The sequence below is a fragment of the Labeo rohita genome, chromosome 19 (assembly GCF_022985175.1).
Source record: "Labeo rohita strain BAU-BD-2019 chromosome 19, IGBB_LRoh.1.0, whole genome shotgun sequence".
Lineage (NCBI taxonomy): Eukaryota > Metazoa > Chordata > Actinopteri > Cypriniformes > Cyprinidae > Labeo > Labeo rohita.
This window is the reverse complement of record NC_066887.1, coordinates 26,327,706-26,453,601: the sequence shown is the minus strand read 5'-3', so window position 1 is coordinate 26,453,601 and position 125,896 is coordinate 26,327,706. Positions and strand designations below refer to the sequence as shown.

At 36.6% G+C, this 125,896-nt stretch overlaps 7 protein-coding genes across 12 annotated transcripts in view; all 7 read left to right on the top strand.

The window, feature by feature from the left end:
- The first annotated feature begins 4,922 nt into the window (after positions 1–4,922).
- On the top strand, positions 4,923–13,444 carry LOC127181380 (nuclear GTPase SLIP-GC-like). 2 transcript variants are annotated; one of them, XM_051136104.1, is made up of 19 exons: positions 4,923–5,068; positions 5,271–5,336; positions 6,793–6,825; positions 6,898–6,960; positions 7,150–7,412; positions 7,532–7,747; positions 7,849–8,043; positions 8,158–8,336; positions 8,463–8,502; positions 8,816–8,899; positions 9,147–9,246; positions 9,462–9,598; positions 9,699–9,863; positions 9,945–10,102; positions 10,751–10,874; positions 11,074–11,182; positions 11,288–11,421; positions 11,507–11,591; positions 11,698–13,444. In XM_051136104.1, the coding sequence occupies exons 2-19, from the start codon at positions 5,297–5,299 to the stop codon at positions 11,751–11,753; spliced, it is 2,181 nt and encodes a 726-aa protein (XP_050992061.1). In that variant the 5' UTR covers positions 4,923–5,068; positions 5,271–5,296; the 3' UTR covers positions 11,754–13,444. The 2 variants fall into 2 exon arrangements, with proteins under 2 accessions (XP_050992061.1, XP_050992062.1); XM_051136105.1 differs by lacking the exon at positions 5,271–5,336 and having other exon boundaries at positions 11,698–13,441.
- Positions 13,445–13,880: 436 nt separating this feature from the next.
- Positions 13,881–19,008, top strand: LOC127181383 (uncharacterized). Its single transcript, XM_051136112.1, has 8 exons — positions 13,881–14,158; positions 16,602–16,801; positions 16,887–16,932; positions 17,006–17,139; positions 17,225–17,451; positions 17,965–18,124; positions 18,342–18,461; positions 18,692–19,008. The coding sequence occupies exons 2-8, from the start codon at positions 16,603–16,605 to the stop codon at positions 18,781–18,783; spliced, it is 978 nt and encodes a 325-aa protein (XP_050992069.1). The 5' UTR covers positions 13,881–14,158; position 16,602; the 3' UTR covers positions 18,784–19,008.
- A 4,338-nt stretch (positions 19,009–23,346) lies between these two features.
- Positions 23,347–36,894, top strand: LOC127181379 (nuclear GTPase SLIP-GC-like). The gene is made up of 22 exons (XM_051136103.1): positions 23,347–23,488; positions 26,408–26,616; positions 27,244–27,298; positions 27,422–27,510; positions 28,825–28,854; positions 29,111–29,167; positions 29,660–29,768; positions 29,851–30,082; positions 30,173–30,343; positions 30,536–30,730; positions 31,833–32,011; positions 32,146–32,176; positions 32,313–32,387; positions 32,468–32,558; positions 32,642–32,778; positions 32,879–33,052; positions 33,150–33,313; positions 34,374–34,500; positions 34,833–34,941; positions 35,038–35,171; positions 35,304–35,388; positions 35,542–36,894. Exons 2-22 carry the CDS (start codon positions 26,409–26,411, stop codon positions 35,595–35,597), a joined length of 2,508 nt encoding a protein of 835 aa, XP_050992060.1. The 5' UTR covers positions 23,347–23,488; position 26,408; the 3' UTR covers positions 35,598–36,894.
- A 1,932-nt stretch (positions 36,895–38,826) lies between these two features.
- LOC127181381 (nuclear GTPase SLIP-GC-like) lies at positions 38,827–65,389 on the top strand. Of its 2 annotated transcripts, XM_051136107.1 has the most exons (20): positions 38,853–38,971; positions 40,374–40,466; positions 41,263–41,295; positions 41,364–41,426; positions 41,560–41,622; positions 41,782–42,044; positions 42,162–42,377; positions 42,478–42,672; positions 42,791–42,969; positions 43,085–43,124; positions 43,302–43,385; positions 43,460–43,553; positions 62,372–62,508; positions 62,609–62,770; positions 62,884–63,041; positions 63,675–63,798; positions 64,046–64,154; positions 64,377–64,510; positions 64,597–64,681; positions 64,829–65,389. In XM_051136107.1, the coding sequence occupies exons 3-20, from the start codon at positions 41,283–41,285 to the stop codon at positions 64,882–64,884; spliced, it is 2,175 nt and encodes a 724-aa protein (XP_050992064.1). In that variant the 5' UTR covers positions 38,853–38,971; positions 40,374–40,466; positions 41,263–41,282; the 3' UTR covers positions 64,885–65,389. The 2 variants fall into 2 exon arrangements, with proteins under 2 accessions (XP_050992063.1, XP_050992064.1); XM_051136106.1 differs by lacking the exon at positions 40,374–40,466 and having other exon boundaries at positions 38,827–38,971.
- Positions 49,770–60,095, top strand: LOC127181388 (nuclear GTPase SLIP-GC-like). Its single transcript, XM_051136120.1, has 6 exons — positions 49,770–49,934; positions 55,641–55,687; positions 55,849–56,016; positions 59,313–59,575; positions 59,700–59,866; positions 59,962–60,095. The coding sequence occupies exons 3-5, from the start codon at positions 55,929–55,931 to the stop codon at positions 59,850–59,852; spliced, it is 504 nt and encodes a 167-aa protein (XP_050992077.1). The 5' UTR covers positions 49,770–49,934; positions 55,641–55,687; positions 55,849–55,928; the 3' UTR covers positions 59,853–59,866; positions 59,962–60,095.
- A 35,621-nt stretch (positions 65,390–101,010) lies between the features above and the next one.
- The window catches only part of LOC127181375 (uncharacterized), a 40,717-nt gene continuing 15,831 nt past the window's right edge, over positions 101,011–125,896 (top strand). The window contains exons 1-10 of one of the 3 annotated variants that reach the window (XM_051136071.1): positions 101,011–101,036; positions 102,529–102,632; positions 104,724–106,448; positions 109,357–109,565; positions 109,643–109,697; positions 109,793–109,857; positions 109,932–110,158; positions 110,499–110,658; positions 110,871–110,981; positions 111,517–111,635. In XM_051136071.1, coding sequence (XP_050992028.1) covers positions 104,770–106,448; positions 109,357–109,565; positions 109,643–109,697; positions 109,793–109,857; positions 109,932–110,158; positions 110,499–110,658; positions 110,871–110,981; positions 111,517–111,527 — 2,517 coding nt within the window. In that variant the 5' untranslated portion in view covers positions 101,011–101,036; positions 102,529–102,632; positions 104,724–104,769 and the 3' untranslated portion in view covers positions 111,528–111,635. Of the gene's footprint in view, positions 101,037–102,528; positions 102,633–104,723; positions 106,449–109,356; positions 109,566–109,642; positions 109,698–109,792; positions 109,858–109,931; positions 110,159–110,498; positions 110,659–110,870; positions 110,982–111,130; positions 111,636–119,103; positions 119,331–119,673; positions 119,834–125,896 lie in introns of those variants that run through there. The other 2 variants (XM_051136069.1, XM_051136068.1) reach the window with 2 other exon arrangements.
- LOC127181368 (uncharacterized) overlaps positions 117,272–125,896 on the top strand; it is a 90,987-nt gene continuing 82,362 nt past the window's right edge. For both annotated transcript variants that reach the window (XM_051136053.1, XM_051136049.1), the window contains exon 1: positions 117,272–117,325. The gene's annotated coding sequence lies outside the window, so the exon portion shown is untranslated. The remainder of the gene's footprint in view (positions 117,326–125,896) is intronic.

The following is a 125,896-nucleotide window of genomic DNA, read 5'->3' as shown; positions in this document are numbered from 1 at the left end:
AGGTGTCTCAAGGTGTTTCAGAGATACAAGCGCATCTCTTCAGCCGCGGAGGTGTTTCAAAACACAATCCATCAGACACTTCAGGGCATTGCAGGGGTGAAGAATCTCAGCGATGACATCATCGTCTACGGAGCGACACAGGCTGAGCATGACAAGAGCCTAACAGCTGTGTTCCAGCGACTCAAAGAACGTGGCCTCACACTAAATCGAAAGAAGTGTGAGTTCAACAAGACGCAACTGGAGTTCTTCGGGTTCATTTTCTCCGCTGGCGGTGTCTCAGCAGATCCCAAGAAGGTCGACGCCATATACCACGCCAAGAAGCCGAAGGATGCTGCAGAGGTCAGAAGTCTTTTGGGCATGGCGAATTACTGCTCACGCTTCATCCCTAATTTTGCCACAGTAACAGAGCCCCTCAGAAAGCTCACGAGAAAGAACACGACTTGGCAGTGGGGCGCAGCACAGGATGCAGCACTGAGCACACTGAGAGAGAGTCTCACCAGCGAGACCACGATGGCTTATTTTAACCCGAACAGAGACACAGAGCTCATTGTCGATGCTAGTCCAGTCAGGCTAGGGGCAATACTACTGCAAAAAGACGCAGAGAAGAAACACGTCATCACATATGCAAGCCGAGCACTCAGTGATGTCGAAAGGCGCTACTCTCAAACTGAGCGTGAAGCGCTCGCAATTGTATGGAGCTGCGAACACTTTCATCTCTACATCTACGGCAAAGAGTTCACAATGGTGACGGATCACAAACCTCTTGAACTCATCTGGAACAACCCAAGGTCCAAGCCGCCTGCCCGCATTGAGCGATGGGGACTCCGGCTGCAGCCATACAACCTCAAAATAGAATATAGGAAAGGGACTGATAATCCAGCAGACTACTTGTCCCGCCATCCAATCCCAGCACAGTCACCTACCAGAAACACCCGTGCCACAAAAGTGGCTGAAGAATATGTAAACTTCATCATGCAGAACAACATACCAAAAGCGATGACTCTGGATGAAATCAAGTCTGAGACACTCAAGGATGCAACATTACAAAAAGTTAGTGCTCTCATACGCAACAACGCATGGCACACAGTCACAAAAGACACTGCGCTAAGACAGTATGAGCAGGTGAAAAGTGAGCTCACAGTATCACACGAAGATGACATCATACTTAAGGGCTCCAGAATCGTTATTCCCTCCTCACTCGAGCACAGAGTACTTCAGCTCGCCCATGAGGCACATCAGGGAATCACAAAAACTAAGGCCCTCTTGAGAGAAAAGGTGTGGTTCCCAGGCATCGACCGACGGGCTGAGGCAATGGTCAGAAACTGTCTAGCATGTCAAGCCACCACACCGGAAACGCACACAGAACCTCTACAGATGTCAGACCTCCCTGACACAGTCTGGCAAGATGTGAGTGCAGACTTCTATGGCCCACTACCAACTGGTGAACACCTGTTAGTCATCGTAGATGAATACTCCCGATACCCCATGGTGGAAGTCATACACTCCACCTCTGCAAACGCTGTCATCCCTGTCATAGATAAAATCTTTTCCATGTTTGGCATCCCCAGATCTGTGAAAACAGATAATGGCCCCCCATTCACCAGTGAGCAGTTCAGCAAGTTTGCAGCCCACATGGGATTTCACCATCGTAAGATCACACCACTGTGGCCCCAAGCAAACGCCACTGCTGAGAGGTTTATGAGAACACTGGGAAAATGCCTCCGTGTTGCTCACATGAAGAACATCCCCTGGAAGCAGCATCTCTACACATTCCTGCGTGAGTACCGTTCAACACCACACAGCACACAACAACAACATCACCCGCTGAGCTGTTGCTCAAACGCAGGATACACACAAAGATGCCTTCTGTAAGCACACCCACCGGATCGGACAAGGATCTCCGTAGGAGAGACCACGAGGCCAAGGCCAAAATGAAAGTGTATTCAGACACTCGCTGACACTCTACACATTACCCTCTCCAATCTGGTGACACCGTGTTGTGTTCTCAACCCAGGCGCAACAAACTCACAGCACTGTACAACCACAAGCCGTATAAAGTAACCACAGTCAAAGGCTCTATGGTCACCGCTGAGCGGGATGGACACCGAGTGACAAGAAATTCATCCTTCTTCAAGAAGCTTGGCCCTGGCCTGTGTGACACATCCTGCTAGGCACCGACAGCCTCCACAGTACCTCAGAGACTTTGTCATGGACTGAAGAAAAAAACAAAAAAGTGGGTAAAATGGACTGAGTAGGCACTTAATTGATTTATTATACTGAAGCAATTTATTTGTTCTTTTCATGTTTTTGCCGTTGATTACAGACCAAGAGAATGTTTAGTTATTGAATACTCAAGTAAATAGAAGAAGAAACAATGCAACAGAGTTCATGAGTTTTAAAAAAAAAAAAAAAAAAAAAAAAAGAAGTGATGTAACATTCAGATCATATCAGTATAATTGCACATACTGTTTACGTCATCACGTTGATGTACGTGTGAGGCGGAGGGATATGTTGACTATGTTTGGTGAGTGGGATGTATATGGTTGGGGGCGGAGAATAAACATTCATGGTATGCAAAAGCTCAGGCTGATCTCTTTTAACAACAGGCTCACCAAATAGTACTCTTAAATACGACAATGACATGCAATGATAAGCCTTCCTAAACCTGTTGTCCAACAAAAGAGTAATAAAAACAAAAGCTATAAACTTGTTTTTAATTCACAACATCAGTCAAGTGTTTGAAATAACTTCCTTATGTGATCTGATGTGGATTCTTATCACAGAATGAGGCAGTAAATAAGACAATATATTCTATACTCATATTCTGTGTATGTCGATTAGCAATGGCTTATGAAAATACATGAGATGGCTTGAAGAACACAGATAAACCATATATTATTGGAGACGAGTGTTTATTGTCCTTACATTTCACCATTCAAAATGTTTAACGTTATATATTGTTTTTATTACAGCAATGCCTTTATCCATTATTAGAGAAGCTGGAACGGAAGGTCATCAGTGATACTTCTTTGACGCATATGTGGATTTTTTGCTTGAGGGAGCCCTCTGGCATCCAGTATGAATGAAACCCATTCTATTTTGCATAAAAAAAAAAAAAAAAAATCTCTCAAAAGAAAAAATAAGCAGACATATACTACACATGACCCGACAGAAGATCGGACCATAACTAAAATGTTCTGGGCTAAGGAATTCCTTTTGAATATCCAGCAGGAGGGAAGGCCTTTGGAGCAGTATATGGAGGAATTTCTGAGCGTATTACATCTGGTGAGTTGGAGCGATTCTATGATTAACGCCTGCTTTCAGATGGGACTAAAAGACAATCATTTGTTTTGTTTCTTGACTTCTGACGATTGCCGCAGACCCGTAGAGGATTTTATTAATTATGTCCTTGATCTAAGTAATTCCAAGTTTTATGTTGATGTGGAGGATTCCAATTCTCCTCCCATCCGAAAGCATGTGGACACTCCAGCTCATCACAAGCCAGCGTCCTCCACCTGCTGCTCCAATAGGCTCACTCCCTCTGTTCCTCCCACGCTTTCCCAAGTCCTCCAGAGCTCCTCCCTTATCCGCGCCGCCAGAGCACCCTCCAGAGCCTGCGCCACCAGGGCGCCCTCCAGAGCCCGCGCCGCCAGAACGCCCCCCAGTGCGAGGGCCTCCAGAGCGCCCTCCAGAGCCCGCACCGCCAGAGCGCCCTCCAGTGCCAGCACCTCCAGAGCGCCCTCCAGTGCGCCCTCCTGAGCCAGCGCCTCCAGAGCCCGCTCCTCCTGTACTCTCCCGGGCTGGCAATACCCTAATTTCCCCCAAGAAAATTTTGGGGGGGGCCATACTTATGAACTGTCTGCTCCATCATGGCCTCCTGGACTGTATACTCGGCCATGGCTCCCCGAGCTCCCTGATCCGCCATGGCCGCCCGGACTGTATACTCCGCCATGGCTCCCCGATTGGTTAACTACTTACACCTTTCTGTGTCTCATTAGCTGCCCTTTTTAAGTTTGTTTCAGTTCCTTTGTCGCTGTCCGATCTTAATGTTATGTTGGAGTGTGTTCCCCTGCTGTTCCTGTCTGTACCCTTGTTGGATTTATTATTAAAAACCTGTTTGTTTGATTTCCTTGTCCTCGGCTCCTTCCTACGTCTCCTCTCTACACACGACCTGACACCTCTCAGATTTCATAAAAAATATCTTAAACTGTGTTCTGAAGATGAACGAATGTCTTACAGGTTTGGAACAACATGAGGTTGAGTAATTAATGACAGAATTTTCATTTTTGAGTGAACTAACTCTTTAAGATCTATTATTATGATTTTTTTTTATTGTTATTTTTTTAACTGTTGGACTAAACTTTTGACTGTTTAACTTATCGCATAAGAAAAACTATTCTGACAAACAAGGCAGAGACAATAGGTAGGCAGCAGAGATTTACGGGATAAACAGTCCAGGGTTGTACACAAGCACAACAAATAAAAATTCTAATTCAAATTCTCTAATTGTATTTTCACTAGATGAAATAACTAGAGTAAAGATATTAATGAATAAATAAATATATTAAATAAATGTATTATATTAAAATAACATTTTAGTAAAGAGTTCCACAAGCTTTAAATAGTTTTGGTGTGATGCAGTTTTTTTTAGGTTAGTAATATAAACATGATACTTGTATTTTCTGAGCTAATGAAATTATATTTATATATTTATATTGAGGGCAAAGTGTAATATTTTATTTTCTGTTAAGTTTTAGGCATATCATGCTTCCTTAAATATTATACTGATATTAAAAACAGCCAATATGTTTTGGCGCGCAAATTACATATTTACGATCATTTCCGTTTTATGACATTTTATGCGCCTGTACTTTGCACACCCATACACATCCTGTAAGCTGACGTATGTCCACATCCTGTGTAAATAAAAGGAAGTTCATTGATGCAGTTAGACATAATATCTTATAACATCTTGAGCGGCATTAAGAGAAAAACAGTGCTTTAGATTGCAGTCTCAAGATACAACTGACACCTGAGATTCTTCACACACACACAGACAAAGGATAGGGTAAGCTTATATGTAATTGTATATTCTATTCCATGGAGTTTGCAGTTTTTATACTGATGGTGTTGGGAAGCATGGAGGGGAACATCAGCATCATAAACTGCAATCATAAAAGAGAAAGTCCAGTACTTATATACTCTAAGTGTCAAGCTGTGATTTGCCAGAGCTATAGTTATGAATGACTTGACTTTAGTCTTTCTGGTAGAACCTTTGCTGACACTTTCATTTCTGATGAATAAAAAAACTCATCTGTATCTTAGATGGTCTGAAGGTGAGTACATTTTCAGAAACATTTTGGGTGAGCTAATCCTTTAAATGCATTTTTACACAGAAATAAAAGAAAAACTTGGAGATGCACATAGAAAAAAACAAACGACCATTTCATCTCAGTATATTCTAGGGATGTCACAATTCTCAATATAATTATAGAACCGTTTGGTACGACATCCACGGTTCAATGCGTGCTTGTGAATTGCGGTTTTTCGTTTTTGCATTTAAATAACTTTATTGTGTGCCGCTTATATTTGAAAAAGCAACACACGCAGAGCATCTTCCCTTCTAATGACATGCAATGATAAGCCTTTCTATAAAAAACATTATAACTTTATTTTAATTCACAATATCAGTCAAGTGTTTAAAATAACTTTCATATGTGATTTGATGTGGATTCTTATCACAGAATGAGGCAGACAATAAATTCTATACTCATATTCCATATGTCCATTAGCAACGGCTTATGAAAATACACGAGATGGCTTGAAGAACACAGATAAACCATATATTATTGCAGACGAGTGTTTATTGTCCTTACATTTCATCATTCAAAACGTTTAACGTTATATCTTGTTTTTATTCAGTTACAGCAATAGCGATGCCTTTATCTATTATTAGAGAAGCTGGAACAGAAGGTCATCAGTGATACTTTCCTTGACGCATATGTGGATTTTCTGCACGAGGGCGCCCTCTGGTGTTCAGTATGAATGAATCCCATTCTATTTTGCATAAAAATTGAAAAAATAATACCTCTGTCAAAAGAAAAAAATTAGCAGACATATACTTAACCACACTTTTTCCAGTGTACAGAGGTTTACAGGAGTATTTTGTTAATTCGTTGCAAAATAAACCCCACACTGAAGTGACAATATCAGAACCGAACCGAAAACCGTGGTTAAAAACTGAGGTACGTGTTGAACCGTGGACTAACTGTATTGTTGCATCCCTAGTATATTCTCATTTATCAAACAGACCTGAATCCTCTACCTTCGGCTTTGAAGGGAAAATTTTGCCTACAGACAAAGAACACAGTGTCCATTTATTACCTTCACTTCGTGTGCTTTTCTGTTTTTTTTTCTTTCATACCTTGAATTATAGGGACACTAACTTCAATGTAGGCTTCATCATGTAGTGAATGCTTTTAGACTTTCAAGACAACAAATGTTGCGTGAAAAATTATGAAAAACTGCTTGAGCTTGTGAGCAGCTCATTACAATATTGAGTTTGACCGATTGCCCGTTATTTAGTTTTTAAATTATCATAGAGAATATTTAATATTTCATTTGCCATGGTACTTAGAACAAAGGTACCATCACAATCTAGAACTTGCTCTGATAGTGAGACAATTAATTGTGTTATAGACCTAACCAGAACATCAACAAAAAAGTTCTTAAAAGATTAGTAAGATAACAATTGATCTTCTTTAATAAGAATATATGTTCTTCCCCCTCCAGGACTCTCCATTGACCTTACAATGGAAAGCCAAGGTATGCAAATTAAAGATCACTGTACAATCTGTGATTAAGGACAAATAATGAGTGAGATTAATTCTCTGATAGGTACTAAAAGAAAACGAGATCATGAATCATCTGACTCGAGTATAGAGACACCACTGACAACAGGTAAGTAAAATCTGATTCTGTCCACCTCTGTTCTGCGTTAGTAACTAATCAATTAGTTCCCTATAAAAGGTCTGCAGAATTTAGACATGCACACTAACTTAAAAGGGTCATATCACATCCATCCATTTTCCAAATGGTTTGTCATATGTTGCATCATGGGGATGTAATTCTCTTCTTTGTTGTACACAGATATGATCATAGAGAATGCAAGGCAAATTCTGCAAAGAGTCAGTGACCCAGATCAAATCGATAAAGGCAGCAGGAAGAAGGCAACCATAGGGATTTTTGGAAAATCAGGAGAAGGAAAGAGCTCCCTTTTAAGTGCAATCTTGGGGAAACAGGAACTTTTACCATCTGGTTGTTTTGGTGCCTGTACAGCTGTTGTTACTCAGGTGGAAGCAAATCTGACTGACTCCAACTACACAGCAGAGATTGAATTCTTCTCTGAAAAGGTTTCCTCATTTATCCTACCATGCCTTCAATGACAGTCCTTTATAAATACAGAAATAAATCAGACTGGTCGGAACAGAACCAAGCCTTATTATATACTGTGTGCTGTGTACTTCTGCAGGAGTGGGAAAAAGAGCTCAAAGATCTTTTCAGATATTTAAAAGATGACAGTGAGGGCAGGAATGAGGACTTGGTTGATATTGCTGTAGAAAAGATCACTGCGCTGTATGGAGATGATGCAGACCAGAAAACATTAGAAGAGCTCCAGAATGATGAAAAATTTGCTGAAATTGAAACCTCTTTGTCTACCAGTAAGAAAATAATCTCAAACAGTAAAGTAAGTTTTATAATTTCACCATTTAAATGCTTTGTTAATAGCATTACTGCGTTTATTTGCTTTTCGGCAAAGTACAACGTGGCAAATTATTATCTCAACAGCTCTCTGAATTTACCAATGATATTGCAAGTTTCATACAACACAGTCAGTCAAGTTCTGGTGACTGGTACTGGCCGCTTGTAAAGAGCGTGACGATCAAAATTCCAGACTGTCGTGAACTCCTGGAACACATTATACTTCTTGATCTTCCTGGGACTGGAGACTGCAACAAGACTAGAGATGACCTGTGGAAATCTGTAAATATATTTCTACACTCATTTCAAAGAAACATTTTGCCACATACAGTGTAAAACCACACAATAAATATACTGTGGAACTATGAACTGTATGTCCTATTTTAAATCCTGTAGAAATTGTCAGAGTGCTCTTCTGTGTGGATTGTAAGTAATATCAATCGAGCGATCACTGACAGAGACCCCTGGGGGATATTAAAGCACTGCATTGAAGAACTGGGACCAGGAGGAAAATGCAAAAGCATCAACTTTGTCTGTACAAAGACTGATGATATCAATCCAGAAGCGTATATGAGGTATTTTGTAAATATATTACAGGACATGAAGAGACATTACTTCATTGCCTTAAGTAATTACAGTAATCTAGTAGTGAGCATGCACCACTTTGTAACTTTTTAATATTCTTTTTTTTTTTTTTTTAGATCTGCACGACTTTCAAGAGACCAAATCCCAGATGACAAGGTTTGGAAAATGTAGAAGGACTGTACTAGTAGTGTTTGTGTAGTGTGGCCCCTTTGTTTTCATACAGCAGGACTTAATTTAGCTGTTCATTTCCCTGTTTCCTGTACTGTTGGTTTTACTTGTGTCAGTGAGAGCTCATATTACTGTAACTGCAATTTAATGAATGTAACAATTTACTAAGATGAAAAGGTATCTGTGTACAGGTGATCTGTATAGTACATGATCAAACCATGAATCAGATTTTACAATAGATCTACAGTATATGCATACATATATACTATGCACATATGTGTGTTTTGTTTTTAATTTTTAGGATAAAAAAAAAACATGCATACTTCACAGAAATCAACATGCCAAGACAAGGGTCGAAGAAAAGTTTAAAAATTCTGAAATCAAGGTATTAATTCTTGCCTATTTTTTTTTTATTACCATAAACTTTCTGCTTAATATCTGAAAATGTTTTATTGTACTGGTGTCCCGACAGACATTCTACTGACTATAAGTAACTTTGCAAGTATATGTCAACTTATTCTAACCCTAAGCCTACCAGTCTACTAACACTCTACTAACACAGTTAGTAGACATGTACGTTATAGTTGTTACTTATAGTTAATAAAAATTTTTTTTTTTTTTTTTTTTTTTAGGAAATATTCACTAAAAACACTGACAATCAGTTTCAAGTTTTTACTGTAAGTTCCAATGCTTTCTTTGACCACAGTTTAAATCTGGAATCAAGTGAAACAGGTAAACCATCTTCTGTCTATTGCCTTTATTTTACCCCCTTCAAAAAAAAAAAAAAAAAAAAAAAATAAAAAAAAAAAAAAATAAATAAATAAATAAATAAAACTGTCAAACTGTTCATTGCATATATATATTTTTTTAAATATTTAAAATATTGTATAAAGCAAGATAAAGCATGGCAAAATTAGTCCAAATCACATCGTTGTGTTTATTTGTAGAAATCCCAAAGCTGCAGGATGATTTGAGGAATCTTAACAAGAGCATTAACAGAGAAATGACCAGAGATTATGTCAGTAAAGCAAAGGGACATTTGTCCTTGATGCAAAGTGGCCAGCTGGATAAAGACAACAAAACAGTATGAGTCAGAATTAGAATTACTAGACTTAGTGAGTCTACAGAATGCTGCCATTGTGTATTACAATGTAATTCACTGCTGTTGTATGGATGTGTTTTAGATTGAAATGAAAGTCAGCGAATTTCAGGAGAATCTAAAGAAGTCACTAACTGAACTGGACAAATATTTTGACAGCATTTATAATGATTTGGAGCAGCATCTCTCAAAGGGAGTGAAAGAGTCAGTGAACTCATGTGTTGATTCCACAAAGAAATTGATAGCATCTGTAAGTGTGATCTTTTTAATCACATTTATCATTTTAATAATTACTGTACTTTTAACCCTGTTTTTTTTCTTTGTTACTCAGAATACAAATGGAAGGGGGTTCCATAAAATCCTTGGAGCTTTGTGCAAGAACTACGGATGCTATTGGTCAAAAAATTGGGATGTAGTTCTAGACCTGAACAAGACATTGGCCAAAGATTTACAAAAAAACATTCATGATGAATTCTGTAAGATTTTTCCGTAAGTTCTGTTTTATCATTCCATTTCTAGTCTCCCTTTGTGTAGTTTAGAATGAAATGCAATAAACCATTTACAATGCTTGTTGTTGATTTTTATGGCATGAACATGATCAAGTTTTTACTTAACATCATTGTTAATGATATTATTGGCATTTTGTTAACAAATTAGTAACATTAAATTGTAGTACAGACTGGAGCACAGCATGTAAATGTGGACCAACTGTAGATTACATGTAAAGCAAATGAGACAGATGCCAAGGAAGATACAAACTGGCTGTAGTTTTGCTGTGGCAGATTATTTGTCCTAGATTAATTTGAGGTCAGGTGTTTTCTCAAGGTACTCATCTATGCAGGACCCAAAATATGAGTGGGTTTATACTGGTTTTCCTTCTAGTGATGGGTCATTTAGGCCAGTCGCATACACTCTGTAAATGATTTGCTCACCTCCCAGGTCCTTTCTGGTCTGAATTTTTTGTTAATTTGTCATAGGTTAAATAATAGCAATATAAAGCAAACTTTGTGTGTTTGAGAATTTAGCCTTTCCCATCACTAATTCCTTCCAGTAATTCTCAGATTATATATCAAGTATTACAAGTATATTCTGTAAAATGTTTTAAAATAAACTCTAAATGGTTTTCGTTTGCTGCAGTGTGACTGGAAAAACAGGGAAGTCAGTGCAGGAACAGATTGATAAGTTCAGTATCATCCAGAGTGACTCTGCTTACCCCAGCTCTGACAAACTACATCACATTCAAAACTTCATCAAAATCGAGGTGAGTTCAGCTCTCTGTCTGTCTTCTTAAAGTCTATGTAAATCCTAATTTCTTATAATTCAGCAGGCTGTTTTTATAAACCAGTAAAGACTGAAATACACCAAACATCTTTTATTGTACAACAAAAAAGTTTTAGCAGGGACTTAATGTTTCCAGATTTTGTCTGACTTTTTTTTGTGTGTTTTTCCCCTTTTAAAAGGAAATCAAACTGAAGACAGCACTCAACAGAGACATTGTTGACAGGAAGAAGGAAATCTACTCATCAATACAAATAACAATTGTGAAAGAAATGGCTTCTTGCTATCAGCGTAAGCTAGCATTAAGAGTTACAATTAATCAATAATACAAGTTATTTTAATTATTTAAATCATTCAAATGCACATCCAAGAACTGATGGGTGTTGTTTGTTTTAGAGGCTGCAGCTATAAAAGGAACAGGATCCATGAAGAAAATGCAAGACCTGTTAATAGCCACAGTTGATGAGAAAAAACAAGACATGTTCAACAATGCAAAAATGGAAGCGCTAAACAGTTTTAATAACTTGAAGGTACTGATCTCATTCATAAAGATGATCAAGTATTCAGCTGTACAATGACAAAATCAAAGTGAATCTTCTCTCATTCTTTATGAAGCTGGACATAAAGAGTGCTCTTGAAAATGAACTACAGGAAGCAATAGAACGCTCACAATCACAAACCAGCGAAAGGACACGGAAGGGTAAGAATGTCATCCTACTACACAACAGAAACATGGGTTTAAACAAACAATCTTTTGTGATGTCAAGAATGACTGCCTCATGTCATATCTTGTTACACGTTTCTAGATTTCTCCAGAGAGATTGAAGAGCTTGAGAGACTTCTACAGCAACTGTCTGACTGATGCTTACCAAGCAAGGGAAACGTCTTGGGTTATGCATGTAACCACAGTTTCCCCGATATGGGATGAGACACTGCGTCTCTTAGGGAACACACTGGGGAATGCTGCCAGCATGACCGATGTCTGAAGTGTTTCATGTTTGAAACAACGTCAATCCTATTGGTCCACATGGCCTGTGATGCCATAGGCAGGTGCCTGGAAGAATAAAAGGGCACCTGCTCAATATGTCACCAACTTATTTGTCTAAAGGAGATGTAAACTGGCAGGCCGAAGGCATGGTGAGGGAATGCACTGTAAAGTTCCCTAGAAGGGGAACGTCTTGGATTACACATGTAACTATGGTTCCTTGAAAGGGGAAGAGACTAGGGCTGCATGATAAATTGCATGCGATATCCATGCGCATTTTGTCAGTAAAGCCGGTTCTGTAATCAGCAGTAAATCTCCAGCACATTCATGCTTTCTGATAGAGTAGCATTTAATATACAGAGCCGACAAGCTACTCAAAACCACACAGACGATATCATTAATATTATACACTGAAATTATCAAATCGTGCTGTGCTAATAAAGTTACTTGTGTGGCTTCTCAGTGAACTACGGCTGTGTAGTAACGTAAATGCTGCTACTCTGAAAGCACTTGAAAATAACAAATTTAATAACATGTTTTTACTTCAAACTCACTTCATAACTTCAGTTGAGTGATTGAAAAAAAAGATGAGGTGGCTTCTTACACAGAATAAGGCAATCAGTGTATTTTATAGCATTCTAAGCAGTAATAAAATCAATGTTGAATAGCATTGCATTGTTATATACTATATTATAATGAAAATTATAATAAGAACTCAGATAAACCACATATTGCCATAGTCGTGTGATTATTAGTCATGCTGAATCAATGAAAGCCGTTAAATCTTCTGTTTATTCGGCTGCAGCGATCGTTATTTCCTGGATTTCTTCTTCGGGGCGTATTTGGAGTTTCCGCGTGAGAGCGCCCTTTGACCTTTGCATGGCGATTTACTACTAATCACAGAACCGTGCTTCACTGATAAGATGCACGCATGAATATCGCAGCCTTTTCTAATATCGATTGTGATGCTATCGCAATTTATCGTGCAGCCCTAAATGAGACGTCCCCTTCCGGAGACGTATGACATCACAGGCCACGTGTTTCACATGTGCTTCAGACACCAGTCATTCTGGCAGCATTCCCCAGTGTGTCCCCTAGGGGACACAGCGTTAAGTTCCCTAAGGGGAACAGTGCAAATCACAAAAGAAACATAACAATTGTGCAACATGTCACATTTTCAGTCAATGTTTTACAACAAATATTTTTTTTACTCAAATGTATTTCTATTTCTTAAGTTCATTTTCATAAAATTTCTGAACTTTGGGTTTTATTTTAGGATTTCATGATACCCAAACTGTACTGATTTGTTGTTTTTTTTTATAACCGTTTTATAGCAATACACGGAAATTACATTAAAAAAAATGTAGCTGTCTAATTTTCAAGAAACATAAAACAATTTATACATTTACTGTATAGACTGGAATGTAACTGCAAATTTTTTTCTAAAACATATGCAGTAGTAACAGTCAAGACAGGCTGTCAGGATATTTCTAATTTCTTGATGTATTTACAGTGTTAGAAAAGCTTTAAGCATATAAGTCAGAATAAAGATATTTTTTTCCTGCCTATTTTGACATATCTAAGTGAAGTGTCTTCTCAAACAGAAAAAAGGACAGAGCTTGATTGTCAAGCAAGAACTGAGTGTATTGTACAAAGTGTATAAAGTATTGTGATTGTTTCATGTGAGTGACAAGTTGTTGGTGGGGAGGGATTGAAACCACTGATTTAAGACAGAGAACAAATGTACATGTTGTTGTACAGTCAACAACAAAACTACTGCTGCAGACGTTCATAATGTCCTTCATCCAAATATGGTAATGCTGATGCTGTTGAAATGTTAATAATTATTTATTGATAAAAACTTAACCCTTGTCCTGAAGAAATTGTGGTTTCAGTTAGAGGTCATATTCTTTCTCAGTATGTTCTCAGAAATGTAACATCAGGTCGCTGACTGATAACAGACCTGAGGCCTTTATATTCGCCATAATGAAGTTCTTTGATTGTCTGATATGCAAACATTTGGCCTACAGGGCGAACAGCAAAGCTTTGTTTTTACTTCATGTGCTTTCACTTAATTGTCCCGGAAACTTGTAACTATTCTTTTGTTAGACCAAAGTTCAGGATTTAATAATTAATTAGTAAACCATTTGTCACTGGACAATTTCAAAAAGAAGTCGACACCCAAAGGTGTATTAGATCTAACATTAAAAGTCTTATTTTTTGCTTAACTTGGAAACTGAATTGACAGACGTGTCCTTTCCCAGAGGCATCGTTCATACAAGGTAACTTTTCCCTGATATTATTATATTTGAATTTTAAATTCCTTATAGTCTAATAGTTAATAAAACAAACAAACAAACAAACAAAAAACAGTTAATAACATTTAACAGTTATGTTTTTTTGTGTGTGTTATAAACATGGCTAAACAAGTAACACTGCACATCTACAGGCAATGAAAATGCAAACAGAAATAAAACTTTTTATAGAAAGAAGCATTTGTAGCAAAAACTGGGTGGTAATAACGAACCAATTGCATTTTAACCATTTACTTAATATGAAATGAGTTGTTTTGTTCTGTTCGGAGTCACTTCTGCTGCTAATTAATTTAGAAGAATTACATAATGTTAAAGACTTTAAAACCTTAACATGGAAAACATTTCTGTAATTGTTTTCTTCTATTGTGACTGACAATAGAACCATAAAACACCCCAAAACCCCAAAATAAAATCACAAAAGTATACATTTGATTTGTTGCTGTAATCCAAATCTTCAGAATCTATGCAATTGCGAGAAACAGACCCAAATTGAAGTCTTTATTCAGCAATATTTATCCCCATCCTTAGCAGCGACCATAAACAACAAATCCCGCGCTCGTTACATATTCAAAAACTGGCGCCAAGAAACTTTACAACAGGTTTTATGGCAGGTATATCAAATGTTTTTTTTTATGGCATTTATATCCCATTACTGGTCTGCAGAGACTTAGTTTGAAGTTTAGATGAAATTGATATTTAGTTGGAAATTGATATTTGGTTTGAATGAGACATTGTTTGGACTACTTGTGCTACAGTGTTTGACATTTGTACAATAAATAAATCATTGTGATTGCACTTATCTGTCTGTTACGTTTTTTTTTTTTTTAACATACTGTACATGTTTTTTTAAGAAATGGTTATAGTTGGGTTTGGTGGTAGGATTGGGATTAAAGGAGAAGTCCACTTCCAGAACAAAAATTCACAAATAATTTAGTCACCCCCTTGTCATTCCAAAATGTTCATGTCTTTCTTTCTTCAGTCCTGGTTTTTGAGGAAAGCATTTCAGGATTTTTCTTCATATAATGGACTTCAATTGTGCCCCCGATTTTGAACTTCCAAAATGTAGTTTAAATGCAGCTTCAAAGGGCTCTAAATGATCCCAGCCGAGGAAGAAGGGTCTTATCTAGTGATCTGTCATTTTTTCGGAAAATAAAAATTTGTATACATTTCAAGCACAAAAGCTCGTGTAGCACAGGTTCTGGCATGCGCGTTAACGACGTACTATTGAATCATGTCAAAAGGTCATGCCGAACGTAGGCGGATCTACAGACCCAGTGTTTACAAAGTGAACGCGCAAAGACTAAGAAAGTGCAAGTAAGTCAAACGCTGTTTACAAACAAAAAGGTACAACGTGTAAGACAATTCTGAAGTTGTAGGAGAAAATAAGATGGAGGTTTTTTTTCGCCATACTCTACCTTTTTTAGCCGGAGTACACAGACGATGAAATTAGACGTGATTCGTAGTAATGATGGGAAGTTCAGATCATTTTACCAACTCGGACCTTTGAGTCTCGTTCAGCAAAATGAACAAATTTTTTTTCAAGTCATTTCGTTAATTTTAGCAAAATCAGCATCACGTGACAGCCCCATAAGATGAACGAATAACTCGAAAAACCGAAGACTCGAAACAGGTGAACTAATTTCAGTACAGAACCTTATAGGATGTTGTGCATGCACGACTGAATGAATCACTCACCGAGACGACTCGTTCTTTGCGAGTCACATTAAAGATTCGTTCAAAATGAACAAATCGTTCAAGAACGCCCGTGGACGCGCATCCAAGAGCCTGTGCTATGCGGGCTTTTGTGCTTAAAAAGTATACAAATTTTTATTTTCCGAAAAAATGACAGATCATTTCGCTAGATAAGACCCTTCTTCCTCGGCTGGGATTGTTTAGAGTCCTTTGAAGCTGCATTTATTGTACATTTTGGAAATTCAAAATCGGGGGCACAATTGTAGTCCATTATATGAAGAAAAATCCTGAAATGCTTTCCTGAAAAACCATAATTTCTTTACGACTGAAGACAGAAAGCATGAACATCTTAGATGACAAAGGGGTGAGTAAGTTATTTGTAAATTGTTGTTTTGGAAGTGGACTTCTCCTTTAACAACTTATAATATAAATCTTTTTAATGCTACAATGCTACTAAAACAGTCATGGCCGATATACTTCTGTCCATTATGTTTTGTATATTCTTTATTCTTTATGACTTAAACCTCAAGGCTCAAAATTAATTTCAAAATCACATTGTTTTTTACTTAATAGTCAGTATTTAAAATAAATCAAATCAATGTTTGATTTAGTCAAATTTTTAAATAAAATTTAAAAGCATATTTTGTTTTCAATCACACCTGTCTTGTTTTTTTCTTATCTCTCTCTCTCTTTATTTATTTATTTATTTTTTTACTAGAATGATCATGTATGCAGTTGTGACCTTGCAAAATTCAGAAGAGGTGATGGTGGTAGCATCAAACTGGTTGAGCGTAGACAAAAAACAGTGTTACTGGCCCCCATTCAAATCAACAGAGAAGTGTATGGAAGCTGTTCAGAACAGAGATGAGCCTGCAATAGGATGGGAGAAATTAAATATAAGCTTTCACGGAGAACATGGTAGCAGCTACAGTTTCAAAACTTCATCAAAATTAAATGTAGCAATATTTATTGTTTAATCACTTCTCAAATTTCTAAATTGCAGCCACTTTTGATCAGGCTAAGGAGCATCAAAAACAAATTCAAGAACGGTAAGTAGATGCATTTGTACAAAATTTGTTCATACTTTTTGTTTAACAAATTATTATTATTTCTTTAATAAAGGCCATTTCAATTAGCCACTGAATTCCCTGGAACAGCAAAAAGACAGAAACTTGAGTACACTCAAAGAATGCCACATAGTCAGTTTCACCTACCTTCTATACCAGCTGTAATTACATCCAGTATGTCAGCTGATGGTGAGTCAATGTATTAGGTCATTATCAAATAGATGAAAAGTTGTCGCTTGTTTTTTTTTGTACTTAAACTTATTTTACACAACAGACAACGATGAGCTCCTCCAAATGCTGAGAGACATTAACAACACGGTTCAGGAAAACTCTGCTATGTTAAAGAAACTACTTAAAGACAATACAGTTTCTGAGGTCCCCAGCAGTACCAGCCTGCCATCTAAAGATGTTAAAACAAGCCTAAATCTGCCTCTTAGATCCTTTGATGATGTGTTCAGGACTGAAAGAGAGCTCAACAATGTAAAAACACGCCAAAAATATGTGAGTCAACACAACATTTAAAGAAATGTATAGGGAAATATACAGTCAGCCAATCATTATGACAAAATAAACAACACTTGTATCCTAAACGGGTTTATTTTGCAATAATTACAGGCTGAGTGTATATTATCCTTCTCACTATGTGGCTGTTTATCAAATAAAGGCATAAATGGATATGAAATGTTGTTTGGAATCCACACAGAAATGAAATGTCATAGCAACAAACCAACAATTTTAAAATGTATAGATTAATCTGCATTATTATTCATCTGTTTTGATGGACTTACTAGCTCACATATTAGAGAACTTTAAGTTCTCTCTCACCCAGCTCTGGTTCTTTACAGTCAATGCAAGTTGGAGCAAATGAAAGATATAAAATTAGCAACAGTGTTGGCATGAACAGTAGTCAAATTAAGATGGTTTGTATAGTGGTCATTATGCAAAATATTTGACCGCCCAATGCAGTAACCTGGAGTCATGTAATAATAATATGTAAAAACAATATCTTTACAGGTAAAGTATCTGTCAGGACTTGGAGGTTTTGGGCAAAAGGATGTGATTAAGTATATAATGCAGCATGTCCTAACAGACGATCTGGCTAAGGAATTCAACTGGCAGGGGCGAGGAGATAAAAGGCCCTTCTCTCAGCTTATTTTAGCAGAGGTGATCAGAGGTAAAGTTGCCGCTGCATGAACACTTCCCACATACCAGGAGTGATTGGATTTACTTTGATTTTGTCTGCAGTTTAAGCATTATTAATATTTAAAGACCTAGGATGTCTACCAGTTTGAGTGTAAAAACTATTTGCATCTGTACTAGGGTCTGTGCAGTTCTTGAGAATGAGAAATTCTTGACAATTTCCAAATCATCTTTCAAGTTTCCTCTTTCAGATGCTGCTCTGAAGCACAAAATTAACCGGATAGACTGCGAAAGTGAAATTAAAAAATATTTACAAAAAATGAGTTACAAGGCTGACCGACTTGGTCGGAAAAGACCAAGAGAGTATGAAGGTGAGTGATGTTATGCGATTGTGTATTTGAGTCACTAAAAACTTTAACTTGAAACTGCAATGCTTAGATTAAATATAAAATGCGCAGTGTAGCAACCTAATGCACCATGAGCATGACTTTCCTAAAGAAAAGGTTGAAAACAGTAATAACATTTCAATTTGTTATTTGTGTAACACAGATCTTCTCCACAGCAGGTCTTTACTTAGTCAACATGTTCTTTCTCCCTGCAGGTTCTCAAAGCGAAATCCTAGATGTGACGTCTCACACAGCACTTGACAGCACCATCCAGTCAGCCATTGAAAGTCAACCTTTTTTTTTGTGACCGAGTTTTTAATAATTTACTCATAGGCCATATATAGGCCTAACTGCAAACACATCAACATTTATTTTGTAGAAAACTATGTAGTAATCTAGCATTAATCTCGCATAGCCAGACTGCCAGACTGACGGCAGAAGGTCTGGGAACCTTGGGCGCTTTGAATATCCACTTTTTCTGCGTCTGAGTAGTCAGTGAAAGTGAGAAAAATGTATTTAAATATAGACTAATATTTTCATGACTGTTTTTGACAGAAATTTTTGTCCTCTAAGGGCCTTTTTTTATTTTTATTATTATTATCATTATTTTTTTGTACATGCACAGGGGTTAAAATTGTATTTCTATTACTCTATTAAAACAAAATTCCAAACAATACATTGGATCTCAAAACATACACGTTTCTCACTTTCCCTCTTTCACCTTTTTACTTATCTACCTCTAAAGGGTGCATATTAAAAACTCTCAGAACAATAAAGCTGTTGCCTCCTTCCTACTGCATATGTAGAATATGTAGGTAAAACAGAACACTTTTGAATTATAAACAGTGGTTGAATATTAAGTTTTATAATTTTATTCTTACAGAGGCAGCATTCCCTGACAGTGCTGCAAATCATGCCCGTACGATCATCATAATCTACACTGTACATAATTACAATAGTGTAATGCTGTAACTCCAAGTAGTTGCATGCTTTTGCACAAAAACATTTTTTTTTCCAAAATGGTCCATTACTTACACTTATAAAAAACAATGAGTTAAAAGGTTTATACATTATGAGTAAATAAATACTTGAGAAGGGTGCAAAAAACTGAGGAACAAAAGGTGTCTGTGGTTGGCCAAAGTGAAACAAGATTTTCAGGGCAATAATCTTGACAACATTTGTATTTGTTCTTATCATTTCCTGTCAGGTAGGTGAAATATTAGGCTAACAGATGAAGGGCCGTACAAGCCATAATTCATTTTGGTGCTCTGACACACTTCATACCATATTCATACCAATATTGCACCTCAATAGTGGGGGGAGCACTTTGGGTTCGGGCTAAAAGGCCTAGCTCGGACCCTCTCCCCAGGCAGGGGCAGTGCCCCGGGCTCGGGAATAATTACCGAGCTCGGAGCCCTCTCCTGGACAGCATGCCAAATATGCATATCCTTTACTTAATTTATTATATCTATATATCAACCCTACATAGAAGTTCTTTTTAAAATCCATAAAAGTAAATAGTGAAAACTACATCGCTAATGTCATAGAATATCATAGTTTAATAATAGCGGGGCAGATTGTAACGCAGTGTTACAACTTTCCCCATCAGCACGACTGGAATATAAACTGGTTAGTGTCTTCTGCTGACTTGCCAAGCATTAATAAACTATCTGAATTAATACAACAACAGATTGGCGATTAAAATAATAGCAGATTTGTCTAATTTTCAATGAATACTAAAAACTAAAAAAAAGAAGAAAATTTTACTTCATCCAGAACTTTACTTTCATTATGGTAAAATAAATATTCAGCAATATCTTCAAAAGGCTTTTAAATTTTGCCGCACTTTTTTCTCTGTATAGTGTTGCTATGGCAACTAGTAAATACCGTAAATTTGGTTATGCTAGCGTGTGTGGAAATATTTAAACCACGTGTGTTACAATTAGCCCTATGTTAGTTTGTGCCCCGAGCACCCCAACCAAAATAGGAAATAAAACAGTTATAGAACAAGCATGTGTCCTATTCTGTGTCCTAAACTCCTGAAACACTGGTGTCTCAGAGACATTAGAGAAGTCAGTGCAGTTTATGAAAGGACTCATTAATTAATTAAATCTGTAAGTGGGTGTGTGTGAAAAATTCAGATGTAACCCTATTTGTAATCATTAACATTTTCAAAAGTAACTCTTACTTAATTCCGTTACATGTAACTATTTACTCCCCAACACTGGTCACACATGACATCCGTGTCATGTGGGGTTGGACTTATTTTCCTTCTACTGATGGGATAGATGATAAGGGCAGCTGTATACACTCTACACCATAGGAACCCAAACTTTTCAATATGAAAAATGAAAATCACACTCTATTGAGAGTTGTAGGCCAAAAGTAAACATGGATTATAACCAATTATATTTTAATCTATATTTTTGTTTTTGTGAGTCATAAAGGTCATCACAGGCCAACTTTGGTTTGAGCATCTCTATTCAACATGAAAAAGCAATGTTTTATTCATGTGCCAAAATTCTTCTGGTCTGTTTTTGGTTGATTTGTTGCATTACAGCCACATTTAATCACATTCACATTCATAAAGCAAACTTTGCATGTTTGGAAATTCGGCCATTCGTATTTTTCTGTAATTCTTATATCAAATTACAACAATATTTTGTAAAATGTTTTAAAAAGAAACACTAATTGGTTTTCTTTTGGCTACAGTGTGACTGGAAAAACAGGGAAGTCAGTGCAGGAAAAGACTGATAACATTAGTGTCACCCAGAGTGACTGATTACCCCAGATCTCCCATATTTCACCACATTCACAACTTCAAGACAGAGGTAAGTTCAGTTGTCTGTAATACAACCCTGGTCCTCTGTGTCTGTTTTTAGTTCCATTGAAGAATATGTGAATCCTTGTCTCTTAAAATTAAACAGGCTGTTTTATTATGTAGTAAGTGCTGAAATGTACCAAACAAGCTGTTTAAGTAGGAAGCAACCAGGAAACTTAGTATAACATAACTTGAGCCACTTAGTGTTTTGAGACTTTTCTGACCTTTTTTTGTTTCTTTTTTTTTCCTTTTCTGAAAGGAAACCAAACTGAAAACATTTCTCAAAAGAGATATTGTTAAAATGAAGAAGGACATCTACTCATCAATACAAAAAACCATTCAGAATGAAATGACTTCTTGTTATAAAAGTAAGCTAGCATTAAAGCATTAGTTCACTTCCAGAACAAAAATTTACATATAATGTACTCACCCCCTTGTCATCCAAGATGACAAGGTTATTGTAGATATTGTATCATCAATACTGGCTTTGATACTTAAAATGAAAAGAAGTAATATGATCCATTCAAGCACAGCTGCACCAGCTTTGACATTAATGATGTCAAACATCATTGGTTCATTTTTAAACTACAATGTTAAATCTCATCTAAGAGCAAAACGTTCTAAGCCATAACAAATACACAACAGATTGGATCTTGCCCTAATTAGCCAGTCAACATTTCTAAGCTCTTGTAACATGGGGTTTGGGTTTTGTTTCATGTTCATGTTTTCTTGTCTTTTATTTGTATTTGATTGTTTGGTATAAGTAGCCCTCATGTAGCCATTGTCTCTTGTCGTGTGTTGATGTTGTAAACCTGCTGTTGGTGAGTTTATGTTTCTGTTCAAGTCTGTCCATGTCAAGTCAAGTCAAGTCTCTGTTTGGATTATGTTTGCATTTTGGATTTCACTGTAAATAAAACTGCACTTGGGGTCATCCTAACTCACCTTCAGTTGGACCAAATAGTGTTTCACTATATTTTGGATATTAGTATCCATTGCAGAGTTGATGTTGTATGGCTGGTTCAATGAATCATGGGCCGACTCAGATTAGCCTTAGAGCAAAGATTCTGTTCAAATTCCCTTTAAAATTTTAAATAATTCCCTTTGATCTAAATTGACCTGTTTCCCTTACATTTTTTTTTTCTAACTGATAATGCCTCATTTTCACTGTTTTTAAACAACAGGGCAGCAGATGCAAATGAAATGCTGTTTATCATGATCTTCATGCACATAATTTCAGCTCAAGGGCAAACACAAAGCTCTAAAAGCTAAGACACAAAAGAGAAATGCAAACAATATGCAAACTCTTGCATTTCCTGATTAACACATTTAAATGTGGGTCAACAACCAAACTACAGCTGTTGATGATCATAATTTTCTTCAAACAGAGCTGAGAAGTTTTTTGAAGAAACTATTCTCCCAAAATATCTGAACTTGATAACTAGCAATCATGCTTTTACACATTAAAAGTTCCAAAACTTCAACAAAATGTAATGTAATTGCTTCTGTACAAATCTTTTTTTTTCCCTTTTTTTTTTTTTTTTTTTTTTTTTTTTTTACATTTATTTACAGCAATATTATGTCAAATAAAATTCACAAAAGAGAAATTTCCCCTTACGCTTTCCATTTGTTCAAACAAACAAGTAGTCCACACCCACAGGTGAATGACATTTAATGTCAGACATTTTACTCTGCTCAACTTGATAGCTGAATCGACTGCATTGTCCTGTTCCACAGACACTGAGAGATAAAAGGTAACTTTCCCTTCAAACTATGGTGCTTAAATTTCTACAAGTTATTTCTAAAAAACTTTTTTTATTTTAGCTTACTTGTTTATAAGAATCCACAGAAACGCTCATGTCTCATGTCCATTATTGTTTCATTGCATTTGATGACATCATATTTAATTAGATGTAGTATTAAGCAAGAAATTCAAGGTACTTGATGTGGCATTTAATCAGTTGGCCTAATGGTTGAATGACAAGCACGTACATCACACACCTACCCTGTAAGCTGAAGTATGTACCACATCCTGTGTCAACAAAAGGAACTGGTTTGATGCAGTTAGAAATAATGTCTTATAACATCCTGATGAGCAGCATAAGAATACAACACTTTAGATTGTATAGTCTCAACATACTCAACAACTGACACCTGAGATTCTTGAGACACGCATACACAGATAAAGGATAAGGTAAGCTTATGTTTAATTGTGTGTTCTGGTCCATGGAATTCTTAGTTTTTATACTGATGGTGGTGGGAGGGTGGATGGGGACATCAGTGTCATAAACTGCAATCGTGAAAGAGAAAAGTCAGTACTAATAACTTAAAGTCTCAAGCTGTGATTGGTCAGGGCTAATAGTTATGCATAAATGTCTTGACATTAGTTTACTTGGTAGAACCTTTGCTGACACTTTCATTTCTGATTAAATAAAACAAACTCTTCTGTAATTTAGATGGTCTGAGGCTGAGTTCATTTTCAGCTATTTCTTTGGGTGAACTATTGCTTTAAATGTATTATTTCTAAACAGAAATAAAAGGAAAATTTGGAGATGCACATAGAAAAAATAAATGGCCATTTAATCTCAGTATTGACCTGAATTCTTCACCTTCGGCTTTGAAGGGCAAATTTTGCCTGTAGACAAAGAACACAGTGTCCCTTTGCTTCACTTCATGTGCTTTTGTCTTTCCATTTACCCCTAAAATCTGTACCTATTCTTTTGGTGGTCTAAAGTTCAGGATGAGATAACAATAATTGTGCAATATAATTTCAAAAAGTAAAAAAAAAAAAAAACCCCCCAAAAAAAACCAAAAAATACAAAAAACAAAAAAAACAAAACAAAACAAACAAACAAACAAAAACAAATAAACTGTTAGTTAATGTCATTTTTATTTGTTAACTATGGTGTGTCTGTAATAAAATAAACAAATAAATGTAAGCTAAAAATGTGTTTAACCTAAGAGCATGTGCTCCACTATGGTTTCTGGACCCTCCGAAAAGTATACTGACTTAGGCCCCCTAAATAAAATTGCGTTCCAGGGTTCATTTAGAGTAAAAAAAAAAATTTAAATAAATAAAATAATAATGTGCAACTCTTTTAACATATTGTATGCTGAAATGTTGTATAACTATATTGCCCACCCGTGCTGATACTCAGGAAAACGTCACTCTTTATCATTTTCTTTCATAGCTTCAATTATAGGAACATTCTAACTGCACTTCTAAGTAGCCTTCATTACTTCAATACGAACGCAATGACAAGTTGCAGGACCCTGTATTTTATGGTATTAAAGTACTTTTAATCGTTTAACCACCACAGCGTCTTGTCTTCATTGGCAACACGCACTATTTGTGTGATTGCAACTGACAGAGAGTGCAATTATCATTGTAATTTAGTTTCTTTTGTTTTGTCTTCACCACCTGGCTACTTGTAAAGTTAAACTAAAATTCAATTAAAGTAAATAAAATAAAATAAAATAAAATAAAATAAAATAAAATAAAATAAAATAAACAAAAACAGAAAGAACTTTTTTCTTCAGTTGTAAAGCAATAATGTTTTTTGAGGAAAACATTTCAGGATTTTTCTTCATATAATGGACTGGTATGGTGCCCTGAGTTTGAACCTCCAAAATGCAGTTTAAATGCCACTTCAAATGATCCCAAATGCGGTTGTCAACGATCCTAGCTGAGGAAGAAGGGTCTTATCTAGCAGAACGATTGGTTATTTTCATTTTAAAAATACAATTTAAATGCTTTTTAGTCTCCATACTCGTCTTGTCCTGCTCTGCCTTTACTCCATGTATTCTGGTTCAAGAACTCCTGGAAAAAATTCTGGAAAAACTCCAAACGCATTTTCTCCCTCAACTTCAAAAATAATTGCAAAATCATCCTACACCGCTGCAGAAGTACCGACCCAGTCTTTGCAAAGTGAACATGCAAAGAAGATCAAACACCCTTAACAAAAAAGGTAAAACAGCGATATAGGACGATTTTGAAGTTGAGGGAGAACATGAGATGGGAGTTTTTCAACATACCCTAACTGTCATGAACCGGAAAAAAAACAGTTCAGGCAGAGTAAGACAAGATGAGCTTTTGACATGAAAAAAAGTATATAAATTGTATTATTTTTATGAAAATAACCGATCGTTTCATTAGATAAGACCCTTATTCCTTGGCTGGGATCATTTACAACCGCATCTGGGATCGTTTGAAGCCGCATTTAAACTGCATTTTGGAAGTTCAAACTTGGGGCACCATATCAGTCCATTATCTGGAGAAAAATCCTAAAATATTTTCTTCAAAAAACAATTTCTTTACTACTGAAGAAAGAAAGACATGAACATCTTGGATGACAAGGGGGTGAGTACATTATCTGTGAATTTTTGCTCTGGAAGTGGACTTCTCCTTTAACTGACGTAAGCCAGCCGAGAGTGATATCACTTAAAAGAGATAAACCAATGAAAAAGAGACAAATTGTTGTTTTTATAATGAAAGTGAAATGGAGAGTGAGGATTGTGAAGAGAGTTATTACTGGTCTAACGGACATAAGGAAATAGATAAATCAGTAGAAAGTGATGCAAGGTGAAGATCACACATCAATTATCATCAAGATGACTAAGAATATTTGGTGGACTCATTAAACACCCAATGTCTGTGTGTGTTCCTGTTTTGTGTGCATGTTTGTGTGTGTATCTATGTATGTATCAGATGGCAAATGTTGTACTGCTTTTCATTTATTTACTTATTGTAATGTGCAGGATAAAGCAGGTTGAGATTGCAGGAGTTTAATAGAAGTAAATGAAGCAACATTACGGAAAAAGAAAAACAAAAAACACAAGGAACAGAAACATGGGGAAAACAAGCACCAATACATTCAACATCTGACAAAGCACAAGAGTAACACTGTAGGACTATATACACAAGGCAGAACAAAAGGAACCAATGAGTTACTATGGGCCTAATAAGGAGTGGTGTGGTCCAATGAGTGGCTATGGCAATTAATGAGGGCAGCTATGCAGACAAACAAGGCACACAGCAGACGGGCAGAACACACATAGGGAAAATGTAACATTTATTTACTTGCTTGCTTACATATTTACTTATTTATTGCAGGATGACCATGTATGCAGTTGTTACCTTGCAAGACTCAGATGAGGTGATGGTGGCACCAACAAACTGGTTGATTGAAGACAAGAAACAATGTTACTGGCCCCCATTCAGATCAATAGAGAAGTACTTGGAAGCTGTCAGAAACCGTCTTGAGCCTTCAACAGGAGGGAAGCCATGGGAGAAATTAGCTATTCTGTTTCACTCAGAATATGGTAACAGTTACTACTTTTCAAAACTTGTGTTTAAGTCTTGCATGTAATTTGCACTACCTTTTTTGTTAACACTTTAGAATACTGTTCCGTCATTAATGAATAACTACACAGGAACAAATGGTTAATGCACTATTAACATTTTAGTTACTACTATTAACTAACAAGAAACTCTGATTAATGAATCAGTAAGTAATAGTGCTCACTTGAACGTGGTGGTTCACGATTAGCTAATAAACTACTATTTTATTTTTCATATCTCCAGAGAACTACTATATACAGGTTCATAGTTACTTAAGTCTCTTGACAGTAGTTACTATAATGTTACCTGTGCATTAGTAATTTGTTCCTGTGTAGTTATTCATTAATGATGGAACAGTATTCTAAAGTGTTACCCCCTTTTTTGCTTTGTAAGTTGTCTTACAAGGCTGGAGACATGACATCATGTATACATATAAAACTATTATTTATTACTTGAAATTTGAAGAATGCATCTTTATCACATTAAGGGTAAGCTGGTTCATGTAAGAATATATTTGTGAAAATTTTGTTTTTCATTGTAGAAATTTTAATAAAAGATGATGTATTCATGGAAAGTTCTTAATATAATATTTTCTTATCTTATTGTAGACACTTACAAGCAGGCTAAAAAAAAGCAAGCAGCAATGAGTGAGAAAAAAGAACAGTAAGTAATAAACTCTGCAATCAAGTAGATTTACACAAAGGAAAGAATCTTACAATTTCTGTTCTGTTTCTGGCTTTCATATTATAGTTATTTATTAGTAATATTGTTATTCTATGTAAACAGACCAGCCAAAACTAAAAAACAAGTCACAGAAACATCCCCATTGCCTCCTGTGTTATCACAATCTGCTCTGTCAGGAATTTCCTCTCATGGTAAGCCAACAAATTTTGTAATATCAGTTAAAATAAGACCACTAAAGATCACTAAAGCTTGAGAAGCAAGAGTGTTGAAAACACCACCATCTAGTGGTAAATAAAAAAGCAGGCAAAAGTTAGGCCTACACGCATAACTAAAAGCCTAACTGTGTGTGTCTTGAATTTCTCTCGGTGATAAATCCATTTACCCATTAAACTGTGGAATTTAATGCCAGTGTGAATATCAATATGATGTAATAGAAGAGTAATGTACTCATTAATGTACACATATGAATTGCAAATGGCAAATAGTTGTGTTTGCGTTTATTTGGTGTTTCTGTTGTATTATACCCAAAGTTCACTGTATTTTTGAGTCGATTAGACTAATGTGGGACACTTTTTGCAATTTTGAATTGTGTCTCATAGTTCCATATGAAGCCAAAACAATAAATCAAAATCTTTCACCATAATGAAATCCCCAAGATGCCCCCATATTAAATCAGAAGATTTTTTTTTTTCAGATATTGTACAGTGACAGAGTAATATATTGATATATTCTCATTTTTAAGAACCAATATCAATTCGTAAATCCCATTCGATCTTTTGGTGTATGCTGTTTGTTTTCGGTTGATGAATGATCAGTACATAGTGCGCCTCCTATACAATAAATCACAATAGGCTAAGCTTTGTGTTACTTTTAATATGAAACAAAGTCTCAGATTTCATATTTTGACCATTTCATTAGGAAATTCAAGCAATAAATACCATTTTGGTGCTCTTTAATGTGCCGTGATAGATCGTTGTAGCTTCTGGGAACTTGTGACAGTTTTGTTTTTGTTCTGGATCCAGTGCTCTGCTGCTACACTGGAGCGCACTTGTCACCAACTGGGCAGGAGTGGGAATTACAGTTACAAGTTACAATAGTCTGTCAAAGTGACAGACAGCCTTCAGATTTTTCCGTCATTAATAAAAAAAAATGTGTCAATGATAGACAATTTTCAGTTAACGCGACATATGCTTAAGAGTAAGTATAAGGTTAAAGGATAAACTCAGCTTTCGGTTTCAAAAACGGAGGGAACTTTCAGGGTATGTAAGTATAGCAACATATTCTCGGAATATAACCTGCTCTGAAAGTAGGTTATGTTTCAGGGTTAGCTTACTTCAGAGCATATGCGCGTGACCTGCTGACAAGACTCCAGTGAGAGTGTGAACAATGTGAGAGAGAGAAAGATATATATATATATATATGATATATATATGAATTATAAAGCACCAATTGAATAATGTTTAAGGTAAAAACCTCAACATATGATGTGTTTTATTTTTCTTTAGGCAGTTTGGCCAAAAACATGGTCAACAAAGGTATGTTTTTTTTTTTTTTAATCAATACACTGTAAAAAAACAACAACAACAACAACTTAAAAAAAACCAGTTGTTTCAAGTGTTCGTGCTGCCTTAAAATTTTAAGTTTAGTCAACGGAAATGCTAAATTGTACTATATGAAGATGTGGATATATGAGTTGAGCAAACATAAAATTTTAAGGCAGAAATTTTTTTTTACAACAGTTATTGTGCTGTTGATTTAGTATAAAATTGATGTGTATGAATTCTCTGACAGGTATTAAAAGAAAACGTGAACCAGATGATTTAAATGCCAGTACAAAGTTGGATTCAGGCAAGTAATTCTGAGTATGTCTGTCTTTAATCTCCAATTATTGGTATAAAAATAAGACCAGGATCGTTGTAACACATGATGAAGAGCAACATTATCAGTTTAACCATTTTAAAATTAGGTAGAGGGGTGAAATCACTAGCATACATGAAATCCATCCAGGTGAAATCCATCTGTGTGTACAAATCTAATAGATTTGCATGTCTAAACTTAAGTTAATTAACTATGTACAAAACTGAATCAATATGGGGTAGGTTGTAAAAAAAAAAAAAAAAAAAGAGTACTCTTTGTACTTGACATTTAATTTACAGTTTGAGGATCTCTTTAAGATAAATAGGGGTATTTACAAAAAAAAGTTAAAGCAACTAAAGTGTTACATCCATCCTCAGACTGCTTAATTGTACAATGTTTTGATGATTATCAATCACACCAACTCTAAATTTTGTGCCAATTTATCAATCTCATTATGAATTCTACCACTTTTACTGAACACAGATATGTTCATATTGAAGATGGTGAAACAGATCATGGCAGAAGTTAACACTAGAATTCAAAACATTAACAGCACAGTCCAAACAACAACTGAACAAAAAAACAACATTTTGTAAGTACTTGTGAAGCATTATATAAAATGTATATATACTTTGACGCAGTATTCAATTACAATTATTTTCATCATAATATAGAGATGCCATTGCAAAAATGGACGATATGGATAGAGACAACAAAAGAAAGAAAACCATTGGTGTTTTTGGAAAGACAGGAGAAGGAAAAAGCTTCCTATTAAATACAATCTTGGGATTAGACTATTTACTGCCATCGGGTAGTTTTGGTGCCTGCACATCTGTTATTACTCAGGTGGAAGCCAATCTCACTGATTCCAACTACACAGCAGAGATTGAACTCATCTCTAAAGAGGTCTTTTTTATAACATTCAAACAAACAAAAAAAACTATTTCTTTCACAGCGTGTGTGTGTATATAGTCTTTTGTTTGTTTTGACCGACAGGAATGGGAAAATGAGATTGCTTCAGAAGATAGCAGGAACGAAGAAGGAATCACTGCAGTGTTTGGAGCTGATGCAGATAATAAAACACTGAAGGAACTTAAGGAAGATGATAAATATGCTGAAATTGATAACCTTTTGTCTGCCATCAACAAAACAATTTCACACACTGAAGTAAGGTGTAGTACATTTGATTTAGAAAGTCTGTTTCTGTCAAGGCACTATAGCTTTAAATAAATCAGTTATAACTAAGTTCTGCTCTGATGTTAACTCTATAGTAAAAACATGATAATACTGTCTAGATGATAAAATGAATTAGTCAAATTTAGAAAGGAAAATATAATTCAATGTTATTTACCTCAACAGTTCTCTGAATTTAAAGACGAAGTTGCACGTTACATACAACACAATGCATCAAACCCTGGTGGCTGCTACTGGCCACTTGTGAAGAGACTGACTATCAAGATTCCAGATTGTCATGAACTCCTGGAACACATTGTGCTTCTTGATATTCCTGGGACTGGAGACTGCAACAAGATAAGAGATGACCTGTGGAAAACTGTAAACATTACACTCTTTTAAAAACACTTTAAATATGAAAATTCTGTCATAATTTACTACACCGTAAAAAATGTTTCCAGTTTCAACTTAACAACTGAAGTTCAGCAGCTGCCTTAAAATGTCAAAGGAGAAGTCCACATCCAAAACAAAGATTCACATACAATATACTCACCCCTTGTCATCCAAGATGTTCATGTCTTTCTTTTTTTCTTCAGTTGTAAAGAAATTATGTTTTTTTGAGGAAAAATATCAGCATTGTTCTCCATATAATGGACTGATATGTTTACAACTGCATTTGGGATAGTTTAAAGCCACATTTAAACTGCATTTTGGAAGTTCAAAATCGGGGCACCACAGCAGTCCATAATATGAAAAAATGCTGAAATGTTTTCTTCAAAAAAAAAAAAAAAAATTGTACAATGTTTATATCCACGTCTATCCACGTCTTCAAAAAAAAAAGCAGTTTCTTTATGACTGAAGAAAGAAAGACATGAACATCTTGGAAGACAAGGGGGTGAGTACATCATCTGTAAATCTTTGTTTTGGAAGTGAACTTCGCCTTTAAGGTAATTCAACTCAAAAGTCCAAGTCACTACAACTCACTACAGTAAAATAAGTTTAAATGACTTAAATTGATTTAACTTAAAATTTTAAGGCAGCTGCTTAACTTAAGTTTTTAAGTTGAAACTGGTAAATTTCTTTACAATGTACCCTCGTCATTCCTAACCAGTATGAGTTTCTTTCTTATGTGGAATACAAAAGTAGGATTTTGAAGAATTATTGTATTGACAGCTCTGACTGAGACTTTAAAGGGCACAAAAGACAAACACTAAAAGTATCATAAAAGCATCTCAAAACACTTGTGCATTCAGTTACATATCTTTTCAAGTCATATGGCAGCTTTGTGAGACATCTGCCCTCGCTCTCATCGGCTTGCAGCATTTATAAGAGAAGTAATGAGGTCTGATTTATGAATTCATGGTATTGGATGGCATTAACATTGTAATACATATAAAAAAATTCAACATAAGCAAATGTGCAATACTAGAGGTTTGCCAGATATGCATGTATTTATGCAGTTTTTATCTTTTGAATTCCATAGAAACTGTCAGAGTGCTCTTCTGTGTGGGTTGTAAGTGATATCAATCGAGCAATCACTGACAGAGACCCCTGGGGGATAATACAGCACTGCATTCAAGATCTGGGACCAGGAGGAGAGTGCAAAAACATTAGCTTCATCTGTACCAGAACTGATGTCATTAATCCAAATGAATATATAAGGTTAGAATAAAGAGATCTTTGTCAATAATCTGCATTTCTTTCAACATAACATATAAACTTAACCTAAGAATTGTTTTTACTCTTTTACGTTCATACTTTGTAATTGTTTAATGCATTTTATTTATTAATTTTAGATCTGTACACCTTTCTGGAGACAAAATTTTGGTAAATGTACATGCAAATATATTTTTCTGTATTCTAATGCAGTCTATAGTGAGCTATTTGCTGGCTGCATTTGAAAAAAAAAAAAAATATATATATATATATATATATATATATTATTATTTTTTTTTTTTTTCAGATCTCAAAAACCGAGTGCATACTTCATAGGAACAACCGTGCGAAGACAGTTCTGAAAAAGAAGTTTGAAATCATGGTATATATGTAAACTCAAACATTGTCATTCATATTCTCATTCCTATTCCTATTCTTATTCTTATTCTTATTCGTATTCAGAAAAAAAAAGGCAGATTCATCGCTGATGTTTTCACTGTCAGCTCCAAGGCATACTTAGATAAAAATTTACATCTGGAACCGATTAAAACAGGTAATCAAGTAAAATTGGTAAAAAAAGAAAGTTTTATTACTTTTTATTTATTTGAATATTGAATTGTTGCCAGTTATCTGCAGAAATACCAAAGCTGCAGGAAGTTCTGAAGAAAACTAACATGAGAATTAACCGAGAATTGATCAGAGATTATGTTAATGAAGCGAAGGGAGTTTTGTCATTCATACAAAGCATCCAGCTAGACACAGATGAAAAAATGGTACGAGTCAGAATTATTGATATTTCACTTACAGACGCATTCTTAAATCAGCCAAAAAGGTTTTTACAGTAGTTTACTGTTACATTTACTTTTGTTTTAGGTGGAGACAAAAGGTATAGTCCATAAAAATTTGGAGGAGAATCTAGCAAAGGCACTGAAGGAGTTGGGTTGTGTGTTTGACTCACTTTACAATATTATTAATCAACGTCTTTCAAAAGGTGTGGAGAAATCAGTGAAACTGTGTATTGACACCAAAAATGCCATGATTGCATCTGTAAGTGTGATTCTGTTGTGTGTGAAATGTTAAAAATGTTTTAAAAGCCATTTTCTGGGGTTTCTGCCAACAGTGATATTTTTGCTTTCTGAATCAGGCTGCGCCTAACGATAGGAGGGGATTCCATAAAATCCTTCAAGCATTGTACAAGAACAAAGGATGGTATTGGCCAAAAAACAGGGATGCCCCCTTGGATCTGAACATGTGCTTGGCCAAACACATGCATGACAACATCGATGATGAGTTTAATTTAATTTTTCCGTATGTTCGCTGTCATTTCCTATTCAATATAGAATTGTTGAGAAAAACAAAAAACAATTTAGAATGTTACGTCAACAGTGTACTGAAATATACAGTCAGGTCCATATATATTTGGTCACTGACACAATTTTCATAATTTTGACTCTGTATGCCACCAGAGCATAATAATAATAATAATAATAATAATAATAATAATAATAATAATAATAATAATAATAAAGATTAAATTGAAGACTTAAAGTTTTACAACTAAAATATAACATAAAATGCTTAGGAATTACAACCATTTTTATACACAGTCCCTCTATTTTTAGGGGCTGAAATGTAATTGGACAAATAAATATAATCATAAATAAAATGTTATTTTTTAATATTTTGCTGAGAATAAGTCTGGAACTTATGGACCTCATCATCCTCCTTTGCCAGGCCTTTATTGCAGCTGACTTCAGTTGTCAACTGTCCAATTACTTACGGTCTCTTGAAAAAGGGTAAAGTTTCATATTAAAGATCTATTCCTTAACCTTTCCTCCAATTTTGATAAGAATACCCTCAAATTAAAGCCCAGAGTGTGTACTTTAAGTCTATATTCATTATATAACTGTCACTTGAAAATGCTTTGGTCAGCACCTAAAATAATAAAAATTGTTCCTGTCTCCAAATACATATGGACATGACTGTATAAGCACATCTACTTCAGCTAGTGGTATACATATGTATACAAACATATAATCAGCATTGTTGTGAGTTGGTATTTGTTACAAATTACACTATTGACACAAAATTACATTATATAAATTAACTGTGAACTCATTATATTTAAATGCTTCCAATAATTCAGGTTACCTGAGCATTCATGACCTACACTGTATAAAAAAAAAAAAAAAAAAAAAAAAAAAAAAAAAGTAAAATTGTTGTTTTAACTTAATGTTCATGCTGCCTTAAAATTTTACATTTACTCAACTCAAATATCCATGTTTTCATCATTTTTTTTTTTTTTTTTTTTTTTTTTTTTTAAAAGTCTTCCGTCATTAAAATTCTATTTTCCCCCTCATTACTACAGTGTCGATGATAGCAAAACAGGAATGTCAGTGCAAGAAGGGATTGATAAGTTCAGTATCATCCAAAGTGGCACTGCTTACTTATCATCTTCCATGCTATACCACATGGAAAACTTCATTAAAACAGAGGTAATGTCTTTCTTTCTTTCTTTTTCTTTCTTTCTTTTTCTTTCTTTCTTTCTTTTTCTTTCTTTCTTTCTTTCTTTCTTTCTCTTTCAACTTTATTTATACATCATGTATCTACAGGTAGCTCATAATTACTTAAGTGGGAACAACAAAGTGTCTTTATGACAAATCTCTTTCATTGTCTCAAAAAAATAACAGTCTCAAATGTTAAAATGCAAAGGCATCATCAAACAGAAATGCTCAAGCTAAATACTGTCCTTTAAAAGAGCTTTAACAGATTGAAATGCAATTGAGTAACAGGTCACTAATAATTATCTGCTATATCTACTGATTAGGAAACCAAAGTAAAGACATTGCTCAAAAGAGAAGTTGTTCAAAAAAAGAAGAAAATCTACTCATCAATCAAAACAACAATTCAAAATCAAATGACTGCTGGCTATGAACGTAAGGAAGTGCTTAAAACAACATGCTAATTTCTATTTATTTAACTGTTGCCCGGTTGTACAAATTTAAATGAATATGAAATGTTACTTAACACAGAAGCTGCAAAGTTGAAAGGAAATAAAGCCATGAAGAAGAGGGAGAAAAAAATAACAGAAACAATTGAACAGTTAAAACACACCATGTTTAAAGCTGCAAAAAAGGAAGTTCTGAATCAGTTCAAGGACTTAAAGGTATTTGTATTTCACAAATTCTCAATATTGTTTCCTTTGCTGCTTCTTTCTAAAGATACTTACAAACAACACTTAATTGTCTTACTTTTCTTTATACCTTAACTATGTGTTTTCTGTTGTTTCTTTCTAAAGGAGGATGTATGTAAGACCCTTGAATCTGAGCTGAAAAGATCAGTGGAAATCTCACTTTCACAAACCACCAAAACCACCCTTATGGGTAAGAGAGAATTAAATATCACGAACAGTTTTTGAAATGATCTTATGCATAAACTACTTGAGTGATTACTCTGAATATTGGCCTTGTCTAAATCATCACAAGCATTAAATACTTCAAAAACAGGCTGAACACCCAGTAATGTGTCTTTTCTAGATGTCTCCAGAGAGATTGAAAAGCTGGAGGCAGCTATCTGGAAGCTATCTGATTGAGGTCATCATTTGAAGGCAAGGATAAGAGAAACAGCATCTCAGCATTTTTTAAGTTCTTTAGGATAAATGTTGTTGTATTATAAAGCACACCTAAAGCTTTATTATTATGATTTATTTTTATACATCCCCAATTCTTTAAACTGTTGCACCAAACTTTTAACTAATTGCATAAGTTGTATTCCTTAATAACAGCATTAGTCTATACTACAAAATAAATACGTTTTTGTATTATACAACTAAACATATAGGCTAGTAGCAGAAGTAGAATATTAAAATGGATCTTATGTTAGTTCTTTTGTATTGTAACTTTGCTCGTGATTACGTTTATTCAGTTAATACACTGAGAAGCGTGAGGATTATTTTGTGTATACAGTACATCATTTCAAGTTGTCTACAATCACATTAATTCGTGTTTTATCTGATATGTTCATTAGGTCTTGTAAACAAATATTAATGAATTATGAACAAGAAAATATGTACAGTGCATATAGAAAAACGTACACATTCTAACCCTTATCATTAAAGTAAAAATATCATTAAAAAAATTCTGGAGGATTATTGAAAATCTGTGAAATGCTGGTTTGGTAAAGTGATCATCCCCTAAGAGTATACCATTATAAACTTGCTCAAGTGCAAGCAGTCAACTTACAGATTAAACACCAGGCTAACATATCCAAAAAGACTGATGGCTGTAATTAAAGGTGGCTCTACGATATATTAAATCAAGTGGCTGATGACTTTTCCAACCATGTTATTCTAGTTATTTTTGTTTTTTAATTAATTTGCAGAATTGTTTTTTTTTTTTTTTCATTGGTTTGATGATTTAAGTCCAAAATTGTAAATAAAGCTGGAACAGTTATTTGGAATGGGGTTTGATTTAAGGCTGTATGACAAATAAAGTAACTATTTCAAATGGGTATAATGATTTTCTGTAGGCACATGTAACATTCATGTATATGTTAAAAACTGCGATTTTTAGCTGTTGAGACCAAATGCATTAACTAATGTCTTTTTTTTTTTTTTTTTTTTAATTAGGATAGGACAGTGTATATTAAAAGGAAACAAAGTGAGAGAGAGAGAGGTTTAGAAAAGGACCATAAGCTGGGACTTGGGTGGGTGGGAACGTGGGTCGCCCAGAGTGCAATGGTGCTATATGTTGCTGCCCATTAGGCTATTGGCACCAACATGCATTAAATATTGTTGAAGAAACTGCTTAAAAACAAACTGTGGTATCTGTGCTTATGTATACAGACAGCATTATATGTATTCAGAATAACAGTAAGACAAATCTTACAATAAAAACCTTAAATAAAATCTGATGTGCAATCGTCTTTTACAAAATTAGCATAGCATCACCTACAGAGAATGGCTGGTAAGAGACTACAACAAAATAATTCTACACCCAGATAACCCCGCCCCCGGGAACATGCAAAGAAGGGTGCTTAAATGCTGTGCTGCTTTGGAGAAGAGGATGAAGACTAGAGGCACGCGTAAAAATCTATTCATATGCTGTATGATTTGTGATTCTGTCTTCTAACCATTCTAATGGATTCACAAGATTCAAAATCAATGTTCTAAAGCAGCAGTTCTCAATCCTGTTCCTCTCATCCCCTGCTCTGCAAACGCTCTGCATCTGTTTCTTTCAGATCAGCTCAGCTGCTCCAACAATGAACTGTTCCACTTATACACTTATTTTCATATAGCTATGACAACTTAAAACATGAACGTGCATGTGGTTGGCGTTCTATATTAAAGATTTAATCATGATAAAACCATATATTTAAAGCTAGCATAAGCAATAGCATAATAACAGCGTATCTAAAAGTATGAGACAACAACAAACAAAAAACATAGGCCTACCATTAAGAGCTGTGCTTGCACAAGTTCTCCACGATCCTCTTCACTATTATCCTCTGCATGTCATTCGGTCTCAAATTGATAAGCAATATAGATCAAGCCATTGCTTATAATATAACCAGAGCACATGCCGCTGATGAGGGGCTGGACGTTTAGATGCGCACTAGAGGCGGTTTAGCCAATCACAACACACTCGGCCAGCTAACCAATCAGAGCTCAATGAGAACTTCTGAGGGAGGGCCTTTACCAAAACAGGAAATCGACCGGGCGTTTTAATGCTAGCTAAAAAGCAGTGTAAAATAAAGGTAAATTATTTGAAAAATAATGTGATTTTTAAAAAATGAAAAGATCCATTAGACCACCCCTTTAGGAGCCATTCTTGTCTTGCCCTGCACTGGAGTCGACACAATGGCAGTCGGACTGTTACAGCTCAGTCAGGGCGGGTCTAGGGTAAGATGGCTGTGTCAATCAACTGACATGGGAGTGGCCTTGGTCGGTGTGACATCACACAGACAAGATGGCTTGATTTGGGGATATTACTTATAAAGATTACAAAAATACCACTGGGTTGATCATGATAAATGATTATAAAATAATAATTTAATTAAGAAAAGATAAAGAATATATATAAAAAAAGAAAGTAAAACACAATACAAATGTATGGTTGCTCTCTTGAAGCAAAACACAAAGTTTACATTTGAGGATCCTCAGATCCTTCATAACATGGTGGAGGGGGAACTGAGAAACTTACAACTCAGAATAGTACTGAAACACTGACAGACACAGAGTCATAGGCACAGGGTTAGGTGGCAATCAAGCCAAGTAATATCCATACAAACAATGCAGAGACAATACGCAGGCAGCAGAGATTCATAACAGGACAAAACAGCCCAGGTTGTACACAAGCAGGGCAAATAGACACAAAATAACACTTGCCAGCCAGGGGAAAACAAGACTTCAGAAACAAGGGAAGGAAGTGAGTTGTTTAAGTAGTTGAGGGGATAGGGATCAGGTGTGAGGGTAATCAATACCAGGTACATGCTTATGGGAAACGGAGTCCATGAGCACAAAGTCAAAACTCATGTGAGGGAGCCCTTTTGGGGTAAGCTGAAGGAACCACCAGATTCGTGACAGTAAGGATTCACGATAGCTTCAAAACTGGCACCAAACGGAATTGCATGTCATGCTTCCAAAGAACAAAAAAGTGTGTACAAAACATAATAACACCCAAATTATGTATAACACTGTACTGTTATAATATATTTAAAACAGTCAATATTTTTGGTGCACAAATTACATCTTTATGAATATTTCTGCAGCTGTACTTTGCACACAGATCCACACACGCACATCCTGTAAGCTAAGGTATGTACCACATCCTGTGCGAACAAAACAAAGTGCATAGATGCAGTTAGTAATAATGTCTTATAACATCTTACTGAGCAGCATAAAGAGGATGGCGCTTTACAACTGACACCTGAGATTCCTGATACACACTTACACAGACAAAGGATAGGGTAAGTTTATATGTAATTGTGTATTCTGGTCCATGGAATTCTCAGTTTTTTATAGTGATGGTGGTGGAAGGATGGAGGGGGACATCAGCGTCATAAACTGCAATCGTGAAAGAGAAAAGTCAGTACTTATACTTAAGTACTTAAGTACTTAAGTACTTAAGTCTCAAGCTGTGATTGGCCAGATCTAAGTTATGCATGAATGACTTGACATTAGTCTTCCTGGTACAATCTTTGCTGATGCTTTCATTTCTGATGAACTCATCTGTATCTTAGATGGTCTGAGGGTGGGTACATTTTCAGCAAATTTTGGGGTGAACTATTCCTTTAAATGTATTATTCCTACACAGACATAAAAGGAAAACTTGGAGATGCATATAGAAAAAACAAACAAACAACCATTTCATCTCAGTATATTCTCATTCACCTAACAGAGCTGAATCCTTTACCTTTGGCTTTAAAGGGCATATTTTACCTACAGACATAGAACACAGTGTCCATTTATTGCTTTATTACTATTGCTTGAAATCTGTACCTATTTTTGGTGGTCTACAGTTCAGGGTGATTAAAGAGATTACAATTATAATTTAGTGCAATAGTAAGGAAAAAAAAAAAAAAAAAAAAAATAAAAAATTATATATATATATATACAGTTAATCTACTGTGAAAAACATAAACCAGTTCAACCAAAAAAGCAGAAAAAGCTGTTGTTTTTACAGGTTCTTTTGTAAATGTTACAGAATTATTTTGGCATTATTAGTTGCAAGAGTCCCTACAGGATAACTGGATAAAATTGTATGAATAATGAATATATGATGGTGCTTCATTTTTTGATAGAAAAAAGCAAACAGCATGTTAACAGTGACAAAAAGCTGGTTAAAAAAATCTAGTGCTTAATCTGAGTGTAGATTACTTCCCCCACCCATTCCGGAGGGGATGAGTATGACCAGTGCATAAGTGCTGTGTTATTTACTATAGATTATTTTGTGTCACAACTATTTTCTGCTGTCTGCATATAACAATGAATTTATCTTTTACAAATGTTAATACAAATTTACAACGTTTTCCATTCTACCCAGAGCTTGAAGTGGAAAAAAAGAAGTGCCGGTACTCACTAAAGTTGGTTTTGTTAATGTGTTAAATATGTTTATTACACGGCGCCATGAAATACTTGATTCAGATTCGTCAATCATCACATTCCAAGGTATTATATTCCCAGATAACAACCAGTAAAAACTAATAACACAGACTCATCCGGGTAACTGCCTGTAGTTGGCACTGTTCACTTGCTGGGAACATTTTTTCTTTGTGAAAACTTTGTGTTTGGCTGGCTAATGAAATATTAAAACTCAATTCAATATTATAGGTCCAATATTTAATTAATTATGTCATTCTGGTATCGCAGACTCACGGTCTCGTCCTGTACAAATGCAGCTGCTGTCATTTTGCGACGGCTGTTTTGTACACTGTAATGGATTATAAAATAACAAACAAACTGGTAAGATTTTGAAACCTTTTACTTCTGGTGTTTATTCTGTTATTTGCACATGTACTAAATCCAGGAAGAAAAAGAAACAGGTGTTTTTAACGGGTCACACACTCTTATCCATTCTAATTTAGTTTAAATTTAATTTAACATTATAGTTTTGTTAACAGTTGATGGGTAATGAGTGTCAGTTGTCCTTCAGGAAAATTAACCGAAACGAACACCCCTAAAGTTTAAAAACCTCTAAAATCCCTCTGTACAGTCCGTGCCTGTCTGCTATGCCACTGAATGTGCGTGATGCAAATTTCATCACCAGAATAGTATGTGCATACTATACCTGTGTATACGTGTATACTTTGTCTGCGAACGTCTCACATGCGCATTGACTTGGTTTTACACCAATCTGTTGTTCCACAAGGTGGCAGCACTGGCCCAGGCTTTTGTTTCATAGTAGAAAACAAAACTACAGAGTGGGAACAACAAATAGTGGAGAATGCAACAACAACAGATGGACAAGGGCTTGTGTGAGGGGTTTATGAGATAGCCAGAAGTTTAGTTTAAAACAGTACAAAGACATTTTATCAGTCATAACTTCTGGAGAAAAATAGAGCAGATGCTATATAAAAATGACGCTTTCTCGAGCTCATGTGCCGACAACCATGGTACTTAGAACAAAGGTACCATCACAATCTAGAACTTGCGGTGATAGCAAGACAATTAATTTTATTATAATCAAACCAAAAAAAAAGTTCTTCAAAGATTCAACACAACTGATCTTTAATACGAATATATGTTCTTTCCCCTCCAGGACTCTCCATCGACCCTACAATGGCTAGCCAAGGTATGCATATTAAAGATCATTGTACAGTCTGTGATTAAGGACAAATAATGAAGGAGATTCTCTCATAGGTACTAAACGAAAACGAGCTCATGACTCATCTGACTCGAGTATAGAGACTCCATTGACAACAGGTAAGTAAAATCTGAATCTGTCCACCTCTATTAGTAACTAATTAATTGCATTTATAGGCAACTAATCAGTCTGCAGAATTTAGGCATGCACACTTCTGAGAGGGAATTATGAGTGTGATAAATTCTCTGATAGGTATTAAAAGAAAACGAAATCATGAATCATCTGACTCGAGTATAGAGACACCACTGACAACAGGTAAGTAAAATCTGAATCTGTCCACCTCTATTCTGTATTAGTAATGAACTAATTAGTTGCCATAAAATTAGTTGACTTAAAAGGGTCATGCCACATCAATCCATCTATTTTCCTAACGGTTTGTCATGGGGATGTAATTCTCTTCTTTGTTGTACACAGATATGATCATAGAGAATGCAAAGCAAATTCTGCAAAGAGTCAGTGACACAGATCAAATCGATAAAGGCAACAGGAAGAAGGCAACCATAGGGATTTTTGGAAAATCAGGAGAAGGAAAGAGCTCCCTTTTAAGTGCAATCTTGGGGAAACAGTATCTCTTACCGTCTGGATGTTTTGGTGCCTGTACTGCTGTTATTACTCAGGTGGAAGCCAATCTGACTGACTCCAACTACACAGCAGAGATCAAATTGATCTCTAAAGAGGTTTCCTCATTTATCCTACTATGCCTTTAATGAGAGTTCTTTATAAATATGTAAACAAATCGGACTAGACGGAACAGAACCAAGCCTTATTTTTCTCTGTACTGTGTACCGCTGCAGGAGTGGGAGAAAGAGCTCAAAGATCTTTTCAGATATCTAAAAGATGACGGTGAGGACAGGAATGAGGACTTGTTTGAAACTGCTGTAGAAAAGATCACTGCGCTGTATGGAGATAATGCAGACCAGAAAACATTAGAGGAGCTCCAGAATGAGGAAAAATTTGCAGAGATTGAAACCTTTTTGTCTATCAGTACGAAAATAATCTCAAACAGTGATGTAAGTTTTAGAAGAACGTCTAATATTTAAGATTAAATGCGCAATGCATTGTTAATTTGCTTTTCAGCAAAGTAAACGTAACAGTTTATTATCTCAACAGCTCTCTGACTTTACCACTGAAGTTGCACAGTTCATACAACACAGTGAGTCAAGTTCTGGTGACTGGTACTGGCCGCTTGTGAAGAGTGTGATGATCAAGATACCAGACTGTAATGAACTCCTGGAACACATTGTACTTCTTGATCTTCCTGGGACTGGAGACTGCAATAAGACTAGACAAGACCTGTGGAAATCTGTAAATATATTTCTATACTCTTTTCAACAACACTTTTTGTCATATACAGTGTAGAACCACACAATAAATCTTTTGTGCCACTATGAACCATAACTATGTCCTATTTTAAATCCTGTAGAAACTGTCAGAGTGCTCTTCTGTGTGGATTGTAAGCGCTATCAATCGAGCAATCACTGACAGAGACCCCTGGGGGATATTAAAGCACTGCATTGAAGAACTGGGACCAGGAGGAAAATGCAAAAGCATCAACTTTATCTGTACAAAGAGTGATGATATCAGTCCAGGAACGTATATAAGGTATTTTGTGAATATTATAGGACTTAAAGGGCTAGGAGGTGTTATAATTTTGAATAATTAAAGTAATCTAGTAGTAAGCATGCAACACTTCACAATTTTTAATACTCTTTTATAGATCTGCACGGCTTTCAAGAGACCAAATCCCAGATGACAAGGTTTGGAAAATATAGAAGGACTGTACTAGCAGTGTTTATGTAATATGGTCCCTTTGTTTTCATACAGCAAACTTGTCAGTTTCGCCTGTAAGGTTTTACTGTTGGTTTTACTAAGTCAGTGAGTGCTCATATCACTGCAACTGCAATGTCATGAATATGTTTTTAATTAATCTTTAGGATCAGAAAAAAACATGCATACTTCATAGAAATGAACATGCCAAGACAAGGGTGAAAGAAAAGTTTGAAAATTCTGAAATCAAGGTATTCTCGCCTAATTTTCTTTGCTACCATTACTTTTTAGAAATTTTGTTTATATGTTTTTTTTTTCTTTTTAGAAACTATTCAACACTGACAATCAGTTTCAAGTTTTTACTGTGAGTTCTAATGCATTCTTTGACCACAATTTAAATCTGGAATCAAGTGAAACAGGTAAGCCATCCTCACTATTTATTTAATTTTACCACTTTATTTAGTCATGGCAAAAAAAAAAAAAAAAAAAGTACTACTACTACTACTACTACTACTACTACTGGTTTTTTTTTTAAAAACTGTCAAACTGTTGCATGCATTATTTTAAGTGCAAGTTAAAAATATTTCATAAAATGAGATAAAGCACTGACTAAATGAGTCCAAATCACATCCTTGTGTTTATTTGTAGAAGTCCCAATGCTGCAGGATGATCTGAGGAATCTTAACAAGAGCATTAATAGAGAACTGACTAGAGATTATGTCAATAAAGTAAAGGGACATTTGTCCCTGATCCAAAGCGGCCAGCTGAATAAAGACAAGAAAAAGGTACAGAGACAGAATTAGAATTAAAAGAATTTGTAACTACTTAGAATTTGACTTAGAAATTTAGATGCTTTGGAAAAATGACTTAGAATTTGTAATAAGAATCTTCAGAATGCTGCCATTGTGTATTACAGTTTTTCTGCTTAAACACATTTCTTGAAATTACACCTCTTTTTTGCGAGGTCAAAATAAAGCTCTCCACTCAAAACAACTCAATCTTGCTGAAAAACCAGACTTTGCTCTCAGACATGACACACAAATCCTCAAAAACACATAGACACTACAACACAGTTTTACACATTCATGAGATAAATTCAAAACAATATTACAAAAAATGGTAATAAGTTTTGCTCAAAAGCCAGGTTATAGTGTTTTAGCAATTGAGAAAAACTGTATTATATAACTGTTGTTGTATGGATGTGTTTTAGATTGAAATGACAGTCAACAAATTTAAGAAGAACCTAAGGAAGTCACTAGATGAACTGGACAAATATTTTAAAAGCATTTGTAATGATCTGGAGCAGCATCTCTCAAATGGAGTGGAAGCATCAGTGAAATCGTGTGTTGATGCCACAAAGAAATTGTTAACACCTGTGAGTGTGATTCAAATGTTTTGCACCATTTTAATAATCACTGTCCTTTTAACACTGGTGCTGTTATACTTTTCTTTGTTACTCAGAATAAAGATGGAAGGGGGTTCCATAAAATTCTTGGAGCTTTGTGCAAGAACAACGGATGCTATTGGTCAAAAAATTTGGATGTCATTCTAGACCTGAACAAGACACTGGCCAAAGATTTTCACAAGTGCATTTTTGATGAATTCTGTAAGATTTTTCCGTAAGTTCTGTTTCATCATTCCATTTCCAGTCTCCCTTTGTGTAGTAAAATGGAATACACTTACAAAGTGTATTTTTATTTTTAGGGCATTAACATGATTAAGTTTTTAATTAACTGTGAAGGAAAAATAAATGATTTGCTCACCTCCCAGGTCCTTTCCGTTCTGAATCTTTTGTTATTTATTTATTTATTTATTTTTTTTTCAAATGATAACCTCATAGGTTAGACAATAGTAATATAAAGCAAACTTTGTGTGTTTGGAAATTTAGCCTTTCCCTCATTATTTTCCTTCAGTAATTTTCAGATTATATCTCAGGGATTAAGAACTTTTTTTTTTTCTCTCTAAATGGTTTTCTTTTGGCTCTAGTGTGACTGGAAAAACAGGGAAGTCAGTGCAGGAACAGATTAATAAATTCAGTATCTTCCAGAGTGACTCTGCTTACCCCAGCTCTGACATACTACATCACATTCACAACTTCATTAAAATCGAAGTGAGTTGAGCTCTATGTCTGTCTGTATGTGAATCCTCATTTTTATAATTAAGCATGTTGTTTTTATTATAAAGCAGTAAGCACTGAAATACACTCAACAAACTTTTGATATAAGACTGACATAAGCAGGAACTTAATGTATTGATATTTTCCTGACTTTTTTGTGTTCTTCCCATTTTGAAAGGAAACCAAACTAAAGGCAGCGCTCAACAGAGACATTGTTGACAGGAAGAAGGAAATCTACTCATCAATACAAGATACAATTAGAAATGAAATGGCTTCTTGCTATCAGCGTAAGCTTGCATTAAGAGTTGCAATTAATCATGTTATTTCAATGTTATATTTCATTAACACAAAAGCCACCCAGCATGTCACAAAGTACATTTCTTTCATTAAAACGCACATCCAAGAACTGATTTATGTCCTTGTTCTCATGTGCCTATATGAGAAAGAAAATGAATGAATACAGAGTGTTGTTTATTTTAGAAGCTGCAGCTGTGAAAGGAACAGGATCCTTGAAGAAAATGCAAGACCTGTTAATAACCACAGTTGATGAGAAAAAACAAGACATGTTTAAAGACGCAAAAATGGAAGTGCTAGAAAGGTTTAATAACTTAAAGGTACTGATCTCACATTCATTAAGAGGATCATGTATTCAGCTGTACAATGACTAAAGTGAAACGTAATCTTTTCTTGTTTCTTTGTAAAGCTGTACATAAAGAGTACTCTTGAAAAACTACAGGAAGCAATAGAACGCTCACAATCACAAAAAAGCGAAAAGACACCAATCGGTAACAGCGTCATCTTACTACACCACAGAAACAAATGTTTAAACAAACAAACTTTTGCAATGCGAAGTATGCTATTGATTGATTAATCTCACTAACTGCCTAATGTAATATATTTTTATATGTCATTTATAGATGTCTCCAGAGAGATTGAAGAGCTGGATAATCTTCTAGATCATCTGTCCGACTGATGCTCATCAAGCAAGAGAAACAGCTCAAATCACAAATGAAACAACAATTGTGCAAAAAGTAACACTTTCAGTTAACTTTTTTTTTTTTTTTAGTGTTCTTATATTTACTTTTTATATGTACATTTGTTGGTGGAAAATGTATTTCAAGTTGTTTATTTTCATAAAATTTCTGAACTTGGGGTTTTATTATACAGTTGCATGATATACTGTATAACAGTATAATGATTTGTTATTTTTATTTGTTTTATAGCAAGACATGGGAATTACATTTAAAAATATAATGGTCTAATTTTCAAAAACCTGAATACATTTGATTAATTTACTGTATAGACTGGAATGTAACTAACTGCAAAGGTCTTTCCTAAATATAAGCAGTAGTGATGGACAAGACAGGCTGTCCAGATATTCTAATTTCTTGATGTACGTACAGTGTGTTTTGACATGTCTGAGTAAAATTCTTCTCAAAGGACAGAGCTTGTTTTTTCCAAGCAAGAATAGAGTGGATTGTGAAAAGTTTGTCTCATGTGAGTGACAAGTTATTGGTAAGGAGAGATTAAAAAGGCAAAAACACAACATTACTTCTCCTGTAATATTTATTATCTTTTTCTGAACTGCAGGCACTGCAATGCAATCACTATCACTGTTTTTGTCATCATATTAGCTTGTGCAGTAATTGGTGGGATCAAACAGACTTCTGTTAATAAGAACTATGAAGTCAGGACTAGTCAGTAAGGGTTGAATAAAGCAAAACATTATCTTACGAATAAAGTTTTGATGGATGACTTTAGAACAACAAGTGACAGAGCAATCGTACACTTTTAGATGTGTGAGTGTTATTATTAGGATAGATTGGGGAAAACGCCAACGCATTTTGTTAGGTGCTGCTAACTGGCTAGATAATTAGCTAGCTGATGCTAACTTGAGTTCATTTTTAAATATAAAAATCCAAATATTTTTATTTAACCAACTAGTTAGATTTCATTTAATGGAAAAACAAAGGTTTTGATGTTCAGAACAGAGTAACTACAGTTCTGTCAGGACCACTATTGTCAAAAAAAAATTACAATTAGCATACATTTTAGGTTTGGGGTATGGTTCTGTTCTGGGGAAACACTCCCTGCCAATCCATGCATAAATAACCCCACTAGGGTAAGCAGAAAAGAAGCAACATTAATGATTAAAGTAGCAAATATCATTAATGTTCAAAGTGATTATTTTATGTAAAAACATAATAAAGTAGTCTGACTCAAGAGACATATCCAATGACAAGTCCTGACTGGACAAGAGGAGATGGAGATGGAGGTGGGTGATTAGCTCCTGAGCAAAGCGATAGCTGCTGAATGATGATGGAACGGACCTTATAAAGGGAGTTATGACTGACAGCGTATTCCTATAGGTACACATTTAAAACTATCACAACAGCATAATAACTCAAATCAACTCAGTTTACAGGTTTGTCACCTCCCATTGACATTTGTGTTTGCTGTGTTACGTATTCTCAATCTCACAACCCATCTGAGCATGGACAAAATTTCTTATCAATACACTTGATAGCTTTATGCAACAAGCATGGTGCTTGCTTAAATCACAACAAGTTGCAGTAATCAGAGAAACTTAAAGAAATAGCATTCCCAAAACCAGATGAGCCATAAGCACCAAGCATATTTCAAGAACAATCAAATGGCCTTAAACAACAGCTTAAACAGCTTTTTGCTGTTTAAGTTTAAACAGGTACCAGCACGTAGAGTAACAACCAATAGCTTTAAGCAACAGCAGATCTAGCAAAGAGCAGCATGCCCATTTAATGCAGTACAGCATATGGTCAATACCTGAAGTTTAGGCAACAGGCATGTTGCCATTATCCAGATAATTGTTAGCATAAATAACTTCCTTTAGTAGCAAAACCTACATGTGCGTTAAGTATCAAGGACTCTACAGATACACTATAGCTTTAAGTAACAGCATATCACTGACTTAAACAGTGTGGTAGACATAATAGTCGGATAAGTTTAATGAAACCGCATTTCCAATTCTAAATGAGCCTTAAGCAGCAAGCCTGTTTCGTATCGGACAGCCTTAACCAACAGCTTTAAAAACAAGCCTTGCTGTGGTAAGTTACCAGCATGTCAAAATACACCAATAAGCCTAAAGCAACAGCATACCTAGAAAACAAACATGTTAATGAACAACTGCCAACAACGAGCTATATTTGACGATAACATATTTGCCAACATAACATTAGAACATTACATTAAAAAAAGACTTAGCTTTGTGAAGACATTCAGAAATGAATAAACTGTGAATTGGACAGTTATGTTGAGGCCATGGCGGAGCAGGGAGCCATGGCGGAGCAAACAGTCCGGAAGGCCATGGTGGATCGGGGGAGCTCAGGGAGCCATGGTGGAGCAGACAGTCTGGGAAGCCATGGTGGAGCAGGTTGTTCAGGCATATGCTGGACGGGACCAGCGGAGACGAAGGAGAAGGAGGGAGGATAGGGGCATCAAACCCCATGGGAAGCGCCAGGTCCATATTGTCCTCAATGTTAATGTGGCTTGCCACATGAGAGGCCGGTGGGCTCCCTTCCCTCCAACTCAGTCATGTGGTGTCTGGGAGGTCCACAGGGCGGTAGTAATTCGCCCCAATCCAGAACAGAGAGTTGAGCGTGGCGTCGTCCAGCGCCAACATAGTGGCCAGCCCGCAGAACTCCTGGGCGTACTCCACGAATGGGAGATCTCTGCGGGCTAAGGCAGAGAAGCGAGCAGTAACCTCCATAATTAAACTGGTCCGGTCTTCTGTCACGTATCGTGCGAGGAAGGGGCGAACGAAGCGAAGATCAAAGATGAAGTCTTTAATATAATCCACAGGAAAACTCCAAAGCAGGTAACGCGACAATGGGAGGGTAGAACCATGCTTACATTAACGAGACCGGACACCAAACACTAAACAGAATGCAACTTATAAAGACAGGTAATAACGACAATCTTAATTAAGGCACAGGTGAAACAAGGTAAACTAAATGACGACAGGAAACAGGAACAACCAAATATGGGCACAAGAGGGAGAAACCAACATAAACAGTCTACAGGGGTGTGACACCTATAGACAATAATGTGCAAAATTTGAAAATGTTATATTAAAATAATATTTTAGTAAAGGGTTCCACAAGCTTTAAATAGCTTAATTGTGAAGGTGTGATGCAGTTTTTATAAGGTTAGAAATATAAACATGATACTTGTATTTTCTGAGCTAATCAAGTGATATTTCTAGATTTATAATGATGGTAAAGTGTACTATGTTATTTTCTGGTAATTTTTTAGGCAGGTCATCCTTTCTAAAGACAAAAAATAATTAAAATAATAACATCCACATTATGTAGGCTATATTACTATACTGATATAAAATATATATATATAAAAAAGTCAATATTTTGGGTGCACAAATTACAGCTTTCTGATCATTTCTGTTTTATGAAAGCATTTCATGAAGCTGTACTTCGCACACACACACATCCACCCACACACATATCCTGTAAGCTAAGGTATGTACCACATCCTGTGTGAACAAAACAAAGTGCACTGATGCAGTTAGAAATAATGTCTTATAACATATTAATGAGCAACTTGAAGAGGAAAACAGTGCTTTAGATTGCAGTCTCCAGATACAACTGACACCTGAGATTCTTGAGATACACTTACACAGACAAAGGACAGGGTAAGCTTATATATAATTGTGTATTCTGGTCCATGGAGTTCTCAGTTTATATACTGGTGGTGGTGGGGAGGATGGAGGGGAACATCAGTGCAATTGTACAAGAGAAAATTTTGTACTTATATTCTTCAAGTTTCAAGCTGTGATTAGCCAGAGCTAACAGTTAAGCACAAATGACTCTTCCTGGTGGAACCTTTGTTGACGCTTTCATTTTTTGATGAATAAAACAAACTCATCTGTATCTTGGATGGTCTGAAGGTAAGTAATTTTTTTGAGTGAGCTATTCCTTAAATGTATTATTTCTACACAGAAATAAAAGGAAATCTTGGAGATGCACATAGAAAAAAACAAACAAACAAACAACCATTTTTATGCTGTTTAAATGCAGCTTCAAAAGGCTCTGAATGATCCCAGCTGAGGAAGAAAGGCCTTATATAGTGAAACAATCAATTATTTTCTTAAAAAAAAAAAAAACACAAAAAAAATTACGATTTATATATTTTTTAAACTCAAATGCTCATCTTGTCTAGCTCTTTGTGAACTCTGGGTATTCCGGGTCAATACAGTTAGAGTATGCTGAAAAACCCCCATCTCATTTTCTCCTGCAACTTCAAAATTGTTCTACATCGCTACATTGACCCAGTGTTTACAAAGTGAACGTGCAAGAGGGTCAAACACCCCTTACAAAAAAGGCAAAACAGCGATGTAGGGTGATTTTGAAGTTGGAGGCACCATAGAAGTTCACTGTATGTCGAACATTGCTGAAATTTTTTGATTTAATCATGTTTGTATGTTTTGTATGTATGTGAACTAATTAAATGGAAAAGTATTTACTTAATTTAATTAGGTTCACTGGACAAGCTATATATATATATATGTGTGTGTATGTATATATATATATATATATATATATATATATATACAGTCATGTGAAAAAGTTAGGACACCCTATTGAATTTCATGGTTTTCTGTATCGGGACATAATAAAAAAATTATCTGGTCCTTGGCAGGTCTTAAAATTTAGAAAATAAATCCTCAGGTAAACATCATCACATGTCATATCACACTGTGTCATTATTTAACAATTATAAAGCCAATATGGAAAGGCCATGTGTGACAATGTTAGGACACCCTATGAATCAGTTGCCTGTAGATCCACTTTTAGCAGCAATAACTTGAAGCATTCATTTTCTGTGTGACTTTATCAGTCTCTCACATCGTTCTCGAGGAATTTGGACCACTCTTCTTTTCAGCGTTGCTCCAGTTTATTGAGGTTTGTGGGCATTTGCTTATGCACAACTTTGCAGACCTAAACTGTGCTGCAATGCTGCAATGAAGCTTTCTTCTGCCAAGCCTTCCAAACATGACATTTTCGTCCCATATTTTTCTAATGCCATTGTCATGAACTTTATGATTTAACTGAGGCCTGTAGAGTCTGAGGTGTAGTTCTTTGGTTGTCTGCCATTTCTCTGAGCTTTACATGGTCTGATCTTAGGGTGAATTTTCTGGGACGCTCACTCCTGGAAGGAGAGTGATGTCCTGATACAGAAAACCATGGAATTCAATAGGGTGTCCTAACTTTTTCACATGACTATATATAAAAAAAAAAAAAAAAAAAAAAAATTGTAATAAAGTTTAATAATTTTGTGTTGGGACTACATGGGTCATTTTTGTTGACACAACTAACTGAAAAGTGGATGTTTAGTTCCAAGCATGCTTTGCATGAGGTCACATTAAGAGGGAAATATGTTGACAACAATTGTCATTTTAAGTTTTTAATAAAAGAAAATTACATGTTAGAGTTCTTATACATGTAACAGTGAGTTATTTTTGAGATTTAGAAAAGGGTTGGAGATTAGAAAAGTTTTGAGGTGTCCACTGTGCAGAAGAGTAGCGCTCATGCTTAGGGTGCTGGCAACTTCACTGACTTCATGATTAGTGCAATGAGCAATAACTACTAATACCAGTTCTAGAAAAGTTCTTTGCTCAGCTCTTATGGTATATTACATCTATGAATTAAATTATTGTTAACATGCCACTATGGGTTTTTGCTTTTATAATATATATATATATATATATATATATATATATATATATATATATAATTTTTTTTAACAATATACAATTTTTATTTTTTTTTTTTACAAATTTAAGCAGACTGAACATAATGGAAATAAGCTAGGCAAAAAAAAAAAAAAAAAAAAATTCTATTTAGTTTTTAAAATTTAGTTGTTTCTGCTCATTTAAACCAAGTAATTTGAACAAGCATTAAAAATCCTGTTTTTCATTGACGTTCAAAAAAAAAATTAAAGTAGGTGAAAATCGCATCGTAAAATAAACGTTGTTCTGTAATCTCATTGACTAAAATTAAAGGCACCCTTTTAATAAATACTTCTTGTTACCTCATTTTGCCGAGATAATAACTCTAAGTCTTCTCCTATAATCCCAGAGCAGCAGTGAAACAAACAACAATCTTTGTATGCCAAAAGACATAAATTAGGCTCCTTAATTAGAACGTTATTATAAAGTGTTACTGTTTTCTCTGACATACTGACAATAGACCCATAAAATACACCAAAACGCAACATCACCAAACATTAGGATCCCAAGGATCAATTTTATCTGTGCACTGTAATCAAAATCAGTAACGCTTTAGATTACAACCCGCAAAGAACTACGTAAGTAAACTGAATTTACGGTGTATGTTTCTGTAGTTATAGTGTACCTATAAAGAACGTACATGTAGGTATAAGGGAACAATATGTTATATTTGGGTAATAAGGGGATAACAAACCAGATATTCAACCTGCAAAGAACTACATAAGTATACTGAATTTACGGTGTACGTTTCGTATTTATATTGTACCTACGTGTAAGTATAAGGGAGCAATATGTTAAGTTTGGGTAATAACGGGGTAGCAAACAGATATACAAATAATTTATAATGGAATTACTTAAAAACTTAACAGGTACCTGTTCTATTAAATCGTAAGTTTGGTGTATCTATACGTAAGCTTTTTAAAATTACTGGGAAATTATACTCTTGTTCCATGTAGTTACAGGGTAAGTGTGCCATCTGCGGGCTGTAAATTAAAGTGGCGATTGTTCCCCTCTTGTTCAACGAAGTTACAGGGTAGGTTCAATACATAAACACACAATCTGAAAATATATCTAAAAATATTTTTTTATAGTCGCTAATCCCACTTCTACCTCTAAACTTAACGTTAACTATGACTGAACAGTAATAAAAATATAAAAAGCAGGAAAGTGCAATCACAATCATTTATTTATTGCAAAAATGTCAACAGCCATACAAAAAAGTAATCCAAATAACGATGCGTTTGCAGCCGCAGTCCTCTCTGGCGGAATACAGTAGGTTTGAGGTGCAGTAGGATGAGAGCAGAATTTAAATTGTTAATCGCTGAAAATATTATCCAGATTATTGTCTTCACCCACTCCTCGAAGGCGCCCGCGCGTCATTCCAACACATCTCACCAGAAACACGGCATGTCGTAATCTGTGACGAATGCAGGCGAGAGCCAATGAACGTCCGATTTTCCTGTCGCAAAATGCACTTTAGCACGGGTTTATGGCTGTTGCTGCTGGACTCGCTGCTAGAGATGGAGATGAAGATCGTCGGACAAAGCCTTGAATTTGGTTCTGGTCCTCGCTAATCGTATGGATTCTGAAGAACTGGGTTACAGCACACAAATAAAATGGTTTAATTTGTAATTATGATGCGGGTTCGGTGTATTTTGTGGTTCCACCACGGCAAACGAAGTTAATATTACATGAATGATTAAACGATTGCAGAAATATTATTTATTTTAAGGGTTTAACGTGTAGTCATGATAACATTATGTAGACCTATTCTTGGAAACGAGCTGGCGACAGAAATCACCCAGAACAGAATGAAATGTTATAATTTCATATTAAGTAAACGTTAAATGTTTAGATGATGTAAATATGTCAGTATTGTACATTTAGTGTCTGTAAAAATGTAAATAAATGTAATTCCATTCCAAAATTCCATTTTGTGGAACCACATTTTACGTCACGTTGTTATATGTATTGAACCTACCCTGTAACTTCGTTGAACAAGAGGGGAACAATCGCCACTTTAATTTACAGCCCGCAGATGGCACACTTACCCTGTAACTACATGGAACAAGAGTATATTTTCCCAGTAATTTTAAAAAGCTTACGTATAGATACACCAAATGTACGATTTAATAGAAAAGGTACCCGTTAAGTTTTTTTTAAATTAATCTATTATAAATTATTTGTATATCTGTTTGCTACCCCCTTATTACCCAAACGTAACCTATTGTTCCCTTATACTTACACGTAGGTACAATATAAATACGAAACATTCACCATAACTTTCCCGTATACCTACATGTACGTTCTTTAATAGGTACACTATAATTACAGAAACGTACACCCTAAATTCAGTATACTTATGTAGATCTTTGCAGGTTGAATATCTGGTTTGTTATCACCTTATTACCCAAATATAACATATTGTTCCCTTATACCTACATGTACGTTCTTTACAGGTACACTATAATTACAGAAACATACACCGTAAATTCAGTTTACTTACGTAGTTCTTTGCGGGTTGTAATCTAAAGCGTTACCTCAAAATCTTAAGAATCCATACGACTGTGAGGAACGGAACTAAATCCGAGCCATTATTCAGCGATCTTCATCTTCATCCTGAGCAGCAACTGTAAGCAGCAAAACCCACACAGACGTGTTAATTCCAAATTGAAAAGTTGCCGCTTCAAGAAACATTACGACAGGTTTTACGGCAGGAAAACTGAACGCTCATTGGCTCTTGCCTGCTTTGTCACAGATTGTGACATTCTGTGTTTCTGGTGAGCTGTGTTTGAATGAGAAATGTGTGCCTTCACGGAGTGGATCAAGATAATAATCTGAATAATATTTTCAGCAATTAACAAGTTAAATTCTGTTCTGCACCTCATACAAAACAATTGTATTCCAACAGAGAGGACTGCAACATCGTCATTTGGATTACGTTTGGTATTGTTTTTGACATTTTTGCAATAAATAATTATTGTGATTGCACTTATCTGTCTGTCACGTTTTTCTTTATACTGCACAGAAATAGTTATTGTTAGGTTTAGAGGTAGGAGTGGGATTAGCGAAAAAATATCTTTTTAATGCTATATTGCTATTAAAATTGTAATTTGACTGCATATCATATTCGGTCAATTGCATTTTATATCTTTATATTCACTATAAAATGGGTAGGTTTAGGTTTGGGTCTTAAGGGGTCTGAAAAATCAAAATCGCTTATCAACAAAATTATAAAAAAGCACTGATACAAATATATTAATGATATAAAAGATTCGCAAATATTTGACAATTTTTAGCTAAGAATACATTTTTATGTTTTAAACATTAAAATATATCCAGATTGTACGTTTCGACATCAATAAAAATGTACAGAAATGTATGTTTTGTGCTTCTAAAAGTTTGTACTAAAAAAAAGAAATAAAGGTGACTTGACTGGTGACTTGGGGGTTTATCATCTTAATTTTAATAAAGAAATACCATATGCAGTATCTGCTGATTTGCGACACTATTTCTGTACATATCTTTGAGGACATTATAGTTAGTGAAACTGTACATTTTTTAACTTGTGCTTTAACTCACTGTGCTTTTTTCTTTACTGTTTTATAGATCAGCCACTTCTGGAACACCAAAAGAAGAGATGGAAGCACTTCATGGTATGAAGTAGAATACACCTCCACTGCTTCCTGTACCATTACAATCTAGAACTTGCTCTAATGGCGAAACAATTAACTTTGTTATAGTCAAAACAAAAAGTTCTTAAAAGATTGGTAAGAAAAAATGTATCATCTTTAATAACAAGGTCTTTCCCCTCCAGGACTTCCCATCGACCCTATAATGGCTAGCTGGGGTGTAAAAATTAAAGACCATTGTAAAGTCTGTGATTAAAGACAAATAATGAGTGAAATTAATTCTCTGATAGGTACTAAAAGAAAACGAGATTGCGAATTATCTGACTCGACTGTAGAGTCACCACTGACAACAGGTAAGTAAAATCTAAATCTGTCCACCTCTAATCTGCACTAGCAGCTAATCAATTAGGCTGTGTTTACACTTCGCATTACCATGCAACCTGTATCCAGATGTTGTCCACAAACACATCAAAAAGACACGTGTAAATGTGCTTCTGATCGGAATGTTATCTGATCAGCGTGTCCTGGTCCAGAGGTAGTCGAGGGCGCGTTGTGATTGGATCCCAGTGTAATATAAACGCAATCCGAAGCAGCCATCACGCCTACATTTGGTCGATGTGATGCAAAACACCACCCCCTCTCTCCTGATCTGTCAGAAAAGAGAGGTCATGGAGTGCTAGTGAGACTTGTACAGTTTTTCATTTTCAATTTTCATTTGTTCAATGTCTCACGACTGAAAATGGTTTTCAAAAGTCTATAAAAGGTCTGCAGAATTTGGCCCACTCTGACCTACTACCACGTAGAATGATGGTACTTTGGTGGTCTGCTCCTGAAAACTGGCCCTAATGTGGGCCACAGTAGATTTTTGTTCAAACACTGGTCTTCCCACATTTCTCATGTGGCCCACACGCTGCATGGAAAGGTGACATTTTGGCAGTGGTCCACAATCCAATAACGGTAAATCCAAACACAACGTAGCACAGCAGCATTCAGGACATGTAGACGTAAGACTTAAAGTGAACTCAAAGTGAACATACAGGAACTTAAGTACTCAGACCAAACAAGGATAAATAACTAGGCACACCTAAACAGAATAATAAAATCAACACGGAAAATGGTGCAAAAGGAAAACAAAGTCCAAATTAACAGAAACATTGACAGTTAGTGCTATCATTATAATGCACTTCTGTTTTATGTTGCATAGTACACATATAAAAATTGGTATGTAGCCTTCTTAAGACTCATATCCAGATCACCCTGCATCATTTAACTGCTTTACATCCTACTAAAAGTAGCCAAATTCTATTAGGCCATATTTATAATTTGCAACTTCCATTTCATTTAGCCAGTGTCAAGTGCTACATCCAAACCAGAAGTGGCCCTCGTCTGTTTTATAATGGGGTATATTTGCCATGTCAAATGTGGGACACGTTAGGCATTAGCCAATGCTGACTGTGCAAAATATTTGCCAAAAGTGGCCCAATTTTTTCTAAATTATTTGGGCAATATTTGTCATTTACATTCGAGCCACTTTAGACTCACAGCCACATTAGCCAGATCTTTGCCAAAACTGACCCCAAAAAAATTTGGGTCGACTTTGCACCGCGGCCATCCTCTGCAGACTTATTTGAATATTGCGTGGGAAAGACAGATCCGATCAGTTGTTCAGATAGAGATTTTGTAGCTAGCCCACTGACAAAGAAATGATCAGTCTATAATTTTAATGGTAGGTTTATTTGAACAGTTAGAGACAGAATACCAAAAAAAAAAAAAAAAATCCAGAAAAATGCATTTCAAAAGTTAGAAATTGATGTGCATTTTGATGAGTGAAATAAGTATTCAACCCCTTTGCAAAACATGACTTAGTACTTGGTGGCAAAACCTGTTTTGGCAATCACAGAGGTCAGATGTTTCTTGTAGTTGGCCACCAGGTTTGCACACATCTCCTCGCAGATTCTCTCTAAGTCATTAAGGTTTCGAGGCTGACATTTGGCAACGCGAACCTTCAGCTCCCAGATTTTCGCCAGCTCACCACAGATTTTCTATGGGATTAAGGTCTGGAGACTGGCTAGTCCCTTCCAGGACCTTAATGTGCTGCTTCTTGAGCCACTCCTTTTTTGCCTTGGCCGTGTGTTTAGGGTCATTGTCTGGCTGGAATACCCATCCACGACCCATTTTTATTGCCCTGGCTGAGGGAAGAAGTTCTCACACAAGATTTGGATGATCTTGTCCATCGTCCCTTTGATGTGGTGCAGCTGTCCTGTCCTCTTAGCAGAAAAACACCATCAAAGCATAATGTTTCCACCTCCATGTTTAACTGTGGGGATGGTGTTCCTGGGGTAACAGGCAGCATTCCTCCAAACATGGCGAGTTAAGTTAATGCCAAAGAGCTTGATTTTGGTCTCATTTTACCACAACACTTTCACCCAGTTCTCCTCTGAATCATTCAGATGTTCACTGTCAAACTTCAGACGGCATAGTGTGTTACCAATTGTTTTCTTGGTAACTATGGTCCCAGCTGCCTTGAGATTGTTGACAAGATCTACCTAGTTCTGGGGTGATTCCTCACTATAGCCATGATCATTGAAACTCCACAAGGTGAGATCTTGCATGGAGCCTCAGACCGAGGAAGACTGACAGATATTTTATGTCTGTTCCATTTGCGAATAATCGCACCAACTGTTGTCACCTTCTCGCCAAGCTGCTTGCCAATAATCTTGTAGCCCATTCCAGCTTTGTGTAGGTCTACAATTTTGTCCCTGAAATCCTTGGACAGCCCTTTGGTCTTGGCCATGGAGACTTTTTTGAAATACATTTTTTCAGATTTTTTTGGTTGTTATTTTGTCACTCACTGTTAAAATAAACCTACTATTAAAATTATAGACTGGTTATTTCTTTGTCAGTGGAATGACAATCACATTATTTTTTTCCCCTCACTGTGCCTGGGCCACATTTGCTGAAACATATGTGGACCACATTTGTTTTACACCCTGATTAGCCTTTGTCAACCTTGCCACATGTTATAATACATTGCGATATTGTAAACAAGGCGATATATTGGGATATTTCTTATTTTATGAATAGGACATAATTTTAGGAAAGCTGTAATTAAGAACACAATACCATATGCAAACCATTTATGCAATCTAGCGGTCAGGATACAAACTCAAAACGAAGCGATTGTCATGAATCTTGTATGATTTTTTTTTTTTTTTTTAAATATCGATATTCTGTTTTTGAGAATCAATACAGTATCACCAAACAAAATATCACGATACACACGTGTACCGATATTTTCTTACACCCCTACTGGACAGCTCACAGGGCTAACACACACAATTTAGCACCTCCAGTTCACTGGTCCCACATGTCCTTGGATTTTGGGGGGAACCGGAGCACCCGGAAAAAACCTACAGCGACACAAAACATGCAGATACCATGCTCACCATTTTGAGCCAAGAACCTGTGCAGTAAATTCTACATGACTGAACACTAAATAGTACTAAAAACCTGCACTGGTAAAACATATACTGTAATATAATAAAATATCTGTAACTTATGTTGCTTATAAAAATGTAAGTTCATTGTAAATTCATAAGAAACATGCCTGTGTCACCCCCATTGTAATTCTCTTCTTTGTTGTACACAGATATGATCATGGAGAAGGCAAGGCAAATTCTGAAAAAAGTCACTAACTCAGATCAAATTTATAAAGGCAGCAGGAAGAAGACAATCATAGGGATTTTTGGAAAATCAGGAGAAGGAAAGAGCTCCCTTTTAAGTGCAATCATAGGGAAACAGGATCTCTTACCATCTGGTTGTTTTGGTGCCTGTACTGCTGTTCTTACTCAGGTGGAAGCCAATCTGAAAGATTCCAACTACACAGCAGAGATTGAATTCATCTCTAAAGAGGTTTCCTCATTCATCCTACCATGCCTTTAATGAGAGGTCTTTATAAATATGTAAATAGATCAGACTGAACGAAACAAAACCAAGCCTTATTTTTCTCTATACTGTGTGCTGTGTACCTCTGCAGGAGTGGGAGAAAGAGCTCAAAGATCTTCACAGAGATGTAAAAGATGAAAATGAGGACAGAAATGAGGACTTTGCTGAAATTGCTGAAGAAAAGATTGCTGCGCTGTATGGAGATGATGCAGACCAGAAAACATTAGAAAGAAAAATTTGCTAAGATGTTGTCTAGCGGTAAAAAAATAATCTCAAACAGTGATGTAAGTTTTAGAAGACTGTTTAATATTTAACATTTTAAATATATAATGCATTGTTAATTTGCTTTTCAGCAAAGTAAAAACAAAGCAATTTATTATCTCAAAAGGTCTCTAAATTTGCTGAAGATGTTGCAAGTTACATACAACACAGTGAGTCAAGTCCTGGTAGCTGGTTCTGGCCACTTGTGAAAAGTGTGACAATCAAGATACCAGACTGTCGTGAACTCCTGGAACACATTGTACTTCTTGATCTTCCTGGGACTGGAGACTGCAACAAGACTAGAGATGACCTGTGGAAATCTGTAAATATATTCCTACACTGTTTTTAAAGGAACATTTGCAATATACATAAACCATAACTATGTCATATTTTCAATCATGTAGAAACTGAGAGAGTGCTCTTCTGTGTGGATTGTAAGCAATATCAATCGAGCAATCACTGACAAAGAACCCTGGGGGATATTAAAGCACTGCATTGAGGAACTGGGACCAGGAGGAAAATGCAAAAGCATGAACTTCATCTGTACACAGACTGATATCATCAATCAGGCAGCGTATATGAGGTATTTTGTGAATATTATAGGATATGAAGGGCTGGGAAGTGGTCTAATTCTGAATATAATTCTAGTAAACTATTAAGCATGCAACACTTCACAACTTTTTAATATTCTTTTTTAGATGTACACGGCTTCCAAATGACCAAATCCCACATGACAAGGTTTGGAAAATGTAGATGCCCTGTACTAGCAGTGTTTCTGTAGTATGTGCATACATAATTACTTATAAGTGTGTGTATGTTTGTTTTGTTTTGTTTTTAATTATTCTTTAGGATCAGAAAAAAACATGCATACTTCATAGAAATGAACAAGCCAAGACAAAGGTCAAAGAAAAGTTTGAAAAATCTGAAATCAAGGTATTAATTCTCGCCTCATTAGGGCCCAAGCACCGGTGGTGCGAGGACCCTCTTGGAATTGCTTAATAATTGTTTATTATTATTATGATTATTATTATTATTATTCTCCAAAGTGAATCAGATTTTTGAGGGCCTAAACATGCCCGAGAAGTCATGAAACTTTGCACACACATCAGAGCTCGTGAAAATTTACATCTGATATGGGTTTTAGAAGTGGGTGTGGCAAAATGGCTCGATAGCGCCACCTATACACTTTCAATGAAGTGCCCCTTCCCCTGTTTCACGTACATGTATGAAAATTGGTACACACATGTAACACACCAATACCCACAAAAAAGTCTCTTGGAGCAAACCCAACAGGAAGTCAGTTATTTTTCAAGGAATTTGTTATAACTCAAAGTCTGATCTGCCCCAAACTTCACATGTTTGATAAGAGTCTAGTACTGAACACATACCCATGACCATATTCAGTTATAGTCATAGCACCACCTGCTGGCAACAGGAAGTGACATGTTTTATGCTGTAAGAAACTCCATTAAATCAACATTATATTCGGTCAGTCTAATCTAAAGGCCTTTGCGATGTTAAATTGTGAAGATCTTGAGTTTTCGTTAAAGGGTGTGTCCGTTGCCTGACAAAGTTCGATGTTTCGCCATGGGAATAGAAGTTGTTGTAACTCAGCCATACAATGTCCGATCTGCCCCAAACTTCCCATGTTCGATAAGAGTCCTCGCCTGAACACATCTAGAGGCCAATATTCCATTACAATCATAGTGCCACCTGCTGGCAACAGGAAATGACTTGTTTTACACTAACTTAAACATGCAATGTCCAATTTGCTCCAAACTTTACATGTTTGGTAAGAGTCCTGACCTGAAGACATCTAAAGGCCAATATTCAGTTATAATTATAGCACCACCTGTTGGCAGCAGGATATGTCATGTCTTACACTAACTCAAGCATGCCATGTTCAATCTGCACCAAACTTCACATATTTGACAAAAGCGCTGGCCTGAACACATCTACATGCCAGTATTCAGTTATAGACATAGTGCCACCAGCTGGCAGCAGGAAGTTTGGCATATCTAAATGACTTTGACATATTCCTCCTAAATTTACTATGTGAAAAGCGTAGTGCCCACCATTCGCCACTGATCAGCGGTGAGCCTGGGTGTGAGGGCCCTTTCAGCGCTGCTTGCAGCTTTAATTTTCTTTGTTGCTGTTACTTTATAAAAACATATTGATGTATGCTTTTCTTTTTTTCTTTTTAGAAATTATTCAACACTGACAATCCGTTTCAAGTGCTTACTGTGAGTTCCAGTGCATTCTTTGACCACAATTTAAATATGGAATCAAGTGAAACAGGTAAACTATCCTCTGCCTATTGCTTTCACTGTACCACTTTAAAGTATTCATTTAATGACCAACAAAAATGTGTTAAACATGTTAAACTGTGTCTTGCATATTTTTAATCACAAGTTAAAAAAATGTATAAAGTGAGATAGAACAGACCAAATGAGTCCAAATCACATCCTTGTGTGTGTGTGTGTGTGTTTTTTTTTTTTGCAGAAATCCCAAAGCTGCAGGATGATCTGAGGAATCTTAACAAGAGCATTAACAGAGAACTGACCAGAGATTATGTCAATAAAGTAAAGGGAGATTTGCTCTTAATCCAAAGTGGCCAGATGGAAAAAGACAAGAAAACGGTACAAGTCAGAATTAGAATTACTAGAATTAGTGAGTCTTCAGAATGCTGCCATTGTGTATTACTCTGAAATTCACTACTGTTGTACAAATGTGTTTTAGATTGAAATGAAAGTCAACGAATTTGAGAAGAACTTAACGAAGGCACTAAAGGAACTAGACAAATATTTTGACAGCATTTATGATGATCTGGAGCAGCATCTCTCAAAAGGAGTGGATGAGTCAGTGAACTTGTGTGTTGATTCTACAAAGAACCTGATACAGGTGAGTGTGATCCAAATAGTTTGCATAATCACCATTTTCTTGTCCTTTTAACAGTGTTTTTATTTATTTATTTATTTATTTATGTATTATATTTTTTTTTTTTTTTTTATCAGAATAAAAATGGAAGGGGGTTCCATAAAATCCTTGGAGCACTGTGCAAGAACTACGGATACTATTGGTCAAAAAATCGGGATGAAGTTCTAGACTTGAACAAGACATTGGCTGAAAATGTGCATAAACACATTATTGATGATTTCTGTCAGATTTTTCCGTAAGTTCTGTTTTATCATTTTATTTCTAGTCTGCCTTTATGCAGTTCAAAATAAAATGCAACAAACTATGTACACTGCTTGTTGTTGATTTTTAGGTCATGATCAAGTTAAGTTTTTATGATTAAATTTAATTAACATTATTGTTAGATAATAATTATATTGTATTATATTACAGTTTGTTTATTAACTATTACCATTAAATTGGAGCACAAACTGAAGCACAAGTTGTAAATGTGGACCAATGGTAGATTGCATGGACAGCAGTAAACCAGCAAATAAGACAGATACCCAACAAGATTCAGATTGGAATTATTTAGTTTTGTTTTTTGTCAGAATAACATCCTTAAGTTTGTCACACATGACATCCATGCAGGACCCCAAAAATTAGTAGGTTTACTATGAGTATTGTTTTTTTCTTTTAGGTCAGCCACATAAATTCTGTAAATGAAACAATTTCACTCATTCATTTTCCTAATTCTCAGATTATATATTAAGGATTACAATCTCAGATTACAATCTCAGATTATATATTAAGGATTACAACACTGTATATTCTGTAAAAGGTTTTTAAAATAAACTCTAAATTTTTATTTATTTATTTATTTATTTTTTTTTTTTTTTTGTGGCTGCAGTGTGACTGGAAAAACAGGGAAATCAGTGAAGGAACAGATTGATAAATTCAGTATCATCCAGAGTGACTCTGCTTACCCCAGCTCAGACATACTTCACTACATTCAGAACTTCATCAAAATCGAGGTGATTCAGATGTCCTCTTGGGGACACTAATGGCTTGTACTCTGGCTCTGGTCCCCTATGTCTGTCTTTACCTTTTTTGAAGTTTATGTGAATTCCTTATAATTAAGCAGGCTGTTTTTATAAACCAGTAATGACTGAAATACACAAAACAAACTTTTAATGCAGGACTGAAGTAAGCAGGGATTTAATGTTTCCAGAGTTTTGATTTTTCAGGCTTTTTTTGTGTGTGTGTTTTCCCTTTTGAAAGGAAACCAAACTGAAGACAGCGATCAACAGAGATATTGTTGATATGAAGAAGGAAATCTACAGATCAATAGAAATAACGATTGTAAAAGAAATGGCTTCTTGCTATCAGCGTAAGATAGCTTTAAGAGTTACAATGAATCAACAATTATTCAAATGTAAATTATTTAATGCATTAAAGAAAGCACCTTTCATTACTAAAAAAAGACACCTAACAAAAGTACACAAAGTCACAAAGTACATTTAATTTAAACACATCCAAGACTTGATTTATTTTGTTGTTCTGATGTGTCTCTCTGAGAAAGAAAATGCATACTGAGTGTTGTTTATTTTAGAAGCTGCAGCTGTAAAAGGAACAGGATCCTTGAAGAAAATGCAAGACCTGTTAATAACCACAGTTGATAAGAAAAAACAAGACATGTTCAACAAAGTAAAAATGGAAGTGCTAGAAAGGTTGAATAACTTAAAGGTACTGATCTCATATTTATTAAGATGATTATGTATTCAGCTGTACAATGACTAAAATCAAATGGAATCTTCTTATTCTTTATGAAGCTGGACATAAAGAGAGTTCTTAAAAATGAACTACAGGAAGCAATAAAACGCTCACAATCACAAACCAGCGAAAGGACACGGAAGGGTAAGGATGTCAACCTACTACACCACAGAAACATGGGTTTAAACATAAACATGGTCTTTTGTGATGTGAAGTATGACTAAAACGAAGTATGACTGATTAATCTTAGTCGTTGCCTCATGTCATTATCTTGTTACACATCATTTCTAGATTTCTCCAGAGAAATTGAAGAGCTTGAGAGACTTCTACAGCAACTGTCTGACTGATGCTCATCAAGTATAGAAACTTCTCAGGTTATGCATGTAACCACGATTCCCCCAAGAGGGAATGAGACGCTGTGTCTCCTAGAGAACACATTAGGGAATGCTGCAAGCATGACCAGTGTCTGAAGAATGTTTGAAACAACATCAATCCTATTGGTCAATGTGACTTGTGATGTGCTGAATATGTCACCAAATTATTTGTCTGAAGGTGATGTAAACAGGCAGGCCATAGGCATGGAAAGGGCATGTAGCGTGAAGTTCCCTAGAAGGGGAACATCTCGGGTTATGCATCTAACTATAGTTCTCAGAGAGGGAATGAGATGCTGCATTCCCTTTCCATGCTTTCAGCCTCCCTGTTTACGAGAGGAACCCAAACTAGTTATAGAAGCCGGGATAGATCATTGCTGCAAACAGACCGCTATATTCCAGAGCATAGTAAGTTTGAACTGGAGCATAACCATCCACAGACAGCTACACTCTGAGCAGGGGCTGTTCACTTAAAGTCTTGACCAGGACACAGTCGCACAGATACAAACTTACCTGTCATGGTCTTCAGATTAACTGGCTCCTGAAGATAAAAAATGCCCAGAAGCCTGGGGAGGCAACCCAGACCTAAACCCAGAAACACGTTTCACACATGCTTTAGACACCAGTCATTCTGGCAGCATTCCCCAATGTATCCCTAGGGGACATGGCATGAAGTTCCCTACAAGGGGAACAGCACCATTCACAAAAGAAACATCACAACTGTGCAACATGTGACAAATTTTCAATGTAGTTTTTAAGTTTTACAAAAGATATTGTTTTTACTCAAATGTATTTGTGTTATATTTTATCTTAAGTTGTTTATTTTCATAACATTTTTTAAATTTGGGTTTTATTTTAGGGTTGAATGATACCCAAACTGTATTGATTTGTGTTTTTAAATACTGCTTTATAGCAAGCAAGATATGAAAATTACATTTCTGAAACAAATGCAGAGTGACAGTCAAGACAGATATTTGTAATTTCTTGATGTATTTACAGTTTTAGAAAAGCTTTAAGCATAAAAGTAAGAATAAAGGCATTATTTTCCTTCCTATTTTGACATGTCTAAGTGAAGTGACTTCTCAAACAGGAAAAAAAAAAAAAAAAAAAAAATTAAGGATAATTAAGGATGAGGATAAGATGAGGATAAAGCCTGATTGTCCAGTAAGAATTTAGCTTTGTTTTCACTTCATGTGCTTTCACTTTAATTGTATCTATTCTTTTGTCAGACTAACATTCAGGATTTAGTAATTAATTAGTAAACCATTTGTCTAATTATAGTTTTTTTTTTTTAATTTATTATATTATAATTTTTTTTTAATTATATTTATTGGTTAATATAGTTAACGTAGCTCTAGTTTTTTCTCTTTTAAAATTTAACATGCCCAGTCAGCACATGACCGACCTTCAACGTTGAAATTTGGTTGAAATAAGGTCAGTTGATGTTTCAGCGTTGAAACAATGTTGATATTACATTGAATGCTAAACGGTTGAAGGCCAGTCAACTTATGACTGAAATTCAACATTGAAATATGGTTGAAATATGGTCAGTTGTTGTTTCAACGTTTAAACAACATTGATATAACATTGAATGCTAAACAGTTAAAGCCCATTCATCACAAGACTGAAATTCAACATTGAAATATGGTTGAAGTAACATTTCATGTTTTAGTGAAACAATATCTTAAAATGTAAAATGGTTGAAGTAAGTTTAAAAATCACTTATAAATCAACGCTGAAATGAGCTTGTATACCTTCAAAAATAAGGGTTTAACTTAATAATAATAATAATAGTAGTAGTAGTAGTAATACAATAATAAAGAAATAATGTTTAATGCTAAATGATCTGCAATGATGTGTTGAATCATGTCTTCAACATACAAAGAAATTTCTGCCTTTTAAATTATTATTATGATCATTATTATTTCATGAAACCTATTCTAAAATATAAATGTACATGTTAAAATATAATTATTATCATTAACAACAATAAAACTAAATATATTTCGCTACCATGTTGAAACAATTCCTATTGGTTGTTTTACCTTCAACAACTTTTTTGAGAGCATATTCTAGTACACCCCCAAAACAAAATCAAGACTTTGAAAAAGAGCGTAACAGGACTCCTTTAAAACCAAAGGCAGAAAAATCAGAGCAGTGATCAACACTGGTGCAAGTGTCAACATTCTACATGAAAATACATTTAAGACTTTGTGGAATCCACTTGTCCTAAGTAAAGTGGATGTTACTATTTTTGCATTTGTTTCCCAGACTTCTCTGCCTGTCCTTGGAAAATTTTTAACACGTTGTAGACAAAAATTTAAGCATTTTGATCAGGAAACACTCAATTGTATTTTTGCAATTCTGTTTGGTGCCATTTGGTGTTATTGGAGTAATTACTTTAAAAGTCATTCACTTCATTCAGGAATGTATGTTGACATTCTCACTTGTTTAAAAAGTGATTTAATAAATTTGTTTGTTTTCTGTATGTTTCTTTTATTTGCACTAGTTCTTATCCCTATGTCAGACCAAATAAGGTAAAGAACATTGTTCTCCTGTTGAATATACTGTAAAAGCACTGACTCAGAGGCTGCAAAAGTCTTAAAAAAAACCCATATCAACCTTAAAAGGAGACATATGTTGAGTATGCATTATGATTGGATGAGACACAAACATCCTGGTTTGATTAGGATATAAAAACTGAGCCCAAGTGTTCCTCTTTGTCACACACTCTGCAATAATTCAGTTTTGTAATGGTTTTACATGTGTTTTCAGCCATTTAAATTTTGGACAGGAATGAAAATGACGCTGTAGTGTGTTCAGTGAATTTTAAATGCTGTTTAACAACATAGTAATTGTTCAGTTTATGAAATACCTTTCCAAAATCTTTCAAGAGAAAAAAACATAAAACAGAAAAAGACACAAACAATATGGAAACGCTTGGGTTTCCTGATCAAAATGCTTACATTTTTGTCTACAATGTGTTAAGAAAAATAAAACATTCTCATCACAACAACTTAATAAGGGTCAATATTTCAGTGAAGTGTGAGAAATTCTGGGGGCTGTGGATGTCACAGTTTGAGTAGCGTGCACACACACATCCTGTAAGCTGGCATATATACCACATCCTATGTAAACAATATGAAGTGTATTGACGCAGATAGAAATAACATGCATTAATAGAAATAAATGTGTAAGATAAGGGTAAATGTGCATCAGAGCCTCACTTACACTTAATGTGTAAGAAAAGGGCTTTTGTAGCTCTTCGGGGTTTTTAATCCGGGAAAGAAAAGCACACAGACATCTTGACAAGCAGCATGAAGAGGATCATAGTGTCAGGGTACATCCTCAGTTTGCAGTGCGTATGCAATCCATTTGCGGTTTGTATGTGGTATAGTAGCAGCACCGACTCACTGTGCTTTCAGACAGGATGTGTTTGCATTCTGCTCTGCTGAACCATGGTTGTTTACCACAAACTCAACATTTATCAATTTTTTTGATTTTAAATCCAAACTTTGTGTTATCTATGAGTGCACTTTTCCTTGTTTTAAACCTAGCATATGTGTTGACTAACACAGTAGGCTTTAATTAGGCTATATGCATTACGGTGTTATTACTAAATTTTTATGTCAATCAACGTTAATTTTTACAGCAAACAATGTGCTTAACTTCAGCGCATGTGGCACAGCACAAATAGACTCGGTGTGGAAACGATTGCTGCACTGCTGCAGACGCACCGCTATGGAACCCACTGCTGGACCGCAGTCGCGTGCAACTGTGGGCGAGGGAAAAAAAACCACACCGCATACGCACTGCAAACTAAGTATGTGTGAACATGCCATAACGCCCATAAAGGAACTAAATGACTAGAAAACATTTATAAACAAATGATGAATAGCTTTAGATCTGGTGCTGCAAGAACCATATTGTAATTGTTAGAATTGCCAAGGATCAGCAATCTCTACGTAAAACTGATCATGCAGACCAAACCGTAAGTCGTAGAGACTTGAAACTTGGAGGGATGGTAGTACTCACACTGCCTACAACGACACCAAGGCTTACCCCAATCGGTCTGACGGGGACACTACAGAGTTCAAAAGTACGAAATTGCTCATAACTCTTAAACCGTCAATCGCAGGCTCAAGTGTCTGTCGCTGGAATCCTTTTGGTGAAATTTTGGGGTATTTTGGATTTTTTGAAAAACCTACTTATGCAAACTAGTCCTAGGTTTTCCACATGATTGGAACTAGTTTTTAAGCCCAATAAGCCACGAAAAAGATCTGCATTACTTGCGTTGACAGACATCCGAAGCACGTGCAGAAAGCCGCAGACAGCCTACAAACTGAATTACCTCAAAATATATCTGTCTTGGCGAGTATTCGTGTAAACATAAACAAAACTGTAGAGCATTACGTAATGAACATCTGTAACGAAGCGGAGCTGAGGCAGGATGAGGTGAGGATCTAAGTGCAGGAGTTTATTGAAAGTCCAAGGAAAAAAACAACAAGTAATCCAAAACGGGTGACACTGAGAAACCCGACCAGAACCGGAAGCAACCATTACAGACATTAACACAACTGACAAAATACAGGGGAGAGACAAGGACTATTTATACACAGGGCAGAGGTAATGATCTAATTGGTAACCAGGGTAACTAATGAGGGAGTGGGTGTGGTTCAATGAACATCCATGGCGACAAACAAGAGAACAGAGAGGCAGGGAAACAGTGAACAATAAGACACAAAAACTACAAAATAAGTGTCCTTAAACACGGATACAGAAAACGAAGACCAGGATCATGACATAAGCCCCCCTCCAAGGAGCGGCTTCCAGACGCTCCAAACAGGAATTCAAGTCCAGGAGGGGGGAGGAGCTCAGGCAGAACTGGGGAAGGGATGGAGGGCCAGGTCTATGTGAGGGGAGATAAACAGGGGACTGAAGCAGAACAAGAGGCCAGGGTGGAGTCAGCCAGATGGGAGGAGCTGAGGACCACCAGATCATGAGAGAAGACCTCCACGGCGGAGCAGGCGGAACCCAGCAGGGCGGAGCAGGAGCCCACCAGGGCGGAACGGACGGAGCATGAAGCGCCGGAACCCTCCAGGGCGGAGCCGGAGGCGCAGGAGCCCTCCAGCGCGTAGCAGCCCTCCAGGGCGGAACAGGAGGCGCTAGAACCCTCCAGGGCGGAGCCGGAGGCAGAACAGGCAGTGCTAGAGCCCTCCAGGGCGGAGCCGGAGGCAGAACAGGTGGCGCTAGAGCCCTCCAGGGCGGTGCCGGAGGCCGAACAGACGGCGCTACAGCCCTCCAGGTCGGAGCCGGAGGCGGAGCAGGAGGCGCCGCAGCCCTGCGGGGCGGAACAGGAATCTGCATCACGCTCTGGGACCTGGGGAGAGCAGGGACAGAGGAGGCAGACAGAATAGAGGGAGAAGGCGCAGCAGCCCTCCGGGAAGGAACAGGAGGCGGAGCAGCCCTCCGGGGCGGAACAGGAGGCGGAGCAGCCCTCCGGGGCGGAACAGGAGGCGGAGCAGCCCTCCGGGGCGGAACAGGAGGCTGCGTCATCGACTGGGACCTGGGGAGAACAGTGACAGAGGATGCAGACAGGAAAAAGGGAGAAGCAGAGTGTTTAGAGGTTAACGCCCCCTCCATAAGAGGTTCTACGGCAGGCGCCGACACCTCTGGAGGCATTGGCGCAGCTTCTCCGACGGGGAAGGCCTCTGGTGCAGGCTTGTGATCAGACGAGAGCTCTGGTGCAGGCTTGTGATCAGACGAGAGCTCTGGTGCAGGCTTGTGATCAGACGAGAGCTCTGGTGCAGGCTTGTGATCAGACGAGAGCTCTGGTGCAGGCTTGTGATCAGACGAGAGCTCTGGTACTGACCTGTGAACAGGCGTGTCCTCAGGAGCACAGTGTGCAGCCCACACACACCACATGGCCACTGCCACTAAGGGAAGAGCAGCAGTGATGACGTCACTTGGCTCGTGGGGATCTGCTGTAACGTGGCTTGACTCAGGAACAACATGGCTTGACTCAGGAACAACATGGCTTGACTCGTGGGGCACAGCTGTGACAGGGCTTGACTCGGGGAGAACAGCAGCTGTGGTTTGACTTGACTCAGTTGCTTGACCGGACTTGGAAGCTTGAACTGACCCTGGGGTAGCAGCCGCGACGTGAAGGAGCGCCACTTTAGCTGCCCATACCGCCCTTAGGGGTGAGTCCAGCACGTGGGCCATCATAAGCCGCGGTCTTGGGATGTCAGGAGAGACGTGACCGGACTCAAGAACCACGGCTGCAACTTTGCTTGACTCGGGAAATTCAGCTGCAACTTGACTGGACTCAGAAACCCGACTTGACTCAGGAAACACAGCTGCAACTTGACTTGGCTCGGAAACTTGACTGGACTTTACCAGAACAGCAGTTGTGACGTGACTTGAATTTGCAGGAACAGCAGCTGGTGCAGGCTCAGGAGAAGCAGACATGAAGTTAACAGGCTGTGGCTTGGCTGACGTGGTGTAAGCTGGTTCTTGAGCAGCAGACTTACGGTAGGCTGGTTCTGGCATGGCCATCCTGTGTGCAGGCTCTGGCGTGGCGGCCATCTTTGCGACAGGCTCCGGCATGGCGGCCATCTTGTCCAGCGGGTCTGGGCTGGCGACCATGTTGTGAATTGCCCTCTCAACCTCCTCCACAGTAAAAGGGGACTCACAAAACAGCAAAACAAAGTCTATATACTGTGCCAAGGTCCAGCTGGGGTCCTCATCAGGTAAGGTTAAACTAATTTCTGGATCGAGTCCACTCCAGAAACAGTCCTTTATTTTAGTGTCATCTCCAGGCACAAGATGGCTATATAAAAGGAACTCCTCCACATAATATTCGATAGGTCGGCCGTTTTGAAAAACTGAGCAAAGGGTACTCAGAGGGTCGCACAAAACTCCTACTAGATCCATTTGGTGGTCAGTTGTTCTGTAACGAAGCGGAGCTGAGGCAGGATGAGGTGAGGATCTAAGTGCAGGAGTTTATTGAAAGTCCAAGGAAAAAAACAACAAGTAATCCAAAACGGGTGACACTGAGAAACCCGACCAGAACCGGAAGCAACCATTACAGACATTAACAACTGACAAAATACAGGGGAGAGACAAGGACTATTTATACACAGGGCAGAGGTAATGATCTAATTGGTAACCAGGGTAACTAATGAGGGAGTGGGTGTGGTTCAATGAACATCCATGGCGACAAACAAGAGAACAGAGAGGCAGGGAAACAGTGAACAATAAGACACAAAAACTACAAAATAAGTGTCCTTAAACACGGATACAGAAAACGAAGACCAGGATCATGACAACATCATAGTAAAGTCAAAACTGGAGAGTAGTGTAATCTGATTACTTAGTAAGTACTTAGTGCTGTCACATACTTTTGTGCTCTTTAAAGGAGAAGTCCACTTCCAGAACAACAATTCAAAAATAATTTACTCACCCCCTTATCATCCAAGATGTCCATGTCTTTCTGTCTTCAGTCATGAAGAAATTATGGTTTTTGAGGAAAGCAATTCAGGATTTTTCTCCATCAGAATCAGAAAGAGCTTTTATTGCCAAGTATGCTTGCGCATACTAGGAATTTGTTTTAGTGTCATTAGCTTCCAGCACACAGAGACAGCAACAACATACAGACAATAAACATAAGATGAGAAAAAAATACACAAATGTAAAAATAGACAAAACTTAGAAAAATAAGATGAGAATAAAATACACATATGTAAATATAAATAGACAAAAAATAGAAAAATAAATTGAGAAATAAATAAATAAGTAGTATGTACAGTTGTGCTATAGATGACAGAATAGAATAGAATAGAATAGAATAGAATAGAAAGAGGTAGAGATGCAGGGATGTGCCAGGATGGGGGTGGTAACTAATAAATAAAAAGTTATTGCACATTATATTGCACAATGGGGGGAACATTTAACCGTTCATAAGGCGAACTGCCTGGGGGAAAAAACTGTTTTTGTGCCTGGTTGTCCTGGTGTTTGGGGCTCTGTAGTGCCGGCCAGATGGCAAAAGTTCAAAGAGATGATGACTTGGATGTGAGGGATCCAGAGTGATTTTCTGAGCTCTTTTCCTCATTTTGGGATGAATAAAGTTCTTGAAGGGTGGGCAGGGGAGCACCAATAATCCTCTCGGCAGTCCGAACTATTCCCTGTAATCTTCTGATGTCTGATTTTGTAGCTGATCCAAACCAGACAGTTATTGATGTGCAGAGAACAGACTCGATGATAGCTGAGTACAACTGTTTTAGCAGCTCCTGTGGTAGGTTGAACTTTCTTAGCTGGCGAAGGAAGTACAACCTTTGTTGGGCCTTTTTTTTTTTTTTTTAAAGTGGAGTTGATGTGAGTGACCCACTTCAAGTCCTGGGAGATGACAGATCCCAGGAACTTGAATGTCTCCACTGTAGCCACAGTGCTGTCCATGATGCTGAGAGGGATGAGTGCAGGGGGGTTTCTCCTAACGTCTATGATCATCTCCACTGTTTTGAGCATGTTAAGCTCCAGGTTGTTTTGACTGCACCAGACAGCTAGCTCTTTAACCTCCTGTCTGTAGGCAGACTCTTCACCATCCTGGCCAATGAATAATCCATATTTTGAACTTCCAAAATGTAGTTTAAATGCAGCTTCAAAGGGCTCTAAACAGTCCCAGCTGAGGAAAATGGGTCTTATCTAGCAGAATCGATCAGTAATTTTTTTGGAAAATGTATTTTTTTATCATTTTTAAGGAATTTGTAGCATAGGCTCTGGGATGCACGTTCACGACACTATGTACTATTGAATCACGTCGAAAGGTCACGCGGAACGTAGGCAGAACTACAGACCCAGTGTTTGCAAAGCGAACTCGCAAAGACTAAGAAGGTGCAAGTAGGTTTTTCGCTACACTCCGTACACAGACGATAAACTTACACGTGATTCGTAGTAGTGATGGGAAGTTCAGATCATTTTACCGACTCGGACCATTGAGTCTCGTTCAGCGAAATGAACAAATCTTTTTTTCGAGTCATTTCATTCAATTTAACAAAATATAATTAAAACGTTATGTGTTACTTCCCTAACACATCTACTGCTCACACAAACGTTGATCACACTACAAACAAGACAAAACTATAATGCTATAAGAAACAGAAAGATTAATTCATCGTTTGCCTGGGTATTTAGTCTATGATTAGCTCACCTCACTTATCTGACGTTTTCGGGTTTGAGTCGTTTGTTCATCACGTGACAGCCCCATAAGATGAACGAATGACTTGGAAAACCCGGAGACTAGAAAAACTTGAACTAATTCCAGTACAGAAAATAATATGGTGTTGCTCATACGCGACTGAACAAATCACTCCCCGAGACGACTCGTTCTTCCCGAGTCACATTGAAGACAGAATCGTTCAAGAACGACCCATTACTAATTTGTAACGTCGTGAACATGCATCCCAGAGCCTATGCTACATGAGCTTTTGTGCTTAAAAAGTATAGAAATTTTATTTTTTCGAAAGAATGACTGTCGTCGTTTCACTAGATAAAACCCTTCTTACGCTGGGATTGTTTAGAGCCTTTTGAAGCTGCATTTAAACTACATTTTGGAAGTTCAAAATCGGGGTACCAATGACATCCATTATATGTAGAAAAATCCTGAAATACTTTCGTCAAAAACCATCTCTCATTTCTTTATGACCGAAGACAGAAGGACATGAACATCTTGGATGACAAGGGGGTGAATAAATTATTTGTAAATTGTTGTTCTGGAAGTGGACTTCTTTAAGTTTTCTTCAAGTCATACTAAAGGAATAAAAAAGGTTTGTGCCCAATTTACCATATACATTATATTTATTATTTTTTATATAACAAATGAAAACTGATAATTGTGATTTCAGAGTAAATAGGAACCGTAGTATGTTAGTAGTTTCCCATGCTGAGTAAATGGAGCTACAGTATCGGCTACTTCGAATCAGGTATGTTACATATTGGAAATATACTGTACAAATCAAGGATCTACAGGATTGAAATTGAGAAGCACTGCTGTAACTCCTCCCCCATGCAGCTCATAATGGTTGTTATACAAGGTTGTCAGCAGCATTCACACATGTGAGAGTGAGGAAGCGTGTGACTTTAGCACACAGTAAGTACTTATGATGAACCATTTTGGCTAATTGTGTGTAATGGTTTACAGTCCTCTTTATTCATGTCCTTGACTGACAAGTTTCTATTAAACTGTATATATAACACTCCAGAGTTTTCCTAAATTGTCTGAATATTATTCTTGGTTAATTCTTGGCATTCCATACGCTACTGCAGACAGAGTGAGAATGGAAGCCGTTATTACAGTATGGTAATATTATGTGGTTTTTACTGTGATGTTTTCTCAGTGGAGGAGATGAGGTAATCTGACAGTGTTGCATACAAATCTGTCTGAACTTTCTTGTTCAAATCAGATTATATTTATTTATTTAAGAAAATTGCATGTATTTCGACACGTGTGTGCAAAAAATTAAATGCACAATTGTTGATCAAAAAGGATCAATTCTCAGTGAAATTATCAAACTCTTCTAAACATTATTTCTTTGTGTGAACCATCGCTTCCAGTTATCTTGATCCAGTTATCAAAATCCATCAGACATGCATGTATATTCCATTAATATCTCACATGGAATGTTTGCAATGTCTGCTAAGTTTTCAAAAGACCCGCTGTTGTAAGGAAATAAGAATCACAATCTTACCAATCAAGTTTGGAAGCATATATGAAGTGTAAATCAAAAATGTTGAAAGCTGTATTTAAAAACAGACAAAACTGACATTCTTGTTAAGCAATGCCAACAAAAAAGTAGACAAAACAAGAAATTTGTATGTAACAAACAGTGTTGAGCAAGTTACTTCCAAAATGTAATACATTATATATTTACTAGTTTACTAGTATAGTTACTGTCTTTTAAAAGTAATTAATTACATTACAATATTACTGTCTTTGAATTGTAATGCGTTACACTACTTTTGAGTTACTTTCACCAAATTATTCTCAGAAGTATGACTAGGTATTATAAAATACCAAAATGTAGTTCACTGCTGCTCATTATACATCCAGCAGAGGGTAATGAGGTAGGTCTATAGACCAATTATCTGTTTGTAAACATTCAGGATTCGCGTGCAGCATGGTTGCAGAAAACCCAGAGAGAATTACAAGGGTAAGGCACAAAATACTTAGATTTAAAAAGAGTATAGATTATATTGATTAGATGTCATTTTCAAAATGTTATTCGCATATTACAACAGCTTGTCGCCCAGCCATAAGCAATGTTATTCAATGAAATTGACGTTAGTGGGATAGTCTTACAGACCCGAAACAGGGATGACGTTTTTCTGGGCGGTTCAAGTGGCAATCTATGGAGCCATGGAATAAAAGAATAAAAAAGGTAATTTTGATTTTATATTTCAAAATTCTGACTTTATTTTCGCAATTCCGAGATTATATTCCACAACTCTAGAGGAAAAACAACTCGTCATTCTCTCTTTTCCCTTTGGCTCAAAGTTTATATCCTACACTACTGCTTTTTTCCCTCAGAATTAACGAACTCACTAGTTTTGTTAAATCGAGTTAAAGTCCAAATTAGGGGATATAAACTTGCATTTGTGAGAAACAAAAATCAGAATTGTGAGATAAAATAAAAAAATGTTATGTTAAAAAGTTAATAGTAATACGTTTAAATAATATTTCATGCTGTAACTGTAGGGCTAATACAGTACATCCCTTATGAACAGCATATGTGAATATTATGTAGACCTATTGTTTAAATCCAATTTATGTTTTAACAGTAGTGTAACCATAGCAGTTTTCATCCATAGTATGTCCGTTTAAATGTCTGTGTTTAGCTTCAAATGGCGTCTTTAACTACAGTATTGTATAAAAATTATTTGTATTCCGATTTTGACATCAAAAGGCACAAAAATATTTTTTTTCTCTTATTCCATGTTTTTCTGCAACCACTATGCATGTGCAGCTGCAAATGACGTCACTGTGGCGTCCACTCGAAATTGGTCTATATAGCATAAAATTAAAAAATCACATTTAGATAGGCTACCAGTATGTAGGTCTAGATTAATGTTACTTGTAGTTTAGGTTAAACTCAGATAAGCACAAAATTATTACGTTTATAAATAATGCCGGTAAATAAAGCGAAATGTTATAATGTACAATCAATAAACACAATACGCAGCATATAGACTATTTTGAATGATTTTCAGAACAAAACAAGAATGAAATATATAAGTTGCTAACCAAGCCTAAACGAATTAGGCTAATTTAAAGCTAAACTGAAAGCAAACGCATTGCTCTCATGCAGTCTACCTCTCTCATTTGGCATGAATCCAATTAAATGTGTCCATATTCGCGATGTATTTGAATGCTAAACTATTATTTATTAGTAAACCCGGCTTTGTACTTAATGCACGTAAAAACACAGAGCCTGACTCCCGATACTTACCTGATAGTAACCAACACACAGGAGGACACAGGCTCCTCCCGAAGATTATAGAACCTTGCAAAGGTGTTAGGTTGTCACCCAGCCTGCAGCTCTGCAAATGCCTGTAAGAGAGGTGCCAACAACCAGTAGGAGACAACACTCTGAGTGGAATGAGCCCTCGCTCCCAGGGGACACAGCTCACCTTGGGACTTGTATGCCAAGATGATGGCATCGACCAACCAATGAGCCAACCTCTGTTTGGAGACAGCCATCCTCTTCTTCTGACCTTCAAAGCAGACAAACAGCTGCTTGGAGCCTCTGAAGCTCCAGGTGTGTTCCACGTAAATATGCAAGGTGTGGATGGGACACAACAACGCCAGGCTGGATCTACCTCCTCTGAGTTCAGTGCTTGCAGGCTCGCCCCCTAATCTTGAAAGGGAGTGGAGGAAACCTTGGGCACATAACTGGGCCGGGGTCTCATGGTTACATCAGCTGGACCAAACTCAAGGGATGATTTGTTGACTGAGAATGCCTACAGGTCCCCCACTTGATCGAAGTGAGCACGATCAGTAGCGAAATCTTGAGAGACAGATGTTTTAAGCTCAATTGAATCAAGCGGCTCAAATGGGACTCTCCGTAACCCTGACAGAACCACAGAGAAAGTGGATGAGGTGCGATCTGGAAGGATTTAGTCTCCTTCCCAGGGGTGAATCTTAAAGTTCACAACAAAATCACTTCACACTTCTAAGAGCCTGCGTTATGAACATGCAAACTGTATTGCACATGTGCTACAGTGCTAAATTTATTCATTGCACAGACCTGATTTTTTGTAACACGTGCAACATATATTGTGCCCATCCCCTGTGAGAAGCATGAGGTCGGCAAACCAGGTCTGGGTGGGCCTCCTTGGTCTGTGCAAGGTGGCTCACTGGGGGAAAGGAGTACTTTTGTAAACCCCAGGGGCCAGTTGTGTGCCAACGCATCTGTGCCGAGGGGAGCCTTGGTCAGGGAAAAGAACAGCTGGCTTCCCCGGATCAACTCAAATAAGCTGAACCACAAGAGGATGGAGTCTCCATTCACCAGGGAGGGTGAAACCGAGGATACTTGTACTTGTCAATGTACTTTGCCAAGAGGACCGCAATCTCTGCACGCAGGACAGAGGCATCCTTGTCCATTTGGACAGATGTAAGAGGACGCCACTGAACCCGGGAAGGCGCCTGGTGAACTGAATCGCGTAGATGAGCAGGACCGAGCAAGATGAGCTGGGTAGCACTAACCATGCCCCAGCCTCTGTACAAGCGGAATCAACTGAGCGGTTACTGGCGCACCTTCAGTGGGGCAGCTTTGGAAAGAAAGGTGGCATAACCCGGGAAGCAATGCCTTTTCAGAAAGATCCCCAGAAACAAGAAGCAATCTTCCAGTTGTCACGCTTGCACAGGGAGGAGACCAGAGACAGAAGTAAAACAGAATAAGTGAATGTTTATTAACAGATTTGGTAGAAGACAATGAGCATGAAGTGGCAATTGGTATTGTAGCTTATCTGACAGTCCTGATATAAAGAGTCCAAACGTAGTCCTTGGAGCAGAGTAGAGCAATCAGAGCACACACCGGAGAATCTGAGAAGCAGAGGGTCTGGAGCTAGCATCAGGGTAGTGAACGTTAGACCAGACAACAACTGAATGAGGGAGAAGTCTATTTATAGGGCGTGGTAATGAGAGTCAGGTGATTTTCAGAAAGATCACCAGTGGGCGGTGCTGTGGGTGACGTGGCAGATGGAGGTGGCTGTGGTGAATGCCTGACACCAGTGGCTAAATCTTTAAAAGCATTTTTTTTATAGTTGAAACTGGATCATCAGGGTGAAGAAAGCTTACATGCAGTCATTGAGGATGACATTGTGTCAGCTGTAAATTCTCTTCAGGTGTCAGACACACCAAGACCAGACGACATCCCAGTACAACATTCAAAGTCTAATTCAATGAGTAAAGATGCTTTATGACAGAATCCACAGTGATGCATTTAACTGGCCTAAGAAACACCTTAATAAAACAAATGAAAAGTCCACATGACAATAGTACACTTCTTTAACATCGACTATTCTGGCAAAACATCTGGATGATTACTTAGATTCACAGTCAAAGGGTCATGTATCAAGAGATTCAGCTACTGTCATGATCAGTCCCAAAACCTTCTGCACTAAGGTTGTCTTATTGTTATTATTCAGGATGAGATAGAAAGGCAAAAACAGTCATAACTGACTCTGTATCAGGATTTCCTCATTGTGTAAAACCTTCTCAGAATTACCTGATTTGTTAATTTGTGCCAGTGAGGCAATCAGAATAGACATCTGACTAAATGACACAAGGATAGCTCAACCAGTTAAAAATATACCTGTGAATTGTTGTATTTTAGAATTTCTTTTATCCATCCCATGACTTATCCCATGCTAATTTGATTGGTCAATATCTTAATTTACTCCAAAAACTAAGCTTTTTTTCCAATCAGAGATAAACATGCTGTTTTGTGGTTTTCTTTCCCCCTCCACCTAGACTGACCATGTATGCAGTTGTTACTCTGCAAGACTCAGATGAGGTGATGGTGGTACCATTAGATTGGTTGAGCCTAGACAAGAAACAATGTTACTGGCCTCCATTCAAATCACCAGAGAAGTGTATGGAAGCTGTTCAGAACAGAATTAAACCTGAAACAAGAGGGAAACCATGGGAGAAATTAAATATTAGCTTTCACAGAGAATATGGTAATAACTGTTTAAATTTGAGATTTTATACTGTTTATTAAGTTCTCAAATAATACAAGTATTTTTCTTATAACAGACACATTCAATAAGGCAAATGAGTGGCAAAAAAAAAATTAGAACAAAGAACAGTAAGTAAAAGAGACACACATCAAAACTCTACCTTTTAAAAGGTTGAATAATTCATTTGTGCTGTTTTGTTCACTGTTATTGTGTTAATTTTCATATAAAGGTCATTTCTACTATCCACTGGATTCTCTGGAATACCAAAAAGACAAAGACTTGAAAGCACTCAAGAAATGTTAAAACATCAACATCCTCCTGCACCAACTGTATCTACTTCTGGTGATGGTAAGTCAGCTTCTTTTGTCAAAATCAGTTTGAAAAGTTTTTTTTTTTTTTTTTTTTTTTTGTAATTACAGCACAAACTCATTTTACACAACAGACAAAAATGAGCTCCTCCAAATGCTGAGAGACATCAAGATCACAGTTCAGGAAAACTCTGCCATGTTAAAGAAACTACTCAAAGAAAACACAGTTCCTGAGGTCCCCAGCAGTACCAGCATTCCTTCTCAAGACGATGAAACAAACCTAAAACTGCCTCTTAGAACCTTTGAAGATGTGGCCAGGACTGAAAGGGATCTCAACAATGCAGCAACACGCCAAAAATATGTGAGTTGACAGCATTTAAAGAAAGGGATAATGTAACTCAGCCAGCCATTACAGGAAAATAAACTCACCTGTAGGCTGTAAGGGGTTTATTCTGCAATAATGACAGATTATCCTGCTTATTCCATGGCTATTTACTAAAAAATAAATAAATAAAACAAATGGACTGTGTCCAAACTGTGTTATAGTATTAATGCAAATTCATATTTACTCTTCTACTACATACATAGTTTTGTGGTCTATATACAAAATATTTCTTGTATTTCAAAGTACAAGACATGCAATAATGATAAACACTTAACAGTTATAAACAGTTATAAAACAGAATTTGTTTTTACAGGTAAAACATCTGTCAAGGATAAGAGGTTTTGGGCAAAAAGATGTGATTAACAATATTATGCAGGAAGTCCTATCAGATGATCTGGCTATACAGTTTAACTGGCAGGGGAGAGGCGATAAAAAGCCTTTCTCTAATCTTATTTTAACAGATGTGATTAAAGGTAAAATCACTACTGCATGAACACTTCTCACATACACACAGAAATGTTATATTTATTTATGTTTTGTATGTATTTGTAAATCACTTGATGAACCTTGTGATGTCTACAAATTTCACCTTCTTTAGATTGTACAAGAGCAGCTGTGAGTATGAAACACTACCATTCAACAACTTTCCAGTGAATTGAGTTTCCTTTTGCAGATGCTGCATCAAAACAAAGTGTAATGAGGAAAGACTGTAAAACTGAAATAAAAAATTATTTGTGGTCCAAAACTGATCGAATCGGTCGGAAGTGACCAAGATATTGTGGAGGTGAGTGATAAATATTATGTAATATTTTCTTACTTTCTATAGGCTGATATTTCTCCATGATGGTTTAGGCAAAGCCACCTCTATGTTAAGAAACCTGCATTCATTTATATAATTATCATTGTATACTTTGTATAAATACCTCATTCCCCCTTCAGGTGTGACTTTTCCCAGACTGCTGGACAGTTCCTTCCAGTCAGAGACTGGAAAGTCTTTTCTTGGTGACTGAGTTTTGGAACATTTATTCATAGATCATGTAAGCTTAACTGCCTAAACATTAGACATTCATTTTGTGTAGTAATCAAGCTGGCCACTGTGTATTTTAGATATTGGCTCTTGAGATAAAATGCTTATAATGCTGTTAATTTTTAATCAGTGTAAATGTTTATGGTTAGGGTTAGGCTAGGGTTTATATTGTGGTAATATAGGATCCATCAGCCTTTAGCTGAGTGGAGGAAATAATAAAATACTAAAGGATGTGTTGGACTGTGGTATTACTGAATGAAATGACATGGTTTCAGGTGTATTGTAGTAGTGGCTTTATTTGCCTGATCCAATAAGGATCCTTTCCTCAATATCAATTAGCTTAAATGCAATTAATTGTGGTGTTTAATACAAATAGGCTATTTCTTTTTTTCAGTGTTACATACATTATAAAATGTAACGATTTCATTCAAAATAAACCATAGCTGCACATGACATTTATCTTGCTTTTGAATTTTTTAAGCAGATGAAGTTCATACAATAGTGACATTCTAGTAGATAAAAGTGACTATTGGATGTCATGACAGTAGGGGGAATCTTCAACTTATGTACAAATGCACAAACTGCACAGGCAATTAACTTTTCTTAAAATCAGCAGGTTAGAGTTTATTTAGCTAAGTAAGTTTTTAGCTTAATGTCAATCTTACATCACCTCTCAAAACAACAATTTCAACAGGTAATTCAGTTTGTACTTTCCTGAAATGTCATTAATCAATTTGACAAATGCACACATTCATTCCACTAAATCACTGCAAGGTGGTCAGAAAGCAGACTCTCAATCTAATTTGGTTGTATTTAATGGTATTTATTTGTAATCCAGCATTTGAAATAGTAAATTTTTATCAGCAATGTTTACACTTTACAGAAATGTATTTTTATATCTGATTGCAGAGGCTTAATTTCATGTACTGCACAGTTATGTTTTCTGGAGGTGTACAGGAATTTGTATTTTTCTATCTTTTTCTTTGCAGAGGTGTAATATTCATTTTATATTTAGTTTTTTTTTTTTTTTTTTTTTTGCATCTTGAAATAAATAGTTCCATGTTCTGTATTACTTAGTGTTGTAAAGCTTTTATGACGCACTTTATGACTTTAGATGAGCTCACACAAACCATTAACTGACAACTATTAAATGTTTTATAATGACCTGAATTAATTAATTACAGTAGGAATTATGGCTGCCCTCAACTAAAGATTTTTTAGGTCAAGTTGTTCATATTAAGCATTGGTCGACTAATCACACATTTATTAATAAACTATTTAAATCAATATAATAAGCCTTTAATTGCCAGCATAGCCTATACGAAGCACTCAAGTGCATGCACAGCACACTGGCAAAAGCAATGATTATGAGTGTGTCAGGATAAAAGAGTAATGAAGGAACATTAACATTTAACAATTTATTGATAAACTAGCGCTTTCTTTGTTTTCGATTTAAGAGGTGAAGTCAGTGACACTCACTCATCATCTCTGCAGTAGTGGATGTGCCCATATGCATACATTTTTATATAATCTGTCAATGTTTGTTTTCCATTTTAATTGATTCATTTGAAAGTAGACATTTCACTCTCTACAGATATGTTTCATATCTGTAAGGCAAGTATAAATGGAGTTTGAGTTCCACGCTCAAGCTCACAGAGACGAAAACGGCAGAAAGTGCATCTTGTTTGCTTTCGTTATTTTACAAATGCACAATGCTTTGTTTTTATTGTGATTCATGCAGTAAGCACACTACTGTTCAGCTTCCACACTCCACTTTAATAGTGCACATTTTTTTGTACGTTAACATTAGATTGAGCGGCCATGTGAAGTTGTTGCTGTTAACATATTTAATATATTTTCTCTGACTAGACGACAAAAAAAAATTGATTGACCATGCCTCTTCTAGTCAACTTATAGTTAATCGACTATTAGGGGGCAGTCCTAGAAGGAATACATATTGAAGGAGAAGTCCACTTCCAAAACAAAGATTCACATATAATGTACTCACCCCCTTGTTATCCAAGATGTTCATGTCTTTCTTTCTTCAGTCGTAAAGACATTATGTTTTTTGAGGAAAACATTTCAGGATTTTTCTTCATATAAAAGACTGCTATGGTGCCCCGATTTTGAACTTCCAAAATGCAGCTTCTCTATGTGCAGTTCGCAACCTCACTGCTAGATGCTGCTAAAATTTACACATTGCAACTTTTGATTTATCTAATTTCTGTATTATAGAAAATGCTGTATTTAACAAATTTCAGGGCTGTGTACAGGTCATTACACAAAAACATCTGCAATGTTTTCATTGGAAAGAGTTGTCAAAGAATTCATATTATGCAATATAAATAAATAAACAAACACACAAATCACTGTTGCCAGTGTGATGTCATATGACATCAATTTAACGTCTAAACCATAAACACATTGGCCTGCATATACATTAAACCAATTTCAGTGTGAGTATTAACTTCATATTTTCACTCAATTACCACTGAAATAAACTGCTGTCCAAACTTACCTTAAAATTATGTTATACAGCATCTTGATCAAGTCTTGACTAACATTTGATGTCAAATTGATATCACGGTGCCTGCTGGGCAAGTTTTATTGGATTTAAAAACAAAGGGCGGTGGCACATAGAAACTTAGTTTGAAGTGTTATATGCACCCAACCTTAGCTTAAGAGCAAATGTAGAGCTTTAAAAGCTGGCATGCAAAAGAGAAATTCAGACTCTTAAGTTTCGTTTATTAACACTTTCATGCTGTGTGAGTCAATAAAAACTATGCTGCTGATGTTCAGAATGTTCCTCAAACAGTTTGGTGAATTAATCACAGCCATAAACAAAATAACAATGGAGTTTCTTTAAAAGCCCTCTTTTGTGCAAACTACTTCCTTCCGCCACTAATTCAAATTAAAGTTTGACAGTCAGCTGAGCCAAAGCCTCTGTTACTAATTCCAAAACGTCACTTTAGAATTAGTAATGAAGAAACGTTGAGTTGCTTCATTGTAAGCTTATTGTATTACTGCATTAAAGGAGAAGTCCACTTCCAGAACAACAATTTACAAATAATTTACTCACCCCCTTGTCATCCAAGATGTTCATGTCTTTCTGTCTTCAGTCATAAAGAAAAATGGTTTTTGAGGAAAACATTTCAGGATTTTTCTCCATATAATGGACTCCATTGGTGCCCCGATTTTGAACTTCCAAAATGCAGTTTAAAGGCAGCTTCAACGGGCTCTAATTGTTCCTAGCAGAGGAAGAAGGGTCTTATCTAGCGAAACAATCAGCCATTTTTTTGAAAAATAAAAATGTGTATACTTTTTAAGCACAAAAGCTTGGCTCTGGGATGCTATGATGCTACGATGCTATGAATTAGTGATGGGTCGTTCTTGAATGACTCGTTCATTTTAAATGAATCTTTAATGTGACTCGGGAAGAACGAGTCGTCTCGGGGAATGCGAATGCGCAACATCCTATTAGGTTCTTTACTGGAATTAGTTCACCTGTTTCAAGTCTTTGGGTTTTTTGAGTGGTTTGTTCATCTTATGGGGCTGTCACGTAATGAACGAACGACTCGAACCCGAAGACTGGAGAGATTAATTAATCAAATTTTTTTTCCAGCTCACACGGCATTGGTTGAGCTTATGGGGCTGTCACGTGATGAACGAATGACTCAAACCCGAAAACTTGTCAGATAAGTGAGGTGAGCTAATCATAGACTAAAGACCCAGATAAACAATGAATTAATCTTTTCTGTTTCTTATAGCATTATAGTTTTGTCTTGTTTGTAGTGTGATCAACGTTTGTGTAAACAGTAGATGTGTTAGGGAAGTAACACGTAACATTTTAATTATATTTAGCTAAAATAAACGAAATGACTCGAATGATTTGTTCATTTTGCTGAACGAGACTCAAAGGTCTGAGTTGGTAAAATGATCCAAACTTCCCATCACTACTACGAATCACGTCTAAGTTCAGCGTCTGTGCAAAAAAGTAGAGTATGGTGAAAAACTCCATCTTATTTTCTCCTACAACTTCAGAATCATCCGACATTGTTGTACCTTTTTGTTTATAAACAGGTTTGACTTAGTTTAACTTTCTTATTTGCACGTTCGGTTCGTAAAGACTGGGTCTGTAGTTTCGCCTACTGTGCAAAAGGCAATAAAGACTGAGCGCTTCCGCATTGACTTTTATTATGAAAGACGCACATAACTTAGCGGCCACTCCGAGCTGACGTGAGTATACGGAGCTGATAGTCTGTATTGGTAGCCGGTGGCGACCGGACTCTCTGCATAACAGGCATCAGAGACATTCATTATCATCGATCAGCCTTAGCTCGACTGTATTTTTGTGACGTGTGCATCCTATACATGTGAGTTACGATCCCTTTATCCTGTTGTCCGGATTATAGTTGTTTGTTAATTGTGACGCAGTTTCCGAACGAGCTATGCTACGTGATAATGGTATGCGTATGTGCTGCGTCTGATGCATCTACTAGTGCAGTTTGAGTGATAATGTTTAAAGACCATTTCGTCAGATGTAAACATACAGGTCCCGATACACTTCCTTTCTTTTTTTTAAACTTTACACAAACATCACAAAAAAAAAAAAAAAATACAACCAACATAACATTTGACTGGATGAAAATGTTACATTAGCACCTTTAAGATGTATTCGTATATGTGAAATAAAAAAAAAAAAACAAACAGGAAGTGCTTCTGGACCAGTGTTGTTTACATCTAGCGAAATGGTCTATACTGTTATTCTTAATTCTGTAGACGTCAACGAGTCTGATGTTATATTCAGTGTTTACTATAGTATTTCAGTTTGAGGGGAGCAGCCTATAAGGTTCGTCAATGATGTTAGTTTATTATGTTAAGTTCTGATGTTGGGCCTGTGCTCTCTATTGCAGATAAACCACACGCATCCACAAACCCTGTACGCATATGCTCTGCTTATCTACAATATGGCAGAGTGGCCCGACGGAAGCCTCTCCTCAGTGCAAGACACATGAAAGCCTGCATGGAGTTTGCTAAAAAACACCTGAAGGACTCCAAGATGGTGAGAAATAAGATTCTCTGGTCTGATGAGACCAAGATAGAACTTTTTGGCCTCAATTCTAAGCGGTATTTGTGGAGAAAACCAGGCACTGCTCATCACCTGTCAAATACAGTCCCAACAGTGAAGCATGGTGGTGGCAGCATCATGCTGTGGGGGTGTTTTTCAGCTGCAGGGACAGGACAACTGGTTGCAATCGAGGGAAAGATGAATGCGGCCAAGTACAGGGATATCCTGGACGAAAACCTTCTCCAGAGTGCTCAGGACCTCAGACTGGGCCGAAGGTTTACCTTCCAACAAGACAATGACCCTAAGCACACAGCTAAAATGACGAAGGAGTGGCTTCACAACAACTCTGTGACTGTTCTTGAATGGCCCAGCCAGAGCCCTGACTTAAACCCAATTGAGCATCTATGGAGACACCTAAAAATGGCTGTCCACCAACGTTTACCATCCAACCTGACAGAACTGGAGAGGATCTGCAAGGAGGAATGGCAGAGGATCCCCAAATCCAGGTGTAAAAAACTTGTTGCATCTTTCCCAAACAGACTCATGGCTGTATTAGATCAAAAGGGTGCTTCTACTAAATACTGAGCAAAGGATCTGAATACTTAGGACCATGTGATATTTCAGTTTTTCTTTTTTAATAATTCTGCAAAAATGTCTACAATTCTGTGTTCTTCTGTCAATATGGGGTGCTGTGTGTACATTAATGAGGAAAAAAATGAACTTAGATGATTTTAGCAAATGGCTGCAATATAACAAAGAGTGAAAAACTTAAGGGGGTCTGAATACTTTCCGTACCCACTGTATAATAGATTAATGAGGCCAAAGATTACCATTAGATTTACTCATAATGAATTATATCTCATGTGTAACCACTACAGAGACATCAGAGCCAGCAATAAATTCCAGAAGATCTGGGCGAGGTGAGACGCTCTCGGGCGGATTCATGAGTGCAGAACAGCCGCTGACAATCCAGAGCTCTCATGTCTGATAAACGTTGAAGCAATTTTTCACATAGACATTATCTTTATTATTAAAACTACATATTTGAACTATAAACAAGGACAAAAAAAAAAAAAAAAAAAAGAAAGAAAGAAAGAAAGAAAGAAAGAAAGAAAGAAATAACAGAACAAGCGGGCGGAGTGATACAAAATTGTGAAAGAGTGTTCCTGTAGCGCTACCAGTACAATATCCAAAGACATACATGATAGCATAACTGTCTAACTTATTCCACAAGTATTCGATCTTTTATTTGTGGACAATGAACAATAATACAATAAATGCAATACTTTATGTGATGGTTTGCCAAACACGCACCAAAACTAAACAGAAGAAGCTCCCTTGTGGTGAAGGCGGGAATCGACTCTGAGGAATCACTGACAGAATCTCTGCAGCAAGTTGGATCTGTGCTCTTAACTTTTCAACTATAATCATCACAGGTCTCAAAGTAAGTGTTAATATATGTATTTTAATAGAGCTTTTGAAAAAAATGTGGCTGTTTTTTAGTCTTTTTTTTAATGGAGTAATTGTAGACTTGCCATGGTATACTTTAAACATGGTTACATTCAGTGCAAGGAGGAATACTCTTATGAAATGCATTGTGTTGCCTTCTTGAGTATCAGTAAATGTTTTCACCTTTTGTAAGATATGTAGTTAGGTATGAGTTTCTCAATTGTACTTAGTGTAAAAAGATGGATCTCAAAATCATACAGTCACTTCATACAGGGAAAGAGTTCAAACCAAATAATATGCAGGAGCTGAAGGATTTTTCTGAAGAACAGCAGGTAGATGAACTGCACAGGACAAACAAGGGACTCATGAACAACTATCACAAAGGATAAAAACAGTCATGGATCATACAGGAAACGACACACAGTGTTAAGATTCAAGGGTGTCTCCGCCGATAGCCTTGTGGGCAGTGCGTCGACATGCAGCGCTATAAAATCACTCCTGTTCAGAGCAAACCATTCTATTGCATGCTCCTTTGAATGCTAACGAGCTCTGCTCACCTCACCCCCTCTTCTGTGGGGTGAGAAGCCGGTTTGTTTACTTTAGCTGCATTCAGCTGCAAAACTTGCTAACTAGCACATTATTAAGAAAGGTGATTTGCAAAGATGCATAAAAAGCCTTATACTCCTGCTGTAAGTGAAGCTGCATCAAAAATGATTTGCACAAATATAGACGCATTTATGTAAATCACCGCATTTCCTTCTAAACAAAAGTAATCCACTGCGTCTTCCGCGGCTCAGATGTCAGGAGTAAATGACAACTGCTATGATCATTATTACATCCAACAACAGAACCCCTCAATCACTCAATCGGAGGCATTCTTGTCTTCCCCTGCACCAGAGTCAACACAATGGCAGTTGGAGTAGGACTGTTCACAGCGTGTCTAAGGTAAGACGGTCATGTCAATCAACTATCGTGGAAGCAGCCTTGTCGGTGTGACGTCACACATTTACCAAGCATCCAGATAAAATACTTCTCTCTACTATTCCATGTGAATAACTCTTATGCTCTGATTCCATATTTGTGTACTTTTTATCACAATATACTTGAGCCATCAATGAACATCCCAGACTCTTTCATTGAGGCTTTTAAAGTATCTGAGACTCGCTACAGATTTAATGCTTATCTATCTGATCTTAGCCACCATCATGGCCAGATAGCTACCATCATGACCACTTCGAGTCCCATTCAAAGAACTACACAGATGATGTAAACAATAAAGCAGTGTATCAGTAAAGAGGAATCAGTAAAGGTCTGATGGACCGTCTTAAGACATTTTCTGGCAAAAGAAATGGCTAGAAACAAGACAGACACACTTTTATCAGATAAATTAAAAATAGGCATTCTTAACAGGGTTCTGAGAAACAGTACCAGAGCAAAATACAAATTACAATGTTGGGGTTGCCCTTCTGTGCTGTTTTATATGTTAGTCATTCAGTGGTGGAAAAACAATTGTGATGTCCGCACACTGATATGACTGCTCCATAAAAGGTTTTTTTATTGCAACTTTTTTTTTTTTTTTTATTGCAATCAGGTCTTCGTCAGGCACAAATTACATGAACTAAGGTACAGATCTTTATAGGTAACAGGTGGTCACCCTAATTAAACACATTTAATCAAATATGCAGGTATACTCCCATGAATAATAAAACACCCACAATCAAATAATCAAGCTTGTATATATATATACACATACACACACACACAGACATACACAGATATATATATATATATACATATATGTGGAAACTGATGATAGCGCGGACATTGCGTCACTGATAGGCGACAATGACAATGACTCGTGATTTACTTGTGTAATGTTTTACACTCGCATTTGTCATTCATAAAAAACGGTATACATGGACGTTTGGTCCTCTTTGACAACAAAAAACAAAAAAAAACAAAAAACTTTTCTTCTAATTGTGAATGGATTATATAAAGAAAATGAGAAAAGGACACTCCTATTATGGCACAGTAAAGTTGACCGGAAATGACTGAGTTGGTTTGTGTAAAACAAGGAAGTAATCAATTAGGAAATCCTGCAAAGGCTAGACGCAAAGGCGTCCTTTGTAGGCCAAGTCAACCGCATCCTTCAAAGAACCCGTCTTCCGGAGGCTGCAGTCTTTGAATTGGAACGCAGCATGCTAACTCTGAAATGTCATTCATGATGATTCTGTGATTCTGTGGTTTTCTCCTCAGTTCCCTGCTGACGTGCACTCACATTACACTTATTGTTCCAGCCTGGAGCATGCTTACATCATTTATGATGCAGCTTTTTTGTTTTTAAGAAAACTATTTATCACTTTTTGAATAAAAATGTCTTTCTGTTGTAAAATGCTTATATTACTTTATATTATTCAGGATACCATTTTGTCTCAGTATGCAAAACAAAAAGTTCCTAACCTCCATCACTATTTGTTTTGACAGGGAACTTACTAAGCTAGCATCTTTGATCTGTGAGAGCAGCACACACAACTTTAATCTCTCGCTTTCTCTCTCTCTTGCTTTCTCTCTCTCTCTCTTAAACTGGCCATATTTGAGGAAAAAAGTCAAGTAGCTTGCATCACTGGATATAGCTGTCAGTTATTTAAAATTTCTATCATAAAACAGTTGACTAATAATAAATGATTTGCGGCAGTTTTTCCTACTGCTCACATGCCAGTGGTTACCCTGTTGAAAAAAAAAACAGCATATGCTGGTTAGGTAGACTTTGTTTATGCAAAACAACAAACTTTAAAACACTTTTTCTTACTGGTGAAAATTAGATGGTCAAATCCCTCAGGTACATTGCAGTGTAAGCTTCACAGTAAATATTACATCACTCTCGTCAACATAGTCCATATCAACAACAACAGAAAAATGTATTTTTATTTATAAGGATTATAAAATAAATATGCTAATATAAAATTAAATTAAGTAGCCTATATAAAATTGCTAAATAAATCTATCAGCACTTTTACTTTTACTGGAGTAATATTTTACTATACGTATCTGTACTTTTACTCAAGTACTTGGTTTTGTGTACTTTGTCCACCACTGCATGGAGGTGGCAGAGATGCAAGCTGCAGATACAAGACAAAAACAAAACTGTGATGCAAATTCCCAAGATGCAAAGATGTGTCAGGTGTAAATAATCATGTCAAGAAAACATGCTTTTACTGTGCTGGAGTTTTCCCACAACAGGGTTTCTGCAGGTTTTATGAGGGTAAATTTAAGACTTTTTTAAGACTTTTTTAAGACCAACTAAATAAAATTTAAGAAAAAAAAAAAATAATCGAAGGGAAGACAATACGGCAATATGTTCTCTAAGTATAGTTTGAGTTTTACTTTCACATTTAAATTGACAGCAATTCAGTGTCTAGCAATTGTTTGTTTGAGTTTTCCGACTTTTCCTCGCTTTCCTTCAGTTTTAAGTAGCTTGTAAACAGGGCAGCTGCTGGCCAAATAGGTGCCCTATGGAAGTGAAAAAAAAAAAAAAAAAAAAAAAGAAAAACACCTATTATACAGGGTCAAAATAGAACTTTAATAAAATATAAAAGTAAATGAATAAATTGCAATAAAATTGTATTATTTATAAATTACAGTTGTAGATCTAGACAGTTACCTGTGACTATGATTGTATTAGGCCTAATACAGTTGTCTAATTGATTTTATTGTCTCCAGCATCCAGAGAACACACAAAAGAAAATTAAGCAGTTTTACTATGATAAAACCATAGTTAATTTTGGCAAGGGTTGTGATGTCCACATGTTTTTGTTTAAGAAAATATAGAGGCTGTAGCATTTCTATCACAAGATTAAGTGGATATTTGAATTAAATATTTGGTCACTATTAAACAAGGATTTGTTCGTCCTGTAAGTGTAACAACAACAATTATTGGCGCCCTTTGCAGGCATTTCTAAAAATATGTAATGTACATAAATAGTTTATTTCATATTAGCCCACATTATGTATTTTAACAGTGTTATTTAATGAAACCATATGATCATTTTTAATTAACCGATCATTATTGCCTCACTGTTTTCATATCGGTTAATGAATTTTAAGCCATGGAAACTAGAAAGGCAGGTTCGTCGGTGGTGGTAAAATTATTACCGACATTAAAACATGTTATTAACGTTAACAGCCAAAAAAGTTTCTCAGGATTATGAACGCACCTGAAAGTGATACACGGGCGTCATCTCGCCTTTTTTTGTTGTTCGTTTTCTTTTCTCCGGGAGGAGTGGCGCGTTACGTGTGCTTAGCCTGTGTATATGTATGTATATGTATATGTCTATGTTAATATTACAAAGAACGAAAGTTTTTTTTTTTTTTTGAGCAACTGCGCATTTTACTTTCACTTTTAAATTAGCGGCATTAACATAACGTAACGAATTTTTATTAACAAAACGAATAATAATATACCATGTTATATGCCTAATATAAAATAATAACTTTACACAAAGTTTAAATAGGTATACAAAAATGAAAAACACAGTGTAACCAAATAAATAAGAAATGTGGAACGTTTATAGCAAAACGAATAAGAAAGCTTGGAAGCACGGCATACACCTTGCACACTTAATATAAATAAAAAAAAAAAAAAAAAAAAAACAACACATACAGTTTAAATAAATAAAAATCAGTAAACATGGTGGAACCAAATAAATATGAAACTTCCACTATCACCTTAGATAAATGGCATAAGTGAAAAGGCTTTTCAAAATCCAAAATATTTTTTAAAACAGGTGCTTTTGCATTTCGTTTTGAAACTCCTCCGCCAACGTCTTGTCTTTCTGACCTCTCTCTTCTTGTCAGTCTCACTCTACGTGATAAATAAAATCAGGGGCCGGTTGCATAAAGGGGTTAGACCAGTCTTAAAAAGTAAGTCAGCCAAATTTTTCTTTATGTCTGGTCCTAATGTTTTATATTCAGTTACAGAAAAATGTAGATTAGTCCAAGCTGGATCCAAAAAAATAAGACTGATTACTCTTTGGTTAACTGCTAGTTTATCAGACTAGTACTTAAGACGCTGTCTTAACATAGAGGCTAAGTTTATGCAACTGATCTGTGATGCGACTGTCGTTCGGCACACTGCATTGAGCAGCCGCGTTCAGTATCAATTATATTGTCTGTTCACTAACTAAACTAAAGGATTTTTATTACTATAAAAAAAAATTTAAATGACAGTGTGACTGACAGATGAAGCGGCTCATACCGCCATCTACCGCGTATTGTTTAATGAATATTGAGCGACCTAAACCATGTAGCACAGAAATTACGCTTTCGCTTCATTTTAAAATGAAACACATGAGGAAACAATCCCTCACGAAAATTAATGCCATGATCATATGAATTTAAGACTTTCTGCTCTGACTTAAGGCCTTAATTCACGGGAAAGCGATTTAAGACTTTTTAAGACTTGTTTAAGACCCGCGGAAACCCTGCACAATCTCAAGAGAGATAATGCCCTGCAAAATGGAAAATAATGCCATGCATGTGGAAACAAAGACAATTTTGCTAAGGTGTTGCTGTTCAAAAGCCACAGGGCGGTGATAAAAGCAACAACAGCTCCATTTGGATCAAGCTGAGCCAGCTGAAGAGGAATACCTCTACACAATTTCAGATGTTAGCAAAAATCCCCTCCACAATGAAAATAAAAATGCACCGCTCCACAGACAAGTCTTGACTGGGCTGTTTATAAAAATTATTATAAGTTAGTATTTACAAAAATTAATGTTGTGGTACAAATACATTTTTAGAATTGTATTTTTGCAATTCAGTTTAGTGCCACTGTTTGGTGCTATTTGGTGTCATTGGAGTAATTAAAGGTGCCATATAATGCATTGATACAATATTTTAAATGGTTCTCTGATATCTACATACTGTAGAAGGTGTGTGGCTTAGGTAAGGGCAAAAATCCTCTAGAAATGGTTTTACATGTCTATTTACAACCCTAGGGTTTGTCCCTAGAGTGAATTGGTCTGTTGTTACCTTATTTGGAAGGGTCATGAATAATAATGATGAGCTCTGCTCTGTTGGGTGTTTCAAAAAGGGAAAAAAAAGGAAAGGATGTGACGTGTGGCCAAGAGACCCGTACTTGGAATTTGTGCTCTGCATTTAACCCATCCAAGTGCGCACACACACACAGTAGTGAGAAGTGAACAAACACGCACACACACACACACCGTGAACACACACCCGGGCAGGCATATTGCTATCACTGCGGCGCCCGGGGAGCAGTTCGGGGATCGGTGCCTTGCTCAAGGGACTCACCTCAGTCGTGGTTTGGAAGGTGGAGATAGTGCTGGTTATTTACTCCCACCACCTTCAATCCCTGCCGGACCTGGGACTCAAACCCGCAACCTTTCGGTTACAAGCCCGACTCCCTAACCATTAGGCCACGGCTGCCCCAAAGGATAGGTTTGTCAGAAGCCGCACTTTCACTGAGTGCGGCTCATTTCAGTAGCTCACACAGCAGGAAGGAAACACAGGGAGGAATATATACATTTAATCAGGGAGTCGCTATTAATATGCAGGGCATTGGAACTGTTTTTGAATGCATGATAACTTTTTACTTTCACTTTCAAGATTTGCGATCGCACGTGCTCTGTATATACTACAGTGGCAGTATTTACCACACATTTTACAAGATCAGATCTGACATTACACAGTACTGTAATGTAACAGCCTACCGCTAGCAAGCAGCTAACCATGTCCCTTTAGTGGCTTGTGTTATTTTATTAGAGTGCGTTACTTGTTTCCGTGCCTTTCTGAATACAGACACCAACCCATCCTTGCACAGCCTGGAGCGTAAAATTTATTTCCGTGATCTACAATTTTTTCTATTCCTCGCTTGTTTCTGGTACATGCAAATATTGGGAGCATAACTATTAACAATCCCAACTATAACATAACAGTCCATGTCATGTTGGGATTTTCATTTCTCTTTTTCAGTGGTCTTTTGCACGCACAAGATTTACATAAGAAGGAGGAAACAGTGGTGTTTGAGGCTCATGGTATGTCATTTCCATGTACAGAATTGTTATTATTCAACTATGCCAAGGTAAATACAGTTTTTCATTCTATGGCACCTTTAAAAGTCTGTCTATGTTCTATCCATTCAGGAATGTATGTTGACATTCTCATTTGTTTAAAAGGTAATGTAATAAGAAAAATTTGGTTTTTGCATGTTTCTTTTATTTGTCCTATAGCTCTTATCCCTATGTCAGACCGAATATAAAGAAGATAAAGAACATTCCCCTTCAGTCGTAGTCTAAAACGTTACGTCAATACTGACGTATTTGGGGTCCTACTTGGGAGCCCAATCACCTCCGATCTTAAGAAGAAAAAACCAATGAAATAGGCAAATGGAATTTGCATGCTAAGCCACTCCCCTCGTACATACGGGTATGTAAGATGGCGGCATGCATCCACTGATTCAGATTTTTGCTTCGGAGCCGATTGCTTTGTGAGCTGCTTCTACAAGAAGAAAGAAAATACCCTAATCGCTGCAGGAGTTTCTCGGCTGTGTGGAACATCCCTTCTTTGCATTCCAGCTGAGAGATCGCCCTGCTGCGCTAACAGATAAATGCTGCGGCCCTCCCCTGGGCAATCCGGCCTAAAAGAGTAATTTCCTACAGCATACACGATCGTGGAGAGTGTCTTTTTCAAGATGCATTTCCGACCATGTGCTTTTGGGGAGCGATAGTTTCCTTATTTCCTCATGACGGTCACAATCGCTGTCTCACAGGTCTGGGATGTAAACAAATGCATGTTGAGATGGCGTTTGTGAATGGGTTGTGCTCACACTGCATGGGCATTAATATGTAGGCCGTCTTTGCGTTCTACCCTTTCCAGTTTCACGGGTCACTGGACTCCTGAGGCTGCATTGGCTGGAAGCATGGGAGACCTGAGGATTATAGTCTGGGTTGCTCCGTCGGGTCAGTCCCTGAATGCTATGGCCCTCCTGCATTACATTAGGCCATAATTCTAAGTGGAGATGGCTTGGGAAAACGTTGACACCCTCCGGTGGAGTGTGCGATTGCGGTGCACTCGTGCTCGCGAGCGCCGCCACCTGGTGGGACTGTCCATGCTTCTCGCTTTAGCCTGTAAGCGTCTGCCAGCCCCAGCTGTATAGATTTGTTGGACAAGTATGGGAACTTGGTGCATTCAACCGGGAGAAGGGTGAGCTCAAAAAAAAAAAATGCTGAGCTCCCTTTTTTCTCTGTATGGAGTTGGATCCGGTCGAGACATGTCAGCTGAAAGAGTTGGTGCTGAAAACAGCCTGATTTCTACAGTCAGTGTTGCCACCTTCTCAGCCACTGGTCAGACCCTATGTTCCTACAGGCAGCTGTGCTCTTAGGCTAGATGTCAAGGCTCGAGGCAGTCCTGGAAGGGACCTCGACTGCAGCGACATTAGCCGCTTCGAGTTGCTAGCAGTGCTTACCCTCCGCCGGGTCCTACCGATGCTGCGGGACAAGCGCACGCTAGTCCATAGGACAACATAGCCACAGTAGCGTACACCTACCCCTGCGGTGGTCTGTGCTCCCGCCGCATGTTGCAACTCGCCCGCCCTTCCCGCTTAACTGAGTCCTCCTACTGCTGGCTTGTTCCTGACCGAGGGCTAGGTAGGCACGCGCTGGCACACAGCTGGACCCAGGGTCTATGAACAGGAGTAAGCTTCCCTGCACAAACCCTGTGCTAGATTGGGAGGACAAGGAGCAGGTTCTCTGGTGCGTCTTATTGACCCACCCGAACCTGGGTTGCTGGGTTTTACTCATTCTCCTTGTGACAGCCCGTCCCGGGAAGATTCCCCTGAAAAAGAATCTTCTTCTAAGGATGGGCACAGTCCGGCTCACGCATCCCAATCTGTGGATGTGGTAAGACCTCACTGGCCTTCTCAGGCTGTGGTAGACATTATCACTTAGGCTACTGACCCCTCTATGAGGTAGGCATACGCTCTGAGGTGAGGTCTTTCTGTTGTATGGTGCTCCATTTGCCGAGTTAATCTGAAATGCTCAGTATGCTTCCCTTCTTGCAGTTGGAGCAAAGAATGTTCCCTCCACTGTATGTTTATCGTGGCCATCTTGGCATATCAAAAAAAAAAAAAAAAACGATGCAGTGGACTGTCGTCCCTAGGGGGGCATCACCTGACCGACAGGTTCCTGAAGGGTGCAGAGGGATAAGTCCCTGTAGGATTGCACCTTATCCCCTCATGGGGTCTCTCCGTGGCCCTTTTAGGTCTACGAAGTGCTTCCTTTGAGCCGCTTGGATCAGTCGAGCTACAAATTCAGTCGCTTAGACCTCAGTCCTGATCATGCTCACTTCCATTAAGAGGGTGAGGAACCTATATGCATTTTTCAACCAACGGAACGTGCCTTAAAAATTTGGTCCGGCTATTCTCACATATTCTTGAGATCCCGGTCTGGTTATGTGCCCCGGGTTCCCACCTCTCACCTTCGGGTTCAGGTGGTGGACCTGCAAACGCTGCTGCCGGAGGAGGCAGACCCGGCCTTAGCGTTGCTGTGTCCTGTTCGTGCTATACACGTTATTGGACCGCACCCAGAGCATTAGATGCTCAGAGCAGCTCTTGTTTGTTTACAGATCAGCAGACGGGGAATGTTGTCCTCAAGCAAAGGTTGGCCAGTGGGTGGAAATAGGGCCTCACCTTGGCTTCTTAGTACCAAGGTGAGCTGTGCCCTCATTTTAATTTTTGACAGGAATGAAAATGAGGCTGTGAAGACAGAAGTACTGTGGGTTCAGTGGATTGTATTGTTGTTTAACAAAATGATAATTGATCAGTTGATGAAATATCTTTCCCAAAACTTTCAACAGACCTTTATAAAGTGTGTGCTATTGTAAAAACTATAACTCTATCCTACATATTTCGTTTTCATCTGCATTCATTTCAATAAGCCATCTAAATCAAGGTCTATAAAGGAAAAACACTGAGCTTAAAAAAGGGTAGACACAAACAATATGGAAACATTTGTGTTTCCTGATTAAAATGCTTGCATTTATGTCTACAACGTTTTAAGAGAAATAAAACATTCTCATCACAACTAAATAAGGGTCTAAATTGTAAGTTTAGAAATAAAAATTACAGAATCATCAAATAGGAGAAACTGGAGGCTGTGAATATCACAGTTTGTGTAGCCTGCATGCATACACATCCTGTAAGCTGGCATATATACCACATCCTTTATAAACAATATGAAGGGCACTGACACAGTTAGAAATAACATGCATTATTAGAGAAAAAATGTGTAAGATAAGTAAATACATCATCACCTCACTTAATTTTATTGTGTAAGAAGAGGCCTTTTGTAGCTCTTTGGGGTACTTATTCTGAAAAAAGAAGAGCACACAGACATCTTGACAAGCAGAATGAATAGTAAAATAGCATTTTAGATCAGTCCATTTGTAGCTGAATTGTGGTGTAGAAGCAGCACAGACTCATCTGTGCTTTCAAACAGGATGCTTTTGCAGTCTGCTGAACCACAGCTGTTTACCACAACCATAACATTTATCTATTATTTTGATTTGAAATCCAAACGTTGTTACTGAAAATGCTTACACAGCAGAGTAAGACAATCTTTATATATTTACATTTAAATGCAATAAATATAAGCAACATATTATTCAATGCATTTTACTTGGCACTTGCTAAACATAGCCTATAGTCTACCTTTCTTACATTAAAAGGTAGTAAACCAAACATTCTAAATTAAAACTTACCACTGATAGAAACAGACACTCTCCTGCCCTTTCTTCTGCATTTAAATCTGTATTACAAGCAATCCTGTGATTTACAAAGAACTGTCTTTTCTACCTCTGTGAGGGCCATCTATTATTGCCATGTTTAGGCTATCTAAAAGTGCACTTTTCCTTGTTTTAATCCTAGCCAAAAAGCCATATGTGTTGGCTGTGAAACAGTAGACTTTAATTATATGCATTTATTGTGTAATTACTACATGTTTGTGTCAATCCATGTAAATTTTACAACAAACAATGTGCCGTCACTTTAATTCAGTCCGTCCAGCACATAAAAAATAGAGTGGAAACAACTGCACTTTTGCAGATGCACCATTCCTGGAACCCACCGCCAGACCTCAGTCGCATGCAACTTTGGGCAAGTGAAAAGAAAAACACACCGCATACTCACTGCAAACGGAGTATGTGTGAAACTGCTATAACACCCATAAATGACCTGAATGATTAGTAAACATTTATAAACATTTACTTTACAAACGATGAATAGCTTTAGCTCGGGTGCTGCAAAAACTCTGTTGTAATTATTAGAATGGCCAAGGATCAGCAATCCCCATGTAAAATTGATCGTGCAGACCACACCGTAAGTCATAGAGACTTGAAACCTGGAGAGATGGGGGCAATACAGTGCTCAAAAGTACGAAATCGCTCGTAACTCCTCAACCGTCAATTGCAGGCTCAAGTGTCTTATGTAACCCTTTTGGCAACATTTTGGATTTTTGACAAAAGACTTTTGCTAACTAGTCCTAGGTTTTCCACCCACTCGGAACCAAACCAGCCTATGTATATACAGTATAAGTGCTTAATGTTAAAACTAGTTTTTAAGCACAATAAACCAAGAAAAAGATCTCAGTGTTACTTGCACTGACAGATTTCCGAAGCACACAGAAATCTGCCTCTCTCAGACAGCGTACAACACTGAATTACTTCAAAATATGTCTGTCTTGGCAAGTAGTCACATAAATATAAATGTATACAGTAGTCAACATTTGAAGTGGATCAAAACCTTTCATAAAAGTTGTCCTTAAACCAAAACAATACCCATTCTTGTCTTAGGACAACTTTAATTAAATCTTTTGATCCACTTCAAATGTTGACTACTGTATGTCTTAAGTGAACACAAACAGTTGTGGAAAAAACTTATGTGTTATACCCATGTTATTTACCTCAAGTCCATGTGGCCTTGTATATGTAGGCAAAACTGTAGAGCATTACGTAACGAATATCAAAATTGGAGTAGCGCAATCCAATTGCATTACATTTTAAACAGGCTGGTCATAGTGTCAGTGTTCTGCAGTATACCCGTACTAAGGTAAACAAACCTACAAGGGGTGGCGATATGGATAAATTATTATTACGAAGGGCATGTTTCTGGATCTACACTTTAAATACTTTGCCACCATCAGGGTTTAATGTGGATTTAAGCCTTTCTTATATGGTTTATGTTATTTACCCCTTTCTAATATTCTATAAATATTTGTGACTTTGATATTGAAAGTACTTAGTGCTGTCAAATACTTTAGTGCTCTTTAAGTTTTCTTCCTGTAAAATGAAAAGTGATTATTGTGATTTCAGAGTAAACAGGAATAGTAATATAACAGTACTGCTGTACAGAATTACAGTGTCCCATGTTAAGTAAATGGAGCTACAGTATTGGCTACATTGATCCAGGTTATGTTACATATGGGAGACATACTGTACTATTCAAGCATCTGCAGGATTGAAATTAAGAAGCACTCCTGTGCTGTAACTCCTCCCCCCATGCAGTTTATGGCTGTTATAAAAGCTTGTCAGCAGCATTCACAGATGTGAGAGTGAGGAAGCGTGTGACTGTAATAGTGCACAGTAAGTACTTATGATGAACTGTTTTGGCTAACTGTGTGTAATTTTTACAGTCCTATTTATTCATGCCCTTGATTGACAAGTTTCAATTAAACTGTGTATATAACATTTCAGAGTTTTCCTAAATTGACTGAACATTATTCTTGGTTAATTCTTGACATTCCATTACGCTATTGCAGACCGAGCAAGAATGGAAGACGTTATTATTGTAATATTATGTGCTTTGTACTGTAATGTTTTCTCACAGGTGGATGAGACATGAGGAAATCTGACAGTGTTGCATTTAACCATAACTTTCTTGTTCATATCTGATTATATTTTTTATTGATTTAAGCAAATTGCGTTTAGCACGTGTGCAAAAAAATTAAATGTACATGATTGTTGATCAAAAGTAATCAATTCTCAGTTAAAGTAGATTCTCAGCTCTTCACAACTTCTAAACATTCCTTTATCATGTGAGCCATCACTTGCAAGATGATCCATTCTGTTATCAATATCTGTCAGACATACATGTATATTCCATTAATATCTTACATGGAATGTTGGCAATGTCTGTTAAGTTTTCAAAAGGCTTGTTATTGTAATGAAATAATGAAATCACAATCTTACAAATCAAGTTTGGAAGCACATGCGGAGTATAAATCAAAACGCTTGGTTATTTATTTATTTTGAGTACAACAGTATTGACTTTTCCTAGCATTTTTTGCCTAATGTTAAAACCTGTATTTAAATACACAGATGAAACTGACATTTTCATTAACCAGTCAATGTTAACAAAAAAAGTAGACAAAACAAGAAGGTGAAGGTGCAGAAACACCTACATTTTGATATTTGATGACACCTTTTATTTTGCTGGCAGTGGCCAATTTTTTGGCACAATAACTAGGTTCTGAAGCATGATTTAAAGGTTTTGGGTAAGTTACTACATTTTGCAAAATGCAATAGAGTTCTGGATTTTTCTTTTTTTTTTTTTTTTTTTTTTTTTTTTTTTTTTGTTTTTTTTTACAGTTGTGAAGATTGTGCCGCTTCTAAAAAAGTGATTTAGAAAAACTAAAAAAAAAAAAAAAAATCATTAAGCATTAAGTGCATCTAATCATTCGAATCCTGAAGCCTCTCATGCAGTAATGATCTTTGATTGTCTAATATTGAAACATCTCCATCTGTGAACAGATTAACAAAGAACTATTTTACATTGTGTTTACATGTGTTTTTTTAGTTTAGTTTATACCAATGCTTTTCAGAAGACTAAAGCTCAGTATTTAATAATTAATAGTGGTGCTGATAAAAATTGCCACAGTTAGTGAGGCTAGAAAATGTGCTTTAAAAAGTTTAAAAAGCTGCAATTAAGCTTGTATTAGATATTATGGAATGCAAGTCAATACATACTGCAAACATCTATGTAAGCTATTGAACTTCCAATTATATAGTACAACCTAAAGTCAGATAAACTTAACAAAGGTGACATGTTCTCTTTCTATTTGCTTAACACATCAAGAAGTCCACACCCAAAGAGGAATCAGATTTAAGGTCAGAAATCTTACTCGACACTTGACAGCTGAACAGCAGTGTCCCGTTCCACAGTATCGTGGGAGAAAAAAGGTAATTTTTTTCAAATTACTATGGTGCTTAAATTTAACTAAAATTCTAAAACTTAATTTGTCAAAATGCATTGTTGTCTTATTTTAGCTTAATCATTCCAAACTTTCCATAGCTGTTTATTAGTACTTATAAAGTAGATATTCTGCACGACCATATTCTACATCCCTAATCCTACCGATTGCCTCAACTTAACAACTATCTTACTAACTATTAATAAGCAGCAAATTAAGAGTTTATTGAGGCAAAAGTCGTAGTTAATTGTTTGTTTATAGCATGAATTGGGCTCTAAAATAATGTGTGCCCGAAATTACTATTCCTGTTTTATCCAACAAGTATTTGACATTAACTTTTTGACTTTTTTATCCCTCTGCACTATCCTCAATCCTCAAGTTATAATTTACATTAAGCAAGAAATTTAAGACACTCGTGCGAGGTACAACAAAAGCCTATAGTAAAAATTACTACACCATTAACAGTCACAAATGGTGTGTTGTATTATTATTATCATTATTATTAGTAGTAGTAGTTGTAGTAGTAGTAATAGTAGTATTACTGGTGATTTTTTTTTCCACAGTAGGGTGGGAAAAAAAGGTTAAAAGTGTGTGATCTGTGATGACATGTTTCCAAAGTTTAACAACATCATTGTAACGCGGAGTGAATGACGAGAGGCGAGCGGATCCACTTGCGAGCTTTTATTGGGACGAGACAAAGACATGGTCGTACAGGCAGGGTCAAAACAGGAGCAGACAGGTATATCACAGGCAAAACGTAGAGAATAATCCAATAACGAAAGATAGTCCGTAAAGGCAGGCGGCGAACAGTCGAAAAACGGGGAAGCCAGGCGAGAGAACAAAGAACTTGGAACTAGAAACTAGGAAATGCTAACAATGGAAATACAACAATAACAACTCAATACTCCGTGGTTTGCATGGGGAAAGTCCAGGGTTTTTATAGAGCTGCTGATTGGTCACATGAATAGACGCAATCAGCGTGATGCATGGCGGGAGATGTAGTCCGGGGGAGTGGTACAGGAGTCAGAGTGTAATGATGGGGTGAAAGTGACATCTGGTGGTGGGCGGACAGCGGGACACCGACCAGATTCGTGACAATCATAAATTTAGCAATGTTTTTCATATTGTCATTTTTTATGTAATGTTATAACGGTCAACTGGAAGAAACGCACCTACAGCGGTTAACAAGCTACCAAGCTAGACCAAGGAACAATAGCAACATGAGGGCTACCTATATGAAACAATAGGGGTCATATGACATAAACTAACCAGTGAATGCCTGACACATACAACAAAGGAACCAATGAGAACAAGACACAAACTAGAGATGCAATAGTAGGGTCGCATGAGGGCAAGGGAAACACATGACATAACAGGAACCATGACTATGAACAAAGGGCGTGAAAAATAAAGAACAAACCTCAAAACCAGACATGATAAATGTACATTTATAAGACAGTACTTTGTGTTATATTACTTTACATTAAATTACAGAAAACAAGTTAGCCTACTGTTGTGTGACCATTTTTTAATACAACAACTGAAGGTAAATTTGATTTCTTTCTGTCTGTAATCAGTGTCAGTGTTTTTTTTTTTTTTTTATTATTATTTTTTTTTTGGATAGGAATCAGTTCAACACTACCTTTAATTTTTTTTTTTTTTTCACTATTTGAGCAAATGGGAACGCACAAATTATATTTGTTGTAGTTCATAAATACAAAAGTTGTAAATACACAACTATGACAAAAACTGAGAACACTGGAAATGTAAAAAGAGTGTATTACTGCTAAACAAATACACTGTTTAGCCAAAGAATACAACAATAGTAAAGCAAAGTTTACTGACTGCCCAAATTTTAGAAAGGAGACGTAAACATAGACTAAAGGCACAAACTGATAAAATATAATCTAAATGTAAATCTTCAATTAAATTTAGCACTGTTTTGATAAAAATGTCTGTCAATTGTAAAATGCTTCTAATACTGTCAGGATATCATGATATCAAGTCTCAGTAATTGACTTATAATTAAATGAAGCAAGACAAAAAAGTTCCTACCCTCCATCACTTTTTGTTTTGACAGAACTTACTAAGTTGAGGATCTTTGGTCTGTGAGAGCAAATCTGTCAATGGCTACACAGAACATAAACTTCATCACCTGGAATGTTAATGGACTTAAACAAAACAGAGACCAAAAATTTCAAGAACTACAAAATGCAGACATTGCTTTCTTACAGGAGACACACATTGGAACAGAAGACGAACACATAGAAGACTATAGGGATGAGTGGCATATTTTCTACACAAAGTACACCTCCTCCAGCAAGGGAACAGCCATACTAGTGAGGAAAAGACTAGATTATGAATGCATAGGTGTTGAAAAAGATGCTTGTGGAACTTATGTTGTCTTGAAATGTAAACTGGATGGTCAGCTGTACACTCTGGTCAGTGTTTATAACCATGAAACAGACACAAAAACCCTTGATAATCTTTCAAGATACCTGCAGTCAATGACCACAGGGCTACTGGTGATTGGTGGAGATTTCAACACAGTTCTAAATCCATTTATCGACAAAAAGTGTAAAACAAGTGAGACAATAAAGAATGGAAATCGCTGTAAACTGCTCTTATCTGTGGAGAAGTTTATGAAATCTCTCCAGTTGGTTGATGTCTGGAGAAGAAAGAACCCTATAGAGCAAGATTACACATACTACATAAAAGACTCTCCTGTGTCCAGACTGGATTACTTCTTTGTTCCAGAAGAATGTATGTGGCGTGTCAGAAGTTGTGACATTAAAAAATCTAAGAGGCCCGACCATCAGCCTGTGTCTTTAGAGATCAACAACATCCCTGCAATGCCTTATCAGAAAGATCACCAGAGACAAGCAATCTTCCAACAGCTGAATCTAAAAAAAGATCTTTTTACAGGTGAAATAGGTTCATCAGTGGGTGAAGAAAGCTCACATGCAGTCAATGAGGTTGACATTATATCAGCTGTAAATTCTCTTCAAGTCTCAGACACACCAAGACCAGACGGCATCCCAGTTTCCTTCTATAAAAACAACATTCAAGAACAAATTCCATACATAAAGATGCTCTATGACAAAATCCACAGCGGTGCATTTAACTGCTCTGAGAAACACTTTAATGAAACCATGAAAACTCCACATGACAATAGTCAACACTTCTTTAATGTTGACTACCTCATCATCGCAACCATTCTGTCAAAACGTCTGGATGATTACTTGGATTCACAGTCAAAGGGTCGTGTACCAAAAAATTCAGCTACTGTCATGATCACGCCCAAAACATTCTGCACTGAGATGAGGTTGTCTTGTATTCAGGATGAGATAGAAAAGCAAAAACGGTCAAACCCGACTCTGTATCAGGATTTCCTCATTGTGAAAAACCTTCTCAGAGATGCACCAGAAGTAGATACTAAATCAGCAGATGTTTTAATCGAGAGAGACAAACTGCTGGATCAGGGCTGCCCGCTGACCCCAGTTCTCATTACACTGGCACTGAAATGCTTTGCCTCTGCATTAGTTGAGCATTTAAAACAGCATGACATTCTGGTTTTCAAAGAAAGCGTGATACTTTGCATCCAACCTGAGGACCTTGAGAATGTAGTAGCTGCTGTGAGGAACAAAGCTAATGACGTGTTTTACATTAAGGAATTATACAGAGGAAATGTTAATGCTAAACAATTAAAGTGCTTGGGAAAGGAGTCTACAGCTGAGGATTGGAAAAAAAAGGAAGCAGAAACACTCAAAGGCAATGCAGAGAGTAGAGTAGAGGATGGTGGAAGGTGAGGATCATGAAGATGAATAAGATCTCATTTGCTGATGTGTTGTTAATAATATACATATATTTTGCACAGAGATGGCAAAAGTACGCACATCCTTCACTTAAAGGAGAAGTCCACTTCCAGAACAACAATTCACAAATAATTTACTCACCCCCTTGTCATGTTCATGTCTTTCTGTCTTCAGTCGTAAAGAAATTATGGTTTTTGAGGAAAACATTTCAGGACTTTTCTCCATATAATGGACTTGATTGGTGCCCCTATTTTGAACTTCCAAAATGTAGTTTAAATGCAGCTTCAAAGGGCTCTAAATGATCCCAGCCGAGGAAGAAGGGTCTTATCTAGTGAAACGATTTGTCTTTTTTTTTCCAGAAAATAAAAATTTGTATGCTTTTTAAGCACAAAAGCTTGTGTAGCACAGGCTCTGGGATGCGCGTCCATGACGCTACGTGCAATTGAATCACGTTGAAAGGTCACGTAGAATGTACGTGGAACTACAGACCCACTGTTTACAAAGCGAACGCGCAAAGACTAAGAAAGTGCAAGTAAGCAAACGCTGTTTACAAACAAAAAGGTACAACGATGTTGGACGATTCTGAAGTTGTAGGAGAAAATAATATGGAGTTTTTCGCATACTCTACCTTTTTTAGCTGGAGTACACAGACCTTAGACGTGATTTGTAGCAGTGATGGGAAGTTCGGATCATTTTACCGACCTTTGAGTCTCGTTCAGCAAAATGAACAAATCTTTTTTCGAGTCATTTTGTTCATTTTGTTCATTTTAGCAAAATATAATTAAAATGTTACGTGTTACTTCCCTAACACATCTACTGCTTACACAAACATTGATCACACTACAAACAAGACAAAACTATAATGCTAAAAGAAACAGAAAAGATTAATTCATTGTTTACCTGGGTCTTTAGTCTATGATTAGCTCACCTCACCTCTTATCTGACAAGTTTTTGGGTTTGAGTCATTCGTTCATCATGTGACAGCCTCATAAGATGAACAAACCACTCGAAAAACCCGAAGACTCGAAACAGGTGAACTAATTCCAGTACAGAACCTAATAGGATGTTGCGCATGCACGACTGAATGAATCACTCCCCGAGACGACTCGTTCCTTCTCAAAAAACATAATTTCTTTACGACTGAAGACAGAAACACATGAACATCTTGGATGACAAGGGGGTAAGTAAATTATTTGTAAATTGTTGTTCTGGAAGTGGACTTCTCCTTTAAGTAGAAGTACAGATACTCATGTTTAAAAATACTCTAGTTAAAGTAGAAGTACTGATAACACTTTTTTACTCAAGTTAAAGTAAAGAAGTATGAGTTCTGACATGTACTTAGGTAAAAAGTACCCATTACTACTACCTGTTTTAGTGTCACGCTAGTAACTGGACCTCATGTCATATTGACACTTTAATACAAAATAACTTATATTTTGTTAGCTAATGACTGTATCAAGACTGAACAAACAGTATGCAGAACAGAGCAGGACTAGGACAAAATTTCAGGCCATCGACAGCTAAATTTTTATGGCCATCACATTTAAAAAAAAGAAAAAAAAAGTTTAGAACCTTAGGCTGGGTCCATGCAAAATAATTAAAAGTTCTCTCTTGAACTGCACATTCATTTACATTTTCCTTTTCAGTCTCTTCATTTTCCATAATATCTCTCTGCATCTCACTTTGTGTGTTTACTTTTCTTCACTAATTTTCTTGTCCGTTTTCCCATCAGCCATCTACTGTTATGAACAAAACTGTCTCCACCTTCTTGTAACAACCACCTCATTGTATTTGGCTTGTAATAACATAAGTTTATTTTAGGTCAACTTAAAGGAGGTCAATTTAAAGGTTAATTTAAAGGATCACATTAAAATTACTTAAATTCTTTAGATTTAATAAAACCGTATTTTCTAAATTGCCTAATTTCAAAATTAGTACAATAATAATTACATCATGACAATACCTTTACAGAAAAATTCTAATACTGAACATGTTATTGCATTTTCATGAGTCATTTCTCTCTTACCAAATTTATTTATTTTATTTATTTATTTTTTTTTTTGGCGGATTAATTTACAACCATTATTTTACTACAGATTTCATGGTTAGTCTATAGTTAGTATAGTAAAACCACGGTTAATTTGTTTTTGTTTTAATTGTCTTAAGCGTTGTGTTGTTATCTGCCCTAGATCCCTCTAAAGGTATTATAAAAAATGATGTCTTATAACATTTGTTTGCTAAATTACTAGTGTAACTTTACAGTAGATAATAATGATGTCCTTTAGTATACAGTATTTAGAGCGATGATGATAGTAATTAATTTAGTTTAGTTTACAGTAGCTATTATTAATCCTCTGGCTACTGCTAAGAGTTGCTAGCACTTAACTTAGTAAACAAAGACAAAACTACAGCAGCCTATTTACAGATGAATCTAACCTGCACTTTAAGTCCTTAACAGGTCAGTAGTTTTGCCTCTCTGATCCACTCCAATCTCGAGTCACTCGGATTGATTACTCTGATAGGACCGTTTGGCAGAGACGCGGAGCGCGCAAGCCGAATCGCGTTACCAGTACAGATTAACTGATTCATGATTTAGAGATTTGTTATCGAATGGTGATCCACCAAATGCAGATTGAAACTAAAGTAATGAGCCTGTTTTTAAAATGTACAGATATTTGTGTAAAAATGTAAGGAGTAAAAGTAGTCAGAAAAATAAATAGTGAAGTAAAGTACTGATACCAGAAAAATCTAAAGTACAAAAACAAAGTTACTTCCCATCTCTGATTTTGCACTGTTGTAGAAATTTTGTCTGTATCTCAATTTATTCTAAATATTAAGCACTTTTTTTAATCAGAGCTAAACATGCTGTCTTTTTTTCTTTTCCCCCCCTCCACCTAGACTGACCATGTATGCAGTTGTTACTCTGCAAGACTCAGATGAGGTGATGGTGGTAGCATCAAACTGGTTGAGCCTAGACAAGAAACAATGTTACTGGCCTCCATTCAAATCAACAGAGAAGTGCATGGAAGCTGCTCGGAACAGAATTAAACCTGAAACAGGAGGAAAACTATGGGAAAAATTAAATATTAGCTTTCACAAAGAATATGGTATGGCAATAACTGTTTAATTTTGGGAAATTATACTGTCGAGTAAGACATCAAATAATACAACTTAAATTTTACAGCCACTTTTGATAAGGCAAGAGAGGAGCAACAAGAAATTAAAAAACAGAAAGAACAGTAAGTAACAGATACTTATTCCAAAGATTTTGAATATCAAAAGGTCAGAATTCATTTGTGCTGTTTTGTTAAAGTATTGTTTATTTCATATAAAGGTCATTTCTACCAGCAACTAGATTCTCTGGAATAAAAAGACAAAGACTTGAAAGCTCAGCTGATGGTGAGTCAACTTTTTTCTTTTCTTTTTTTTTTTTTTTTTTTTGTAATTACAACACAACTCATTTTACACAACAGACAAGAATGAGCTCCTCCAAATGATGAGAGACATCAAGAGCACAGTTCAGGAAAACTCTGCTATGTTAAGGAAACTACTCAAAGAAAACACAGTTCCTGAGGTCCCCAGCAGTACCAGCATTCTTTATAAAGATGTTAAAACATTCTTAAATCTGCCTCTTAGAACCTTTGATGATGTGAACAGGACTGAATTGGAGCTCATGAACTCAACAACACGCCAAAAATATGTGAGTTAACAAACATTTAAAGAAAGGGATAATGTAACTCAGCCAGCCATTACAGCAAAATAAACTCTCACCTGTGGCACCTGAGCATTTTATTCTACAGTAATGACCATAGTATCCTGTTTATTACAAGACTACTTGCTAAATAAATAAATACATAAAATAAATGGAATAAATGGTTAAGGTATTAATGCAGATTCATTATTGCTCTTCTATTGTACACTGTTTTGTGGTCTAAATACAAAATATTTTTGTATTTCAAAGTATTCCAAGACATGTAATAATGATAAACAACACTTAACAGTTATAAACGGTTATAAAACAGCATTTTTTTTTTTTACAGGTAAAATATCTTTCTAAGATTAAAGGTTGTGGGCCAAAGGATGTGATAAAGAATATTATGCAGCAAGTCCTGTCAGATGATCTGGCTATACAGTTTACCTGGCAGGGGAGAGGAGATAAAAAGCCTTTCTCTAAGCTTACTTTAACCGATGTGATCAGAGGTAAAAATAACAACTGCATAAACACTTCCCAAATGCACATAGAAAGTCCATATTTACTCATATTTTGTATGTATTTGTAAATTTAGTCATTTGGTGAATATAGTCTACAAGTTTCAAATGCCCTCTTCAGAGTGTACAAGAGCAGCTTTGACAGTGAAGCACTACATCCAACAAATTTCCAATTAATTCTTCACTGAGTTCCCTTTTTGCAGAAGCTGCATCAAAACAAAGTGTAATGAGGGAAGACTGTGAAACTGAAATAAAAAATTATCTGTGGTCCAAAACTGATCGAATTGGTCAGAAGAGACCAAGGGATTGTGGAGGTAAGTGATAAATATTATGTATATTATATTTTCTCACTTTCTGTATAGGCTGATCTCCATGATGTTTAGTCAAAGCATACTTCTATGTTAAGAAACCTGCATTTATTTGTTTAATAATCATTGTATACTTTATATCTTTCCCCCTTCAGGTATGACTTCTCCCACACTGCTGGACAGTTCCTCACAGTCAGGAATGTCTTTTTTTTAATGATTTCTGAGTTTAAAACATTTATTCATAGATCATGTAAGCTTAGCTGTCCACACATTAGACATTCATTTTGTAAAGAATAATATGTGTACTAATCTAGCTTGCCACTGTGTGCTTCAAATATTGGCTCTTGCAAAAAAACGCTTATAATTCTCTTAATTTTAATTCAGTGTAAATGTTTGTGGTTAGGATTAGGTTGGGTTTTTTATATTGTTGTAAGACAAAAATAAGATCCATCAGCCTTTAGTTGACTGGAGGAAATAATGAAATACTGAAGACTGTGTTGGACTGTGGTATCACTGCATTCACTGTAATTTTTTTTTTCAGGTGTATTATAGCAGTGGCTTTATTTGCTTGATCCAAAAAGGATCCTTTCCTTAATATCAAATTACCCAAATGCAATTAGTTGTGGTGTTTAATACAAATAGGCTATTCCTTTCTTTTTGTTACATGTTACATAAGATGTAATGATTTTTGTTTTTTCGAAATAAACCATAACTGCACATAACATGACATCTTGCTTTTGCCTTTTTTTAGACAGATGAAGTCTTACAATAGTGAAATTCCAGTAAATGACTAACATGTGACTATTAGGTGACATTACAGTTCTCGGAGAATCTTCAACTGATGTACAAATTGAGAAAATGCACAGGGAATGGAGTTCATTAGCTAAGCAAGTTTTTGCTGGCTCTTGTTCATCTCAGTGGATATGAAAGCTATACTGATGATTTTAAATCATTACATCACCTCCCACAACAAAAGAAAATCTAATCTGCCTTGTGTTATCTTATTATTTCAGAATCTGTCCATAGACTGAAACTTTCCACAATGCAAAATTTAGATATAATATCCATTTCATGTCCAGGTTTTCACTGCTTCATCTACACTGCTGCTGCTCTTCAGTGACAAATATTTCACACTTAGAATGTTTCGACCACATGTATATAGTTTTTTTTTTTACAAAATACAGGCCCAGTTTCACAGACAGGGCTTAGACTTCACTTAAAGGAAATTTAAGTAATTTTTATGAATGTGCTTAGAAAAAAAACATTACAAAACAAAGGCACTGATATATTTTAAGAACAATCAGTGGAAGTTTATTTTAGTTGGAACAGCTCAGACTTACATTTTAGTCTAGGACTAGGCTTAGGCCTGGTCTGTGAAACCGGGGGATAAAGTATGAACCAGCACAAAATCCTTAGTCTGTGGATTAGACATATTAAATTATAAAACACTGTGCAGATTCATAGGGACGCTTAAGCAAATAAACAAAAGCCAGAGTATTTCTGTCAGACCAGAGATGTGTAAATGCGCACAATTATATGTTTAATCCTAAATAATAAGTTAAATAATTAATACAAAACTTCTTACCACGTACTCCTTAAACAGTTTGACCACATCTTCTCCAAGGTATACAGTGAAGCACTTCAATTAGCAGACACTCTCTTTTGTGATTCACCTCAAGGCTCTAGGTGAGAGTGCAAAAAAACAAAACAAAAACAAATATTATGCTGTCCAATTTTGCAACTTGACAACAGATGCAAACACTACACAAACAAATCTACAACTGGAGTTAAGTAACTGTAATTTATAAATGCTTTGGGCAACTGCAAACTGTTGAAGATGATAATCATGCATCAACCAATGAGTAATCCAATCCAGCTTCACAATCAAATGTGTTGACAAAATGAACATTACTGCTTCCGTTTGCATTGTTAAAAGTCACCATGAAATCAAAATTGACATTTTTTGGCTTTTAGTATGAATATGTTAGCCCTGAGGTTATCTATAACCTAGAGTGTTACAAAACAATGACTAAATTTGCATTTACAAAATATTCTGTAAGCATTCAAAACTTACAGTCTCTCACTTCTGCCAGTATGGATCAACGATTTTGATGACATCACCCTGCATTTTAGCTTCCCATCAAACTTTCGGTCCAATCAAATGCTCTCTAGAATCAGAAAAGTCACGCCCCTAAAATTTCTCAATAGTTAATATTTGTGTGATAAGGCTAATTTTGATGTGCTGAGCAAGTATATACCTGATAAGAACTTTCAGAACATTCTGGGTCCTCTCTGATGTTTCTGATGATCTCAATTAGCCTGATGTGGTCTTATTCAAGGAAACCAGAAATCATGTTTGAAGTGGTAAACGGTTGTACTTATCAGAAATTCAGCATTCTTATTCTTAAGTAAAGCATGCAGGAAACAATTCTCAAGCCGAACTTTAATGACGTCAGTGTTCACGTGGTTTTCACAGAATGCAAAATTGTCATTTGATTTGAAGCAAAAAGTTTCAAGTACACCAACAAAACTTAGTTTTACTTCTAATTAACTAAATAGTTTACTTTAGCTCAGTGACAAGACAGAAAAGTACATTTATTAAGTTGGATCAAGTAGGCTATAAAATGTTATTTAGAGTAACGACTAGGCATATGCATTTTTGAGCTTTTTAGTGTTGTGAGCTGCTACAAAAGTGAGCAAGACAGGCCTTTCAGAGTTGAAGATGGACTAAAAATGAGCACCCAAAATTTAGTGACTGATTCTTAAAGATAAATTCTTGAAAGTGCGGTACAAGAGGATGTGATGCTGGTCCTATCTAAAAAGCCTATAAAAATCAGTCTGCATGTATTTCTGAACACTTCGACATGTTATTCTTATAAAACAGGGGTCATATTTTAGGATTTTTTTCATTGAAGCCGTTAAGGAAAAAAACATGACTTGTGACCAAGTATGGTGTACTTGGAATTTGTGCTCTGCATTTCACCCATCCAAGTGCACACACACACAGCAGTGAGTAGTGAATAAACACACACCGTGAACACACACCCGGAGCAGTGGGCAGCCAATGCTGCGGCACCCGTGATATTGTGGTATTGAGGGTGGAGAGAGTACTGGTTATTCTCTCCCGCCACTGACAATTCCTGCCGGACCTGCAACTCGAACCCACGCCCTTGTCAACAATTCTACAGTATATCACTTTAAAAAATAATTAAATACAATATTAATAGTATTAAAATAATAGTATTAAGTTAGCTATTAAGGGCAGTTTTACTAAGAGCTTAATTGTACTGTAAAATTGTACTGTTAGGTTTTATTAAAGACGCGCAATTAGAATTAGCACTTAATGAAATATGTATTTGTAGGAGTTTTCTCTTTTTAGACACAAAATGATTAATTATGGAAGGAGAATGTTCAAATTAATCACACAACATGTTTTACTAACGTTTGCACTTTGTGCCATATTTAACACCCCAAAAAAGCATGTCTTAAACTATTTCGCGCTTTATGGCTGCAATTATTGTAGCTAGGAGAAGGCGCTGCAGAGAACAGAGCACATGGTAGAAGGGAGAGGATTTTTCAACCTTTTTTTGGTCTATTTTTGTTATGTTCAACTTTACATTAACTGATGTCATGGGAGCTCAATCACCTCTGAGCTTAAGAAAAAAAAAAAGACCAATGAGAATTGGTGAGTGGAATTTGCATGCCAAGCCATAAGATGGCGTCATGCATCCACTCATTCAAATTATGCTTCTGTGGCAACCGCTTTGTGAACTGTTACTACAAAGAAAAAAGAACAAGCCTTTCATCGCTGTGGGAGTTTCTCGGCTGTGGGGAACATCCCTTTCTTGCATTCAGTGAAGAGATCACCCTGCAGCGCAAAGTGCAATGGTCCTCCCTTGGGCAGTCCAGCCTGAAAGAGCAATTTCCTACAGCATACATGGTTGTTGAGAGCATCTTTCGAGATGTTTCTCTGATCGCCTGCTTTTGGGTGCGATAGTTTCCTTACCCCTCATGACGGTCACAATCACATGTGTGGGCCATAAGCATGTTGAGACGGCATTTGTCGATGGTTCATGCCCGCGCTCTGAGTGCATGCCCATTATTACACTTAGGTCACGGCTCTCATTCAATATGAGGTTGCCCTTGCGCTTTACCCAGTTCAGTCTCACGGGTCACTACACTTTCATGCTGCATTGGTTAGAGACAAGGGAGACCTGAGGGTTATAGTTAGGAATGCTCCATTGGGTCTTCGCTCACCGTCGAGCTTCTGGAAGTTGATGCCGGTTCATCGCATGGTGAGTCCAGTGTCTCATTTAGGGCGCCTGAGGAGGTTAAGATTTCTATCGCTGCATCAGAGGAGGGGCTATCGTCTTTAGATGCTTAAGATTCTGCTTAGCAGCCCCTGTCGCAGTGACTGCACAGTGGGAGTCCGAGGCTGAGTTAACGGCCGTGCTCCTCCGGGCAGCCTCAATGAACGGGTTGGGGATGGACCTTCTCCCGAGCTCCTAAAAACCTAAGGAGGTAACCCCTCTGCAGGGGCGTTGAGCTGGCCGCAGGTAGGGGGGGTGCAGCCCTGAGATCTTGAGCCGTCCCTGAGACGGGCCACCCAGCGATATCACAAACTGTTTTTTGCAGGACATCGCCCCCACCCCTGGGAGAGGGCCAGAGGCTTTCTCCACCGTCCTCAGCATGGACGCACTGGCACACAGCTGGCACCTAGCCTGGCTGATTCTCACGTTTTCTTGAGACCCCGACCAAGTTATGTGCCCAAGGTTCCTGACACTTCTTTTCAGATCAGGTGATGAACCTGCAAGCGCTGCCCCTGGAGGAGGCAGACCGGCCTTTGATTTGCTCTGTCCCATTCGTGACTTGCACGTTTATGTGGAATGGACACGGAGCTTCTGACGCTCAGAGCAGTTCTCTGTCTGCTTTGGAGAACAGAGGAAGGGGAATGCTGTCTCCGAACAGAGGTTGGCTCATTGGGTGGTGGATGCCATCACCTTGGCATACCAGTGCAAAGGTAAACCGTGCCCTTTAATTTGTCCTGACATGCTTGCCTGTCAGCATTGTACTGCAATTACGTAATGCAGTTCAGATTGTGGCATTTTCCATAGGGACCCCATGACGACAGTCGACGTAACATTGAACATGACTGATTGAAAGGGAACGTATATACCCGTATGTAGGGGGGAGTGGCTTGGCAAATTCCACTCACCAATTCTCATTGGCCTTTTCTTCTTAAAGGTTCATGAAATCCCAAACTACTTTTTCTGAGATTTTAGCAAAAGTGTTTGTGTTGCAAATCATAGATGACAATGTTAGCTCCCTTAATTTTAATTGTTGGAGAAAAATGATTAATTTTGAGCTTTTTTGTGCTATTGTCATCCTTCGGGTTTAAAATCTACATTGTGTTGACGTTACAGTTTGTGACGTGGCAACGGTCTATAGTACTTCGATGGCGCGTTGGTGTCTCTACGAGACTGCGTGTTCTTATCCTATGGGAAGACCCTTCGCATAATTATTCACGAGAGTGTGTTGATTTGCTATGACAGACGCTTCAGACTGTGAGATTGTGTATATTAACTAAGAGTTCATGGATCAAAAGAGTGTTTGTTTTTGTTTGCTTTGTAAGAGTTTTTTTACAACTCCTTGATGCAACACATCAAAAGGATTATAAACACCACAAAATAAGCCTTAAAAGTTGATAGAGGTGTGTTTATTTGTGTTGTTAACTCAATGGGAGCAAAATGAACCTGTCTGAACTCGAAGCTGACTCTCTCTCCCCTCTTCCCCTCCACTCCGCAGTGCATCATGCCCACTTTTGCAGCTTTAAGCTCAGAGGTGATTGGGCTCCCAAGTGAGACCCTATGACGTCAGTCAACATAACGTCTCTGTTCCCTCCTTCAGTGAACGAGGCTTATATATGTAAACTGAGACGTTTGCATGCAACTTGCCAAAGGGCAAAAATATTGTGCAAGCAAACAGAAACACAATGCATTTCCTCGTTAACCCTTGCACCCTACAGCACATGAGTCAACAAAAATAAAATTATGTCACAGTAATTTAACCTTATTCAGAAAATAAGCTTTATTATTATGGATATTAAGAAATAAAACTAAACAACAAAATGCACACTATACATATGTTTGATACTGATTTTATTCAGTATAAAAGTCAAATAAAATGTACTAAGGAGACAGTTTTTCTTATCCTTTGCCTAAGTTTCACTTTCCAAGAAGTCCACACCCAAGGCTGAATGAGATCTAACGCCAGTTACTTACTCTGCTCAACGTGACAGCTGAATTGACGGCAGTGTCCTGTTCTACAGACATTATCCTGAGAGATAAAAGGTAACTTTTTTTTAACTTTTTTTAAACTTATGTTAAAAAAATATTCTGTTCTCTTTTAGCTTACTTTTTTCAAAACAATCTACAGACATGCATATTACTATTAATTTATCCAACAAGCATTCAACATCACTATTTTAGCTTTAGCTTTTCTATCCCTCCGTACTTTCTTTTATCCTCAAGTTAGAATTTGTATACAAGCAAGACGTTCAATGCACTCACGTGGGGTATAATATTCAAAAGCCTTAAGTAAAAAGGCTATACATTTAAAAACACAACTGAAGTGTTATAATAAAAAATTATTATGGTTTATCATTTTTGGTGATAACTGTTTTTTCACACAATGTACACTATAAAGATCGAATATGTGTGATTGTGAAAGTTTGTGTGAACATGTTTTCACTCCCAACTCGTCACATATTGGCGCTTGGTCAGAGCCCAGTGACCCTTGGTGTCACTTTTTGACGTTCAGACCCCTTTAGTGTCACTTCTGGACATGCAGGGCCCTCCATTGCTTCTAATTGTTTGCATTATGTGTTGTATTTAATTGTTTGCATGCATTTGCAAAAGTAGAAATAATTTTATTTAAATGTATTCTTTCATGGCAGATAGAGATGGTGATTGTGAACAAATAGTTAGGTTTAGGGGCAGGGGTTGGGTTACATGCTCATAAATGTGTAAATAGTGTAATGTAAAAATTGTTTAAAAACCCAAACCCCAACATATATGCACTAATGGTAAAATTATTACCCAATATGTACACTGTAAAAAATTTTCCTGTAAAAAAACATCTACTGGCAGCTGTGGTTGCCAGCATTATACTGTAAAAATACAGTGTGCTACTGTTTTTGAAATTAACAGCAAAATGCTGTTTTGTCATATACAGTATACAACTGTAATTTAGCAGCATATGTCTGTTAAATTACATAATTTAATCATGATGATAACATTGTCAATGCCTTTCGCATCAGCATATTGCCAATTCTGTGACTTCCGTCCATTCCATGACTTGATCGGGCAACATCTTAATTTATTCTAAAAATTAGGCACTTTTTTCATTCAGAGCTAAACATGCTCTTTTTTATTTACTTTCCCCCCTCCACCCAGACTGACCATGTTTGCAGTTGTTACTCTGCAAGACTCAGATGAGATGATGGTGGCAGCATCAAACTGGTTGAGCCTAGACAAGAAACAATGTTACTGGCCTCCATTCAAGTCACCAGAGAAGTGCATGGAAGCTGTTCAGAAAAGAATCAAAGCTGAAACAGGAGGGAATCCATGGGAGAAATTAAATATTAGCTTTCACGGAGAATATGGTATGGTAATAACTGTTTACATGTGAGATTTTGTATTGCCGATTAAGTTCTTAAATAATACAACAAATATTTATCTTATTACAGACACTTTTGATAAGGCAAAAGACAGGCAACAAGAAATTAAAGAACAGAAAGAACGGTAAGTAACAGATGCTTATTCAAAATATTTAACCTACCAAAAGGTCAGAATTCATTTGTGCTGTTTTGTTAAAGTACTGTTTATTTTCATATAAAGGTCATTTTTATTAGCTACTGGATTCCCTGGAATACTAAAAAGACAAATGCCTGAAAGCACTCAAGAAATGTTAAAACATCAACATCATCCTGCACCAGCTGCATCTACATCCACAATGTCAGCTGATGGTAAGTCAACTTGTTTTGTCATAATCAGTTTTCAAGTTTTTTTTTTTTTTTTTTTTTTCCTTTCATTTTTGTAATTACAGCACAGCTCTTTTTACACAACAGACAAGAATGAGCTCCTCCAAATGATGAGAGACATCAAGATCACAGTTCAGGAAAACTCTGCTATGTTAAAGAAACTACTCAAAGAAAACACAGTTCCTGAGGTCCCCAGCAGTACCAGCATTCCTTCTAAAGATGTTAAAACATTCTTAAATCTGCCTCTCAGAAGCCTTGATGATGTGACCAGGACTGAAATTGAGCTCAAGAACTCCACAACACGCCAAAAATATGTGAGTCGACAGCATTTAAAGTAAAGGATAATGTAACTCAGCCAGCCATTACAGCAAAATAAACTCTCACCTGTAGCACCTGTAAGGGGTTTATTCTGCAACAATGATTGTACATTATCCTGCTTATTCTACTTACTAAACAAATAAATAAAATAATGGACAATAAAACCTGTGTTACAGTATTGATGCAGGTGCATTATTGCGCTTTTACTGTACATAAACATTTTTGTGGTCTATATACAAAATATCTTTGTATTCCAAAGTATTCCAAGACATGATATAATAATGATTAACAACACAATAAAATAACAGTTAATAAAACAAAATAATATTTGTTTTACAGGTAGAATATCTGTCAAGGATTAGAGGTTTTGGGCAAAAGGATGTGATTAAGAATATTATGCAGCAAGTCCTGTCAGATGATCTGGCTAAGCAGTTTAACTGGCAGGGGAGAGGAGATAAAAAGCCCTTCTCTAAGCTTATTTTAACAGATGTGATCAGAGGTAAAATCACTACTGCATGAACACTTCCCACATACACATAGGAAGTTCATATTTACTCATATTTTGTATGCATTCATAAATTCAGTCACTTGGTGAACTTAGTCTACAAATTTCATACACCTTAGTGGTGTGCAAGAGCAGCTAGCGTATAAAGCATTACATCCATCAAATTTCCAATTAATTCTTCATTGAATTTCTTCTTTCAGATGCTGCATCAAAACAAAGTGTAATGCGAGAAGACTGTGAAGCTGAAATAAAAAATTATTTGTGGTACGTAGCTGATCGAATCGGTCGGAAGAGACCAAGAGATTGGGGAGGTGAGTGATAAATATTATGTATATTATATCTTCTCCATGATGGTTTATTCAAAGCATTCTTCTGTGTTAAGAAACCTGCATTTATTTGTTTAATAATCATTGTATACTTTATATAAATACCTCCCTTCCCTCTTCAGGTATGAATCCTCCCACACTTCTGGACAGTTCCTTCCAGTCAGAGATTGGAATGTCTTTTTCGAATGATTACGGAGTTTGAAACACTCATTCATAGATTATGTAAACTTAACTGTCCACACATTAGACATTAGTTTTGTAAAGAACAACATGTGTACTAATCTAGCTTGCCACTGTGTACTTCAAATATTGGCTCTTGTGATAAAATGCTTTGAATTCTCCTGATTTTTAATCCGTGTAAATGCTTATGATTAGGGTTAGGCTAGGGTTTTTATATTGTGGTAATATAACATAAGATCCATCAGCCTTTAGTTGACTGGAGGAAATTATGAAAAACTGAAGAATGTGCTTGACTCTGGTATCTAGAGGCATCATGCTCATTGAAAGTGAGGGGGCACATGCCTCCTCAGATTTTTTAATCAAGTGGATTTTGAATTCATCTTCCAGAAGACAAAAATAGGCAAATAATATTTTTACATTTGATACAATCGCATTGGCGTTATGGGCTTGTTAAGTGATTACGTAATGCGTCCAACGAACTCACCAATGAACACTGTTTCCGGGTCCAAACCCCAACTCTTTTCACTTGTGAATACTACCTCAGCAGCCGTTTATGAGCGCTGTTTTTTCATATTAAACATTCACGTTTACAAATTTACGCTGTATGATTGTACAATACAATCTCCGTGTTCACACTCACTTAAAAATGTTGGGTTAAAAATAACCCAACTAGTAACCCAACTATGGGTTGATATAGCACCTTCCCATCTATGGGTTATTTTAACCCAGTGAATTGGGTTAAAATCCAGTTGGGTTAAAAGTAACCCAACAGTTGAGTTAATTATTTAGATTCATTTATATCAGTTTTTATTGATTTATTTATTTATTAATAAAAATACACTATAACACTACTTTGTTTTCAAATAAATATTTTGTTTATTTAAATATGCGAATCATTTTTTTACAAATATATTTTTAAATGTAAAACAGTCATACTGCAAATGTTTACAAAATAAGTGTACAAGAATGTGAAAATATAATACATTCAAAACACACAAATATGCACATACAACTGACATATTTTCAAGATGTACACTGAATTCAAAACCAACAAATGTGACTCTGGTCCACAAAATCGTCATAAGGGTCAAGTTTTTTGTATTTAAATGTAAACATCATCTGAAAGCTCAATAAATAAGCTTTCTATTAATATGTGGTTTGATAGGATAGAACAACTATTTGAAAATCTGGAATCTGAGGGCGCAAAAAAATCTAAATATTGAGAAAATTGCAAAGTTATTAGCAATACATAGCAATACATTAGCAATACATTCAGTTTCGATATACTTATGGTAGGAGATATCTTCATGGAACATGATCTTTACTTAATGTTCTAATGATTTTTGGCATGAAAGAAAATTTGATAATTTTGACCCATGCAATGCAATTTTGGCTATTTCTGCAAACGTACCCATAATACTTATGACTGGTTTTGTTGTCCAGGGTCATAAATGTGTATCAATTCATATTTATTTATATCAACACATATACAAATGTGCACAAATAAAACAAACATAACATACAAACCTTTATCAATAAAACAAAAATAAAAAATCATAAACACAAGTAATAATAATCATAATAATAATAATAATAACAATAATAAAAATAAAACAAAGTAAATCTGCTGGCTGCTGGACTTGCTGATAATCAGCAAAATAAAAAGGTTTTACTGATCAATAAATACAAAGTTTCTAAGGAAGAGGTAATGTGTTGAAAGAACTCCTGGAACATTAAAGACAGTGTGCTGCAAATGGGTGCAGAGGGCTTTGGGTAGTTGATGTCATACATGTAGAAATGTCTGAAACACAGATCCACTGCTTGTAGTAAGGTCTTCTGTTCCACTGCTTCACTGTTGAAAATGCTAAAAACTTGGGAGGAGTTCTTGGAGTTAGTGCAGCAATGCTGGTGTCATCCGGTCGCATAAAACTTCCTTCATTGACTCCTTCCTCTGTGATAAGATGAAGCAGAAGAAGAAACATTTTACAGATGAACTAGAAACATTTTTTTCATAATTGTTGGAAAATCTACACTACTAATCAGAAGTTTTTGAACAGTAAGATTTTTAAAGTTTTTTAAAGAATTCTTTTCTACTCACTAAGCCTGCATTTATTTGATCCAAAATACAGTAAAAGCAGTAATATTGTGAAATATTTTTACTATTTTAAATAACTGCTTTCTATTTTAAAAGCTTTGAAAAGATTGGACAATTACATTTTAAAATATATTCAAATAGAAAGCAGTTATTTTAAATGCTGTACTGGATCCTGAAATGCTGGATCAAATAAATGCAGGCTTAGAGAGAAGGGAATTCTTTAAAAACATTAAAAATCTTGCTGTCCAAAAACTTTTGACTGGTAATGTATATGGATCACTAATATAAATAGTTTACTTACCTTGAAATATTTCAGTTAATTGGCATGTGGATGTTTAATGTATGAGATTCCACTGTTGTAGTTGTCCCTTCACCCAATGTCTAAAAATAAGTATAAACACATTTAGTACACATTTAAAAAACATGCAAATCTGTCATAGCTTTATAAGAGAAATGGCTGTAATTAGAGGCGATTCTAATATATGCATAACAATATTCAATGTAAATAAACCATAAATACACATTTAGTGTTATTACAATTAGTGCTCGCTTTCCAAACAACTGACGCTTGCCCTGTTTTGACCAGCAGGCGTCGCCGTTGTGTCACGAACGATTGGAAGCGGTGAATCATTTTGCGAAGCGATTCGTTTAATTGATTCGAAACTTTGAAAAGGTTCGTTTCTCCCATCACGTCTTTCTTTTGGGAAAATCTGATTATTTTTAGACTTTTCTAACAGAGAATTAACTGAATTTGAGCGCATCTCTCTGAGCTAACGTTACATACTGGACCGAAGTTGAAAGGTCCGTGCGGCGCGGTTCAAATCAACACCAATGTGTCATTTAGCATTAGCCATTTCCCATATAAAGTTAAATGTGATAACCATTATTGCGACCAAACAAACTGTAGTCAGAAACCGTATGTCTAGAACCCTTCATCAGCTGTAAAATAATATTAAACCTGTAGTAATAGTAGACGGTGATTTCAGTAACATAAGTGGTCTTATATACATTTCACCATACATTATTAACTTTAGGTTACTGTAATACATCTCTAAATAGTTTTACAACTTTCTGCTAATTTTATTTACTTTAATACTGCTAGCGGCCTAACTCGAACAGCTAAAGTAACGTTAAAGTTATTCGTTTACAATCGAGCTCATTCTCCGCAGTTTCGTTAAAATACACTGACTAAAGGAAACTACAACTTTGTTAAAAAACAAACATACAACAACAAAAGTTCAATTTTGAAGTGCATTTCACGTTCTTCTTATAAGTATAATGTTATAAGAGTTATTAAAACCCTGTTACTCACCTCACACTGATGCAGCAGCAGCTTCTTCTGTCGTCAGTCACCGTCGACCGTTAAAATTTGAACTGTCGCCGCGGGAACCAATTAAACCCAACGCTGGGTTATTATTAAAAACAACCCAACGATGTTTAAAAAATAACCCAACGTTTTAGAAAATAACCCAACCCAGTGACCCAATATGTGTAACCCATCTACTGGGTTAAAAAAATAACCCATCTATTTTTACTGTGCAGCGTCCCAAACACAAATAATTTTTATTTTTATTTATTTGTATTTATATTTTCATTGTCTGGCTATCTGGGATTTCAGTATGGGGTTAAAGGGTAGGATAGTAAGTTTTTGGTAGTATTAAATCACATTGTGAGTGTACAGTACCGTTTGTTGTTTTCTCGTGTCATCTGATAGAGCGTTTGGACCTGGAAGTCATGGAAGAGTTGGCGCTTGACGTCACACTTAACAAGCGTATTAGAACATTCAGTGTGTGCGGCACAGCTGCTAAATTCAAATCTGTGTATGTGGCTAGCGCTAAGCCAAAGACAGGTGCGTTTCCACAGCGCTGCGCATTACAACTAATCACACACGATTCTTCTGAGCTTTTGAATGCAATGACCAAACAGAGGTGTTCAGATTAGCCATCAAAGAAACAGAAACACCACTGTGTAGTTCACTATAGCTCGCTGACTGAATTCTCTGCCGAATAATACTTAGAATAAAAAGGCCAAAAATAAATAAATAAAACATAAGCCTATATCAGTTACCGCCTGTTGTGTTTTAGATGCTACAGCATATATTTTTCTGTCAAAATCAAATCTGCCTTGTGTTAAACTCTCCACGATGCAGAATTTGGATTTAATATCGATTTCTAGCCTGGTCTCATTGTTTATACATAGATATTTATACGAAATGTTTAGAGGCACAAAACATACATTTTTGTACATTTTTTATTGATGATAAAACGTACAGTTTAGACGTATTTCAGTATTTAAAACGTAAAAAGCAGTACCAAAAAGCAGTCCAAATTACGATGCGTTGTATCCGCAGTCCTCTCTGGTGGAATATTGAAGGTTTGTGTGAGGTGCAGACTAATTTAAGTTGTTAATTGCTGAAAAAAATTATCCTGATTATTTTCCCTATCCACTTTGTAAAACGCACTTAAGCGCGGGTTTATTGCTGTTGCTGCTGGACTCGCTGCTCGGGATGGAGATGAAGATCACTGGATAAAGGCTTGAATTTGCGTCTTTTCCTCTCAACTGTATGGATTGTGATGATTTGGATTACAGCGCACAAATAAAATTGTTCCATTTTGTAATTATGATGTGTTCCATGTATTTTATGGTTCTATTGTTAGTCACAGCATGTTGGAGAAAACGCCTTTTGTGTCTCATCACGTTAATATTACATTAATGGTTAAACGATTGCAGAAATGTTAGTAGGCCTATTCTTGAAAATGAGCTGGCATTAGAACACAGAGCATAATGAAATGTTATAATTTCATAAACGACTAAACAGTTTAATAATGCAATTGAGAACATAAGGTCATTGGTATGACAACCAAAAATAACAATAATGAAATTAATGCTGCGATTGCAATGTCCATAAGGATTCATCAATACGTCGGTATTGTATGTTTAAATGCTGAAAATACGTAAGTATTTGTACGTTTAGATGCTCTAAATATGTCAGTGTTGTACGCTTTAGTATCTGGAAAAACGTAAGTAAATGTACGTTTTGCAGAACCACATTTGCGTAAAATACATACGAATTATCATGAGATTACGTCACGGTTAGCACTGCTCCATCTACACTGCTGCTGCTCTTAAGTGACAAATATTTCACACTGTTAAATATCTTAGAATGTTCCGACCAAATGTATATAGTTTTGTACAAAATACAGGCCCAGTTTCACAGACAGGGTTTAGACTCAACCAGGATTAGGCCATTGTTCAATTAAAGAACATTTAAGTAATTTTTATGAATGTGCTTAGGAAAAAAAAAAAAAAAAAAACATTACTGTTGTGCATCTTGAGACAAAACCGATATATTTTAAGACCAGTCAGTGCAAGTTTCTTTTAGCTGAAACAGCTCAGACCTACATTTTTGTCTAGGACGGTTTCTGATTATCTCAATTAGCTTGATGTGGTCTTACT

Coding starts and splice junctions, on each gene's coding strand:
- LOC127181379 (XM_051136103.1), top strand. CDS start 26,409: ATGACCATGTATGCAGTTGTTACCTTGCAAGACTCAGATGAGGTGATG. Junction 33,053..33,149: donor AAAATGCCATGATTGCATCT/GTAAGTGTGATT, acceptor TTTCTGAATCAG/GCTGCGCCTAACGATAGGAG. Junction 34,501..34,832: donor AAAACTTCATTAAAACAGAG/GTAATGTCTTTC, acceptor TCTACTGATTAG/GAAACCAAAGTAAAGACATT.
- LOC127181380 (XM_051136104.1), top strand. CDS start 5,297: ATGAATAAAAAAACTCATCTGTATCTTAGATGGTCTGAAG. Junction 6,826..6,897: donor CCTTACAATGGAAAGCCAAG/GTATGCAAATTA, acceptor ATTCTCTGATAG/GTACTAAAAGAAAACGAGAT. Junction 9,599..9,698: donor TGGATAAAGACAACAAAACA/GTATGAGTCAGA, acceptor GATGTGTTTTAG/ATTGAAATGAAAGTCAGCGA.
- LOC127181383 (XM_051136112.1), top strand. CDS start 16,603: ATGATCATGTATGCAGTTGTGACCTTGCAAAATTCAGAAGAGGTGATG. Junction 16,802..16,886: donor AAGCTTTCACGGAGAACATG/GTAGCAGCTACA, acceptor TCTAAATTGCAG/CCACTTTTGATCAGGCTAAG. Junction 17,452..17,964: donor TAAAAACACGCCAAAAATAT/GTGAGTCAACAC, acceptor ATATCTTTACAG/GTAAAGTATCTGTCAGGACT.
- LOC127181388 (XM_051136120.1), top strand. CDS start 55,929: ATGAGTGAAATTAATTCTCTGATAGGTACTAAAAGAAAACGAGATTGC. Junction 56,017..59,312: donor AGAGTCACCACTGACAACAG/GTAAGTAAAATC, acceptor TGTTGTACACAG/ATATGATCATGGAGAAGGCA. Junction 59,576..59,699: donor TTGAATTCATCTCTAAAGAG/GTTTCCTCATTC, acceptor GTACCTCTGCAG/GAGTGGGAGAAAGAGCTCAA.
- LOC127181381 (XM_051136106.1), top strand. Junction 41,427..41,559: donor AGAGACTCCATTGACAACAG/GTAAGTAAAATC, acceptor ATTCTCTGATAG/GTATTAAAAGAAAACGAAAT. Junction 42,378..42,477: donor AAATAATCTCAAACAGTGAT/GTAAGTTTTAGA, acceptor TTATCTCAACAG/CTCTCTGACTTTACCACTGA.